Source organism: Populus nigra, chromosome 3, assembly GCF_951802175.1.
Source record: "Populus nigra chromosome 3, ddPopNigr1.1, whole genome shotgun sequence".
NCBI classification, from domain to species: domain Eukaryota; kingdom Viridiplantae; phylum Streptophyta; class Magnoliopsida; order Malpighiales; family Salicaceae; genus Populus; species Populus nigra.
Window position 1 is genome coordinate 7,651,334 of NC_084854.1, and position 131,827 is coordinate 7,783,160.

General features: G+C 33.0%; 13 protein-coding genes across 31 annotated transcripts; 9 read left to right on the forward strand and 4 right to left on the reverse strand.

Moving 5' to 3' along the window:
• The first annotated feature begins 6,207 nt into the window (after positions 1-6,207).
• Positions 6,208-12,024, forward strand: LOC133690083 (uncharacterized). 11 transcript variants are annotated; one of them, XM_062110254.1, is made up of 8 exons: positions 6,209-6,519; positions 7,511-7,616; positions 7,769-8,776; positions 9,373-9,546; positions 10,215-10,363; positions 10,627-10,737; positions 10,885-11,032; positions 11,910-12,024. In XM_062110254.1, exons 3-7 carry the CDS (start codon positions 7,769-7,771, stop codon positions 10,964-10,966), a joined length of 1,524 nt encoding a protein of 507 aa, XP_061966238.1. In that variant the 5' UTR covers positions 6,209-6,519; positions 7,511-7,616; the 3' UTR covers positions 10,967-11,032; positions 11,910-12,024. The 11 variants fall into 11 exon arrangements, with proteins under 11 accessions (XP_061966228.1, XP_061966229.1, XP_061966238.1 ...); XM_062110249.1 differs by having other exon boundaries at positions 7,511-7,611; positions 7,734-8,776; XM_062110250.1 differs by having other exon boundaries at positions 7,511-7,611.
• An 836-nt stretch (positions 12,025-12,860) lies between these two features.
• Positions 12,861-15,305, reverse strand: LOC133688896 (uncharacterized). Its single transcript, XM_062108540.1, has 5 exons — positions 14,754-15,305; positions 13,856-14,656; positions 13,686-13,765; positions 13,494-13,565; positions 12,861-13,296 (listed from the first exon to the last, which is right to left on the reverse strand). Exons 1-5 carry the CDS (start codon positions 15,075-15,077, stop codon positions 12,957-12,959), a joined length of 1,617 nt encoding a protein of 538 aa, XP_061964524.1. The 5' UTR covers positions 15,078-15,305; the 3' UTR covers positions 12,861-12,956.
• Positions 15,306-21,707: 6,402 nt separating this feature from the next.
• LOC133688434 (probable E3 ubiquitin-protein ligase RHY1A) lies at positions 21,708-23,278 on the reverse strand. Of its 3 annotated transcripts, none has more exons than XM_062107916.1 (4): positions 23,132-23,278; positions 22,533-22,767; positions 22,277-22,446; positions 21,708-22,172 (listed from the first exon to the last, which is right to left on the reverse strand). In XM_062107916.1, exons 1-4 carry the CDS (start codon positions 23,182-23,184, stop codon positions 21,872-21,874), a joined length of 759 nt encoding a protein of 252 aa, XP_061963900.1. In that variant the 5' UTR covers positions 23,185-23,278; the 3' UTR covers positions 21,708-21,871. The 3 variants fall into 3 exon arrangements, with proteins under 3 accessions (XP_061963900.1, XP_061963899.1, XP_061963901.1); XM_062107915.1 differs by having other exon boundaries at positions 22,256-22,446; positions 23,132-23,263; XM_062107917.1 differs by lacking the exon at positions 23,132-23,278 and having other exon boundaries at positions 22,256-22,446; positions 22,533-22,859.
• On the forward strand, positions 23,216-25,644 carry LOC133688436 (uncharacterized). 3 transcript variants are annotated; one of them, XM_062107918.1, is made up of 2 exons: positions 23,216-23,456; positions 24,436-25,644. In XM_062107918.1, exons 1-2 carry the CDS (start codon positions 23,216-23,218, stop codon positions 24,702-24,704), a joined length of 510 nt encoding a protein of 169 aa, XP_061963902.1. In that variant the 3' UTR covers positions 24,705-25,644. The 3 variants fall into 3 exon arrangements, 1 of the variants encoding a protein (XP_061963902.1); XR_009841143.1 differs by having other exon boundaries at positions 23,320-23,456; positions 23,539-25,644; XR_009841144.1 differs by having other exon boundaries at positions 23,320-23,456; positions 24,194-25,644.
• An 11,909-nt stretch (positions 25,645-37,553) lies between these two features.
• LOC133688213 (uncharacterized) lies at positions 37,554-44,860 on the forward strand. 3 transcript variants are annotated; one of them, XM_062107628.1, is made up of 11 exons: positions 37,556-39,768; positions 39,859-41,230; positions 41,382-41,572; positions 41,715-41,786; positions 41,872-42,024; positions 42,153-42,316; positions 42,424-42,571; positions 43,686-43,808; positions 43,903-43,990; positions 44,085-44,308; positions 44,580-44,860. In XM_062107628.1, exons 1-10 carry the CDS (start codon positions 37,969-37,971, stop codon positions 44,261-44,263), a joined length of 4,290 nt encoding a protein of 1,429 aa, XP_061963612.1. In that variant the 5' UTR covers positions 37,556-37,968; the 3' UTR covers positions 44,264-44,308; positions 44,580-44,860. The 3 variants fall into 3 exon arrangements, with proteins under 3 accessions (XP_061963611.1, XP_061963610.1, XP_061963612.1); XM_062107627.1 differs by having other exon boundaries at positions 37,554-41,230; positions 41,715-41,741; XM_062107626.1 differs by having other exon boundaries at positions 37,555-41,230.
• A 289-nt stretch (positions 44,861-45,149) lies between these two features.
• On the forward strand, positions 45,150-46,050 carry LOC133688216 (uncharacterized). Its single transcript, XM_062107630.1, has one exon. The coding sequence runs from the start codon at positions 45,512-45,514 to the stop codon at positions 45,971-45,973; it is 462 nt and encodes a 153-aa protein (XP_061963614.1). The 5' UTR covers positions 45,150-45,511; the 3' UTR covers positions 45,974-46,050.
• A 276-nt stretch (positions 46,051-46,326) lies between these two features.
• LOC133688215 (homeobox protein knotted-1-like LET12) lies at positions 46,327-51,819 on the reverse strand. Its single transcript, XM_062107629.1, has 6 exons — positions 51,217-51,819; positions 48,841-48,961; positions 47,281-47,474; positions 47,076-47,207; positions 46,858-46,991; positions 46,327-46,778 (listed from the first exon to the last, which is right to left on the reverse strand). The coding sequence occupies exons 1-6, from the start codon at positions 51,646-51,648 to the stop codon at positions 46,775-46,777; spliced, it is 1,017 nt and encodes a 338-aa protein (XP_061963613.1). The 5' UTR covers positions 51,649-51,819; the 3' UTR covers positions 46,327-46,774.
• A 16,399-nt stretch (positions 51,820-68,218) lies between these two features.
• On the reverse strand, positions 68,219-71,988 carry LOC133690326 (peptidyl-prolyl cis-trans isomerase CYP28, chloroplastic). 2 transcript variants are annotated; one of them, XM_062110576.1, is made up of 2 exons: positions 71,254-71,982; positions 68,219-68,581 (listed from the first exon to the last, which is right to left on the reverse strand). In XM_062110576.1, the coding sequence occupies exons 1-2, from the start codon at positions 71,912-71,914 to the stop codon at positions 68,373-68,375; spliced, it is 870 nt and encodes a 289-aa protein (XP_061966560.1). In that variant the 5' UTR covers positions 71,915-71,982; the 3' UTR covers positions 68,219-68,372. The 2 variants fall into 2 exon arrangements, with proteins under 2 accessions (XP_061966560.1, XP_061966559.1); XM_062110575.1 differs by lacking the exon at positions 68,219-68,581 and adding an exon at positions 70,235-70,794 and having other exon boundaries at positions 71,254-71,988.
• An 18,958-nt stretch (positions 71,989-90,946) lies between these two features.
• Positions 90,947-95,408, forward strand: LOC133689983 (uncharacterized). 2 transcript variants are annotated; one of them, XM_062110108.1, is made up of 7 exons: positions 90,947-91,204; positions 91,361-91,509; positions 91,912-92,788; positions 93,169-93,260; positions 94,238-94,299; positions 94,378-94,447; positions 94,561-95,408. In XM_062110108.1, the coding sequence occupies exons 1-7, from the start codon at positions 91,021-91,023 to the stop codon at positions 95,236-95,238; spliced, it is 2,112 nt and encodes a 703-aa protein (XP_061966092.1). In that variant the 5' UTR covers positions 90,947-91,020; the 3' UTR covers positions 95,239-95,408. The 2 variants fall into 2 exon arrangements, with proteins under 2 accessions (XP_061966092.1, XP_061966093.1); XM_062110109.1 differs by having other exon boundaries at positions 91,065-91,204; positions 92,046-92,788.
• Positions 95,409-98,737: 3,329 nt separating this feature from the next.
• LOC133690201 (transmembrane 9 superfamily member 11-like) lies at positions 98,738-101,438 on the forward strand. Its single transcript, XM_062110425.1, has one exon. The coding sequence runs from the start codon at positions 99,105-99,107 to the stop codon at positions 101,076-101,078; it is 1,974 nt and encodes a 657-aa protein (XP_061966409.1). The 5' UTR covers positions 98,738-99,104; the 3' UTR covers positions 101,079-101,438.
• Positions 101,439-101,840: 402 nt separating this feature from the next.
• Positions 101,841-104,862, forward strand: LOC133690202 (adenylate kinase 5, chloroplastic-like). The gene is made up of 6 exons (XM_062110426.1): positions 101,841-102,183; positions 102,525-102,620; positions 103,109-103,237; positions 103,329-103,433; positions 104,355-104,429; positions 104,520-104,862. Exons 1-6 carry the CDS (start codon positions 102,034-102,036, stop codon positions 104,670-104,672), a joined length of 708 nt encoding a protein of 235 aa, XP_061966410.1. The 5' UTR covers positions 101,841-102,033; the 3' UTR covers positions 104,673-104,862.
• A 6,070-nt stretch (positions 104,863-110,932) lies between these two features.
• On the forward strand, positions 110,933-114,073 carry LOC133688562 (sugar carrier protein A-like). Its single transcript, XM_062108074.1, has 4 exons — positions 110,933-111,342; positions 112,155-112,474; positions 112,624-113,250; positions 113,413-114,073. Exons 1-4 carry the CDS (start codon positions 111,198-111,200, stop codon positions 113,878-113,880), a joined length of 1,560 nt encoding a protein of 519 aa, XP_061964058.1. The 5' UTR covers positions 110,933-111,197; the 3' UTR covers positions 113,881-114,073.
• Positions 114,074-126,203: 12,130 nt separating this feature from the next.
• Positions 126,204-130,042, forward strand: LOC133688774 (leucine-rich repeat receptor-like protein kinase TDR). Its single transcript, XM_062108385.1, has 2 exons — positions 126,204-129,017; positions 129,458-130,042. Exons 1-2 carry the CDS (start codon positions 126,458-126,460, stop codon positions 129,793-129,795), a joined length of 2,898 nt encoding a protein of 965 aa, XP_061964369.1. The 5' UTR covers positions 126,204-126,457; the 3' UTR covers positions 129,796-130,042.
• Positions 130,043-131,827: the final 1,785 nt, after the last annotated feature.

Genomic DNA, 131,827 nt, shown 5'->3' on the forward strand with positions numbered 1-131,827 from the left:
TTTTACCATATAATGATTAAATGTTAGCAATTGAGATGTTGTAAATGTTTAACATGCTTTATTTTGAATTGTTATGTATGCCATAAGTAAACTACTTAAGGATGATATATTTTAAAACTCATCAAGCTACCTAGTTTCATACAGAAATAACATTTGTAATTTTATAAGTCTGTTGAAAGATCAATAAGACTTTCCTTATAAAAAGCAATTATCCAAATTTTTACGTGTTATGGTCAATGGTATAAAGTATTATTGCATGGGAAAAGTATGGGTTGTTACAAGTCCTTTTTAGGATATATTGCATATACCTTAGCCATCATAAAATGGTGACCCCTATAAGAGGGACCCATGGACATTGACCATAAAAAACAAGATAAGGATTAGTTCTTATCTAAGATGCATGTGAGCTAAATTTAGTGGTAGGTAACTTATGAATAAACTCAATCCACTTATTCTTATTATGGGATTGCTATTGTTTGTTCATAAATTCTTTTAACAGTTGTTGATTGACTCACCAAGCTGTCTAAAAAATTGTTTCACTAGATATCGTATGGCTAATTATTTATATGTATTGTCATACCTCAATTTTGAGTCCTTTAAATTTTTCTCAAAACTTTTCAACAATGTTTTCTTTTTGAAAAATCCAAAAAAATAATAAATTAATTTTTTTAAAAAAATATATGTTTTTGGGCCACAAACAGGAGGGGATAATCTACAGTTAATAAGGAGATCATATGGACAGGAAATTTTGGAGCCTTGTTAAAGACAACTGAGAAAAAAAGACTGAAATTGGTCATGACTACACAAATTAGAAGTTTAAGGATCAATATGCCTAAATTTGCAAAGTTCACGGGTACATTTTTGTTAATTTAGGGCCTAATTAAAGATTTAGGGATAAAGTTGTAAAAAATAAAAAGCCAAGGGCTTAATTGAAAGAGGTGAAAAATTGAAATTACATAATTAATGCAATAAGAGCTTACAATTTAATAACTATCTCTAGATATATCAGGAAAGATGCATGGTCTAATGAGGCTACTATAAAATATTTGTTGCGGGTTTGAGTCTCGTTAGTCTCGACAAGAATAAAGTTCACACGCGAAAGTGTAACCTCACCAAAGAAACAAGATCAAGCCATAGAGAATTCCAATAATTCTTGTTATACACTCATTCCAATTCAAATTAGAATAATTGAAGGTCTAGGGACCAAAATGCATATGCTCTAAAACTCAAAGAACTTAATTAACTTAATCATGGATGTTAAAAGAATTGGAATTTTAAAGGTTCAATTGAGGGTTAAATTGAAGAAATATGATACCAATAATATTTTTATAAGGTGCAAGGAAATCTGGGGTCCAATTGAAGAGATCAAAGGTGAAATTACAAAGAATTTTAAGATTCGGGCCAATTTAGGGCTTAATTGTAAAATTTTAAAAGTTTAGGGACAAAATTAAAATAAGGTTGTGATTTTGGTAAAACCCTAACTTTACCTCTCTCAAATGATGTGTTAATTGGTTTCTTGGATAACATATTGTCCATTCAATTGTAAACATAAACCCATGTGATGCATTTTTCATTTGAACTTTCTTCCCTCAATAGAAATAATAAACAGCTTGGGTTAGATCTTTGGGTGCTATACATGCTCTTATTTTTATTGTCATTAAAACAAAAGGGCATGCCCTTATACTACTTAACACACCTCATAATCCCAATCCAATGTTTAATTTTTGCATCCTTTGAATTCACTGCACAATAGAGGCAAAAACCCTTACTTAAGCCTACCTTTTTTATAACCTAGATACAACATAGTGTGTTTAAAAGGTGGAGATACATGGGTTTGTTTTGGATGATTATGATTTGTTAACATATGGAGGGTCTAAAATGATCTTTAGTTCCCTATTAATGAAACACATGAAAAAGATAAGAAGCGAGAGGGGCAACAATAAAGATAAAAACTGTATAAGAAATTAAAGAAAAGGGATCCGAGAACACAAAAAACAATTGACAAAATAAGAAAAAAAAATTAAGTAACCATTACTATAAACCACCGCCCAAAACATCAGTAAATTAGTGTTAAACAGAGTAATTCTTTATTGAAAAAATAATAAATTAAAAGAAAAATTATTATGATTTGGGATGAACATCCTCGATAAATTAACTTAAATTTTGGATGAGATAAATCAATATGTGAATCATGTAAATTCCCCAATTAGGTAAAATAATTATTTAAAGAATTTTTTTTTCTAAAATGTGGTGATAACAACAACAACAACAACATAATGGAATTCTAAATAAAATAATGCATGATTTTATGCGTGAAAAACATTGATTGTTGGTATAAGTCCATGTGCAATCGTGTTATTTTGACAAAAAATGGTGAAAAATCTAAGAAAATTTTAATCATGATTGCAAATGGTAGTCCCCTAATGAATTGGTTTGAAAATATTGATGATTTAAGTAAATAAAATAGTACACAAATTCATATTTTAGAGTAAAATTACCTACTCTCTAGTTTTACAATATCACACATAACTCTCAACCACATCGTTTGATTGGGTTGAATACAAGGTGTCTCATGACATGTTTTGCTATCTTGGTTTAAAATGTAAGGTCTATCGGAGTCTAGGAAGACATTTGAAAGAGTGCCAATGGTCGGAAAAAAATATAAAAAATAATACTTGGACTCATTAATGGCATTGTTTCGTTTAACAACCATTAAAGAGAAGTGGGGACTTGATTTTTCTTCATTCTTATTCAAATTTAGTGCTTTTACTTCTAAAAATTTGGGCTATAAAGTGTGTAAGAGTGATTTTTGTTAAGAAAGATCAATTTAAGATAGAAAACTTAGAATATTACAATTACAATATAGGTGTTGCACAAACTACGTTTATTTGAATCAAAGTTTTTTTTTATATACACATACACAAACAATAGATAGGTAGCTTGGACTTCAACACAGGCTAGATCAATTTTTGTGTAATGTAAAAAACAATGTTTGAGCACTACAAATGTATTTTAAAGAAAGGAAAAAATCAACGTCCATTCAGTTATATGATAGAAAAAGCAACGATATTAAATGGACCAAATCTTAAAAGAAAAGGCAATAACAATAACCAAAAAAACAAAAAAGCACGCTTATCAAAAGGGGAAAAAATAACAAAGTTGAATTTCAAGATAACATAATGTTAAAGGATGAAATTGATAAAAAAAACATAAAAAATAAAGTACCTCGAGTCAACCAAGCTAGTAAGCCAAACTTGCAACCCGAGTCGTGAGGTTGAATCAACCTCATAAAAAGCAAATTGAAAAAAACAACAATGCTAATACCTAACAATCCAAATGAAGAAGGTCGAAAAAAAAGCCCATAAAAATAAAACACCTGCAAACTTAGGTAAGGTTGCCAAACTGCGTGAGCCGGATCATGGAAACAAGATAACCTAGTAAAAGACAGAACAAAAAAATAATGAAACTTAATTTTAAAAAGAACCCATTTTTTAAGGATAAAACTGAAAAAAGATATATAAAACAACCTGAAAAATGGTTGGGTCATCCTGCCAAACCTACTGTCCAGTTCATGAGATAGGAATAACCTGAATGAAAAAACCAAAGAAAATTATGAAGCTTATTTTTCAAAACAAACAACATTAAATGATGAAATTGAAAAAAAACGATGTCAACCAATATCAACTTTTCAAACTTGTGACCCAAGTCACTAAATCAAAAGCATCCCATAAAAAAACCCAAAGTCCGGTTCTTGAAAAATCAAATATCAAAGGATGAAATTAAAAAATAATTAAATTATACAAAAGAATAAAAAAATAGCAATTAAGAGAATGATGACCGGATATGAAATAAAAAAATAAATGTGAGGACAACTTAAAATTTTGAATGGAAGGGTAAGATTGAAAAGAAAAATCAAATTCATAAAAAAAATCAATTATAGAAAATGATTAAAAAATAAAATATAGCAGTTAAGAGAATGAGGACCAAATAGAAATTAAATATAAATGAGAGGACAACCTAGAATTTTGAATTGAAGAGTGAAATTAAAAAGAAAAACCAAATTCACTAAACAATAAAAAAAATCAAAATTAAAAGAATGATGACTATATTTTAAAAAAATAACAAATCACAATTATGGACCATATAATGACATTGAAAACAAATTGAAATATGAGAAAACGGCCAAGAACAAAAATTAAAGATAACAAAATAAAGATTAAAGTTGAAATATAAGCACATGAGAGAGGACATATCTAAAATTTTAAAGGGCCAATGTGAATTTCAAGGTAAGAAGAAAGAAGAGAGGAGAAAAGGAAAGAAGAGGTCGTCAACAATAAATCATTGTCTCAACCGCCACACGTACCACCCCATATGGAGGGAGGTGTTATGACGCTTCAAATGCTATCGTAAAAGTCGGTGTTCCACTACTGAACATCTCATCAAACATCATCTGAAGAGCGTAGAGGGGCTCCACATGCTAGGATATGCATTGATTTTTTAATAATATTATATATTTATCAAAATACCAAACTACCCCTAAGCCTACTTGATTATAACAAAAAAAAAAAACATGGATGAAATTACTAAAAAAACCTTAAAAGCAAGTTTAGTAATTTTTGCTTTTAAGGGTTCTGAAGTTATTTCAATGTGCTAAATGGAAAGATAAAAACACTCCTGCACACAAATTTAATATTTTTACTTTTAAGGATTATTGTGTCATTTTACTGTGCTAAAAAACATGAAAAGATCATTTTTTTCCCTAATTAATTTGATAATGATGAATGAATTCTTATGAAAAGACCATTCTACTCTTAAGACCAAGATTTATTGAGTTTTTATACTCCTAAGACCAAGAATGAGGACTGAATGTGAAATAAAAAATAAATGTAAGGATAATTTAGAATTTAGAATTGAAAAGAAAAAATCAAATTCACAAAAAAAATCAATTATAGAAGAGGATAAAAAAAATACCAATTAAGAGAATAAAATTAAAAATAAACGAGAGGACATCTTAAAATTTTGAATTATAGGGTGAAAATGAAAAGAAAAACCAAATTCACTAAACAATCTAAAAAAATCAAAATCAAAATCAAAAGAATGAGGATCATATTTGAAAAAATAACATATCACAATTATGGACCATATGATGATATTGAAAACAAATTAAAATCCAAGAAAAGGGCTAAGAGAAAAAAAAGAATCAAAGTTGAAATATCAGTAACTAAAAGGACATATTTGAAATTTTAAAGGGTAGCTTGAATTTTGTGGTGAGAAGAGAGAAAAGAGAAAGAAGAAGAAAAAAGAGGTCATCAACAACAAATTTTTGCCTCAATCGCCACATGTGTTGCTCTGAATGGAAAGAGGCGTCATGACGCTTCTAATACTATCATGAAAGTCGGTGTTCCACTACTAGATAACGTATCAAGCATCGTCTGAAGAGCGCGAAGGGGCTACACAGACTGGCATATGCATCAAGTTTTTTAATAATATTATATATTTATCAAAATACCAAACTATTTCTAACCCTACTTGACCATAACAAAAAAAACCTGGATGAAATTACTAAGAAACCCTTAGAAGCAAGTTTAGTAATTTTTTCTTTTAAGGGTAATGAAATCATTTCAATATGCTAAAAATAAAAAGAAAAAAAATGCTCATGCACACAAGTTTAATATTTTATTTGTTTACTTTTAATGATTATTGTGTCATTTCACAATGCTAAAAAAATAATATGAAAAGATCATTATTATCCCTAATTAATTTAATAATGATGAATGAATCATTATAAAAGACCATTTTACTTCTAAGTTTAAGATTATTGAGTTTTTTTAATATAGACAAAATGATAATTTTACTATTTTAATTTGTAATAGCCTAAATCTATATGCATGGTAAAACCTTGATTCCTTTTAAGTTTTTTTAATATTAATTTTTAATCAAAATAATATAAAAAATGTAAATTTCTTATTAAAAATATGAATTTAAAATTACTAATTTATTTTTAAAAAATAAATATAAACACGGGTAATCATAGACTACTTACCGAAAAAAAAACTTCAAAAATAACTATCTTCATTTTTTATGTGAATTGTTTTTAAATATTTCTAGTTGCACGTTAAAAAAAAACCTTTTCAAGAACTGAGAATTTTGTTTTTTTAAAAAAGAATTATAGTAGTGGATATTTAGAGAGAGGGACGTGGGTGTAGGTGCCGGTGCAAAGGGGAAACAGCATGTATGCTATGGCACCGAATGTGGACGTGTTTTCAGTTTTGTGCAAGAAAACTACAAAACTCTGAAACACTTTAACCCCAATCGTACGAAAAAGAACTCTCACCTGTAATTATTTCAATTTCAAACACACAAACAACATGAAATAATAAGGCTCATTTTTAGCTATGCGGTTCCATCCCACCATCACCATCATTTCTCAGCCTTTTTTATTTCTTAAGAAATGGGTTCGAGTAGTAGTAGACCGGGGCCACTCTCAACACGGGCCCGACTGAACCGAAGGTCGTCCAGGTTCTTCTCTTCTCTCATCTGTGGTGGCTCGTTTTCTTTTCGCACAGCTCGTCATGAGGTAAAAAAAAAGAGTGATTTAAAATTTGAACTTGAAATTGATTTTTCATTTCTGTTTTTTGTTCTTTAATCAGTTTTGATGATCTGGGGTTGTCTAATTAGCGTTAAAAATGGATTGTTTATGTTGTTATCTTGTAAAATGAAATGACTTTGGAGAAAACGATGAATACCCATTTCGTGTTTTCTGTTGTTTTGTTAGAAGTTTGAATCTTTGCATGAAAATATCTGTGGCTTTTGATGATCTAGGATTTATCTTATGATGTTGGAAAAGTTGTCTTATTTTAGGGTTTTATGAGGTGGTTTCTTTTGCTTGTCAACTGTTTATGAAAGGAATTTTTTTTTTGTGTATGCCATCAAATTTTGTTTTGAATTGTTTGTTTATCGATAGAGACATGGTAGCTTAGCTCTCCAATCGTCCGAATATTTGGTCACTTTGGTTATTTGATTAAAAGTTCAAGTTTTGTGTCTATGCAATTCCTTGACATAGAAAATGATATTAATTTATAGACCTTAGTCTTACATGTATAGTCATTGGATTTTTAGTTTAATTGGGGTTCGTAGAGATTTTTGTCAAACTTTATGATATCCACATTGATGATTGATCGAGCTTAAGGTGATGTTAACAAACAAATGATTTGCTCTGACATAGTTCATGTACCCCTGTATTCCAAATCGGTGTTTCAGAATGTTTTACAAATTAACTTTATTTGCCATTAGAGTAGGAAAACTGTCTTAGTATGTGCACTTTCCCCACAAGACCAATGATCAATTGATACTTGGAAGCCTTGCTCAATGCCCTTGATTGATTTTCAATTTTCTTAAGAAGATTTTAATGCTTGTTTTGTTATAAACTATTTCTATAAGTCTGTAACGGAAGCTCTTTTTTTCAATGTTATTATGACTAAAACTGATTATTGTGATTTGTGAGAGCCAGATGGTTCTGCGGTATGGATATGGAGCAATTCCTTAGTGTTGACATAGGGTATAAACAAATCTAGGCAGTAGGCACTTCTCTCATTCAAGAAGCAAGATGTGGTGAGGTGGCAGTATTCATTTTCTGTTATATTTCTAGTCTTGATCAATGTGCAATTTTTTTAATGTTTCGTGAAGTCTATTTAAGGATGCTACTATTCAAATGTTGTGGCTACATTTTACAGAAGAGACTGATACGCATGCCATCCTTTTCCAATAGATGGAAGACTATCCAGATGAAAGTCTGGTGAATTCTCTGGATCAGTGTGGCCCATTCATCAATGAGGTACAGAATTCTGCTGAGGAATCATCTGTGGTTTCTAGTATGGTAACAGGGTCTAGTAGCTCGGATACTGAAACTGGAGGATCATCTGGAAACAGTATAACAGCTAGTGAGGGAACTTTTGTGAATGATGGTTATAGAAATCTTGACATAAGCTGTCAAGGGAAATGCCTATCTGACAGCAAGGAGTTAGTTGGCCTGGATCAGGGAAGTGATAGTCATAGTCATGATGAATCGGGTAGGAATGGAAGTATTACTGAAGCAAGTACTTCATTTAAAGAACAGCAATCATCAGATCCTGTATCTATGAATGTTTCAACTAACATGGATGCTGTCAATGGCATTGACAATTCAGAGAACAAGGGTTTTTCTCAGATCTATCCTGATATTATACATCCAAGCAGTTCAGATCCTTCGAGGCTTGGAGATTCACATTCTAATGATGCCTCTTTTGACAACCATATGGGTGAAGTAACAGACATACCTAATTCCGATTCTGATTCTGTAACTCATAGGCCTGATGTTCGAGTAACCTTTCACCCAACGCAAGATGAGTCTATCCAAGATTCAGTATCTTCAAATTTAGGATTTCTTGTGCCCAATAGGGAACAAGACCGGACAGATGGAAGTGTACTCCATGTCGATGTTGTGAGTATCTCTTCCAGCATTTATTCTAGCAGCACTTCAGATACAAGCAATCATGAAGCCAGAAGGAATAGCAGAAGACTTTTTTGGGATGCATTTTCAAGGCGCAGTTCTAGGAGGCATGTTGATTCTCCGACTACTGTTTTCTCGACAGATAATAATGATGATCTTGAATCCCATGACAGATGGCTTCTTAATTTCAGTGGTGATTTTTTCAACGATGGGATAGACAATGATTCTAGATACTTGGACAGGAGAATTCACAGATTGAATGAACGAAGACGACACTCAAGATCTGAGGTGATATTTCTGAATAGTTCTGAGGAAAGAATGCTATGATATCATTTACTTTGTGTGCATGATTGTGATAGATATTGGGGATTATATGTCTGTATGTTGATGAGTTGACTGTTTCTTACAATCATCAACAAGACCCTTGTACAATTATTGTTCCACTGAAGTATGGAATAGGGAAGGAAGCTTAGAAAGACAGTCCTCAGGGCGTTAACAAACATTCAAAACCCCCCTTATTCTTGGAAACATTTCAAATAAATCCTAATGAAATGGCCAGCCCAAAATAGAAAATTTACTTTCTGACCCTCCCAAGGCCCAAAGTCTGAATTCTTCCTTGGCCCTGTAGTTCTGTACTTTTGCAGGAAGTGTTTGCTCTTTGGCCTGATAGAGGTTTTTTTTTTTTTTTTTTTGAAATTGCAAGCCCTGGTCTTTTATTGCACATTCAATGGTTCTTTTAGTTTCTTTGGTATGATTGTATGCCACTCCTTACATTGTCTATCCAGTAGTCATGGCAGCTGGGTTAGCAGAACATAACAAATAAGGTTAAAATCCCTTTTGTCCATCTGTAATTCTTACGAACTAGTCCTGCAAGCTCTTTGCAGATATGGGAAAGACTTCATGGTGGCCTTGATGAGAATAGTCGACGAACTACCTCTTGTCCTTCTGGACTCCACCCTGACGGTACATGCTCGTGTGAATCAATCTTGATGACTGAGGAGTTGAATGCTCATCGAAGTATATCACGAATAGTCATGCTTGCTGAAGCTCTGTTTGAGGTAGTTCTCCTTTGACACATCTTCACCTGACTTCACTCATCCCATTCATGAAAAATGGATGTAGTTTGAAAAACAGAATGGACCTGTGTGATAGAGTTGCTAATTTGAATTCATTATGTTGATGTTAATGATGCTTTAAGTCACTATTTATCTATTTGTGTATATATTTGTCTTTTGATTTTGTTAGCGTCACTTTTGTATGAATTGCAAATTCAAGGGTATAACTGTGTTGAACCAAGTCTAACCCGCAGTAGAAGTTTAGATTCTTATTCTGCTAATCCCACAATTTGTAACTCTATTACATTTGTTTGAGGAATCTGATGTGAAAAGGTGGTGCATTATTTTGCTATCTTTTTGAGCATGAAGGTGAATCCTGAATAGTTAAATACCCCTTTTACTTTTCCTGGAAAAAATTTGCTCTAGAGTCGCTTGCATTTAGATATTAGCTGCTGTTCTGTCTCATAAAAAGACTAAGATCTAGCAGTAGGTTTTTAGAAACAGCGCAGCTGTCTTTCTATGTAGAGTTGCTTACAGAGGTGTGGAAGCCACCATCAATTGCATGATGAGGGAGCTGCTGTGACCATGAAATCTGTGCCAGACAGTTTTACCATGATTTATGCACTATTTGACCCGCGTTGGTTGTTACTAAGTTCTGGTGTATGTTTAAGCTGCAGGTTTTGGATGAAATTCATCATCACCCTGTGTCGCTCTCTCTATCCATGATGTCGCTCCCTGCCCCTGAATCCATCGTTGATTCTTTCCCTCTTAAGAATCACAAAAAAGTTGACAAAGTTGAGGGCAATGATGAGGATGAACAGTAAGTTTCTTGTTGAAACATGTTTTTTGGCTTGAACATGCATGATGTACACTAGGATAAGCCGGGAAGCGTACATGCACATGGTTGTTATTGCTTGTAGAAGTGGTGGGGAACTTGCAATTGGTGGTGTTTCGTTACTTGGATTGCGCCCATATTAATATGTGAACAAATATTTAGATGTTTTCTGTTTACAGAATGATAGCCAAATTTATTCACTTGTGGTCGTTTGGATTGTGTTCGATAATAGCTTTCTGATGGACCAGGTGTTACATTTGCCTGGCCGAGTACGAGGAAGGTGACAAAATAAGAGTTCTTCCCTGCCACCATGAATATCACATGGCTTGTGTGGATAAATGGCTTAAAGAAATACATGGGTATTGATATTGCCACCCTCCTGCCCTTTTGCTGCATATCTTTCTCTTCATAAACCATGTTCATAATCATTTTTTTTTCCTTTTCTGGTGTGAAAATTTTGGCACATCGTTCTCCCCCCTCTCCCTCCTCTGTTGGTATTTTTACAGGGTGTGCCCGCTTTGTCGAGGAGATGTTCGTGAGGTTGCCAACGAGCCTTCAATCCCGAATCCGGAAATTCCTTCTACTTGATAGAATAGCACATATAATTGTATATACAAACCTTTTATTACCTTATATAAATTCCATCTCTTGTATTATGAGTGTGTTTGGTATTGCGGTAGCTGTTGTGGTTGTGGTTTGAAAAAAGTTGTTTTATAAAAAGTACTTTTAGTTGAAGTTGGTTTGAAAAAATAGGTGTTTGGTTAAAACTGTGGTTGAAATTGAGGTTGAAGAAAAAGTAGTTTTAACGTGTTTGGTTAAAAAAATGCTTTTCAAATTGAGGTTATATATATATATATTAATGATTTTTAACTTAAATATTGTAGATTTAACTACTGTTATTACATCATGAAATAAATAATATTGATATCAAATATTTTTTATTATTCCATTAAACTATATGCAATGTCATTACATACAAAATCTATCCAACAAGGACTATATTTTTCATGGTTTTTTAAGCGCGCAACAACAAAAACTGAATTTTTTAATTTATGTAGTATTATTAAATAATAAACATTGTGATATCTTTATTATTGGAATTGCGATCAAATTCCACAAATGTTACGTCATCATGCGATATCTTTCTAATTTATGTAGTGTTATTAAATAATATTAAATACTAATTTTTCGAGTATAACACAATTTTTTTTTAAAAAAATTACAATTTCATTACAGTACGAGTAAATTTAATTTATCTTAAACTAATTTTTAAAAAAAACAAAAAAGAATATTGTTCACAATTAACTGCACTGGTATTGTTCGGAAAAAAAAACTAAACTTTTTTCATTGATTTTTCAAAAAAAAAAAAACTGACCATTGTAACAGTATTTTGCTGCTTCTCTATTCCTATGGCTGGACAACAAAAATCAGTAGGCCCTACCAGGTAAAATCAGGTTTGTTTCCTTTACGAAACATTAAAATTTGTGGTTGCGGGTGAACCTCACCCGCAGCCACAAAACCAAACAGCATCTATATCCCCTGAAGTTTGAATTCTATAGATCTTACAGGTCGGTGACCTTTACTGTAATTAAATTTAATTATAATATTTAATTTATTTTAAATTTAATTGATAAATAAGTTCAATATATATGTTTGTAGAGATAAAATTTTATTTATTTTGTTATTTATTTTATTTTTATCATTTTTATTTTATTTTTTCAAAGGTCTTATAAAAAAGGAGATAAGTATTTGGGAAGAACTAGTTTTAATGTTAAATTTTTGTGTGTGTAGTAGATCAAAGGGTTGTTTTTGATTTATTGTTGTAATATTTTTAGCAATCCTGAGAATTTTAAACATGTTACATGAATCTGTGTAGTAAATCAAAGGAGGTAAGTGTTATATGTTCTTATATTTTAAAAAGATTTCTTTGTATATTAAATGAGTTTTCCATCTAGTGAATAATTATATTTCAAAATACTCTTTTAGATGAATGAGTATGTGCAATTCACCACCTGATGACTACTTTCTCTCTCAAATTGATCAAAATCTGGACAAGCATAAGCACCAGGCTCTCTGTTTTTTCCCTTTTCGTTTCTTTTCTCAAGTGTTTTTTTAAAATGTTTTTTGACTTGAAAAAAATATTAAATTGATGTTTTTAGTATTTTATATACTAATATCAAAAATAAAAAAAATATTTTAATTTAAAAAAAACAACCCCAAAATCACCTCAAAACAACCCCAAAATCATCTCAAAACAACCACTCTTCTAGCCAAAACCTTCATATTTCACCCAAAATCAACTTAAAATGCTTCACCAAGTTTTTTTTTGTTTGTTTTTGTTAGTATACATAATAGGATAGGATTGTTGTGATTTAATCATTCATGCTAGTCTTTTTATTATGATTGTAAATTGTCATATTTGTATTATAATTTTATATAATTAAAAACTAAACATTATATACTCACTTGTGTAGTTATCTAGTTTCTTTGAGAATTTGGACAACAATTACAATAGAACACAAGTACACAAAAAACAAGAATACTGCTTCCTTATCAAGAGCATATCAATTCCCCTATACTAATACTGCTGCCTTGGGATCCAGAAGGGATTTTGGAATGATTCTGTTCTCATCTTATCTCCATTGTTTTCAGAGTAATCATGGGAGAAGGGATTAGTATAGGCTCTATGATCATTCCTGGCTGTAAAATTCTGGCCCCTTGGAAATGAATGGTGATCCTGTTGAGAAAAAAGGTTTGGGTGATAATTCTCATCATCATCTTCAAATGTTGTCCATCGCATTGAGTTATTGTGATGTTTCTCTCTTGCAGCATTTCTCTTGTTCTCCATCTCTCCAACATGATCCTTGAACTCCTCCTTCACCTCATCCAGTACAACATCACCATACTCACGCCATGACCTTTAAAAACCACAACATATTTGCGGTTCATATGAGGTTCCGTAAATAAAAAGTTCGATATGCTGTAGCAAGGATGCAAATGTAAGGAAATGCCTACGATTTAGTTGCAATGACTACGAGTTTAGTAGATCACTATATCAGATATGCTGTGACAAAAACAAGCATTAAAAAGAAATGCCTTCTAATTGTTTTCTTACTTGGGACAGAACTTTTTCAGGTCAACCTTGTCAACAGGAAGCTTGGTGGAAATTGCTTCAATTTGGTCATCACTGATAGAACCACAAAGAACAAGCACAATGCAAGACAAAAGTAAAAGATTAATTGATCGCTAACTCACACAAAGACACAACTATTTCAAAGTCCCCTGTTCATTAAAAAACAATGCTTACGAAAATTGAAGACTGGAGTTTGTAGTGCTTAGTTCTGTTTGGATTTTTGATATCTCCTTCTTTATCTTGTCCCCTGAAACCTGAATAATTAACAGCAGATAGACACATAAGCTAAGGTTTAAAGTTAAAGATTTGGAAAAAAAAATTTATATAAACTGTCAAGACTGAACCTTATCGATGAAAAAATCTGAAGCAGAGCCATTAGAATCCAGCTTCTTCTTAATATTTCTGGTGTCTGGTCCCTCTCCAATGGGACTATCAACAAGATGGTAAGATCCTGAATAAGCCTCACTGTCAGATCTTTCATTGTTAAGAGGCAGAGGAGCAGTCTCATCATCTGAATCATTTTTCTTCCATTTCTTAAACCCATTAAAACCCCATTGTTTTTTTGCCGATTTCGAGGTTTTCTCCTCACAATTAAGACCATTATCGCCGCCACCACCGCCTCCTTCTCTTGGCACTTTTTGAAACAGAGTCTTTAAGGGTTTCCTCTTGGACTTGTCATTGCTTCCACTTTCTTTTGTAGACTCATTTGGTAAGCTTGCTTGCATGAGAATTGACTTCGTTTCACTTCCCTCATCCCAAAGTGGTTTCTCTGATTCGTTACTGACATGGCCAGAAGAGGCCAATCTTGCTTCAATTTCGAAAATACTCTTTTCTTCTTTGTGTTTGCTTTGCTTTTGAGAGGACCCAAAACCAAAAACTGAGGCTGCTCCTTTGATTTGCTTGATCGCTGAGTTAGGCTTTGATCTGTTTTTGGACTGTAAAGTTTCTTTACCAATCAAACTTTTCTCATCTTTTAAATCAATAACCGACCACTCCCCTTCCTTGTTCTCTTTTGTGTCTTTTGGACCAGCCAAAATAACATCTCTTGAATCAATTTCTGCTCCTTGTACTGCTAGCCGTTGTAACAAAGGCCTCTTTGATGAATGGTACTCATCTTCTGATATACATTTTGCATAAAGAAGCTCCTAAAACAAAGCCAAAACAAAAATTAGTTTAACTTGCTTGTCTAAAGATAAAAACTGAAATAAAATGTAACCCAGGTTCTAAAACTAGAAACTTTACCTGCAAGAAGACCAATTTATCTCTTAAAATGACTGGTTGTTCATGTTCAAGTGGAGAAGAAATAAGGGTCTCAAGCAAATGAATCTTGAAAGCAGAAACCTCATTTTCAGATAAAATATCTTCTTTATGCAACCCCATCAAGTTCAAAATCTGGTGGAATGAGTCTTGTTGCCACTTCAAGTTATCAGACTGCAGCTTTGAGAGCCTGTGTTCTGCAGCAGTCAATCTCTTTTTCTTGAAGGAAAATGGGAGGATTGTTTTGCAAAGAGAGGTGATTGAGTCATGGAGAGTAGAGTAGTATGCTGGTGTGTATGTGTGTACCATTTTTGAGGATCTTTTCTTTGTTTCTTGATTTGAACAAGTGAATAGAAGAGATAACAAATAATTGTGATTTTTATGGGGTGCCAGGGCTGTTGTGATTTTAATGAGGATTTTCAAGTGTTCCTTTTTTATTTTCTGGATTGGTGTTTATTTAGGGTTCTTCGAGTGTTTGAATTTTTGGGTTATGAAACGGTCACTTGGAACTAGCCGTTGGTGAAGAAGGTGAGAGGACTTGGCAATTGTTGGAGTAATACGATGTCATTTTTAAGTATGAGTTGGATTTTCTGTTGATAATCTACGGCGGCCAAATGTGGTACCACGGTGTGTGTGTGTGTGTCTATATATATATATATATATATATATATATGATTCTAGTGCTGTGGGTTATAAATTATTTTTTAAGTTTTTTTGATAAGTTTTTTTTCACATAAAAAAATTAAAATGTAAATAAAAAAAATCATATAAATATCTAATTAAATAAATCGATGATCATCTATGTAAATAAAAGGTTGTTAAAGATAAATAAAAAAAATTAAAAAAATTAATAAATAGATGTAGATTAAAATATTTGATCCTGCAAAATAAGACGTCTACTGAATTTATTTATTAAAATTAATAAAAAATAATAGAAATAAAAATACATATTGATTGAATAAAAGAAAAGAAAAAAATATTATGAAAAACATATTGTAAAAAAATATTTTTTTTATAAAATAAAGCTCATCTGTATAAAATAAAATTCTTCAAAAGTCAAATACAAAGAAAATAATTTTTTTTAAAAAAGCATCTATTCAAAAAAGGTTTGCAAAACTCATTGTCTAAGTTATAAGACTAGGATAAACCGATAAAAAAAAATATAGATAAACACAAAATCATTTTTAAAAAAATAATGTAAAATAATAAAATCATAAAATAAAATAAGAAAAAAATGTTGAACCGCATTAACTTTTTAAAATCCTGATCCATATTATTAGATCGAAAGTACCACAAATGAAAAAATCACAAAGCTCGATCCCTAACAAATCAAACATCGAAGGATGAAACCGAGAAAAAAATCAATCAGATAAAAAATTATAAATAAAATAATGAAAGTGAAAATCAAAATAAAAAATAAATTAGAGGGCATCAAATTTTTTTAAATTGGATGGTTAAATTGAAAAAGAAACTTTAAAAAAAGAAAAAAGAAATCAAAAGAATGAGGATTAAATTGAATAAAATAAAACAATATAAACTTTGATTGGATGATAAAATTGAAAACCAATAAAACTTTAACAAAAGAACCAAGAAAAAATAAATCAGAAATCAAAAGAATAATGATCAAATTTGAAAAAAAATAATATATGTCAAATTGTAATTGAAGGAATAAATTGAAACATATTTTTATATATATATAAAAGGGCAAAGAATGAAAAAAAAACAATAAAAAACATAAGGACTGAAATTGTAAAACCAAAAGAAAAGAGGATAAACGTGTACTTTCTTTAAAAGAAAGAGAAAAACAAAGATTATGGATGACAAACTATCTATCATCCGCTGTCATACGTCACACCAGTAGGAAGAGAACACGATAACGCTTTCAAAGATAGAATGGAAAGACAGGTTTAACCACCAGATAGCATCGCATGTATCACTCAAAGGGTGTAGATGTCACTCACACGGTAGCGTATAATGAGCACGCAGCAACAATATTTTTGAATAAAAAAATTATTTTTCCAACTTAAAAATACTAGAATACCCTTTATGATCATGAAAATTACCAAAAAAACACTTATATGAAATGATAAAAATGACCCTAGATGTATACCTTGTTTTTTATCCTTTCTAAAGGTAAATAAGTATTTTTATTGTATTCTAATAAGTAGAAAATAAAAAAAATCCTTTATCAATAGCTTTAAATTTTTGTTTTGACCCTAAAAGTAAATAACAGTTTTAAAATATTTAAAAAGACAAAATAACCTCTAGTTAACGGTTCTAAATTTTATTGATACTAAAGGTAAATACATCATTTTACCATATATATTTTTTTTAAAGAATGATATACTCGAATAATTTTTTAATAACTAATGAGTTACTGAAATATATCACATTACCCCACCACCACAGCTCCTATTTCTTCCACCAAAAGATATAATAATAATTGTACTATAGCAATCCGTGTTAAACTATATCTAATGCTATATGAAAAAAACATGTCATATATATTTTCTGATATATATATATATATATATATATATATATATATATATATATATAAAGAGAGAGAGGGAGAGAGAGATCAACATTTTGTAAAGTGGAGGAGATCAACAATTTGTGAGCACTGCAGTGTTGTAGCAAAAACTATAAGGGTAAAATTAGGTTAAGTTCAGCAAAGGAATGAGACTGGAATTTTGGAGTTATTTAATATATCACTTGTGATTTAGCTAGTAATCCATAAATTTTAAAATGTTATCAAATATATTGAATATCAACAACATAATATATATCAAAAACTGTTCTTTAAATAATGGTGTCCATAGGCAATAAAATAAATAGCAAAAACAATATTTTTTAGTATTACTGTATAATAAGTAAATTTAAAGCAATTCTCGTGTTGACATGTCCTCACGTTTCGTTTATGAGGACATCCATTTTAAATTCAGATGTGATGTGATGTGATGTGATCGATGATGATGAATTTTAATTGTGGATAAAATGATAGACTAAATTCAATTTAAAACTCCAAATTACATGAATGGTTTTGAAATTGTTATTAGGGTTTTGGCATAGTTTTGGTGGAGTTATACATGTCAAAATATTTATTTAAGTTCACATATTATAGAAGTACTTGATATTTCATTGGAGTAATTTGTAGTAAAATGGCTAGATCTTTTTAACTTTGGTTATCAAAAAATTTTAGATTTTTTTTTTATTTTCTAACTTATTGTTTTTTTTTAATTTTATTCTCCAACAATGAGTTTGCTGGGTATTATACCTTTTTTTTATTTTTTTTATAAAGTTATCTTAGTTTCCTGATTCATCTCATAAATTTTGCGGGTTAGCAGTATTGACATGATAATTTTTTTTATCATTTTTTAATCAATTTTTTTTCTCAATTTCATCTTTCAACATTGAGTTGATTGAATTGGACTTTATAATTGTTATTTTTATTTGCTTTCTATGGGGTTATTATGGTCTCGTGATTTGAGTTACAAGTTTTGTAGATTAATCAGGTTGACTTAGTTTTTTTCCTTTTCTTTTTTAATTGGATTTTTTTCAATTTTATCCTTCCATATTGGTTTGATTGAAAATAAGATTTTATTTTTTTTTATTTTTTTTATATAGAGTTATTATAATCATTGTCTTATGACCTGGGTCGGTCAGGTCGGTTAACTAAAGTTTTTTTTCCTAATTTTTTAGTTGATTTATTTTTCAATATTAGGTTAATTAGGAATTGGCTTCATAATTTATCTTGGTTTGTGTTATATGAGGTTATCCTAATCTCATGATATGAGTTATAGGTTCAGTCAGTTGACTCGTGTGGTTTTTTATGTCTTTTTTTATTTATTTTATCATTTAAAATTTGGTCGATTGATAACTGAACTTTGTAATTTATCTCGATTTGATTTTTATGAATTTATCTCAGTCTCTTGACCTAAGTTTTGCAAGTTAATCCAGGTTGACTCGACTTGATTTTTTTAAATTAAGTTTTGTTTTCAATTTCATCCTTCAATATTGGATTAATTGAAAATTGGGTTTAATAATTTTTTTATTTACTTTCTATAGAGTTATCAAGATCTCATAACTTGGATAGTGAATTTGACAGGTTAAACCAAACTGATCTAATATGATGTAGTTTAAATATTCAAAAATAGATGTCATCTTAATTTTTTTTAGTCAAACAATATTTTTATCAGTTGTCTGGGTGTTCTTTAGACTTGTCAAGTTGACCAGGCCACGTCATGTCAATTCTTATATAATTTATTTTTTTATTTAACTAAAAAACACATTAACAACACCTTAATTCCTTTTTTATATAAAAAAATATAATTTAACCTGTAGCATAGCACAAACAATGATCTAATAAGTTCTAATTAACAAACCAAGGCTAGTCTAATTACACATAATATTTGTATGTGCTAAATGTTAGAATCACGGCATACAAAATGGACAATACATAGCTAATAAGAACAAAGTAAAATGAGAAATGAAAAACATAGAATTTATATGATTTACCCAATTAAGTTACGATTATATATGGGCAAGCATATTGGGATTTCTCTGAGAAGTGTGGGAATTAAAACCACTTTTTATTAATAGAAAAACAATTAACAATGAATAAACACTTCATATATAAACTCTCTCTCACACAAACACCTCACAAAGTATATCACTCCTAATGGATTACTTTCTCTTCTTTCTTGGTTCTACATAAAATAGCAGGAGATGCAGCTAAAATAGGCCGGGCATCCAAGCCTTTCTCTCAAATTTCAAAGCTAGGAGTCGAGTGCATGCATTTATGGTAGCAGCATTCGGTGACTAACATTGCATTAAATCAACAATCGCAGTAGCATTCGTTGGCTGAGCTTTTTAACTGGCTTTTATTTTCCTCTCTCACAATATTGTTTATTTTACATGACATTCATTCATCAAAAAACTTAGCTTTGCCTGTTTATAAAGCTCTCAATGGCTTTAAGAAATAACATACCATGTCAGATTCTCCCACATGTTTAGCCATTTAATTGTTTTTTCATCTCTCTTTCACCACGCCAGAAAAAATAAGAAGTTGTTGGCCTTAATCTAAAGAAATCAGCAAAAATTCAGTGTTTTGCAACAAACATTAACAAATTCAAATTTGAACGAAAAGCAGTCCCACCTCAAGAAGCTTTGCAACACTTGCACCTCGTATTTTCACGACAACAATCATTTAAGCATGGTTTTTCAAGTTTCGTATAGCCACACATGGTTCCCTTTTTTTTTTAATGTGGTAAAAAGGAGAGGTGTACCATCATTCCCATGCTGCAATTCCATATTTTATGGCCCATTTTATAGACAGAAGAGGTGCATTATTTGGAACTGAATATCAAGTTGTGCGACAAAAGAATGGATAGACAGTGATCTTTGGAGCAATGAGAATCACTTGCTGCTAGAAAATCAATTAAAATTTTACCAGTTTTTCTTTTTCCTCAGCATTGACCACTGTTCTCATCAGGACAAAAAGTAGCTAGGCTGTCCATTCAAGCTTCGACCTGTACTAGGCCTTGAAATTATCAAGTTGCAAATTCACACAATTTTTTTTTTAAAAAAAGAAATGGCCAAGCACCAAGCATCGCTTGCAATTCCTCTGTACAATGCATTACACATTTAAATTACATTTCTGCAGATCTATGCTTTTCTAATTTTATAAAAAGAAATTTTCATTGGCTTCTTTTCTATTGATTAATCTGAAAATACATTTTATTGTGGAGACCAAAAAAATATTAATATGGATGGGTCTAAAATTACTAAGCAAGTTTACAATGTCCTAATCCTAATAGGTATACATCAACTAGTCAAGTTCTATATTTGCTCTTTAAAGATCATTAGTTCGAGTTTCACAAATCTTAAAGTCACTAGAGACTTACACGAGGATATACCTAACTAGTTTGCAATGTCTCACAAACATTACATGAGGCTTACATGAGGGTATACCTCAGTTCGAATCTCGCAAACATTATTGAGCAAGTTTGCAATGTCCTAATCTTGATGGGTATATCTCAACTAGTCAGACCCTATATTTGCTCCTTAGATGTTACCAGTTCGAGTCTCACAAATCTTAGGGTCATTGAAAGTTTACATGGTCATTAACTTCAAGGTTTGTGAGATTAGTCGAGGTACATGCAAACTAACCTGATCATCCACGTTAATAAAAAAAAAAAGTTTACAATGCCCTTCACTTTCTTGCAAATTAAAACCCCGGGATCCTTGTTAGAAAGCCAAAATGCTCAAGAAAAAAAAAAGATTTGATTTTTCATTAAGTTTTTGTGTTTTAATATTTTGGTATTGTAAGGAAGCTTCACGTTGTGGTAATTTTTGTTGTTAATAATTGAAAAAGTAGTTCAAATTTTTCTTTTAATTTCTAGTTTTTTCATAACTAAGGTTTAAAAAAAGAATTTTTAATAAAATTTATATAAAATTATGATGAAAGTTGATTAACTAAATATTTTTAAAATAATAATTATAGCAAAATGAGATTGTGGTGTAGGCTAGCGAATCAGAAAATCTTCAAGGTAGACTCTGTTAAAAAAATATAGGCACTGATTAAGTATGTATTTGGGGAACGGTGGAAGCACTGTTTCATGAAATTTTTAATATTTTTATATTTTGAATTGATTTTGTTTTATATTTTTAGATTATTTAGATTTATTGATATTAAAAATAATTTTTTAAAAAAATTATATTTTTTTATGTATTTTTAAATAAAAAATACTTTAAAACACAATTTCTATAGTGGTTAAAAACATCCTCTAAATAAATTGAATCTTTTGCTTTAGGTTGAGGGAAAAAAACTACAAAAGCTTGAAAAAATAAGCCACCGTGATTTTACATTATACAACCTTTGAGCTGCCGCATATTAAAAAAGAAATCATTTGTATACTACTTTGTCAATAGACTTAATTTCCCAAAATCTCTGTTGCTAATATGGAAAACTGGAAATTACAAACACACAGAGAAGCCAAGCATTACATGTCTTGGCACGCCCCAAATTACTCTATTAAAGCAAACAAAGTTGCTCACAAAACCCAAAAAAAAAAAAAAAACAGAGAGAGAGAGCAATGCTTCTATGAAAGTTCAACATGTATTTCCATTCTGCAACAAGGGCATTGGCCATTGTTTTCTAGCCATGGCACCAAACACTTGGGGTGGTACCTATGTGCACAAGGAAGGTGCACCAAGGTCTCACCAGACTTGAACCGATCAAGGCAGATGGTGCACTCGTCTTGGTCAGCAGCTTTCCAGCTCAATTTGGCCCACTTGTATCTCTTAGACCCACTCCTCTTTGGACCATACACCTCCATTTGCAATTCCCCTAGTACCATTGATCTGCCATCCAGACCTCTTACATTTCCTGTGCTTTTGTGCCTGGATTCAGAAAAATAAAATAAAATTAGAACATAGTACGTAAGCATGAAAGCTGATCCAAGTACTAAATTTGATTTGGCTACTGTGTGCATATTAGCAAGGACCATATGAATTGTGCTGAAGCCATTGTTTTCCTTGTGATTTCTGGTTTCTTCTTTTGCATTCTTAGCCTCTCATCTAATCTTTCCTTTGCTTCTTTTGCCACTCCTCCCAGCTTCTCATCCTCGTCTGCCTGATTTAATATGCTTCTTTGCTTTTGCTTCTCAATCCAATTCTATGAGGGAAAAAGAAAATCTCAGCAACAGTTACCAAAAACATAAGAAAGGAAAGGAAAAGATCTGTAGATAGAGAGTAAGATACCAGGGAAGAGATGGAACCATGATGATTTTCATGGCTGCTTGTGTACAAACAAAAAGATGGCCTTCTTGTCCAGCCATGTGCTGGGGCTCCTAGTGAATCTCCACTTCGATGGAACCTCCTCCTTCGAGCACATTCAACACCAGGCAACACACCGGCCATTGCTAAACCACCCCAAGAACTAAATTTCCTTCGGAGAAAAAACAGACTTATAGTATGTCTGCCTTTTTCAAGCTGCCTGAAATAAGGAAGAAGAAGCAAATATAAAGACTCGTATCCCAAGTAAAAGAAACGGGCAATATGGAAAACCTGGTTTGAATCAAATAAAACAAAGAGAAAACAGTGGTAACTCAATAAAATGGTAGAAATTGTTTTTAAAGTATTTCTTATGTTGTATTAAAATAATATTTTTATTTTTTAAATTTATTTTTATTATTAATATACTAAAATAATCTAAAAATATAAAAATTTTTTAAAAAAAACTAAAATTTTTCAAAACTCTGCACACCCACAATCCTAAACAGTCCTAATCACTCCGATACCACTTGAAGCGGCTCCTCCGAACTTTGAATCAAGGTTCGGCCGTGAAGTGTGCGGCTTACCTTGATTCGGCAAAGCAACTAGCAGCACAACTAGGAGCCGTTGGTAAGACCATTGATGATGATGATGATTTAATTGCTTACATTATGAGTGGTTTGAATCATTCATATCACCCCTTTGTCACTTCTCTCTGCACCTTGCCACCCGAGATAAAGCTCTCTCCTTTGAAGACTTCCGAGCCAAAATACCCCACAAAATCCCACCCGCAAACCTTCCGTCCTCCATACTACTTCAAAAAGCATGCACCTAATACCCAATCTTATCCTTCTCCACGACCAAACCATCCTCAGCAAACCTTTCACAGTTTCACGGTGGCTGCCTCTCATGGTAATTCCTTCCCTATCTCCTTTTCTTCAACTTTTAATTATGATTTATCTCTCTCTAATATTGGGTTTGATCTATCTCTTAGCACTCATGCAGATTCATCTACCTCTCATAATTCTCCTGACTGAATCATTTATCATCTTTATATGATTTTGCTGTTCCAACATCCAGTTCAAGTCCAGATATTTCTCCATCTCCACCTCGCTTCTTCATTACCCGCGCCTATAGTTCCTCTTGCCTCTCAGATATCCCATCCTATGATCACTCGGTCTCAAACAGGCCATCTCAAGCCCCGCACCTTCCCTGAGTATAACACATTCTACTCCACAAAACATCCTCTTAAGGCTCTCACCAGTATAAAAATGTCAATTGAACCTCTTTTCTTACAAACAAGCCTCATTGCATACTGAATACTGCACGACTATGCAAGAAAAATATGATGCTCTGATTGCAAACCGTATGTGGATTCTCTCCACTCGATCATTGAATCATAATGTTGTTGATAACAAATAGGTCTACAAGGTTAGACAAACTTCTCATGGTCAGGTTGATTGACTTAAAGCCCGATTAGTGGCTAAAGGTTTTGAACAAGAATGTGGTATAGATTTCACTGAGACATTCAGTCCAGTTGATTATTAAACCTTCCACAATTCGAGTTATTCTTGCTCTTGCTGTTCACTTTGATTGGAATATACGAAAATTGGATGTTTCTAATCCTTTCTTGCATGGTGTTTTACAAGAGGAAGTCTATATGAAGCAACCTCAAGGCTTTGTTCATCCAGATTTTCCTATCTATGTTTGCAAGCTTGAGAAGTCCTTATGTGGACTCAAATAAGCCCCACGGGCTAGGTTCATACGCCATCTCAGTCTCTACTTCAGTTTGGATTTATTTCCTCACCGGTGGACTCTTCATTATTTATTTATCATCAAGGAAATATTCACTTGTTCTTTCTCATCTATGCGGATGATATTCTCGTGACAGGCACGCATCCTTCTCTTATTGCTTCTTTTCTTGCCAAGTTGCAACTGGAATTCAAAGTGAAGGATCTTGGTTCATTAAATTATTTTCTTGGCATTCAAGCTCATCGAGACTCTAAGGGCTTACACCTCCGACAATCAAAATACACTGGTGATCTTCTCCATCGCACTAAGATAATTGGTGCTAAGCCTTATCCCTCACCATGCTCCCCGGGACTTAAGCTTTCAGCTCATAATGGTGAACCACTCTTGACAACTCAAATTACGTACTGAGTATCGCCAAACTGTTGGTGCACTAAAATATTGCACATTGACTCATCCGGATATTGCTTTCTCAGTTAACCAACTTTGCCAACATATCCATTGTCCAAGATTCACTCACTGGTCTGTTGCTAAGCGGGTTCTCTGTTACCTCGAAGGAACAATTGACAATGGCTTATGATATAAAAAAGGATCTCTTACTCTTCAAGCCTATTGCGACTCCGATTGGGCTGGTAATCATGATGATCTTCGTTCAACTACATGTTATGGTATATTTCTTGGTTCATGTTTACTGTCAAAGACTGCTGAGAAACAAAAGGCTGTAGCACACTCCAACACTGAGGCGGAGTATCAGGCTCTAGCAATCACCACAGCGGAACTCTATTGGGTTAGAATGCTTCTCAAAGAACTCTGTATACCGCTCCCTATCCCTCCCACAATTTGGTGTGACAACATTGGTGCTTTGGCTTTAGCTTCTAATCTTGTATTAATTTCATGCTAGAACCAAGCATATCGAAGTGGACTGCCATTTTATCCGTTAGAAAGTTCTAAATAAAGATATTACACTCAAGTTTATTTGTTCCCAAGATCATATTGTTGATGTTTTTACAAAAGGATTAAGCACCAGTCGCTTTTTTGAGCTTCGGAACAAGCTGCAAGTATGTCTACCCCCTTCAAGCTTGTAGGGGGATGTTAAGCAAGAGACTCAGTCCACTCTCAACACAGCAGACTTGTCGCTAACGCCGGCTCCAACATCTGCAACATTAACCTTTTCCCTTGTCGGCTCCAACATCCTGATTTCCTTTTAAACTTTGCTTCTGCATATCTTGTACTCAATATCTGATGTTTATTTCAAATGTATTCTTGTCATTGTAATTGTAACAACCTGAGCTGTATAAATAAACCAATACACGGAGTGGTTTGGTATGGAGGCTAGAACCCTTTGTTCGTATCTTATTTCTTTCATGTATCGCTTTGCATACCCTCACTTTTGCGTTATGACAAAGACTATTTCTATGTTATATAATTAACAAAAAAAAAATACTAAAAGAAATGGATAAATCATTGTGCCTCCACTTTTTACACATTGTTAGAAGAGAATAATATAAATCATATCTTGGGATCTCATCTAACAGCTTAAGCTATTGGGTTGAGATGGTTTTTTGACATGGTATCAGAGCTTTGATGACCAAGCGGTCACGGTGCAAGTTTCAAACCCAAAGAGCTTTCTCTTGAGGGGATGTGTTAGAGAATAATATAAATTATATCCTAAGACCTCACCTAGCAGCTTAAGCTATTGGGTTGAGATGGTTCTTTGACACACATATACATTTGCTTGTTCATATTAATAATAAATGACTTTTTTTTTTGCTTTTTGGTCCTTGATTTTTATTACCGCTTTGATCATTAAACTTTTTTTTTTGTTTTCTTGGTCCTCACAAGTTATGTTGGAACGTTTAATGGATCGGGTGCAAAGTTATTAAAATCGCGAATTGACTCTTAAAATCTTACGATTTTACGAGTCTACATGTATATAACATGTCAAATCGGGTTAAAACTTGAAATCGGTCAAACTCGGTCAAAATCGGTCAAACTCGATTAAAATCGGTAAAATCGGACCGATTTTACGAGTTTGACCGATTTTGAGTTTTAACCCATAAAAGTTAAAAAAATTACTGTCTTCCTGTCCGAGTCCCCTCATACTCCACTGCATAGTCCCCACTCCCTAGTCTCTCCTGTTCCCGTTGTCCAAATCTCAAATTTTCAATCTTAGTAGACTAATTCCAGCATTAGAGGATCTTGGGTACGGAAAAGCCTTATACTGTATTTTAGGCCGGGAAGGCATGATCGGAGGATCGAAACCATGTGAAAATAGAGGTAGATGGTGAGGAATCAAAGAAGTTAAATAAGATATAGAAATACTTATATAGAGAGAAATATTATGTTTTAGGCTACCAATTTGTTAATTACAAAGAGAGACGACAAATATTCAAAGAGAACTTGAAATACATATCTTTCTTGGTGGGATATTTGGACATTATGTCTAGAACTTGTTACTAACATAAAAAAAGGTGGAAGGTGAGGTGACATGAGATTAAATTAATGTCATTTTGTACGTTTTTGTTCTCGTTATCGCGGGTTCACTGTATTAGTCTCTGTTAAAATTTTTTTTTGAAGTTGGTGATATACCTTAGAATGTTGTATCATCTCACTAGTTGTCTATAGTGTGTTTCAAGACCTGCCCTCTAGAAAATGTTCTAAAAATCTATCAGTAAAACATAGTTGTTCAATCTTATTTTTTTCTTTTCATATTTTTAAGTTATTTAAACCATGTATGGATTTTTATTTGAATTATGTATTTTAAGGTGTTTAGACATTTGTATTGTTTATTTCACTTTTATTTTAATTGTGTTATATTATTATTTACTACTTGATTGAAATTGTCAGTATATAATTAGTTAAAATACTTTTCTTGTGATTTTACGATTTTACGATTCGAGTTTACAATCCGAGTTTATATTGTATATTTCGTGTTGTGTTAAAAAAGTGTTTTTTGACAATCTTGATCTTGTGTGCTATAACAAAAATTATTTCTACACTACATAATAAAGATTGTTGTTACTGAATAAAAATATATGGATTAGTTTTTAAAAAATAAAAAAACAAGGATTAAAATTAAATGTATAAATAAAAGGTTGTTTTTTTATATTCTTACTACTCTGTCGCGACTTTCATCATTTTAGTCATTTTTATTTTAAATTTTATATTTTGAATATAAAAATTCATTTCTTTTACATTTGAATCCCTCACAATTAAAAGAGCAAGGAGTAATTTTAAAAACTTAATCTTAATATCAATATATTCAACTTCATAAAAAGAGTTCAATGGGAGGTCGTTTATTTCTCATAATTTTGAAAAAGTAAATCAAAGTTAAGAAAGTTTAGTTTAATTTGATTTTTAGTTTTTTGGCTAATTAAAGTATGTTTTGTCGGGGTTCTAAGAATTTTTTTAAAGATGTTTTTATATAAAAAAAATGTTGAAAATTAAGTTTTTAAAGACCAAAAAAAACTTAATTTTTTTGTCACTGAAAAAAACTGATATTCATTGCAATGAAACATGTCATCCAGGTGCTGCTGACCTTTTTTTTCAAGGGTCAGATACGCTTAGCCATCTTTTTAGGCTCTTATATGTTTAGGCTTGATGCTCTTCGTTCTACTCTTCTATATATATATATATATATATATATATATATATATATATATATATATATATATATATATATATATATATATATATATATATATATATTAAATGCGGTTTTTGTGGTAATATTAACAAAATATTTTTGAATCATTATGTATAAAACTATATTTCATAAAAATTATACATGAATGTTTGATGAGAATAAAACATATATTTTTTTATTGTTATTTTTTATATTGTTTCGTCAAATTAATTATTCTTTGATTTTTTCATACAATCACGTAATAATAATAATCAAAATAATATTAAGTTTTTATTTGAAAAACCAAGCTTCTAATACAAAAAAAAATATTCTTTTTATCTCAAAGTAGAAATTAAAGAAATGAATGAATTATAAAAGGGGAGTTACAACTAAAAAAATACATGTTCTTTCTCATGAATTTAAATAATTTGAATATTTATTTTAATTGCTTTAAGCTTTTTATTTTAAATTATTGAAATACTTTTGAGTATTTATTTTTGTTATCATAAATAAAATAAAATAATAGCAACGCATCATCGTTCAGGAAAAAGCTAATAATCTCAATTCTCATGTGTTAAGTTTTCAAAATCATGACTTAAAGCTTAGATGCTCCCAAGAAATAGACCAAGCTTGGGTAATATGGGCCTAGATCTGTTGACATGTGACTTCTAAGGCTTCTGCAATTTGTAGGCCTACACATTCTTTTGAGGTCTAGCGAAGATGGTTCCTCTGACTCATCAACTCGTAAGATATTATGGATTTTAATAGTGTTTTTTATTATTTTTTTAAGTTTTTCTTGTACTTTTTTTAATCTAGTTATTGAATTTTTTTTTTAATTTTATACTTTTACATTACATTGATTGGAGATTATGATTGATAATTTATTTTATTCACATTTCTATCATTAAGTATGAGAGAAGATAGAAAGGAGTTAAAAAATGATGAAGAAAAGGTCAATTGGTTAGATTTTATAAACAAAAAAATGAAATTTGATTTTTTTTTCTCTCTCTTGATAAAAGGTGTATTATTTAGATGTTTTTGAATTTTTATATTGTTGAAATAAGTATATCGTGATTGAGATTTTCATCTCACTAAAAAAAGTAAAGTAAAGCTCAAAGAGGTTATTATTCTATCTAATTTTTATTTTTTTTTGACTAATTTAATGATGTTTTGGAATTAAAAATATATTTGCATAGATTACTAGGATGTTTTTTTGTGTAATTTCAAGCAAAAACAAGTTGGAAATGGAGTTTTTTAGTTAAAAAAAAAAACATGACTTTTTAGCCATAAAAAATGGCTAAAATTTGAAATAAATAATGATATATCATTTAGCTAAACAGATAACTATGTCATTTATTTTATTAAATAAATTAGGATGGATGATGCCCTTAAAAAAAAAACAAAGAAAGAGGCCAAAGGCACAATCATGGCATTGCAAGTCCATTGACACCTTGGGGAGCCGACTGTAGGTCTGCCACAGTTGATATAAATTTAGGACTTTGATTTAGTATTTGTTTGTATAGTTTGCACTTAGTCCTAATATTTTTGCCTATTTTCCTTTCCTTAAGTAAAACTTAATTTGTCCAGTGTGGAATTTGTAATTGGCTTTTAATTACAAATTCCACACTGTTCTAAATTTGATATAAATTTAGAATTTTATTTGTATAGTTTGCCACTATTATAACTTTTATAATAAAAAGTGTTTAGAAGTATAGTAATAATTATTTTTTAAAGTATTTTTTATTTAAAAATACATTGAAATAATATTTTTTTAATTTTTAAAATTTATTTTTGATATCAGTACATCAATAAATAAAAAATAATTTTTTTGTAAATTTTTATTTGAACCCTACTTCCAAAAAAGAGGCTAAAAATCCCCTTCAATTATGGGCTAGCTGTTTTTTAAAAAAAATAAAATAGGGGGGGGGGGATCTAGCCGGGCTCTGCTTGCATTAAATTATGTTAGATTTTTTTTTTTGTTTGTGGTATAGAAATCAGGGCTTAAGAACCCAAACTGGGCACAGCAATCTACAAAGATTCAAGCTTTTCATTGACTTGCGTTAATTTCACTCTTTAACTAGACAAACAAGGAGAGAAAAATGTGTATTTGTGTTGGGAATATTAAGGTTGCTTCCAGGAATGACACCACAGACAAAGAAAACCAGCAAGGCAACCAAAAATTTGGAGTTTCCAAAACAAGATCACAGGAAAATTAGCTATGGCAAATTATGAAGATACAGAAAATCTATTCCTTGTATATCGGCAACAATTGTTGGTTTTGTTTGCTATTTTTTTTCTTTTCTGTACGTTTGTTTCTCTTTATTAATTATTGGGTTAGACTTGATTCGTCCATGAAAGATAAATCTGATCTAAATATTTAAAGAAGTTATTAAAAAAAATAATTGTTTTCTCTACTTATATATAAGGACATAATTCATATATAGGTATAAGTTTTCAATTGTTGAAAGAATAGTATTCTCTTTTTCTTTTCTCATTTTTAACTCTCTACATTAACTTGACATGATTTATAAAGATGTTCGCACTATGAAATATTACTTTGATTCTAGTAATTAAAGTGACACTGAAATAATTGATCAAAGAACAAGAAAGTAAATTCTCAAGTTACATGTAAGTTTCCTTTCAATTCTACATTGGTATCAGAGCATAGTTTTAAAATGTGTCTTTTGTTAGATTTTATGCAGTATATCTATTACTATACAAATGTTTTTTTCCTATTCATATAAATACATGTTAGTTTTTTGTTTGTATTGATGATTGCATCATGTATTATTTTAAAGAGAGATTCTAAAAATGTTTGTCAGATTTGCATTTATGAAGAAAAGACATTGATTTTTGACTATATTGATTGTATCATAATTTTTTTTGTTTATTTAACATAAATGCCTTTTATTATTATTTTGAATTCATTAATTTGAGATAATTAATTAAATTTTTAGAATTCATTAATCTAATAATTATGCATGACACCTCCTACCAAATTGTTCAAATAATTTATATAAAGAGATGTGTCTTCTAAACTCTATAGACACATTGATCTGAAGAGGTATGCCTTTAAACTCTATAGACACATTGGTCTAAAAAGGTATGCCTTTAAACTCTATAGACACATTGGTCTGAAGAGGTGTGCCTCTAAACTTTATAGACGTATTGGTCTAAAGGGTGTTATTTTATATATAAATACTAGTTTGATGCTGATAAAAAAAATTATAAATATAACAAACAATCTTCTTCTCTCCCTAATTTTTCTCTACAAATTCTTTATTTATATTTATCAGAAACAAAACAGAACTTCCTAATAAATTTATAGAAGTTGTTGTTTATAAATTTAAGACTTTATCGTATCCTGAACGTATATTGCTTTAACCCTACAGCAAATATAATGGGGACAATTAATATCTTAAATATAGTCATTTTCACACCTCAAAGCCTATTTATTATACCCTTGATTATTATATTTATGTGTTTTTGGAATATTTTTTTATTGTAGTGGATAGGCAACAACAAAGTAATCATTTATTAGATTATACCATTAATCTTGTTCACAAAATTCAATAGTACATTGATTATATATATCATTGGATGAGTTGATTGACTATGAGTGGTGTTTACAAATTTTACATGGAATATCAAATGTTAATCGTTTTCAATTCTCTGCCTGAGAAATAGATGTCGGTGTGACTAACATTGGAATATAGGTTGGAATCCTTAGATTTCAACAATCTCGTTTATAAAATGTTGCTTGAGAGGGAATGTTAGTATATTGAAAAAGGTATACGACACACTAGAAAAAACACAGGTCATTTGGATGCTGTTGTTAAATTCATTTTGAACATAATGAACTTGGAGGAGATGACTTTGATGAAGTAGATGATGTAATTATAGACCCTACTTATACCTACAATATAAATAATTCTAAAATTTATTATTTATTATTTATTATTGTTAGTATTTATTTTTTGCTAAGATAATTGGTTATTTATTTTGAACTGTATATTTTATGTAATTCAAGTTTTAATTACTTTATATATATATATATATATATATATATCTACAATTTGATCAGTGAGAGTTGTTAATTGAAACTAATAACCATCATTTTGCACTCATTTAAATCTTCAATAATAATTAGACCATACAGATAAAAATTGATTAAATGTTTAACATTCTTTTCATTTCTATTGTATGTGTTATATTATTATTTGTTTAATTTAGAATGGAGTGACAATAAATGTCATTTAAATTTTATTAGATACTAATATTTATAATTGGTGTTAATAACGCTTAATATGGTTATATCTAAGAGTATTATTGATGATTTTGAACCATGAAAACAAACTAAGTGAAAAGAATTACGATAATAGAAAAATTAGTTATAGCAAATTATGAAGATATATAAAATTTATTCCTTGTATAAAGGCAAGAGAATCATGGGTTCTGTTTGGTATTTTTCCTTTTCTGTTTAGTAATTGAAGTGGTACTGAAGTAATTGATCTAAGAATAAAAAAGCGAATTCTCACATCACATGTAAGTTTCCTTTTAATTCTACATTCTTATATATATTCAAGACATGCTAGAGTAAATAAACAAGTCAAAATCTCAAATCTTCATCTCTTATACAGTAATAGAGCCTTTCCTCTCGAATGAGATTTCGAGTCACCACGCTACAATGAAAAAACTTGCATATTCATTTTGTTTTTGCAAAATACAAAGTGAATTCATTATTTACAATGTTTTTTTTTCTTTTTTTTATCTCACCCTTCTTGGACCAAATCTAAGGCCAATTTAAGTTAAAATATTAAGGAATAATAAATTTAAAAGATAGAGGACTGAAGTTAGAAAGGTTGGTAAAATGGGTGGTAGTTTCAAAGTTTGTGTAAAAAAATTCACTTCCATCCTTCTACTTTCCCAGTGGTGCCTTTTCAGTCCCTAAAGATTTATGAAATTCAATTATGCTACAAAACTTTATTTTTATTTTTTAGTTCTTGATTAGACAAAGAAGAAATAAAATGTTGTTGAATTATGATGGTAGAGAGAGAAATTTATTGTTGGCACCGATTTTGGACACAAAAAAGGTCAATCTTGGTATCCACGAGTTTCATTCGATGAGGAGAGTTTAGCTATGATGTTATTTTGCCTTAAAACAACTTGAAAAAGTAGATCTAACTTTGAGAGATTTCAAATTCTAGGTAAATTTTTTTATTTTTGGACTAATTGTTTTTGTTATTTTAAGGCATTAAGAAGTTTCTGTGGGTTTCTAGATTGTTTTGTTGGTGTTTATAAGTAAAAAAAAAAATAATAAAAATGAATTTTTAGAGTTGAAAAAACTCAGCCCTGATTTTTTTAAAGACTTGAGAATCGCTGAAAACTTGAGATGCCAATGACACATCATTTACATTACTTATAAAAATAATTATGGATGAGTGATATGCCGTTTGCCTAGCCAAGCAAAAAAACAAAATTGAAATGCGCAAGCTCCTGGGCTCCTTTTTTAAATGCTTTTTAAAAAGAAATTAGCTTCATTTAAATAAAATCAAAATCAAAAAATTTATTTTTTAAAAATCATACATCAATAATTTTTTTTTTATTATGGTGAGATAAATATTTTTTTTGCTTAACTTTTATTTTAAATGTATTTTTTTATCATGATCTTATAATTCAAGTTGTGGATTTGACATATTAATTCAAGTTTTTTTGTTACTTTTTCTAAAATGATTTTTTATAAAAAAAAAATTCATACTTTACAATGAGTTTATTAGTAACTAGCCTCTGTATTTCTTTATTTGTTTTTTATGGAGGGAACATGTATTCCTGACTCGGTTCCCGAGTTTGACTTTTTTTCCAAGTTTACTCGAATCATGTTTCTTGAATTTTTTTTTAAATTGATTTTTTTTATTTTTATTTTTTAATATGGAATTAATTGAACTAGGCTTTCTAATTTTTTAACTACTTTTTTATAAGATTATTATGGTTTTATAACTCAAGTCGAGAATTGGTTCAGATCGATCTATTATGTCACCATACCAAATTTGTTTTTTAATATGCCATAAGGTTGTTACAATTTTATTATTTAAAAAATATATAATCTAGAATGCATCAGATTTTAGCGAGGGTAAAAGAACTGGTAGTTTCTATACATTGTGAGACCAAGACAAATCATTTATCCAATTTTTTCCCGTCCATTGACTTGCCACCGATCACCATTGAATCCCATAATTTCAGGGTACTGATTTATCCAGTTGCAAGACCAAGAAATTAAAAGGTTCAAACAGGCCATGCTTTTCCGGCACTGGTTTGTTAAAACCATAGCATGTACCCAGACCGATGCAGGCTTTGGTAGAGTAGACAGCAAGAGCAAGGAATTTATTTGGTTTATATAAATTTAATAAATAGATATTAATGCATTAAAAATATAAAATAATTAAAATAATAAAATAAAATATAAACCAAATAAACCCTTAATTGCCACATACCCTAAAACAAACTAAAAGATAAATAAATAATATCTCGACTAATTAAAACAAGATCAAAATCAAATTTTGTAATATGTTAGCAGAATTAATGTTCAACTTTAAACGAATTGTTCTTTCTCATCTTGACGAATTAAAATGTCTATTATATATCATTGAAAAGTTGTGGATGTCTACTTTCAGGTGCATTTAGAATCGCATCAAAACTCATTATATAGTTCCAGTTATGAGTAAAACAGTAGTGAAATGTCAAAATTAACATATTTGAAATTTTTTATTTTAATCTTTCTATAATGTCTGGATACATTCATATATGCCCTTTATGAACATGAATCGAATTAATTAAAACTTGTTTTTCATTCTTTTATATCATTTTAAAGTTTATTTTATACTATGTATATGTATTTTGAAGAAGTTTATTAATTATTTCCTTAAATTTTTTTATTCTAAGTTTTATGACTGGACTGAATAGAATTTTTAATGGATATCTTGATTTTAAAATTATGATTATGTTATTTTATATTTATTAATTAAACATTTAATAAATAATAAAGATAAATAAATCATTAAAAAAAGATGTTTCTGTTGTTGTTGTTGTTAGGATGCACGCTGATGCTGAAGTATTCTTTCGAAAATCAACCCGTGTATGGACTAAGGAGTAGCGAAGAAATGATGAAGACAGTGGGGTCTCGCATCATTACTTGATTTAAGATGGACCCCACTTAATCCTGTCGGTCCACTTCATGCGTCTCCGATATTTTGGTGGTTGGGACATCACTTTCTTTCTTGCCTTTTGTTTTTAATACGAAGTATTTGTTTGTTTCTGTATTTTAATTTTTTTTAAAATTAATTGTTTTATATTATTTTAATATACTGATGTTAAAAATAATTTTTTTAAAAATAAAAAAAATATTATTTTAATATATTTTTGAATAAAAAATAACCATTATCATATTTACAAATATAAAAAATAATATTTTAGATATTATAAGATATGGGCTAATTTTATATTGTTACTTATATCGACTAATCCATTTGCAATACAACGGCCAACCGTCAAGCTAAATAAAGAAATTGTTCGTTTTGACCAACGCGCACCGATACCATCATTCATTGACAGATTTCTCTGGTTGTAGGAACAACAGAAAAATCTCCATTGGAGAGACAACTTCGATGAGATTTTGATTTTGGAAATAATAGATTATTTGATAACTAACAATAATATTAATCAATGTCATTGACAGATTCTTCTCATAATTGTTTTTCCAAAAAAATTATATCAATTATAATAAGAAATTTGTAATATTTTTAAACTTTTTATGTTGATTGAGTTCGGGTGTTTATAATTTAATATATCAACTATATAAATAATAAGATATAATATGTAATTTTTTAAAAGATAAATATTATGTTTGGAAATGCAGGTAGACTCGTGTTTTTAAAAAATTTAATTTTTTTTGCTAAAAATTATTTTATATATATATTTTCAGATCGTTTTGATGTATTGATTTTAAAAATAATTTTTTAAAATTAAAAAAATATATCTTTTTAATGTATTTCCGAACAAAAAGTACTTTAAACCGCAACTATAATTCTAAACATGCCCGAATTTAAAGTATAACCGCACTCAAAGAAACAAGGTTATTGTTTTTAATTTATTAGTATTGCTTATATTTGAAATATAAATGATTGAAAAGTTTGTTCCATGATAGCTTTGAAGAATTCTGTTAGTTTCTTATCATGTATATATGAATTTTTTTATATTAAATATTAAATTAGAGGACAGATTGATTGCTAATTAGAAATTGTGTTGGAGCTGATGGATTAATTAGAGTTAGTTGGTGTTAGAAGAATTTGAGTTGAAAATTAAGAATTTGAAAGAAAAAAAAAATAGATGTTAATTAGCTAGGGTTTTAATTTTAACAATTAATTCAATAAAAAAATTAATTACAGAAATTATTTTTAAGGATAATTACACTTTTTTCATGGAGGAGCCGTTGGGGCTTGGACTGTAAAAATAGGGATAGCTCTCCCTCATTTGCATGATAATCAAATATACTAAAATAGTTAGATACTCAAATCCGTTTCATTTAAGAAGTTTCTAGAAATAGGGATAGTTCTCTAATTAATTAATTAATTAATTTCCCGAATACAAGGGAATTATAATAATCCAAGATCTATGACATATACATATATTTAGTTTCGATATTTAATTAATAGTATCATGGTTTTATCTTTTACTTCCCATAAATAAATATTCCTGAATCGAACACCCATTTAACTCATATTAATTTACTTTGGTTTGCCAGCAAATTTTGATTTTTTTTCCTTACAATTGAACATTAATTTCTTTACCAAATAATAATAAAAAAAAAAAACAGCATACAACCCAACTTCCATTCACACATTTAAAGTAAAAGAATTCTTTTCTTGTAGGAAAAAAAGAAAAAAGGTCCTCTACAATCCACCTCTTTCGATCTTTCTTCCATTTAAAAGATAAAACCATAAATCATAATTTTTTAGATTTTAATATATTAATATCAAAATAAATTTTAAAAAAATAAAAATAAACAGAAAATATTTTTAAAAGGAGTAACTACCATAATATCAAAGCCTCCTTCACTTCTTTTTTTGTCACTTTACAATTTCCACCCAAAAAAATCTCTAGTATTGAAACCATCCTCTCGCGCTCTTTTTTTTTTTTTTTTAAAAAAGATGTTTAAGAGTATAAAAATAATTATTTTTTAAAATATTTTTTACTTAGAAATATATTAAAATAATATTTATTTTATTTTTTAAAATTTATTTTTGAAATTAATACATTAAAATAATAAAAAAACATAAAAAATTTTAAAAAATAAATTTTAACAAACTTCCATTTAAACTGCAAAACAAAACTTAAGATATAAAACACAACGAAATAAGAAAGACCAGTTACACTGAGAAATAAACAATACAACAACACACTGTGTTTGTAATTGTATTTATACCATGCTTCTGGAAAATTTTAAATATTGTTTTTATGTTTTTAAATGTTTTTAATATTTTAATATTAAAAATAAATTTTAAAAAATAAAAAATATATTATTTTAATATATTTCTTAAAAAAAACATTCTAAAAGACAACTGTACTTTCACCTTCAATCACGACACCAAATCCCAACCAACCTTTAATAATAATAAACATTGAAAAACTGTATAAGATTACAGAGAGAGATAAGAGAGAAAGATTGACGCACTTAAAAGAGCCCTGGATTTTTCCAAGCTCCTTTCTAAGTTTCTTCTGCGGCACCGACTGGGCTACTATTTTATGTGTCCTTTTTTCGTATTCTTATCTATCCCCAATTGTCACCGTTCAAATCTGGTAACTTTGTCTTTCTTTCTCTCGTTTTAATTCTGTTTAGTCACACACACACACACACACACATATATGTTTGTGCAAAATATTGGGAGGGTTTGTGACGGTTTTGTCAGAGTAGTGAATGTGTACAGCAAAACCCATTTGGGCAAATCCCAAGTTTGTGAATAAGGATCGATTCATTTTTCAATTTGAAGTTTATTTATGGCTTTTGATCAAACCCCAATACCAAATGATCTAAGGCCATTGAACATAGCTAGAGCCATACCTGAAGAGCCCCGCATTATGGCTGCCATGGCTGGTTCTAGTAGTAGTGCTGTCACCACACCAGCAACAGCTGGTAGAAACCCAGAATTCTTTTCCAACCCAGAAGGGTCTATACCTGTTATTTATTCGGCATCAGTGTCTGATGCTGGTTATGTAGGTTTAGGATATGGGAATACTGTTCCTGGGGTTACCCCATGGGCCCCACTCCTGCAGGTGCCGGTTGGGAGTGTGAATGTGGGTGCAAATGGTTCAGGTGTTGCGTTTGGTTATAATCCTAATTTGGGGAACAGGATAGCTGGTAATGCTGTTGATCATGCTGGAAATGATATGCTGTCAGGATTTGGTTCTTCACCCAATTTTGGGAATCGGATTAATGTTAATGGGAGCAATGAGGCAGTAAATATAGGGTCAGCTTATAACCCCAATTTGGGGAGTTGTGGTAGTGGCAGCGGGGCTGACCATGGGAGTGAAAATGGTAATGATGATTCGGTGTCGGGAAAGAAAGTAAAGTTTTTGTGTAGTTTTGGGGGGAAGATTTTACCTAGACCAAGTGATGGTATGTTGAGATATGTTGGAGGGCAAACAAGGATTATTAGTGTGAGGAGAGATGTGAGCTTTAATGAGCTACAGCGGAAGATGACGGACACATATCAGCAGCTTGTTGTTATTAAATACCAGCTTCCTGATGAGGATCTTGATGCACTGGTGTCTGTTTCATGTGCTGATGATCTTGATAATATGATGGAGGAATATGAGAAGTTGGTTGAGAGGTCTTTGGATGAGTCAGCTAAGTTAAGGGTGTTTTTATTTTCAGATTTACAGCTTGATGCTTCTGGTTCGGTCCAATTTGGGGATTTACATGATAGTGGGCAGAAATATTTTGACGCAGTAAATGGGGTTGTGGATTGTGGTGGTCGTCGTATCGCTAGGAAGGAGAGCAAGGCAAGTGTAAGTTCAACACAAAACTCTGATTGTAGTGGGACTGAGGCTGTTGATTGCTCAGGTCCTGGTCAAGGGGATGTGACTTGGCCACCATCTACCAGCCTGTTATCCCCTAGGGATAATTCAGCAACTTCTCATGATTCTACTCCAAAATTAATCTTTGCAGATACTAAACCCCCACCTTATGCTGGTGCATCTGCTGTTTCTTTGGTAATTCCAACAGCTAAGTCTGGTCCTCCGCAGACTTCATGTTCTCAGATTGAGGTTGAATTTGAGAGGTCTGTTCCTTTTACTGAAAAACAGCAGCATATGGCCCATGATTTCAAGCAAGTTGGATCAGGCATTCCACCACATGCTCCTCAGATGCAGGTTTATGTAGATCCTAATCAAGAAATTACAAATCATGCAGATTATAGGCACCTTCCTCCCCAAATGGGTTTTCCAAATAACCATCTGCTGGGAACTTCTGGGTCTGTACTCACCCAACAGCATTTTCATGAGAGTAATGCAGGTGCTACTTCTCTTCAATATGTTCCTGCAGTGCATATGACTATGACATCCACACCTGTAAGGCCAACTGTGGTTCAACCATTGATGCAACCCCAAAAAACTCGATTGGAGCACTATCCTGAAGAAAATGCATTTGGAACAAGGATTTTTCAGGTTCCTGTTGACCCAAGTTACAATGTGTATCGGGCTCAACTCCCTCATGCAGTTGTTGGAGGCTATGGCTGGACCCAAGTTCCTCAGCCAGAGCATGTTGCCTTCTCTGATGGGTCAGTGTCTCATCAACAGGTAATTTTCCCTGAGAAAGTTCCAAGAATGGAGGACTGTTATATGTGTCAGAAAGCACTGCCTCATGCACATTTTGATCCTTTGGTACAGGACCCAAGAGAATCTGGAATGATCTATACAAACTCACTTAATCATAGTCTTCTCTTAGAAGATACTATGAAAGCCCGGCCTATGGACAGGGTTTTGATAACTGGTGCCTTGGGAGAACACATTATTGAACAAGGTGCTGGTGCTCAACCTGCAGTTCTTAGTCATATGGATCATCATATTGGAATGCCACAGTCAGAAGCAATTGTGCCCTCTCAGAATCTTGAGTCCCTTCATGAAAATGAGAGAACTTTCTTGAATACTGACAATTCTGATCAGTCTAAGATTTCAGCTCCCTATGGCATGATAGGTTTACCAGGTGATGTACAGTCTCCTTGTGGCATGTCCACAGGTGGAATTCCTGAGTCTCACATAGAAGATTATGTCCAGCAACATTCAGTGCCAATGCAACCCCAGATTTTACTGAGTAAACCTGCTAATACTGATGTCTCTCATGCTGCTGGTGTTCCTATTCAAGCTTCTGAACAACTAGTTCATGAATCTCCGAAAGAGTACACTGGCAAGCTTCCTGGTGTTGTTTCCAAAGAAGATGCTGTAGATTCTTACATATCTTATGACCAGCTGAGATTAGTTGATGGGATGATGGAAGCTCTCCACACACGCCCCCCTGAAATTAATGTTAACAATGATCAGAAAAAGTCACTTGTTGATAAATTTAGAAAGGAAGAAATCTTAGATCATAAAACCCAGAAAATTGCTGGGAGGGAGGTTCTTCTAGATAATACCCTTAGCAAACCTCAGGTGGTTCTCAATTCAAATCATATTAAGCAGTTTAAAGTGTTACCTGCTTCTACAGGGGTTTCTTACATACATATTTCCCGACCAATGGAATTACATGAGGTTGCACAACCACCTATTGTGGTTAATAAAGCATCACATCCTCAATTTAAGATTGAGATTCCTGCCTTGGATTCTGCTGAAGTTAGTTATGGGATCCCTGCATTCTCTGGTGTGGAGCCAGTCTATGTGAATAACAGAATCCCACCTGTTGTTGAATGGAAGAATGATTCACAATTGCATTCAAAAGTTGTCCCTAGTGACGTGGAAGCTTTATCCTCAACTGGTAATACACTATCTTCCCTATCACTATCTAGTGGAGTTGGCAATGCTCAGGACTCCTCGAACTCACTCTTCAGCAGCCAGGATCCTTGGAACTCAAGGCATGATAATCATTTTCCTCCACCTAGACCTAGCAAGATTGCAACAAAAAAAGAAGTCTTTGGTACTAGGGATCCTTTCATTGAGAACCACTCTGGTGAGGTGGACTTAATCACAGGTGTGATGGTGGAGGATGGGGTTCCCAAGCCCCTGAGTAATTCAAAAAAGGATTTAGAGTGTGTTCAATCATCCAAAGGTCAGAAGCTTCTTATTCGGCGTGCTCATGTGTGCTTATAACTGGATAACTCCCATAATTATTTGTTATGTTTGTGTTCATCCGGATAATATCAAATCTTTTCTTATGTTGCAAAAGTAGTTTCTTAGCATTTTTTATTTCACGGTTGAAGGTTCAGCTGAGGAACTCATCAGGAAAGAACTCAAGGCTGTCGCTGAGGGTGTCGCTGCTTCTGTTTTCCAGTCAGCTAATTCTAATCCAGAACCCACAGTGTCAGAAAGCAGTGAATCAGCTTATGAACCAAATCAAGAAAAAGAAGTTTCAAATGAAGGTTTAGAAATAAAGCAAAAAGCTAAATTTGAGGTGCTTAATCCTTTCTGTTTTCATTGCACTAGTTGGGAACATGTTCATGTTTATCAATTGGCTTTCCTTTTCCTGTTGCCATTAATGGTGGCTTTATCTGACTATTCCTTTATCCCTATATTTTGTTGCTTTGTTAACTCAGGACATGAAGAAAAAACTGCCTGAAAAGGTGAATTTTGGTTTTCCAGTATCAGAAGGCCTTGGTTGCTTGCAGGTTGAAAGAGTTCACTATTTTTGCTTCCTGTAATTTATAATCGTGATTGTCAATTTTAAGCATGTTTCTGGCTGTTGACTGGCAGATTATAAAGAACAGTGACCTTGAAGAGCTGCAGGAATTGGGTTCTGGCACCTTTGGCACCGTTTATCATGGGAAGTGGAGGGGTACTGATGTCGCAATCAAACGAATTAATGATAGGTGTTTCGCTGGAAAACCTTCAGAACAAGAACGCATGGTTTGTTTTCATTCTTCTCTCTGATTTTTTTTTTGTCCTGTCTCACCTGTTAAGCTTTGCTTTTATTGATCTTATTCATGTGTTATGACTTGCTAACTGTCTTCATTGTGCCATATGCTCAAAATCAGAGATATGACTTCTGGAATGAGGCAATTAAGCTTGCTGATTTGCACCATCCAAATGTGGTTGCCTTTTATGGTGTTGTTCTTGATGGCCCTGGAGGTTCTGTGGCGACAGTGACAGAGTACATGGTTAATGGTTCTTTAAGAAATGCTTTGCAGAAGAATGAGAGGTGCCATGTTATTTTCTAGTTTCTTTTCATGAACCTGTATCTCTCTCCATTTTAATTCATGCACCACTTTGAAAGTGAAATTTGATTTTATAATTGCTTGTTGTCAGGAGCCTTGACAAGTGTAAGCGTCTCATGATTGCCATGGATGTGGCCTTTGGAATGGAATACTTGCATGGGAAGAATATTGTGCACTTTGATTTGAAGAGTGACAATTTACTTGTTAATCTTCGAGATCCTCACCGGCCAATATGCAAGGTTAGTGACCCGATCTGGAGGAAGAGGATAGTTTATTCTCCCATTCATTCTTATATCGAGTAATGAACTCTCTGACGTGCATATCCATCGTGGATTCATTTCTGTTGATATTCTCCTTTTGACAATTTTAGTATTTGGAGAAATTCTTTTTGTGCCTAATTGATCTAGAAAATTGTCTTGTTGCATTTAGTGGTTATCTCACTCTGCAAAGGCAAAATGTGGGCGTCTGACTAAAATAAGTTATCCTTTCGCGGCAAATTAATTGAATCTTTTAGATGGAACACTTTAGAGCTGTTGCAAGGGTCCTTTTGAATGATGGGATTTTTAGCAGAATGGTTTAGGGGTACAAATGGCATTGAGGTTATGGGAATGTTTTCAAATGGAATCACTTTAAATTTGACTTACAAATCACAAATGGTATTATTACTGTACTTAATAGCATAGGAGAAGAGAGGTAATCTTATCTTCTCAACTGTACTTGATGCTGATATCTTCAAGTGCATGCTGAATGCTGATATCTTGTCAACAGAGTTTCAGGTTGATATTTTTTTTAAGCAAGAGATGAATGGAATGTCTAAGTTAGTTGATTTGAACTCTCTTTTGTCCAATTGTTACTTTTACTCGAGTGACTTGGTGGATTTTATCTCCCAGTCTGTATCACGTGTGAAGTGTTTTTACCCCTCCTTGTAATGGCAATAGTCTCCCCCTTTTCTTTTCATCCTTTTCTGTTTTCTTTTCATTAGTTGAGGTTTCCAAGTTATTCTTTTTATTATTAGTGATGATAGTTAAGATTATTGTTTCTATTTTTAGTCCTGAATTCAAGAAGCCTTTGCTTTTGTCATTGATAGAAGTTATCAGAGGCTCAAGTGCTTATGAAACCTTATCATAAGTGGCAATTTGCATATGCTATTGGGAATAGAACTCCATTTCCAAAATGCTCACATGTAATCCTTGTATGACAATCAGTCAAAACTATGGAGTTCAAATTTAAGGTCTGGTTAAAATGATGCATATAATCCGCAGGTCTTTACATGTGCTGTTTAACTTAAGGATTCTGTATTTGATTTCAATAGAAAATCTATTGGATTGGTTTTTCACTTCTGCTTTGCTCCAGGTTGGTGATTTGGGCCTGTCGAAGGTGAAATGCCAAACACTTATCTCAGGTGGTGTGCGGGGAACACTTCCATGGATGGCACCGGAGCTTCTGAATGGAAGCAGTAGTCTTGTCTCTGAGAAGGTTTGTGCTCCATTTGTCGTTTAATACCATCTTGCATATAAATATTTTCTCCTTCTCACTTGATGAGCTTGTGCTTCAATTCTCTCTAACATAGGTCGATGTGTTCTCATTTGGTATGGTGTTGTGGGAACTTCTAACTGGTGAAGAGCCATACGCAGACTTGCACTATGGGGCTATTATAGGTAAGGTTTTTGTTTTATCACAAATAATCGAGTTGCATTGACTTGAATGGGCTCAAGTATGTGTGTCGCTGATCATTTCCCTACCAAAAATCAGGTGGTATTGTGAGCAATACCTTGCGGCCACCAGTGCCGGAGACTTGTGACCCAGACTGGAGATCATTGATGGAGAGATGCTGGTCTGCTGAGCCATCAGACAGACCAAACTTCACTGAAATTGCAAATGAGTTGCGTGCAATGGCAGCAAAGATTCCTTCCAAAGGGCAAACCCCATAGCAGTAGCCCCCTCAACACATTCCCAGGTTTAAACAATGATTTCAGGCAAGCTTTAGTGCTTTGTGTCTCCCCTTTGTACATTGGGAATGCGTTACTTTCTTGGTTGTTGAAAGACATGTATGCATTGACTTGAATGTAGCACAGGCTAGGTCGGTCTTTCTTTTTTGAATTACAGTTTTAGAATTTGTCAAGTTGTTGGGTTTTACGTTTTATTTAGAATTTGTTTACTATTACGTTTCATAGCATTTGTAATCTTAGAGAGGTCGAATTTGTTTGTTCTTTTATAATGACATTGTTACATTATTTTCCCACCCAGCATCACAAGAACATGGGCTGAATTGTCTGCGCAAGTCTTCACCACCTCAACACTGATGCTGGATGCATGCAACAGTATCATTTTTACGAAAGTCGATAATAGCTATTGTTATTACCGTGGTCTAAGCATAAGTTTTTTTTTATTGGCATGAGGAGTTTAACAAGGAGCAAGAAACCAAGTGTATGGGGAGAGTTCGAAGTGTTTGCTGTGTGCTATAGTTGGATGCTGAGAGGTTGAGTTTGTACAAAAAGCTTTCAATAGCATCTTCCTGAATATATATATATATATATATATATATATATATATATATATATATATGATCTGCCAATTGAAAGGAAAAAGGTTCCCATATCCTTGAATTAGTTTTATTAATCAAAATCAAATATTTTCATACAAAAGATAAGATGCACGCATGGTGTTAAATACTAGAAAATACATATTAAATAGAAATAATTTCACAATTAATATTGATTTATTTTGATTTTGTTGACTTCAATTTTCTAAATTGATTAAAATATGTAAACAAATTTTATAAACTTACTCAATGGGCAGAGTATTTTGCTAGTTTTTAACGTGTATATATGCATTGATTTGCAAATCATCTCCGCCGAAAGCATATTCTCTCAAAAAGTATGAGATTCAATCGCTTGAAACGCGAGTCAAGTGAAAAGGAAGAAAAGTTTGAGGCGTGGTTTCTTGACTGTGTCGCCATGGAAGCTCTTTGTTGCAATCCTTTTGCCAGCGTGTTAACTCGTTAAAGATACCGCCTTCACAAATAGCCCCATCATAGAGAGCCATGTAAGCATCCAAAAACTATTAAGCCGAAGAGTTGATGTTCTCCATTCTCTTAGACCCTTCCTCGCCTCCTTCACTTCAATTTCCCTCTCCGTATTAAGACCCTCTTCTTCTCGTTCCCAATTCATCCCTTACGCATGGCTAAACCTCAAGCAACCTTCATGAGCCCCATCGACTCGCCAAGAATGTCCCATGAACAAGAAGGATATGATCACCTTGATGATTATGAAGAAGAGGCATATTCAGCTAACGGTTGCTGTTGTTTTCGACTATTCACGTTCAACTTGAGGCGGAACAATGAACGGGAATATGATATTTTGAACGAGAATGGTGACCATAGAGATCCATGGTTGGTGAGGAAACTGAAGAAAGTAAAAGAGGCTTCAGAGATAGCGGCAGGGCCAAAGTGGAAGACATTCATTAGAAAGATTGGTGCGTATATCAAGAAGAGGAAACAGAGGAATAATCAGGCTCAGTATGATGCTGAAAGCTATGCTCTCAACTTTGATAGGGAAGAACATGGCTGTTTGATTCCTGGTTTCTCTTCGAAGTTTGCTGCTGCTTCTGTAGATCAAGAAACTCGTCGAAACGAGTTGTGAATAAATTCATCATTTTTTTTTTTAATTCTTGGATTGAGAATATCTTTTAATGGTTGACCTTTTGTTTTTTAACAAAACGTTTGTTGTTTTCACTGTCCTCAAATGTGCTTGACTTCCTTCAAGCACTCCATTTTTCAATTCATTACCGTTAATCCTCATTTCATTACCACTAACTAGTTTTTCTTTGGTTATTAGATTGTGGGGTGTGGAACAAACTGGATATGATGTGGTTTGCTGTCATTTTGGAAACTAAAGTCAAATCTTCGACATGCTATCCACAATGTGCACTGGTATATTCATGAGAAATTTCTAAATCCCCTACATGTTTTTGAAAAAATTATGTGATCAAATGGTTTTGAATGTTAAAAAGGATGTAATTACTTTTCCTTTACTGTTGCTGTTCTTATCACAAATATAGAAATATAAACCAGTAACAGCAAAATTACATGCCCGTGGCTCGGAAGGAAGCTATCCAAACCAATACTTTCAATCTTATATGCTTATAAGCTAGGGACATCTATTGTATCAGTATGTATGCCTTCAAAGCACACTTCTCAACTGGAATTGATAGGTGAATGAGTTTAGACCATCTTTACATATAGAATATATTGCAGCCACTTTCAAATTAAGCTGAGCTTTCCAGTAGGAGCAACACAGGGATGTCCAAACAGAACATCCCTACTACCCTTACAGAATTCTTGCTCATTGCAATGCCTCCAAAATGTGCCCTGATGCTCTTCCTCGGGTACGTACACAAGGAAATAATAGCTTTCCATTTATACGAAAAGTTTAATGCTGGTATCACCTGCATTGGTTATTTTCTTCATTAGAATTAGCAAATTGTTCTTGAGGGAGCCAACGTTCACATATAATAAGCAGCTTACTTCTTTCGTTTGCTCTTCGAAGTAGAACCTGAAGGACTGCTGTGCCAGTTCCTTTTCCTTTGGTTTATGAACCAATTATTTATCTGCTTTAATTGCAAACCTGTTTCCTGCACCAATCTTGCTTTGTCTTCCTCCTAAAAACAATTTTGAGAAGACAGTTTGAGGAGCCAGCAGGGAAACATTAACAGTGTTTAGTAAGGACATCATCTCGAACTTACAGTTGGGTATGGCCACTTGGAATGTGTTTGCCACCAAGCTTTTAAGAGGGATGTAGTATCACCTGGCAGTTTTCCAGCTCTTCTCTTACGTAGAATTTCCTCTCTAATGTCCACAATCTTCTCCTTGTAATCCTAAACAGAAGGAAGCCTCTCAGCCACACCATTTTCACATGGTAATTTACCATTTAATTTTACGCATTCTTACCTGTTTGAGCTCATGCTTCAATTCTTGCCTTACACGCTCCATCAAGGACCTCTCAGTCTCGGTGGGAACTAGAGGACCAAATCCCATGGTATCCAACCCATCAAGATTTCCATCATACAAGTTGGCATCACTATCTGCTTGGTCATCATCATCATCAGACATAGTTGCACCAGTGCCTTCCCCTGGAGATACACCTGTCAAGCACAGTAATTTAGTTTTAAGCTTAGACATGCATTTCAATCCGATTTAACCCTTAGCTTAAATGCACACTATCATATAAAAGAAGGAAAATCCAAAGAGCACGAGATCTTCCATTTCTTTCTGGTTACTCTCAGCAACAACAAGAGTCCTAGCTCAAGCAAAATTATACCAAATACTTTTGGGGGTTTCACATGTTCCACAGGAGAAAACTTTGTACGTAGAGATAATAACTATGGGACTGCCAACCTAAATGCTTTGAATGGAAAACAATGAAGTAGTGTTAGATTGACGAGAAGCAAGCCATAGGAACTATTGTAGCATTCAGTGGTAACCATTAACAGTCGCAGTAAATGATAGTTCACAAAAAGAAATTTTTTTAAAAAAATGGTGTTTAAACACAAAGAAAAGTGTTGTTTGGCTTCAACTTGTAAGAGACTAGAACATAGTGTGCAAATAAACAAACTACAATTGATTAAACGTTGATAAAAGATTCACACTTTAAAGTGACCCAAGATAAGGTTGGACAAAAAGCTATTCAAAGAAATTCCTTGCCCCCACATATGAAATGATGCTTTAAAGCTCCAGGAGACACAGCCATGAGAACCCTTTGACTGAAATGGCATGAATGATGGGTCATTCTCTTTACATAGGCATCACTAATACCGTTACAATTTATAGACTAATGCCAAAAGCAACCATGAAAGTTCCACAAAAACCAGAAATAAAGATTTAGGTCATAAATCAACTTTAATTTCATAAATCAACTTTAATTTTAATGAAACACCATATGTAGCACTTTAGTTGCAGCAATGATGCGGGTTTTTTTTCCTAGTTCTCTGATTTAAGTTTTAAACAGTAACAGTGGGGTACAGAAAGAGAGGTGGGCTGCCCCCATGGTTAAACCGCCGGCCTCTTTTAGCAGTCAAGGCACAGTTGGCTGAGGGATTGGCTAACATTGGCCATAGTTCAACTTTGATATCTTATTAACTGAAGTGTTTAGCTTCAATATTGAAAAACAAACAAGTAAAATGTACTCTGAGAAATAGAAGAAGATGAATATCTTTGGGTACTCATATATCAATCATCCAAAGTTTTCTTGGCGAAGGAAAATGTTAAACAGCATGGATCAAGTATGATAACATTGACACGAAGCAAGACAACTAATATGACAACGAAGTAACAGCACAAATTGCGGATCTGCAAGATGAATACAAAAAAACAGCAGCAAGAAAGAAGCAGCTTGGCTAACGAACATGCAAAGAATCATTTATGAGTTATTTCAGTCCTTTCCACTATGTAGGCCACCAGCAAGCCCTATGTTTTACGTTTTCTTTTCCTTTCGATAGAAGGTCTAACTACCTGTCAAACTTTGTAGAGACTGTTCAAGTTCCCAGCATGCCATTACAGCCTCCATAGCATGAACACGCACATGTTGTTGCAATTGGTCTTTGAAGGAACAGAGCAATAGAACGTAATGTGTCTGCATGGCAAGGGAAAAAAAAAAAAAAAGGAGCAAAGCAGGAGTGTCAGATGGAAGAAAACAAAACTGATAACGTTATATGTATCTCACATAGAACAAAGAAACAAAAACAGGAGATGGACATAATTGATAACATCATGAATATAAATACTTGAACTATTAAAAAACTATTGACATTTTTCATCGCTTATCATGTTGCAGCAAATGTACACTTGTATTATACATTCATATACCCATGCAGAAGCCACATAACCATGCCGAAAGATTTCATATAATCCTTATTTACTATACATCAGTAAAGAACAGCTAAAGTGCAAAACTTCTATCAATTGCAAATCACCTGCATCATTGTATGAGACCCCTTGAAAACATTAATGACAAATTTATTCCTATCTAAATGGTCTTGAATCTCTATTTCTCTTAAATATTTTAGCTTTGAAACGCTATCATAAGCTTTTTCAATGAGAATTTTTTACGGGACATAAATGCATTATCAAGCTGACCGAGGAACAGTCATCAGTTTTATCATTAACACTCACAAACTTCTTTAATGTCGCATATGGTAAGAAGAAATCAATGCCAAAACAATCCAAAATTTCGGGAAATTTCTCATTTATTGACAGCAAGAATTTGTTTCGTAATCCATCATGACCAACTAGTTTTGTAACATCAATTTGTAATATGACTTCATATTTCCAACCTTATTGCTTATATATAATATGTCTACTCACTATAAGGGCATGGGATGGCAATGGGCACCATTGATCCGGTTTATATTATATTCACACCCTACTCATTAACTATTGCTTAAGAAATTTAAATATCTCTATTCCCTATCTATCCTATCTATGGAGTTTCGAATACCCATTTGAATATCATTACTTGGCTATTATTTATTATTCAACATAAAATAAAAGTTAAATATATATTTGAGATATGTATACATATATTAAATATAAAATTATAAATAAAAGCACATACCCCAATGTAATGTTAGAGTATCAAGTTTTGAATACCCGTTCGAGTATCAATTACCCGAGTAATATTTATTATTTAACATTTAATATATTATATTGGATTAAAAAAAAATATAAATGTTATATATATAATACTATTGTATATATCTCATATAAGGTTTGAATAGGTTTCAATTTGAATTTGATAATATTCATACCTTATTCGTTATTTATCGAATAGAGTAACTGAAAAAACCCTACTCTTTGAAATCTGTTTGAGTCGGTATTCATTAAGTTTGAATTATTATTCATCAAAACACCAAGAAGAAACCCTAATTTGATATTTTTCCATGTCAACCTCACTCCCAATCACCCCAATCATCCATTATTATTCTAAAGAATCTAAGTTATGTCAATCTCTCTTTCTATCAAGACATTAATCTCCACTTGTCTCCTTAATGGAGCTCAAGTAACTGTAGGCAAGCATTTACTCTAATAATTGGGCTTCTTAAATATAGAACTTTTTTTGTAATTAATTAAGGGAAGAATTATAGCTTCAACCATTACTGCAACGTAACAGAATCATATACTAAAGGCAAAAAGTTAATTCGTACAGGTATGAGAAATGAAAGTTGATGAATCAAAATCAATGCATGTAATTTGGAGAACAATTAGATATAAGACACTTGGCAGGAACTTTCTTCATGCCAGAACAAATCCCATAACACAAGGAGGACTAATCCCTGCAAACAGATGGATATGTAGTAGAAAAACCATCACCAAAGAGATTCCCCAAAGCACTTCAAAAGTTTCAATTATTTTCAAGGAACATCATAATTGATACCTGCAGTGATGCCTTAACGGTCATCACCAGTGCCATGACCCGCATCGAAGTTACCATTTATCCACTCATCAGAACCTATTTTCTTTCACATATATCAAAAGGGTTTCTTCTTACTTAACTCACTCTCCATAATGGAGATATTAAGGTACGATGAAGAATGAAGAGAAGGAAGTTTCTTTGTCATTTCAAGTTTGGAATTTTAACAGGCACGACAAGCATCCATCAAAAACAAATGTAAAAGGAAATCCCAAGATGTATAAATCTCAAAAATCAAGAACCATTAATTAACTGACCGACCATAAACATGATGATTATCTCATATCTGTTATAACAAAAAAATTCCAAACTTGAACCCACTCAAAGTCAACAAAAGCCAGAGCACAGGACAGACAAGCCTTGAAGAGCACAGAACGACATATAATTAACAAAGCATTAAGAGAAACAGTAGTAATTACCATGAACTGATCAAGTTCTTTCTCATCAACAACATGGCTCCTACCAACACCAGAATACTTAGCCACAACATCTTGAGACTGAGCCAACTGCGTATCAATCCTAGCCAACTGGTCAACTGGCGTGGCAATCCTTAAACAAGCCACGTGAGCAGCCAATAACTGTTCATATAAGGGATGCCCTAATATCTCAGCTTTGCATTTAGCTCTCTCCCAATTATCACTAACGGAATCTATCAATTCCTCTTCACTTCCATTATTGGTGTTGTTTTCTGGTTTTTCGATGCGGGTTTGGGTTAAAACGTCGTCGTGTCTACGGAGGACTGCGTTGCTTAGCCATGTGGGACCGGTGGAAGGTGAGGCTGAGAGGTGGTGGTGTTGTGGTAGTTGAAAAGTCATTTCTTGTGGTGTATGGTGGTGGTCTTGAAAAGCCATTAGAGGTGGGTTTTCATTTCAAAATGAGGGCAGGAGAGAAAGAGAAGGAGAGGGAGATATGGGAAGGAAAGAAAAGTGGGTCTGTATGTTTTTGAACGGAGAAGGACAGAAGGTTTTGAAGTGAAGTGAAAGCATGAACAACAAGAAGAAGAAGGAAATGGAGGAGAAAGTGAAAGTCATTTGTTTTTTGGGGTCAGCTACAATTTTAGTCCTTCTTTCTTTCAACCATCATAACTAAAACAGTTCTCAATTATACCCTTGGGATTTCTTTCCCTTTGTTTTTTTTATAAATAAATTTGATTTGAAAATATCAATTAAAAACAAAAGAAAAGGTTGAACTCTTTGGGATTTCTTTCCTTCAATTTTTTTTTTGATGCTTCAACAATTTCAATTATGATGCTGTTTAAAATTTCATTTCAAGTGACGTTTTACAAAAATTTAAAATTGTTTTTTTTGTTTAAAATTAATTTTTTTATATTTTTAGATTATTTTAATGTGTTGATGTGAAATTAGTTTTTTAAAATAAAAAAATATTGTTTAATGCATTTTCAAGCTTAAATCACTTTGAAAATCAATTGTTATCATATTCTCAAACACCAACATAAAATATCTGTTTTCGAGTCTAGATTTTTTTAGTATTTTATGTAGATTGAGCACAAACTTTTTTTTTCTAGATTAAAAAAAAAGTGCATCATATCTACAGCAATGAATAATGATCATGAACTGAAGGGATACTTCATCATGGTCTTATCTTCAACAAATTTTGTTGATGGAATGTGAAACAAAAATCATTAAATTTTTAAATATTCCACGTGAATGGTCTAATTAACATTCTCAAGCCAACGAGAAACATCATCGATGTCCACATATCTCATTGGAGGAGGACCAAATCGAGAAATTGTTTGAAGTTAGATGGCAAAATAGCAATATCCCAAACTATTCTGAAACTATGAGAAAAATACGAGGACTGAATTCTATATTGGAGGGCTTGTTCTTGGGTGGACTTTCAGTAGAGGTGGTTTAACGGACGGATCAGATGACACGTAGCATTACTATTTGCAAGTCAAAGTTTTTTACAGTAGTGTTTTTTTTTTTCATCGGCCTGCCTACTTCTTAGGCCACTTGCAGTCTTCAGGACAGCGACAGCAACAATCAAATTGTGTGCTAAGAAGGACATGTGTCAGCCAAGGTTTCATGGACCACAAGAGTGGGGACAGCACGGGAGCACGAGGCAGAGGAATCACGCCAATAAGACTAGTACACTTGTGAGTTGCAGCTAAGGTGGGGACCTGATTAGGATTTGACTTGTGTTTTTTCTTTTTTGGTTTCCTGTCTGTGTCTATAAAGGTTTTCGTTTAGGCTTCAGGGCTGCAATTGCACAGAGAGGGAAAGGGCGGAGGGTGGTCCCTGTGGTGCGCGGATAAGGAGGTGAGGTGTGCAGCCATGCAGGCCCAGCCAGCGAAAGAGGCGACTAATGTCTGGTGCCATTCTGATCAGACCCTGACGTACAAAATGGTCCCCTCTTATCAAGGCTTGTGTTAAAATGGTCCCCCCCTATCAAGGGTAGCCTGGCTACAGTTTACTTGGGTTGGATTCGATTGTATTTTTGACTAATTTTTTTTTTTCCATTCAATTATTGAGCCTGCAACTGCAAGGCCAGTTGTCTAGTTTTTGGCAGGAGGTACTAGGAACTAGGAAGGCAACAAGGGACAATATTTTTATTACATTGTAAAAACTTTAGATCGAGTTCAAGTTTTAATTTTTTACATAAACGAGGATTGGTGTTATCTTTACATTTTATGACATCACCAATCACAATATATTTTTAGCTTTTTTTCTTTAGTTTAATATGGGTCTCCGGACCAGCTTGCGCGCATCTCGACTAATCTCACGGGCCCTGAAGTTAACGACCATGTAAGTCTCCAGTGGCTATCATATCAGCAACCACATGGCTCAAACCTAAGACCACAGAGAAAACAAACTTCTTGATCCCAATATATTTCTAGCTTTAGTTTTTGTGTTCCAGCATAAATGTCATTAGTCATTATCTATTAAAGATGTTGAGGTCTTTTCATAAAATTCATTAGTCATTATCAAACTAATAAGTAATAAATAAGTCTTTTTTCATTTCAGAAGTATTTTGAAACGATTAAAATATACTTAAAAACAAAAAGTTTAATACTAGTGTCAAATGACTTTTTCGTATTTTTACAATGATTGTTTCGTTATTATCAAGTTAGCTGATGAATAATTTGATACATACATAAATATATACAGTGAAATGATCAAAATGCATTAGAAAACAAAAAGCTGGCCTTAAAGGTTTTTATTTTTATTTTTACAATTTTTTTTTATCAGACCATCTAATGCGCAATATGGTATTTGAATAAATATAACACAAAAACAAAAGTGACTGGCGCGTGCAACGCAGACGCTAATATGTGGGAGACAGTGTATGTGATGCTTTCTAGTATCCAAAATCTCCCTTCCATCATGTTGTTGGAAGCATCATAGTGTCATCTTCTTTTTTAGGCAGCACATATGGTTTGTAGTGGCACAGTTTATCATCGACGACACTGCCCCCTCTCTTTTCTCTTTCCTCCCCTCAAGATTCATAAGTTGGCCATTTCAAAGTTGTCCTCTAATTTATAGGTATTGCCACTTAAATTCTTATTCTTTTATTTTTTAATTTTGTTCTTGATCTTTTTGTAAAATTTTGATTTGTTTTCAATTTCATTATTAAATCCCAATCTAGGATATGTTATTTTTTTTTCAATTTGATCTTTATTCTTTTGATTTTTTTTTTTGTTTCTTTTGTTAAATTGATTTTTTTTTCTAGTTGACCCTTCAATCAAATTTTTTTAATTTCAATTTTGATTCTTCTTATTCTGATTGTTTTACTTTTTTTTTATCCTTTTGTTAAATTGGTTTTTTAATTATAATTCTTTTTTTACAATTTTATCTTTCAATATTTAAACGATTCAAAATTGAGCTTGAAGATTTTGTAGATAAGATGCTTTTAGTTTAATGATCCGGGTCGCGAATTTGAAAAGTTAACATAGGTTGATATTGTTTTTTTTTTTTAAACTTATTTTACTTTCTACTTTCATCATTTGACATTGGTTTTTTTTTCAAATGAGCTTTGTTATTTTTTTTATCGGATTATCTCGATCTCATGTCCTAAACCTTGAGTTTGACGGATTAACCCGAGTTGACTTAACCTTGATTATCAGGATTACATGTTTGTCATGCTAACTCGAATTGATCTAAGATGATTTTCTTAGGTCCTTGTTTTACCTAATTTCATCATTATGCTTTTAATGGGCTGGGAATTAAGCTATAACATTTATTTCTTTTTGAAAAAAAAAAGTTTTTTTCCCTAAGTTATTGTGGTCACTTTTTTTTTAATTTGGTCCATATGTTGTTGTTGTTGTCTATTTTGTATCTTTTAATTAAAATAAAATAACGTATTTAACATAATCAGGTCTATAACTCAAGTCAATATTTTTTTCCTTTTTTAAAATGCATTTGTGTTATTTAAACATCATTTTTAATATAAAAAAGTATAGCACCGCAGCGTAGCATAAGTACACACTTAGTATATTGTTATATCAATTCAGCATCCAAAAATAACATAACTCGCCGGACTAGGAACTTCAACCATTTATTATGAGAGTTTGGCTAATTGAAAAAATAAAAGTGAGAAGGAATATGCCAAATTTGAAGTTTCGTATCTTTGGAACGATAAAGCTAACAAATGATGTGTTCCTCATTTCCCTCTTGCCTATTAACAAACAATTGGGATCAAATATTCTCATGAGTTACTACTATAGATGCAAAGTTTCTTCCCAAGTAACTATTAGTCTTTATAAACGATCAAATTTAAAATAGCATATTGCACTTGTAAGAAATCATGAATTAAGGTTTTTATTATGAAGTATTTAAATTTAAAAAACTATCTCATTGTAAAAGAAGGTTAAAATAACTTCTCATCTTTGTAGTACTGGCTAGTTTAGTTTGCCATGGTAATATAATTCCTTTGTTAAGTTAACTATTAACTATTAATCTTAATCTTTTAATTGTATAATCATTGTATAGAGATTACAAGGTCCTGTTAATGACCAAAAAATCTTATTACATCACATAATTCAACAAAAAAAAGAATAATTAAACATGTCTAGAAAATATCATATACATATATAGCCATTTCAACATCTCTTCCCTGTAAAAGAAATTGTCCACTCATCAATGCAACATGCATGAAATCATGATTCATGAAATTATAAATTCATATATTACTTTCCCTTGTTTTTTTTAATGAATGTATAACAAAATCCTTCTCCATAAAAAAAAATAGAGAGAACTAAAGACCCAAATGGATGCAAAGACTAGAAACTCAATATCAAAGAAGAATCTTCACCTCACACAATTTCTAAATCTTTTGACGTTCACAAATAAAAGTTTTTTGAGAAGATTACCTTAAGTATCCTATAGTTAAGTCTAAATTACACTTGGCCTCTATTGTTTTGTAAATTATAGAAAACATCCCCAGTCAAAAATAAATTTAAATCATGTTAAATGATCAAAGTGCCCCCAGATATATTATATCCACAAACCCATAAAAGACAAACAAAACCCTTCCTTTCTCTCTGCATATGATTTCTAAACAAAAGCTCTCTATAAAATCCTATAAAATCTCAGCTAGATTGAACCTTTAAATCTACAAAATCAAAGTTTTTGTGCTTTATAATCAATTCTCTTTTATAGCTTTGTGTCTTTTCTTGTCATTAGTTGTAAAATTTCTCCCATGTATTGTTGTTGTTCTTAACAAATTAAGTTATGTTATCTTATTTTTTTTCTCAAATCGAGACTTTAATAATCGAGTTAGTGGTTTTAATGGTTATTTAAGTATTGTTATTTCCTTAAAATATTGTTTGGTTTACTCGTTTAAACAAAACAAATGAATAAAATTAGGTGGAACCCGTAGTTTTATAAGTTACTAGAGAACTCGCATATCTTTAAATTACTTCTTGTTCATTCTTTGATTTTTAAAAACTCAAAAGGGTTAAGGAAAGTGAGAAAATAATCTGGATTGTTTTCTTGAAAACCTTAAAAATATCTCAATTTAAAAATTAAAGTTACTAGTTATATAGTGAGTAATTTTATCTTCTTTTACTGGAACATATTTAATTAGTGTTTAATTATACAGGAAACAAAATGCCCAGTATTATTGTACATCATGAAGTTAGTTCATATGTTATGATCAATTACTTCTCTAAGTATATGTCTTACATAGACCTATTGTTTATTTGTAAGCAAGTTTATGATGTTGACTCGTATGGGTTTAGTATAAGGGATGACAAGGGTAATAAAATAATTGATGATGCCTCGATAATACAAATATTGAATATGAATGAAGTCGAAGAAAAGGGAAAAAATCCACACTATGTTGATGATGATCTTAATACCACTCCACTACAAATGAAAATGTCTAAGTGTTATACAAGTAAACCAAATACATGATAATATATTTTCTAGATGAAGATGGTAATGAAGTTATATTGATTGTTAGGAAATAAGATTTAGCTTAAGATAGTGATGGTGTTGGTTTAGGTGTGCAGCTTTTGAAATATATAAATATAAACCCTTTTATATTAATGTTAGTGTTGTCTTGATGTTAATTCAATATTGCTATCTGACTTCTTTTTTTTTATGCATTAATATAATTTGCTTGACATGAACATTATAATAGTTACAAATGTCAGCATTGCATATACTAAATTAGCTATTATCATAAACTTCATATTTGCAATGCTAGACTTCGTATTATGATTCTTGATCCAAACTCAGTGTAACTCATCTTTCATTCTCTTCACTTTGTCTAGTATAAGCTCAATATTATTAACATTTATAGACACTCTTATAATTAATTCAATTTTATTTATAGATTTGCACTAATCAATAAAGGTGTTGTCACATGACTTGTCATCACATCTATAGAATAGCTTGTTCTTGTTAGCTTCAGACTCCGAAATCCTAACAACTTATTTTTTTCCCTATATTTAATACACTTTTGATTCTTGAACTTTAATTTATCATACTATTACAACTTTGTATGCTATTACTAGGTTACAATTATGTTTATTGAGTTTTTTTTAAGATGGGAAGATTTGTGTGTTTTAATAGGAAAAATGGTGTTGTTTTGATGAACAAATTTATATGTTATGATGTGAAAAAGGTGTAAATATCTAGTTAAAAAAAAACTCGGAAATGATATGGGTTAATTAAAAATATATATGGAATATTGCTAAGTAATTATAAATGAAATTTTAGGGAGAAAGATGTTTAAGATTGATAATTTAAAAGCGGGTTAAGATGGGGTATTAGGTTAAACAAAAAATTTTGAACTAGACATTAAAGTATTGTGGTAAATAAGAAAATCTGAGACTATAAATACCTGCTCTTTTCTTCTCTTTATGGTCGATAACAAGAAAAGAAAAGGAGAGGGAAGGGAGGAGGGTTTTTTATTTTCTTTTCTTAAATCCTCAAGAAAAACACAAAAATTAAATTAAATTAAAGTGATTAAAAGAATTTTGATGTATTAAGAGAAAGGTTTAAGTTCTTCTAGATTTTTTATGTTGGGAAAAAGAAAGTTGGAATTAGAGAGAGAAAGAGAAGAGGTTAATAAAAATTAGTTTTTCCTTGTAAATTTCTTCCTGGATTCTTGTTAGTAAGAGGTAAGAACTACCCCTACATTGATTAATTATGATTCTCATATGTTTTGGAACATGATATGTTGTGATTTAGTTATGAAAAATTGAGTTGAATATGTTAGGTTGTTTTAATTAATGGTTTTTCTTTAAAAATGAGCTTGTGGGTATGAAAAAAATATTAGGTCATATGTAATTAACATAAAATTAAAGAAAAAAACTCATACCTCCTTTATGTTGCTATCCAATTTTTTATTCATGTTTTTGATAATTTTTCAGAAAAAAATCAAAAATAGCAAAAAAACAACGAAAACCCCCAAAAATGCATTCTTGATATATTTGCATTGTTTTTAGCATTTTCAACATCATCTCAAATTAAATTTTTAAAGGTATTTTGAACGCGTTCATCTTTTAACGTGTAAATTTTACAATCACTGATTTTTCTTGTTGAGTCGATGTTGATATTTTTTTGTTTTTAAAATAAATTCAAAATACAAAAAAATTGAGGGACTAGTTTGGAAACCTAACAACATTTTGGCTATAAATACAGTGAAAAATGTCAACATCAGAGGAGGAGAAAAATTTAGAAGGAAGGGCGCAGATAAAAAGTTTAGGGGAGAAAAATAGACAGGGGAGTAATTTTGCATAAAAATTAGAGGGAAACAAAAAAAAAACCCTAAACCTCACCCTCTCGCACATAGCCGCCACCCCCATCTTCTTTGATTTTATTTTCCTCCCGAAACGAGTCGGCCACCCCTTCCTTTGAAAAAACCAGAGAGCTCTCCTTCCCCTATGGGGACTTTCCCAAAAAGCCATACAGACCTTCTCCCCTCTAGCCAACCAAAGCTTTTCCTTTCCCTTGGCCAAACTTAAACGACTCAGCCCTCTCCATTTTCCCCTACAGACTTAGATCATCCCCGTTTCCTTTTCTTCCCCTTCCCAACCACAAATCTTCCCTTCCTCACCCGGACACCCACAAGAACCATAAACTCTCGCCATTTCCAGCGCCGAACACAGTAGGCCCCTCACTATCACTTCCTCTCCACTGCTAACCGTAACTCATTACAAAGAAAATGAAGAAATAAGAAGGGACGCCGAAGGATAGTAAAGAAGGGGCGAAAAACCAAAACTTGGATGGGTGTCGATCTCACAACCATGGCAGCGGTGGACGACACCGCCGTTGTAGAAATGAAATGGGAGGAGGGAAGTTGTTGATCCATCCATCCACATGTCTGGTCTGTTGGCGGCGCGTGTAATGTCCGGCTCCAGATTTGGCAGATCTGAAGGAAAAGAAAGAGAAGCCGATCTAAAAACAAAGAAAAAAAACTAAAACAGACTTGCTTGTTGTGTTTTTTTGGTGTTTTGCAGGTAACGACGTTGCTCATAGCTGACGGGAAGGTGAAGAGAGGAGGAAGCCATTACGGATCTCCCCCCGCTATCTGGATTTCATGGCAGCGCGTTAACCCACGTGTCGCCAGTAGCGGTGGCGCGTGGAGGAGACATGCCACCACTGCTCCACAGTTCTTGAGGGCCACCTCTGCAGTTCCTGGACTTTTTAGGGACCTATTTTGGTAATTTTTACATGTTTGAATATGCATTTAAATTTCTATTATATGTTTTTTTAGTTTATGTTATTTTGTAAACATGTAATAGAAAAAACATAGTAAAAAGTGATGTTAATGTGTGTGTTTGTATTTTCTTTTATGTATTTTTCTTTTAATGTTAAATTTTTTTAAAAAAAAGACAAAAAGAAGAAAAAAGAATTAAGTGTTTTAATTTGTATATGATCAATTATTTTAAGGATAAATAAAATCATGTTGTACTTCCCGTGAAAATGTAAGAACACATTTCTACATATATTTTGGGATTTAATAACTGATTTATTAAAGCCTTAAGAATTTGACCAATATATCAAATTTTCAAATCACTTCAGAACGCAAAGCAGCTTACCTCAGGTAGGGTGCGCTAGGGGTGCTAATACCTTCCCTAGTCACAATCAGTCTCTTACCCGTGAATTTCTAACAAAGACCAGTACATTCGGGTTTCCTAGTAACCCTCAATAAAAAACTAGGTGGCGACTCCCAAGAACCAATTAAGCAAAACGAACGAAAATCACCACAGACGCCACGCGGGGTATGTGCGATACTTTATATGGAAGTTTCAGCCAAGAAGGATAAAAAGAAATTAAGTTTATTGTTCTTGATTTGTTGTGAAGTTGTGTTAAATTATGTTACACGGGGTATTTGATGAGTGTATATAATGAAAAATTGCTTGGAAACTGAAATGAAACTTATGACCTATTAAATAGGAATTTCAAAAAACGATGAAAAGAAATTGGATGATTGTTCTTGATTTGTTATGAAATTTTGTTTAATTATGTCACATGGATAATAAATTAATTATAAGAAATTAAAAATAAAATTCATCCTCACCATGAATAAAGGTTTCAGCCAACCTTATATAAAGAGATTTAATTTGTTTGACTTAGTTGATATTTAAAATTATGTAGAGTTGTGTTTTGAGTTAGGGGTAAAAATGACTTACTGATAGGTGAATTATGGAAATTTGAAGAAATTTTGGTATCTTTTCCTTATACATTTGTCGACCAAAGTTTTAAGTAGGGAGATGGGATCAGTTGATTTAATTAACATAACATGTATATTTAGTGATGTTAGTTAAAGGATTTAATATAAGGGTGAGGACTAATTTACAAGAAAAATAAGAAAAGGGATAAGTAACTTTCAAATGAAATTTTCCGTCAATATGGATTTTTAGAAAGGTTAGATAAATTGATTTAGTAGGCATGTGTTTTTGTGTTCCTACAATGAGTGATGAAATTTAAAAATGGGTAATATGAAAATGGAAAGAAATTGTTGAAAAATTCATGCCTTTTTTTCATAAGAAATATTCAGCCAATCTTGAAAGAAATAGAGGAGAAAAGGGGGTAAAATTGATATAAAAAAATTTATGGCAATGTTAAATGTATAAATTAAATAGCGAGTCAATGAATATGTAAATAAAAGTGGATACACCTAAGAAAACCTTAAGTTTTATTTACTATTGATTTGAGATTTGAATTTAAAATGAAAATTGAAATTTGAATTCCAATGATGATTAAATGGTGTATGATGTTTTAAACCTATTGGTATAGGAGAGGCCACACGATCTGTCTAGTAATAAGGGACTAGAACACTAGTACAAACACCAATTATATTCATTCATCTTTGCTATTTATAAGAAATTTATAGAATTGTATACCTACAATTTCTTTAAATGCATGTTGTTTTAATTATTATTTGTGATATGAACATCAAAAAGGGATAACTTATTAGACTAGCTGACTAGAAGGAACTAGTGGCATTTATGTTCAAATTGATGAGATAACTCATTAGACTAGTTAACCAAAAGAAGCTAGTGTCATCTATGTTCAAATGGCCAGGATAACTCATTAGATTAGCTGACCGAAAGGATCTACTGATATCTATGTTCAGATGGTCAGGATAACTTATTAGACTAGTTGACCGAAAAAGGCTAGTAACATCAATATGTTTGATTGCCGAGATATCAAACTTGTCTTAGAGTTAAAATATATGCACACACCACATACATGAGTTGACAATGGTGAAACTAAAATTGTTATTAGTGTTATTTTAATGAGTTGAATAGTCATTTATGTGTGTGTGTGTGTGTGTTATTTATAAAATTGTTATTGCATTCTGATATGATGAAATGATTTAATTGTCAGGTTCCTCTCACACTGGGGTCGATCAATAGATTTCTGTAGTGTCACATTTTGATATAGATATAAACACTGTAATTTGTAGATGTTAAATTGATATGTATCATAATTTTGGTGTTCTATTTTGGACTTGCAATTATATTTATAGTAATATGAATATAATTATCTTGTGTTCGTTTTGTTAATACTATGAACCAATATTGAAATCTATATTAATTAAGATAAACTATAAATATATTAACATTCTAAATTTTAAATTTTCTTTGGATTGTTCAACTTTGCATATTATGTGTGTCTTGAGTTAATTAATTTCTTGTCTACACTATTTATATTTCATATAAATTAAATTTATGCCATTCTTGAGTTGTGTTGACGTGGAATAAGGTTTAGGATGGTTTGTGTTGCGATGTCGCGGTCGTACAAATTAATTACCCTAGCTTTAAACACAACACACAAGATAGTATAGAGCAAGCAAGGGGTTGATCCCACGAGGAAGATTCAAGTCAAATTTTTTATGCTAAATGATATGCAATTTGGGGGGGGGGGGTTGGACGTTATCTAGGCTAAAGCAAAAGAAAACAGAAAACTATCAAACAAAATTTATAAAATCAGAAAATTATCAAGAGAACAAATCTTGGTCACAAGCACACATCCACCTACAGAAATCAGAACTGATCATGGAAACAAAACATCAATTTATATTCTGAATATTTATCTCTTCTTAACATTGGTTAGTTAACGGATCCACCGTATAACTAACCCTAACCATCAAACAACTACAATGTCCGTACTAGTAATTTAATTCAATGACAGCCTTAAGAACTAGATAAGTTAATTAATCAAGAAAACATAACTGTCTGCAGTCTATGTTTGATTTGATTGAATGTTCTCCTTAAGATTAATAACGTAAATCCGCCACAATTATTAAACTCAATTGCTTCACAAGTTCATATACCACAACTCCGGTTTTGATATCAAACTTGGCAATAGATTGTCTAAAATAATAACTTAGAGTTCGCTCTAGCAATTAAAATAAACAATCATAGGAAAAAATAAGCATAGGAGAACAAACATATTCATCATATAAACTGAAAAGAAAAGGTAAAATAAATCTCACAGTTCTTGAAATCCGAAAGTTTCCGTGTCCTTGCAACCAAGAAAAAGTGTTTAGCCTTGCATGTTTGTTGAACAACTAATCAAAAAGAAGGAAGAATACATAATTTAGGGTTTCTTAGAGGAAGGGGGCATTTTTCTCTTCTTGGCTGGCTGCCCCCCTTCTCTTCTCTTATTCTTTTTATATCCTAGAAAACCCTAGGTCTCTATTTTACAAAATAGTCCTCCATTAAGTAGACTGTTTACATTTAAGTACTTCAATAACTATTTTCCTAAAAAAGGAGAAATAGTCTTGCATGAAATCTTCAAGCTTTGACTTAGAGGAGCTAAATTGTTGAAATAAAAACTTGGATATCAGTTTAGATGCTTCAGAACGTAATTTGGACTCGTTTCTTTACGAAACCTGTTTGCTGGCAGAATTCAAATGTCATCTTTGAAAAATCATATCTCCCTCATATGACATATTTTTTGGATGAAATTTGGAGCGTTTATATAAATTTGAGTCATGAATCCAAAAACATTGAGTTTGCATCAATTGGACTTCTGTAGCTTCAGATATTCAAGTTGGAATGGTCGAAGGTCAACACTGACAGATTGTGAGATTTGACTTTAAAGGCTGCGATTTCCATGCTCTTCCTTATTTTATTTTCTTTACTTAGATGTCCAGAAAGGTATGGATGTTACATTTCTAATTCCACTGGAATCACTTTATTTTAACCTCTAGAGCTCACGTTCTGCACAAAATATCGACTGAAGGTCAAATTTGCCAATTATCTCCAATTTACTCCTTTTTACTCCTTTTTGCATCTTTCATCCAAAAGTGTCTTCAAAACATAAAATAAAGAATATCAAGGTATTTTATATATAAAACATAGGCAAAAAACTAGTTAAATGTGGGTGAAACTATTGAATAATATGGTTGCATCAGTTTGACTATGATTATGGTATTGACTTGTGATATGTATAAAAATATCAATAACTTGGTATAATCCGAGAATAGGAGAAACTTTATTGGAAATTTGATAATGTGCATAAAAACCATTATCTTGATTTTTGCATTACCCTAAAAGACACTATTTTGGAATTGTATTTTAAAAGTTAGGGATGTTATAAAAAGGTTGTTGTTTTGATATGAAGAAGGGGTTCTGTTTTTATGAGAAGATTTGTATGTTTTGATATAAAGAAAGGGTTCTGTTTTTATGAAAAGATTTGTGTGTTTTAATAAAAAAAAATGGTTTGATGAGAAGATTTGTATGATTTAATGTGAAGAATGGTTGTCATTAACTGTAACTCTTTTTTAAAAAAAGATTCCAATAGTAACTAGTAGCTTTTTTTTGTTATTTATTTATACTTCTTTAGTCTTTATTTGAATAATAATAATAATCTTGTAAATAATTAAGACTTTTTTTTGTTGAGTTTTATGCCATATAAAGTATTATGAATATATAAAATTCAGGATATTTTCTGTAATTTATAAAACAATAAAAACAAGATATAATTTAAACTTCATTAAAGGATCTCTAGGGTAATTGTTTCAAGATATTTTTTCTTCACATTGGTTTAATTGTTTTCACCCTTTATTTTGTTTTATAGTACCTATATTTAATATTTGACACTTGAACATTCTAATTATATAAAAAAAATTAAATAAAATAAATAAAAGATATATATATATATATATATATATATATATATATATATATATATATATGGTGGTTACATACTCAAGTCGCATATGAAACTTATCCTTTATATAATCTAAAGTCATGAACTAGGCTTCCCTTTTAACCCACCTTTTATTACCATAGAATCATATATCATCCAAAATAAAATAAATTATTATTTTATATATATGATTATTGTATAATACAATATGTTATGCATTATAATGTATTTATTAATACTATTATTTAAATTAAAAAAATTCTATACGCTAATGTGTTAAATGTATATATTTGTTATATGTTATATCTTGATATATCCTAATGTATTATTTTTTAATATATATATATATATATATATATATATATATATATATATAAAATGAAGTGTTGTATCATTTTAGTTTAGGCCCCGTTTGTTTCATGGAAAATGATTTCTTGGAAATTATTTTCTAAACTTTTCTGTGTTTGTTTGTAATTAGAAAAGTTGGTCAACGGAAAACACTTTCCAGTCAAAGGATAATTTAGCTTGGTTTTTAGGAAAATGTTTTCCTTTTATTTTAGGCGGAAAACACTTCTAAAAGTTGTGAAAAATTTAAAAATATCATATTATTTGCTAATTATATAAAATTTGATTCTCAAATTTTTTATTGCTATATATTTTGTTTTGAATTTTTTTTTCAATTTCATCCCTTAGAATTTGATTTAATTTGATTTTTATATCAACTTTGGTCCTTATTTTTATGATTGTTATTTGCTTTTCTCTTATCATTTTCTTAATTGAAATTTTTTTATTCATCAGATTTGGTCTTCATTCTTTTGATTGTTATTTATTTTATTTAAAATAATTTATGACACTGTAATTTGTTTATCTCTATTATTTTGATTGTTATTTATTTTATTTGAGATAATTTATGAAATTACTTTTTTTTTTCAATTTTATTCTCATTCAACTTTTTAATTTGTAAGATTTATTCCTCATTATTTTAATAAACTTGGAAAAGAATGTCAACAATTTATTTTTCAGCTCATTTTCTTTAACATAACTAAACACTAAAAAATATTTTCTAATTTATTTTTCATAATACTACCAAACATTGAAAAATAATTCACTTTGCAGAAATTTATTTTTAAAAAATCACTTTCTAAAAGAAATTATTTTTCAACAAATAAACGAAGCATTATTCTTCATGAAAGGAAAATATTTTTCATTCTTTTAAATTAAAAAACCCTTTACCACCTCTAAAGCTTACTGGGAAGTAAATTTCTTTGCCTAGGTTTTTGTTTTTCATTAAAAAAAAAAACAAACATAGGAAAGTTTATAGAAAACAAATGGGGCGTGAAGTGAAAAATAAAAGTATCTCTTATTACTCATTCTTTAAAGCTTAAAATCTTCCACACAATCTAACTCAGAGAAAGTAATACAAACTCACATGGCCAGTGATAAACAATAGCTGCATCCTTCACTTCTAGTTTGACCCTTCTAGTTTAAGCTCTCGTTTGATGTTGTCTTGTAAACGGGAGATGGGTAAAATTTGAAAAAAAAAATGTTTAAAATTAAATTTTTATATTATTTTGATATAATATATTAAAAATAACTTTTTCAAATAAAAAAATTATTATTTTAATATATTTCTAAATAAAAATACTTTAATTTAAAATACAATCATTATCATACTACCAAACATCCAGAATATCGTTGCTTCTTAGGTACCACCACATGCATCTTTAAGCATTTTGAGGGAATAATGGATTTAAATGAAACATTTTTGAAACACAATTGTCATTAATTGAAATAAAAAGCATTACAGCAAGCTGGTCCCACAATGCCAAAAATAGTTACTAATGATAAAAAATAAAAAAAAATACATATACCTCAAAAAAATTTGGTCATTTGGGTCACGTCTAAGCAATCAAATCCAGCATGGCTGTATATTTTCTTTCTGTCTCTGCATTTTTTTCTCTCCTTTCTCTAGTCTCCTTTTCTCTCTTGCTAAGCCATGCTATCCTTGCCCTAACACCCTCCTCCATGCATTTTTTTTATATTTTATTTTCAAGACCGATAATTTCTCTATACAAGCACCATGTTTTCTGTAAGCATGGTTTTTCTATGCAGAGCTGCTTCAACTGCAACCCTACTCTCTCTTGGCACCCTGACATGCTATCATGTCTCCCATGCCCACTGCCCACTCTCCATGGATGTCTAACCATAACTCCACCATGGAATAACTTCCATATCTTATGGTATCTGCTAACTTCTCCACCAATAACACATCATCTTTTCTTTATTTTTACGAGGTAAACCGGCATACCAGATCTACAAATATTTCAGGCCATCACTGAGGAACGAGGAGATAACACTGACCAGAGATTATTTTAATGTGCTGTTGTAAAAAACAAAATTATATATATATATATATATTCCTGAGATAAAAACAATTTAAAAATAAAATTGACCAGCATTGAATTAGATTTTGTAGAGATCCAGGGATTGGAAGGACTGGAATTTTGGGGTGGTGGATGCAGACCTGGAATCTGGGGTCGTGGGGGCGGCTGCGCTAGACCCGTCTGGACTAACATGCTGCTGCACATTGCAATTAGAAAGAGGGAAGCAATTGCTTGAATTTTGTTCGGCATGTTTAGTTTCAAATTTATCTCTCTTTTTAAAACTCTCTTTCTGGTAATGGTTGAGAATTTATAGAAACAAACGAGGATGGATGAAGAGAAATTCTTACAACGTTCCTAGAAGATCTTTATAATATAACAATTTACTTTTTAAAAAAAAAAATTGGAGGTCATTTAGTGATTCTTGATTTGGTAAGCAGCTAGGAATTTCATGGTGAACGACCAAGTTTGGTGTCTTACCAATACATCAATTCTTGATTTGGTAAGCTTGATTTTGCAAGGAGCTAGGCATGAAATTTCATGGTGAATGACATATTGCATGCATGATTCTATAAATTATATTCATGCTTTCCACTGAAAATCACGGAAATGGATATGATACAATATAATAATTCTTGAAAAAGCAGGATACATTCTTAAAATATAATTTCTTCTACAATCATTAGCTAAAATATTAAATTTTCTGTACAGTCAATAGTCAAAATAATTGAATTATATCAATCAGGTGGACGTGTGGATCCACGTATAAGAGTACTTTCAAAGTATCTTCAGATATCCAAAACAAAATCTATTTTAATAATTTAGCATACAAGTTGACAAGCATCACAAGCATATGATACCTGTCACATTCAAATTTCTCCATTTGCATGAGAAGCAAAATAATGGGGGGGAAAATTAAACAAGTCCAAAGACAAACATGAATAGGCTGTTTGAAATCATGATTAATGTAATATTATGTCATATTACTTTCATTCTTATTCCATTGAATGTATTACAGAGTCCTTCTGAAGAAAGGAAAAAAGAAGAAAGAATTCAAGCTACATATACACGGAGGCAAATATGTAACGTGAACAAATGAATATAACAAATGATGAACTACGGTAAGCTAGGAGTAAGAGAGGGCTTTGCAACTTTCAGCTCTCCGCAGTCACTGATATAGACAGTCTTAAGAGGCTTGTTCCATATTGTTCGAGCATTTTGTGCTCTTTCATCACCAAGAAACTCCGCCAAGTCATTGAATTGGCGAATTCTATCTGATGGTTTGTATGTCGGGATGGAAGCTATGGATGTCACAACATCTAACCCTGTAATGCAGTTCCAATGAGAAAGTGAGCAATGTAATTGATGGTGGTGATGAGCTCATCAGAAATTTCACTCTCACTAATTCTCTCTAAGGATTTTTATGCGGCATTCAACAGCATTTATGTGATCATTTCTAAATCAATCCGACTGCCTGGTAATGCACAACAAAAACTCCCAAAGCCTCAATTGAACGGATCTTCACAGTCAACAGAGAATGGGAGTATGGACGCAGTATGTTCTGGTGAGAGCTAAGCAATATGCATTAACATGAAAGCTGAAACTGATCTCTTATTCCTTGTTCACAAAAGCAAAACTATAGTATTCATGTCCTACCAGAAATAAAAAAGAGTGACTGAGGGAAGAATTGATTTAAATTAAACATTTTTGTAACGCAATTGTTATCGACTAAAACAATAGCTTTGGAGCAAGCTGGTCCTGCAGTGCCAATTGACCATGAAGAAAAGATGATTTAGTTTCCATGACACATACTGGTATGTCAGTTAAAGCTGACCAGCATTGAGTTAGATCTTGTGGAGATCAAGGATTTGGAAGGCTCAGAATTTGTAGCGAAGGAAGTGGATGCAGACCTGGATTTAGAGGTAGGCCTGGAATCAGGGTCATGAAAGGCTTCCATGATTGACTAACATGCTGCTGCATATTGCAATTATTATGAGAGAAAAAACTGTTGACTTTGTTTGACATGGTTATTGTCAAATTTATCTCTCTTTCTAGGGATGCTAGGAGAAGACATTTCTAGGCTTGGAGATCCAAGTTATAGTGACTGAGAATTTATAGAAACCAACGAGGATGTATGAAGAGAATTTCTTCAAACATTTGTGCAAGGAACCAGGTCCTGTAGTAATCGAAAGCTCAACATTCCTATAATTAGGATCAAGTTTAATACAGTTCTCCTCACCATTATCACACAAAACACAAAGAAACAGTTCCAAATCTTGAATGTACAAGCTTAAAAGCCTTAGAATCAACAGTCCATATCTTGAAAAAGTTTCACCTACCCTAACTGAAAACATAGAAAGTATCAGTGATTTCAGTAAAGACTTCACATATGATAACTTGAGATTGAAATGAGAGAAGTTTAATTATTTTTGGTTTTTTGACTAATAATAGCTTGATTCTCTAGAGAAATATGCCTAAGAGAGATCGTTGCAGAATTTCTATCAAGAACTATTAATATGAAACCAGCAATAAAATGTCAACGTCTCTAAACAAATCATACCACTTAAAACAGATGAGAGACTGGACATATCCACGTAAAATTTTAGCATGGACTGTTGTCATAGTAAATTAAATTTTAAGAACAAACCGTGCATATTGATTTATTTCATGGGGGAAAGTGTCACTAATTTAATGTTAGACCAGTTGTGTGATTGTGTATGCATGCGTTAGTTTGATATAGAGAAAGAGCGAAAGTCCATGGAAGAAACTGAAACTATTCTATTATTCCTCATTTTTAAAAGCAAATATTAACAATTCAAATACTAGCAGGGAAAAAAAAAAGTCTACTTGAAAACAGGTAACACAAGACCAAAGCCGGAGAAAACTAAAGCTAAGCAAATCTATCCTCACTTCCAGCAGACCCTTTTGAGGTAGCACTGGCAGCAGTTGGAGCTCCTCTGGTGCGACCACAAGCATCATTCAGCAATGAATGAAACAGTGGATTTAAAGCAAGCATTTTTTGAATACAAATGTCATTTGTTGAATTAAAAGCTTTGCAAAAAGCTGATCCTACAGTGCTTAACTGACCATTAAGGAGAGGTGTGATTTCCACGACACATCCTGGTACATTGGCTACTGATGTCAAGCATTGAATTACGTTTACAAGAGTTCCAGGAATTTGGGGTAGTGGAGGAGTTGGAGGCAGCCTCGGAATCTGGGGCAGACCTGGAACTGAAGGTAGGCCTGGAATCTGGGGTAGTGAAGGAGGAAAAGGTAGCCCTGGAACCTGGGGCAGACCTGGAACTGAAGGTAGCCCTGGAATCTGGGGTAGTGAAGGAGGAAAAGGTAGCCCTGGAACCTGGGGCAGACCTGGAACTGAAGGTAGGCCTGGAATCTGGGGTAGTGAAGGAGGAAAAGGTAGCCCTGGAATTCGGGGGCAGAGCTGGAATTAAAGGTAGTGGAATCGGGGGCAGGCCGGGAACCTGAGGCAATAGTGGCAGCTGAGCTACCCCTGATTGGACCAACAGGGTGCTACATACTGCCCCAAATAAGACAGAAGCAATTACTTGAACTTTGTTCGATATGATTAGTATCAAATTGGATCTTCTTCACAGCAATACTAAAAGAAGATAATTAGGCTGAGAATTTTAAAAAGATGACTCCTTTAAACGTTTCTGCAAAGCTTTTAAATCAGGAATAAATGTTATCAGATTTGGGATTAACTCATAAAAGTCCACCTCAGATTCTTTCAAGAAATATTTTATGCATACAGCCTCAAAATTAATCGATGGCAATTCAGCTTTATGTTCTCTCCTTCATCACATTTGGTTCTTCTAATTATGATGGTGAATGTTTGCCTACCCAAAACCACAATAAGAAGAAATCAAACCCAAAAAAGAGTTCTAAACAAATAGAATAAAATCAAACCAGATCCAAGAAAGAAAATTAAAGTAATATAATTACTTATAACTCAACAAAAAAGATGAAAAGAACTGACCTTCAAGAACCACTCCAAAAACAATGTTCTTGTAATCCAACTGAGGGCAAGGACCAGGTCCAGTAGTAATCAGGAACTCAACATTCCTGTATTCAGGATTAAGCTTAATATCATCCTCATCATCATTCTCTGATAAACACAAAGAAAGAATCCCAGGTCCTGAATGTGTTAGCTTAAAAGCCTTAGAATCAACACTCTCGATATTTCTTGCCAAATCTTGAGGCACTTTCACCTCTCCTTTTTCTCTCCTTCCTTGCCGGCCCGCAAGAAAAAACTGACCCGGAAAGATTTTATGGACTAGAGTGTTCTTGTAAGAGTATGAAGTGCACATTGTTTTGAAGTTGGAGACAGTAAGAGGGACCAAATGGCCATAGAGGCCAAGAACTAGGCGGCCTAGGGGTGTTGAGTCGGTACAGAGGGTGGAGAAGGTGTCGGAGAGGGTCCGGTCGGGGCGGAAGTAATTGGAGCAGATGGAGAAGTCAAGAAAGACACGGTCTGTTATAGTGGTGTCAAGGGTTGGTCGAGGTGGAGAGAGAGTGGAGAGGGAGGTGGAGAGTAGGAGGGAGCGGCGGGTGATGGTGGTAGAAGAGAGGAGAGAAGGGATGTGGTGGTGAGGGAGGAGAGGTGGTTGTGGTGGTGGAGGGGTTAGAGGGGAGTACATGGTGATGGAATTGAAGTGAAGAAGTGGACATGGATGGCTAGGGAGAAACAAGGAAAGAGGATGATTGGTTGTTTGAGATTGAGAAAGAAGAGGACTACAAAAAGTGGGGTCTACATTTGTACAACGAGGATAAGATAAAAAGAAGATAGATTTCTTCTGTAGTTAAATTAGTAAAAGAAGAAGAATATTTATTGATAAATACATTATTTTTGGGATCTCTTGATAAATAAAGCTGTATTTGAAGTCAAGAAAAATGGAAACTTTTTCTTGCTTTATAGCCTCTCTGGGATCATTTTTATAGACACTTGAGACTAATTGCTACTTCCTATTTTTCTATTTCTTTGTTTTCTATTTAAGATCCTTTGTTTTCTATCTCTTTTTGAAGAGATTCCTAGTTACTTTAACTGGTGCACTCATTGGGGCCAATAAATTATTGTCGTGATTTTGTATTGATGCAATTATATATTTTTTGAAGTCTGTACGTAGAACTGGTTATTCCATTTAAAAAACAAATAAATTAAATAGGATTCAGCATAGATTCTGTAACAAAAGAACACAGACAGAGACAAGACTTAAATTTCGTCCCTCTGGTTTGTTCTGATGGTTTGTTGTCTTCTTTTGTTTTTCTTGGATATGCGCTTTGACATAGTTTTCTCAGATGTCAAACCACAAAAGTAACTCACTTTTCAATTTTATATTGTGGATTAGGACTTCTTCATCAATCTGGATGGTAACAATGTCCACTTAATTGCATATTCTTTATCAATTTTCTTTTTGTAAAATGTAGGACTGTAAGATTAAAAAAAAAGGTTTTTAATCTTGAGGAGTGCTGGAAGATCACAGAAAGAACTGTAACAACAAATTAATTAAATTGTTTCTGATTTTCTATTTCTTTGTTTGTAATTAAACAAGGCTGCCATTGGTGTAGCAAGGTCCTGTTTTACTCTTGGTTGATAAGTCACCAGGGACAAAGAACAATCTCTCCGTGACTGTTTCTCGGGAAACAATATGTTTCTAGGTTGAGGAAAACTAGGGGAGCTACCAGCTTTCGACTTGTGCAGTGCACAGTTGCAATTGCGATGGCAAGGCCTTCGCTCAATCTCCATGCTGTCCATTGAAATGCATCCGTCAAAGACACATCGAAACATTATGTCAGATAAACATGCTTGCTCTCTTCGGTGCTTCTGAATCTACTGTCTTGCTATGGGGGTGTGGGTGTTGGAAGATTTGTGTCTCAATGTTTCTGTATTACAAGTTGAAAGTTTTGCATAATTTTGTTTACCTTTTATATAGAGATGGGAAATAGAGTTCATAAACAAGAATATAGGAGTAGGCGACAGAAAAAAAAAATGCTCAAGTGTCCTCTAGGTTTGATGATAGTTCCTGACGGCATAGTTTTACAAGAACAAGACTATAATTTGTTCATATGTTTGTTTTTGCTGTTGAATTTCTAGCTTTGTTTGAGAGCCGCTGGTGGTGGTCCCTTTTTTATGCCTAGAAATAAACTGAGAGTCCCAGAAATTTAGGACAGAGGCTTGGCTTGTTCTTGCTGACATTGACCAAAAGTTCCATTCTTTGGTAGGGTTTTAAGAGCGATTCTTCTGGAGGAATGCCTTATACCCAACTTGTTGGAAGATACGCCTACTTTATCATTACGCCTGAGGAAGGGAACTATGTTGTGCAACAATGGATCCTGAAGGAATAAGATTGTTCTTCATGGAATTCCGAGTATAGTTTAATTGTTTAAATTCTAGGTTTGTTTTTTAAAATTCATCGATTCAAGTGTTATAAATTTTAGGACTACTAGAGACTTATATGATTATTAATTTTAAGATCTTAAGAAAAAAGATTAGTTGAAATGCACGTAAACTTGTCTGAATACTCACGGTTAAAAAAAAAATTATTCTTCAGGTAATGTATGTAGAAACTACCAAAACCTTAATTTGGACATATCACATGGTTCTTGATTTTAACTTATGCTACTGTTAGTTTGGAATCTTGACTAAGAGTATCTCCTACAGTCCCACGCATCCATTCGATAAATATTTCGTGGGATTACTTCCATTAACTCAAATCATAATTCATTATACAGTTTTGATATCTGCACTTCACTGTTCCAATGAGTTGCTGAAGTTCATATAGCTTGACTTCATGAATATTCATTTCTTTGGGCTTTGATAGGATCATTATACTATCATGTTTTGTGAGTTCATTTATGCAGGCCATGACTGTTTCACTGTCTCCACCTCCTTTTTTCTTGATAAAACATTGTTTACATCGTGAAAAGTTTGACCTCAACTTGGTGGCTGACGATGGAGGCAATGCCGGGGTACTAGAAGAAACACAACAGCAAATTATCTTTACCTAATCTTAAATTATCTACAGATTTTCCCAGATCTAATTAGACTGATCCACCCTGAGCCCTCACTTCGCTCAACATTCGAGTTACCGGCTACCTGTACAGGCACCTAAATGGGAAGTCAGGAACAGCCTAGCATATAGCCATTTTTGTGCCTAGGAAAAAGAACATGCGTGGATGGGGATTATACATTGTTGTTTCCATATTTAATAGTGCAATGCAGTAGTCACTGAATCCTGATTATGATCTCTTGCACATTTTGCTTCTAAGGAATCTAGCTGTCCTTGAAGATGACAGTAAGGATTTAAGCAATAATGTAATTCAGCATCTTTGTACTAAAAAGATTGAACAATAGCATTTAGACAAGGAACATTTTATTCCATTTTCTTTACTGAAAATCTGGATATTGAATATACATATATAGAGTCCTATTTTCCTAATACTCTATCTGTTATGTTCGCATTGTTGTGAATTCTAAAATCAGAAAGAGGAGAGACTGTGAGGGCATAAAAACACTGAATTTAAGTTGTCAGTAATTGCTGTTTCCGAAGCACCCTCCAAAAATAAGGATCCAATGTCTTGCATTGACGAATCATCAGCAGTAGAAGATGGAGAAGAGAGTCTGGAAGTAGCTATGGACAAGGGATGATCGCTCCGTACCTGTTTCTTGGGGAACGATATACTCCTTTGCTTAGGACAAGCATCGGAACAAATATCTTTTAACCTGTGGAGTGCACATTTGCAGTTGCGATGGTATGGCCTTCGCCTGATCTCCATGTCATTCAATGATATACTTCCACTAAAGATACATTTAAGTATCATCTCAGCAGCTCCAGTAGCCATTCTCTCCTCCCTTCTTCACTACAGAATCCGCTTCGTTTCCGTAGGCGGGGATGGAGTGTCAAGTGTGTGTGATTTTGAGTTTATTTGCAACATTAGCGTGCTTTCTTGGTGCTTTATATAGAGCATGGATAGTGTTGTGAGAAGCAATAACCTAGGGTGAATATTTTGTGTGTTAGTGATTCTGTGTGAACTATAGAAATGCTTGGTCTCATCGTTCTTGATTTCCAGTCACTGTAGAACTAAGACAAATCGTTTTTTCCTATGGGTTGTTTTATATTTTAGTCCTTGATTGAGGCAGTTCGTTATTCTTACTACAAGAGAGAGAGGGAGGGAGACACTGATACGCAAATTAGGAGAAAGGTTTCTAGTTAAATTTGGTTCGGATCTTGAATTCCTATGTGTTAGGATTTCTTCATTGTTTTCTCCACAGGAAATTAATTGTTACCAACTTTTGACACTTCTGATGCTATTCTAATTTTGTGATTTTCTGTGGTTTTAGCGACTGTTCCTATGCAGCCAAGGATCTATATTCCCGGACAAATTGCTTCTAGGTATATAGATTATGACACTTTTTAAATAACAGGGGTTGGCTTAGTTTTCATTGTTGATTCCCATGGCTATGAGATTCTTTGATGTGGGTTTTTCAGTTTGTTAGTCATGTAAAATGTCTTCTAGCTAGCCAATCCTTAAACAGAATACCTGTTTATTACTGCGTAGAAAAGCTGATAGTAACAATGCAAAGAAAGGTTGGTTTAACCATGGATAGTTATTAGTTGTGTGAACATATCATGCAAGCAGTTGACTTAATAATCTATTATTTACTGCACGTATCACAGGAGATGCTTGACCATTTCTCAAGCTTATATCGAGCTGTTTTTTCTCTCATTTTCTGTTATGAGTCGAGGGTGTCTCTGAGTGATCTTTGAAGTTCTGGTTTTCTTTTTTTGTTCATGCAATTTGCTTCCCGCTGGCTCACTGTGATGGAATATATAATTATGTATGATCAGCTTCTGCTGTGCTTTCCACCGAAGTGAGTTTGCAATGTGCTTTGCATGTTTGTTCTAGAGTCTAGGTGGTCTCATCTACTCTGTCAAACCATCTGTATTCACCATTTCTTGGCCACATTTTTCTTTTGTTTTTTAGAGTACAGAAAATGGGTGTCTGGATAGATTCACTACATCGAAAACACTGCACCTTTCACACCCACATGATATCTTTTCTTTTAAACTACAGGTTAGCGATAAAATGTTCTGCAAACTTCCTAGTTTAATTGCTTTGGCAGCTTCCAAAATGATTGCATATTAGTCAGTGATCCGTTTTTCTAGTTTTCCTTTATTTGTTGGAGCTGAAACCTGAAAACCTTCTAATTTGGGAGCTCAAGAAGGCTATCTTGTTCCCAGGTACCTCCTGCTTTGCATTTGATTCCACTTAGTACCCCACGTCTTAATTAATAAAATCAAGAGGTGGATCTGGAGATCAATGGAGGTCACGAGCACATGCAAAACAAGTCCTTATATTGAGTGTAGGGTCTGATGATTAAGTTAGCATAAATGTAGGGCAGGGGGGACGAAATCTTAGAGATTGTGTAGTTTATATATTTGGATAATTTAAAGGAGATGTAATGGTAAGAAGCTGAAGTAGTAAAAGAAGAATATACATCAAGAAATATGGGAATTAAAACTTACAGAATTAGGAACCGCCTTATCCTATTATTTAAGAAATATGGGAATTAAAGCTGAAAAAATGCAAAGTAAGGTCCACTTTCTTACTGAATTTTAGGAGATTCTATTAGATAAGTTGTCAATGAGTGGTATTTAACATTAGATAGATTTGAGGTTGGAAGCTTGCCTTCTAAAAAGGTGTTTGACATTAAAGTTGAACATGTTTTTCATCAAAAATTGATTTGTTTTGCTTTAAATTAATTTTTTTAGTGCTAGAAAAAGGTAATTTAAGATTTACATGAAAGAGACTTGGTTGATTAATTAAAATGAAAGAAGATTATTGTCGTCGGTAGTAAAATGTATTACCAGTTTTCATTGAAATGAAATGTTAATAAATTTGTGCAAATTGTTATATTTGTCAAATTGCTGAAGGAAAAGCACAAAATACATATTTATAAATGGTTTTGCCTATTTCTAAAGATTTATTAGAGGATTTATTCATGGTGACAAGTTGAAGCAGTGGGATGTTATTTTTTCACAAACATAATTTATATAAATAGTGGAAAGTATTTTTGATAAAACTTAATTAATTTATGAAATTCAAAATTTATTAAAATCAAAATTTTCGAAGTTTCAAGATTCATGAAATTCTAGTTTCTTCATGTGCCATGGTAGAATTCTTTTTCAATCAACTATTAGTTGATGTTAGTTTTAAGTGACATTTTACTATTTTAATTTGTTGTTTTCTCATTCATAAGTTATTCAAATCGGCATTGCAATAATTTGAATAAACAATACATTTTACGCTCCTAACTTCCTTCAAGGCATTCACAGAAATAGGTCCTTACCTTTGAGTCGGGGAGATTTCCACCGTATTTTCTCAATGATTCTAGATTTCTACTAGCACTTCCTTTTCTTTTCCTTTTTTTTTTCCCCCGTACCTTTCACGTCTCCCAGAAGATCCCTCCCACGTTTAAATGAGACTTCAAATACTTTCATTATAAATAATAACTTCAAAGTTCAAATTATGAGTGGCCTTCACTTTCTATGAACCTGTTCCTCGGTCTCCGGGGCCGGCATGTACTTTTCTACTGCCTTGTGGCGAAAACAATGCATGTATGTGAACCGTACACTTGTGGCATGTACTGCTAGATGCCTAAATTGTTGTTGGAAGAAACTGTTTTGTAAGTAACTGAGAGTCTCTTTTATCGATTAGTTCAATTTTGTTGTGGGAGTTTCTGCTTCCCTGCACTTTCCCATGTGGCCCGGCTTCAACAATATTTGTCTTTGCTTTCTTCATACAATGTAAGGAAGAAAAACACTCCCAAACTAAATTAGGTTTAAAATAATAAAAACAATATATATTCTAACATTGTTTTTCACTCTTTGGCATGTATGATAATGAAAAATATCCAAAATAAATAATTATTGACAAATCCTTGCCAAATAAAGCTTGATGCCTTGTAAAATAAAAACTAATTCTTGACCAATTAATTTTTCTTCTGGGTTATTGAATTCTTGTAAAATAAATAATATAAAGGCTGCCACATAAATTTTCAATAGCATTAAGGACTCCTTGTAGTAAATGGAATCCATAACTCTTAAAAAAAACAATGTTTTTTTTTTTGTTTTCGCATTTTACTAGTAGATTCTAAACCTAATTTTAAAAATGTCTTTTATCTTGTCCAAATAGATTAGCGAGTTTGCCATATATCGTTGGAAAGTTATAAATATTTAGTTTTCAACTCAATTGAATTTGCATCCAAAATCATGTTGTAGCTTCAATATAACCTAAAAAGTAGACGAAGATCCAGTTGGCAGATTTGAACATTTTTAACCTAAGTCTCTTGATATTGCCAATTAAACTCCTTTTAGATCCATTTTATTTTAAATTTTAGAACATATCAAATGGATACTTCTAATAAACCTTTTAATATCATAACCAGGATCACATCATCTTGTCTCTCCTCAAAATAACTCATGTTGTGATTTTAAAAATAAAAAAAATAATTATAAAAAAACTAAAAATACTTTTAAAAATATAAATTATCATACTCCTAAACTGGAGTAAACCCACTGCTTATCAAACCGCATAGCCAAACATCCGGATCTCATAGTTAAAAGTTCCCCCCCCCCCCCCCCCCCTCAAAAGAGCAGCAAAAATATCTGATGAGAAGATGACAAAATAAATAAATAAAAACCCAACTCCCCCAGTTGTTTTTTCTTTGATAAAGGTGTATCCTAGTTGACGCGTTTATGGCTTTGTAGTGTGCGTATGCTGACCATTCAACCCACTCTGTCATCTTAAAAACTTTATGTCATCTTAAAAAGGTTCCAACTTCCCCTTCCCAAGTTCTGAAGTTTCTGCATGTTAACAGATCCAAAATTGATAATCTTTGATACAGCTGGAATTGCTTGGAATTTGTTGAAAACAGCAAGTATTTTCTGTTGCTTCTCTCTGCAATTAATTCATCAATTGATGATTACAAAACACATTGAACATAGCCAACTTCACATCTATTTCAACTTCTCTTGATTTCTTTTCCTTGTTTCTTGAGATCTGTACATGGGCCAGAATGGAAGAAGAAGAAGTAGATAGAAGAGAAACACCAGAAGCCAAGGAAGATGGATACACACATACATAACATCTAATTTTACACCGCAATACACAAATGAAATTCTTAGCATTAAGAGATTTCTAGCATCCTTACAAAACGAACCCCATTTTATCTTCATTTTCATGACAAACTACACCACCCATTTGATAGATCAAACGAAACAGTATTAAAGACCAAATTATTCAAGAATAAAACCAATCCCCACCAAAAAAAAAAAAAAAACTAGAAAGATGAGACCTTAAAAGAACACACTTGGTCTTCAAGATCAAGATCTTGGCTTAACCTCCTTTGATGAGGGGTGGCAGTACTCTTCCCCGCTTGTAAAGAAGGTGAAGAAGATGGAGAGGAATGACAACAAGAAGAAGAATTAGCAACCATCAAAGCCAAACTTCCTTCACTCCAACACCTTTTTATTGGATACGACACATTTTTATACCTTGACATTGCATGTGAACAATTCTCTTTGGATTTGTGAAGCGCACAGCTGCAATTGCGATGGTATGGCCTACGATCAATACCCATCTCACCACCGGAGAGACAACCGTCATGGACATAACGGAAGAACCCATCGGCAGCTCCTGCGGCCATGTGTTCCTCACACCGCCACCTTGTAAAAGTGTAGCAAAGCAGCAACTTGTACTTGAGAGTTATATTTTTTTCCTGTTTGTTTTAGGCCCAAGGGATACAACAGTAGCAATTTGCATAACAGAGGTCCTTGTGGGGTTATTATAAGAAGAGAAGAGAGTAGTAATGATGGCACGGTAACGAGGGTGTTTGGTGTTTGTTGGATAGCGATGCGTGCTGCAAAAGCGTGGTAATAGCCGTGTGTCGGCATCGTTTGTCTGTTTTTCGGTGTAATAACGTTTTTTTTTTAAATAATTTTATTTTGATATGCTATATTAAAAATAAGTTTTAAAAACTATAAAAATATTATTTTAATATAATTTTTTAAAAAAATATTTAAAAAAACAATCACAACTGCAATATTAAATAAACTCTAAATATATGTTATAGATCTAGCGCAAATGCTATTGTATTAGAAAGATATAATTTATTTATGATAGTGTTTGATTTCTATTTACAGAAAAAACAAAGATAGTAGAAATAGAATATATAATAAAAAAATTGAGTTGGATTAAATAATTATCATTGTATCATGTTTAGTTTTAATAGATAATACATAATAAAATATAAAAAAAATCTATTTTACCTTTAAACCCCAATTTTCTTTTTTAAACTCTACAATTTCTTTGATTATCCAAATATTATTTTCCTCTCTTTCATTCTAATGGTGGGGATCAATAACATAGTTAATTTAGATTATTGTTTTCCGATAAGATAAAAAAAGACTTATTGCCTTGATTATCTTAATCTTAGTTTCTTCATCAGGTTCCTTTGTTATTTATTTTTTATTTGAACTTTATTTTTTTAATGATTTATCAATTTTATCATAAATGAAATATTTATATAATGTGTTTGATAAAATAAAATATTTAGAAATTAATATTTTGTGGTAACTGAGAAGATAATTCTGAAGAAAAAAAAGAGAGAGAGGATATAATAAGAAAAGAAGCTGATAAATTTATTTAATTGATAAATTTTATCTACGTATCTTTCAATATAAATAATGAATATGAGCACTATAAAGTTTTTTTTTACTATACTGAAAATTTGTGAATATGGGAAAGGTAGGATCTTCTAGAATACCAGTGGCTCGAGTACACTCTAGTTATGTGTTTAAAAAAATAATTATCTCAATTTGAGATATAAATCGTCCCAAGAACACCCTTAACCATTGCAAATAAAAAAAAATTCATTTTATATATCATTTATAGAATTACAACTATCAAAATTATCATCTTTCCACCTAAAGTTACCAATTTTTTATAGTATGATTGAAATTATTATAATAATAATTATTTTTTAAAGTATTTTTTATTTTTAAAATTTATTTTTAACATCAGCATATCATTAAAAATATTAAAAAATACTTTTACGATATAAAAATAAACAATAACAATAGCTATGTTGAATGCAACCATATGCTCTCGGTTATGATTTTAATAACCATTTTATTATTCAAGTATTTTTGGGTATAAATCGAAATTAAATTCTTGTCGATTCCATACAAGCAAGCCATTTCATTCGAGTCAGTGCGTTCACTAGAGATGTCTCTCTCCTGAGTTACTCAATAGCATATATACATCCATGCAAGACAAGTCAAAAGAAGTTTCCTTTTTCCTTGGTTTTAATCGATGAGTTCTATGGGCAATAGTTAGGAACAGTAGAAAAGAATAATCTAAATGGACGGTGAGAATCGATTAGTTACTTATGTTTTCTCTGTATCAAAATAGTAACTAATGACTACCTAAACTTTGTCATAGTCTAATCTACGATGATAGGGGAGTTTGGTTGTTTATGTTATTTTATTTATGGAAACATGTTTAAATCGCTATTAAAATAGAGTAGTTAGTACATACGAATAAATAAGATCGCTATTAATTAGTTAGTACATACTTTTAAGTTTATTTTTTATTTTTTTGATTAATATGAGTCTTCAGACCCGCTTGCGCGCACCATGATTAATTCTATGGACTCTGAAGTTAATGACTATGTAAACTTCCAGTGGTCCTGAGATTTGTGGGACTCAAACTAAGGGTGAGCATTTTCGATTCGGTTCGATTTTTATCTAAAAAAATAACCAAAATAAAGTTTACTTTAAGTTTAACCGGTGATTTTCCAATGGTACTGAGGTTTGCTGGAGTCTGGACGAAGAATGTAGCTTAACTGGTCAGGTTTTTTTAGTTATTTTTTTTCTCTGTTTAATCGATTTCTCGGTTTTTTTACTTACCCTTAACTTGAACAGGTAATTTTTAAATAACAAATTTAAAACCTAACCCGTTAAGCTATACTTTTCGTTATTATACTTTAAGTTTACTTGTGACGGGGAACAATGGTGCCATTGTGAGAATATTTGCTAATGTCATACGTTCAAGATATAGTCTGCCGGTATTTTTTATTATTATTATTTATTTTGCCTTCTACCAAATTTCACAACCACTAAACATATAAAAGATTGCGTGACAGAATTAATGGGCAACCGACTATGAAGGTGCTCGCTTAACCAACTACAATAATGCCTAGTCAGTCTTGGGAGAATAATACAGTTGATTATAGGTGGATAATAATAAAATAGGGTGCAATTTCTTGGATTGTGGTCATCTCTCCATCGTTGGATAACCTCATGATTCGTCTAGCTTATTGCCACCCTCTCTCTCTCTTTTTTTTTTTTTTATAATTATTATTATTTCTTCAACAAGAAAAGAAAACATACTTGGTGAGTTCTATAAATGCAAGAAAACTTTTAAGTTGTTTGGGAAAAAAAAAAGTAATAATAATGACTAGAAGTAGTTAATGGCCTACAAAAATTATTTTACTTCTCCAAATTCGTTTTTCTTTTATTTTGAACATCCTTCTTCTAATCCTTAGGTGCCAGGAGTGGTACCCTTTTTTTTAGGCACGTGATAACACTTTTTTTTTTTTTTTAATTCTCTCTTCAAGAATATGCACTAAGGAATAGGGTGATCATTTTCGGTTCAGTTTGTTTTTTAAAAAAAGTAATTAAACTAATTTTTTTTAAACTAAAACCGGTTTAAACCGACTGGTTTCAGTTCGGTTTGGTTTGGTTTTTAGGATAAAAATCAGTTCAAACTGGTTTAGCTCGGTTTTTTTCCTGTTTGGCTCGTTTTTTTCCAGTTTTTTTGTTTAAGTTCGGTTCGGTTCTGTTTTTTCAGTTTTAAGTCTATAAAACCGAACCGAACAAGTCATTTTTTTCAAAATTTTAATCGGTTTTTTTCATAGTTTGGTTTTTTCAATTATTTTTTTCTGATTTTCTCGGTTTAATCGGTTTTTTGATGTTTTTGCTCACCTCTACCAAGAAAAGTAAATCTCTGCTTTGCATTATTAAATTGTTTTTATATATATCCAGATATAAAACATAAAAATATTGCAAATATTTTTGGAATGGTTGAATTATGTAGCCCTTTTTTTTTTATTTGAGACAAATATGTGAATCTTTATATAGGGGATTGAGAATCTCCATCTTTCAAGTGGCTAACAAAAATTATTTTAAGACCTGCTAGATTCGTCTTTATTAAAGTTGTTTGTCGAAATCCTATGCAAGTTTCCTATTAACTTTTCAAGAACGCAAAGATTTTCTAGCTCCTATTCGGATCTAACCTGAATTCAATTCCATGGGATTTTTTATTGGAGAACATGCTCAATTCCAACAAAGAGTTTGAAATTCTTTCAAATCTAACATGTCCAACTATGAATAATTTTAGATGGTACTAGTTAGGTGGCTTTTTTAATAAAAAATATCAAAAAAATATAAAATTAAATAACATTGGGTTTGTATATAAAGGGAGATCCAAGGCTGTTGGGCCCGAAGTTACAGTCATACTCAACTTTCTTGGGATTGGCGTTGCAGTAAGATCCAAGTTTAGATCCGGATGCCTAACTTAAGTGTATTGGGTTAGACGGGGCTGCAAGACCCAATGGACTAATAATAATATTTTTTTTCAAATTTATTATTATTATTATTAATTTTAAATTTTATCCTTCAAATCAAATTTATGGTTGTTTTTCAATATTAATGATATTTTTTACAAAAATTTTAATTTTTATATTAATAATATTAATTATAATAAAAATAATAATCTTTATCATACAAATAATAATATTTTTAATATTAATAATAATATTAAACTTACCCAAGTTTAATTGGGTTTCGCTGCAACACTAGGCTCAAGAGCTTTGAGCCTCTCTTAAATGTCAGAACTAAGAACCTTCGTTCTGGCTACAACGTTGAACTCATTAGACTTAGGTCAGGACGCCAGACCCATTTGCTTTTGGTTTGGACGCCTAATCTAACTATCTTGGGCTAGGCGGCGCTGCAAGACCCAAGAGACTTGGGTTTGCGCTCCTGCCACTCCCAAGCAACTTTTGTCAGGTGTCTCTTTCCAGCCCCAAGTTTCTTGAGTTTGGAAGGGGATGTTAAACCCAAATTGTTAATAATAATAATAATAATTGATTTTACCCTTCAAATCAAATCTATGCTTTTTTTGATAGTATTTTTTTTTAAAAAAATTTAATAATATTAATGAATTTCATAATATTTATAATATTAATAATAATGTTAAATTTGTCTGACCCAATTTTTTATAGTTTTTAATCCCTTCAAATAACATTTTTTTTCTTTTATAGTAATCATTTTTTTCAAATTTAATAATAATAATAATAATAATAATAATAATAATAATAATAATATTTAATTTTAACCTTCGAATCAAATCTATGGTTGTTTTTTAATATTAATAAAATTTTTAAAATTTATTAATTATTATATTAATGATATTAACTATAATAAAAATAATAATATTAACAATAATATTAAACTTTTATGGCCCAAGTTTTTAATATTTTCAAATAAAATTTATTGTTCTTCTTCGATAGTAAAAAAAAATTCTATAAATTTATTAATGATAAAAATAAAATTAATATATATATATATATATATAATAAAGACTTGTTTTTATCGAAAGTTTTTACATGAACTTGATGTGATCATCTTTTCTAGAAAGAAAGTTTCATTTCAAATTAACCCTGCCACATGCTTGTACTATTAGTATATATACCTTGTAGTCAATCATTTGGTATTTTTTTTTATCTTTAATACTCATTTATGTTTGATTAATAAATCTGATATTTAATTAATGAATTTAGAGTAAAAATAAAGTATTTGTGACAAAAATGCTTTGCAAAGATGATTATAAAGTGGTTATAATTATGAGATTTTAATGCATCAAAGCATTATTCCTAAATGCTCATAGTCAATTAATATTGAACATTAATTAGAGTCGTTGAGATTGATACATATTATGTTTTTTCTTTTATAAATAGAAATAATTATTCTTATAATTTGATGCATGAGAGATACTGGAACTAATATGTTGGTATTTTTTAAATGATATATGCACTAAGCTAACCTGCATAAGGATTCCATATAGAGAAATACCAGTATCTATGAAAATGTTCACATAACAGTTGTGTAAATAATCATAAGACTTTGAATCACTAAGTTATCATATATAGGAAATGTTATACTTTAATCATGACTATACGTTGTCCCAATCAAGGGTAACAAACAAGAAGATATTGGGTATAATATGAACTATATGAAGGTATTTGAGTATTCAAGAAAAGAATCACCACCCTTAGCGAATTAGAAAAAATATTTCATTTGTTCTCAAATAATGTTGATTGTGCAAACCTTGTGTAAGGTGAAATGAGATTTGAAAAGAGTTTCAAATCTTATTCAAAGAATTAATAACCTTGGTGTTGACAACAAACATGATTTGACAGAGCTGACATACTATAAGTTATAATGTCTAAATCAAAATATTATTTTTTTATAAAGAGATAATAATTATATTAAGAAACTGCTTACTAAAAAGTTAAGTAAAACCAATTATGACTTTTTTATTATTTGGGGATCATGAAACATGTTAGACAATGCACTTGGTCTTTAAATATAAATCAATTAATTATTGAATTATAATAAATCAAGGTATTTAATTCATTTAATCCTATTTTATTTAGGATTATAATTTATATTTGTGCCAACTTATTAGGAACCTAATAAGCCACACACATTAAGAATCATTGGTTAGAAATTAAACTGAGATAAGTAATCAAGTGTGATTTAATTATAAATAAGTTTTAAACAATTGAGGACTATAATATAATTAATACAGGAAATTACAATTCTAGACCTAGAAAAATCAAGTAGAGACTTGATTGAATAAATTTCTAAAATTATATTAAAATAATATATGTGATAGTATTCAAGGGACAAATGATATTTTATCATTTATAGGGTTATTAAATTTTTCTTATAAATAGAATTTTATGCCCTATATTTTTTGTAAGTTATAATACATAACCTATTGTACACACTCATATAGATAGGTAGAGTTGAGAAAACAAATAACTAATACTCAAGGCATAACAACTCATCTCTCCTAAAAGGGTTTTAAAAGATTTTTTACTGTTTGTTTGTGTGGATTATTATTAGAGGTTAGATATTTATATGACTTATGGTTTATGACAACTCGGCCTTGAAGAAGTTAATCAAACCTAAGAAAGAAGATTTAATCTTCATGTAATCACCGCTAAAATCCTAAATGACCCTAAATTGTCTAATGAAATTTTTGGGAATCCCATTTTGTTTTTTAAAATTTGTTTTTTATGTTATGTTTATGTGTTTTAAAAAACTTAATATATACATCATTATTACCCTTATCTTCTTCTATTTTTTCTAAATTTGTAGTTTAAGATGATTGTTTTTGTACCCGATAAATATATTCTTCTTGTTGTTGTTTAGATTCAGATTCAATATCAGAGATTATAATTAATAATTGTTCTTTTATAAAATCTTCTATTATTAATTATAGATTTTAATAATGTATGTATGTATGTCCGTATGTATGCACACACACATAAACATGTTTAGTAACTATTATTAAATTTGATTTGACTATTTATGTATGTGAGTTCAATTTGATTTGTGCTCGACTAAATACTGGTACTATATAAATTAAATTAAGATTATAGTAAGAAAAATTAAGTTTTTTTAAATAAAAATTATAAGAAAATTAAGAAATCAGATTAAAACTTGCATGAGTTATCTACATATCTAATTCTTTGATTAAATGTTTACAATTCTAAAAGAATTTCTTTTCATTTTTATTAATAAATACAACAACTTGACATTGTACTAAGGAAAAAATATTGTTAGGTGCTAGACAATGAAATGTTTTATTAGAATATTTGTGTTTATTTATCTAGAAAATAAAGAGAGTGAGAAGTCAATTTTAACTTATTTATTATTTATCTTGATATCCTAATAATTGTGAATTGTGATGGCTATAATGGTCTCTAGCTAAAATTAGCTTGACCAATCACACCATGTCAGCCCATAAATCAAGTAGTAGTCTAAAGAAAATTATTAAATACAACACAAACATGTTATTGCTTATACATAATCATCTATAACCAATGAAAATTCAACAATAATTAAAAGAAATAACAATTAAAAAATTATTTAAAAGGATAATTACATTGATCATCATATAGTTTTCTCATTTTTTACTTTGCTTCAATTCTTTTAGAAATTACACTTTAAATCCTAGAGTTTATATATTTATGACATTTTACATCCCTACCATGATGCATCAAAAAATAAAATCAAAAAAACAAATTGGATTACTTATAAAATTGTTATTATATTTTAATTAATGACTAAAGAGCCCTTATATTAAATATTATAACTTCACCATCAATTTTTTTAAGAAAAAATACTAGCCACCACCCTCGCCCTTTTATCCTTCCTTTTCTCTTGAATTGCCGGGAGATATGATATAATTTCTTATTAAAATTTTCATACCTAGAAAAACCTATAACCCATAAATTTATAATCAATATATATATATATATATATATATATATATATATATATATATATATATATATATATTAGTTCTCTATTTTATGTAACTCCCTTCACTTATAATAATAATAAAAAAAAACAAATACATCACTCCCTAAAATTGAAAAAATAATCTTACCTTTCTTGTTATTAATTGCCATAATACTAGTAGAAATAAAAGAACAACCAACTACTACGATAAGAGAAGATGGGTCTATAAGTTGTTAAGGATGAAGATTTAGATGTTCTCTTTTCATGCTTTTTTTTTTCTAGGTTTGATTTTAATTTTAATTTTATGAGTTAGATTTTTATATTGATTGAATTATTTTTTTGGGTTTGTGTGAGGAGGTGGTGTTATTACAAGATCAAATTGGTAAAGGGAAGGGGTATTAAAAAGAGATTGAAAGCGTGATTTATGTGTAAAACAAGCAAAACACAATGGTAAAATAATTAAGAGTAAAAGAAGATCAAACCCATTTCGATTAATGATATAAGTTTATTTAATATGAATTTTATGATATGAGTTTCTTAAATTTTATGGTTTTATGATATAGATTTGTTTCTTGGTATTTTGAATTTAGGGTGTTTAATATGAGTTTATTTATTGGTATTATGAATTTTGTGTTGTTGTTAAAACAGATTAAACACGATATTGACAAACTCCAAGCTAAATTAGTAAACAAAAAATAAAGATCTTTATGTTCAAGGGACCAATTTATGATGGGTTAGAATTGGTCAACAAAAGACTGGAAAACAAGACATTTAAAAATGAAGGTAAAACCAAAAAAATGAGAAAGCTTTATGATTAAGGGATTAATTTCATTGATTGATGGTTTAGAATTTAGAAAAATGTGGTTTGAATTTTTTTTTTCTAGATATGATTAGGTTTGAAGTGTTTGAAATATAATTTATATAAAAGGGTAATTTAGTCATTTTGTAATTATAGGATGTTCAATATAATTATTCCTTAATTGAATTAATAAAATGTTTCGTCTTTCAGAAAAGAGGTTTAAGCTTTTTATATGTATAATACATACCTGAATAATCATCTAAAAGATTCTCATGCACCATTTAAATCAACATAATTCTTATAAAATTACAACTTTCAATATAAATGATTTATTTATACCTCATAGTTGTATCTCTATATTTATATTTTAGATATGTAGCTTTATCCAATAAAATAGCATTAGTGAATTCTTTAATCAACTCATCCTTTTCATAACTAGACAATACCTCTTTAATACAACACTTAAAAACTACCATACTTATAGCCAAGTATTCTTCATCTTTCCTCTTTAAAAATGCATCCAAACTAATATATTCTTTCCCACTTCTATAGTGAATCTCATAATTCAAACCCAACAATTTAGTTAAGCCCATCTTCTAAACTATATAATGAATAATTTACTCCAACATATACTTTAAGCTCTTATTATTAAATTTAATGATAAATTTTTCATGTTCTAAGTAATACCTCCATTTCCGAACTGCTTGCAAGAAGGGTAACCCTAAATGCCTCTTAGTTGAAAACTTGCTTATGTAAGCTAATGGTTTACTATATTGAAAAAACACTACTTATTCCAAAATCACTTGCATCAATCTCTAAAATGAATGGGTTTGAAAAATCAAGCAAAGAAAGGAATGAAGTGACATTTATAGCAATCTCTAACTTCTCAAATGTTATTTTAGCCTCCTATTAACCCATTAGAAACCAAGACGAAAACAATCAAATGAGAGCCTACCCAAGAAACCAAGAACATCTCCTGTTTTACCCATACAATTAGGAGAAATGTATACAAAACTTCTAAGCGTAGGTCATATGGCCCATCTTCCATTTCCAACACTAAAGCCTCATTTTTTAAATTGGTACAAACTAGACCTAATATATGAGTACTATACTAGAAATCTTGGCAATAATATTGATACTTGCTCAACATTTTTAGGAAGCTCTTGCAATTATTCAAAACAAGATGGATAGCTTTGAAGATATCCCCAACATCAATTTCAATCCCTTGTCTAATTATACTTCCAGTTATGGGGGAGTAAATGTTGTGAAATTTAAAAGAAAAAAAAAGTTTTAAAGGTAACCATAGATATGTTATATGACATGTTAGTGCAAGTCGAGTATTTACCAACAAAAAATGAATTAAGTTCGAGAAAGAGTGACAGTTTTTATCGATTCCACAAAGTAATGGAACATAACATCAATGAATGTGACGAGTTTCACTAGAAGGTAATACAAATGATAAATCAAATAGAAAATAAGGTAAATGATGATGTTATAAGTATGATAAGTTTTCAGTAGGCATGAAATATAATTGACCAACATAACCACACATAGAAAGCTACTCTAGTTATCCTTCTTGTACATCTTTATTCCTTTTATTTCCTTTTTACATTACATTTTTTTCTCATTTTATCAACTTAAAAATAAGAAAATCCTTATACTAAGTATTCTTATATTAAGACTAAGTATTCATATATTAAGAGGGTGCTTGACAGTGTGGTAGCAGTTGTTTTTCAAATAACTTTTTGTGCCGAAATGCATGCCAATGATGTTTTTTTATTTTTAAAAAATTATTTTTGACATTAGCACATCAAAATGATCTAAAATATACAAACCATACTAAATTTTAGCAAAAAAAAATTTAAATTTTTTGGGAACGCGATTTGCACCGCGTTCCCAAACATGTTTTAAGTATGAGACTTGTTTTGTATAAAAATACGGAATATAACCCATGTTTAATTATTATTTTTTTAATTTAAAACCCTCTAAAACAACTGTGAAAAGTTCTCGATTCATTTGAATTATTTTTTAATATAAAAAAATCAAAAAAGTTGAATAATTCATTTAATCAAATAAAGTTAAACTTTTTAATCATTTGCAAAATTTTCACGAGATTTAATGGTCCTTCAACTAAAAGGCCGAATAAGCCAGCCCTCTATCTGAATGGGCCCACACAACACTGACTGTAACGGCCCAGACCAGACCACCCTCTGTAACGGTGTAAAAAAACAGTGTTCTTGTTCTTCAATCGGCAAGGCAGCAGCGAGAGAAGATCGAAACGGCAGCCATGGCAGGAGGAGGTAAGAGAAGATCCAATAACAACAACAAAAACAGAAATAAAAAAATCGACAACAGAAACATCAGAAAAGACAGGGGGGCCAGCAGTAGGATCAGAAGAAGATCGAAAGAACTTCGAAATTCTCTCTTTGTGGAAGGCGGAGTCTTGGCGGATTGGTCCCCTATCCATTCAGGTCCCCTGATTCTTTCTCTCTATTCGTTTTTTTTCTCTGTTTTGGAGTATTTTTGTTGGGAAAGATCAAAACTTTTAAGTTCAGTTTAACTTAATTTTTGAACTGAATTAGGGTCTCTCTCTCTCTCTCTCGATTTTTTTTGGTGTTGAATTGTAGGAAGGAGTAGTAATGTGAAATCGAATTCCAAGTCGGGTTCGAAACCGGGGAATTCTAATCAAGGAAAAGCGTGTTCGGGTTCTAAGAATGCACCGCGTAAAGCCAGTGGAAATGCTTTTGTTTACAACTATCCTTCTTTTGATCTTCAGGTATTTTTGACCAGGAGCTGCTTTCCAGCTATTATATGGAACATGTATGAGTAGACTGGATAAAGGGAACTATCCTGCAAACTCCTAATGGGGTTTCAATTTAGAATCGGAGTGATTAAATTTTTTAAGTGTGCCTCCTTTTCGTTCTGTGGTTTTGGTCTAGGGTTTCAATGATGTGCTTTGTCCGAAATTCACCTAAACCTCTGTCTACTTGAATGGAGCTTGAGAAAAGTTTCTCCCTTTAATAAAAAGTATGTGGCATACTGTCACTGCGAGACATATGAAGCCAGAAGCATTCATTTTGTTTAAGGTTTTTAATTATTGTGTGAACAGATTGGGAAGTTGGTGAAACGATTTTACTTGTGGAGTTATTCTGTCTTTTTTTTTCTTCAATATTTATAGGAGGGTACCAGCAGAGATATGGATGTGTCGCAACCTATTGTTTTAGTGGATTCCAAGGAGACACATATTGTTGCTTATTTAGATGAAACACTGACTCTGAAGCCCTGTAATTTGAATTTAACTTACGAATACAGTTCAGATTTTCTGCTTGGCGAGAGCTCACATAGGGAATTGGGGTTCTGTGAGGAATTTGAGGCTAACCCAGGTGCTGAATCATCCTCGAAGCAAATGGAAGAGGAAGAGCAGAAAGGATCTTCTTTTGATTCATCATCTTCTGAGAAAGAAATGGATTCTGATGAAACTGCTAACTGCAGGGCAGGTGAAGAAATGCTGACTGCAGCATTTTCTCCGAAGGAAAATTCAGCCTTTTTGTCAATTGGAGGCATGAAATTATTCACCCAAGATATTTCTGATGGGGGAAGTGATGGGGAGTCACTCGATGAAAGCTCTGAATCTCAACAAGTTGAACTGTCTCAAAGTGATGACTCTGAAGATGCATCTAATAGTGAATTTGATGTTGATGACGATGTTGCAGAAGATTACTTGGAAGGAATTGGAGGCAGCTCCAACATATTAGATGTCAAATGGTTGGTAGAAAATGTTCTGGATGATTCAGAAGAGGATAGTTCTTCTAGTGGTTGCTTTGATGAGACTCTAGAGAAGTTGGGTGGGATTGCCCTCCAGAAGGCGTCTAGAAGATATGGTATGAAGAAACCTCAATCAAAAAAGAACCATGCTTCATCTGCCAGAGATGTGTCTCAAGATTTGGATGATTTTATGCATGTAAAGGATCCAAGAACCGTCTCTGCCAAAAAGAAGCATGTTGCACGCTTGCCTTGGTCTTCTCAGAGGAGTCAAAACTCCAGAAATTTTCCTGGTAATGTTTGCTTATTTGCATTTATCCTGGTTAATAGCATTCTACATTAGCATGTTGTACTTTAGAGAAGGGGGAGGGGGGTGTTGTGATCCAATTAAGTGTTGTATGATAGCCAGTAGTGGGATTGATTGAATAACCTACTTTGTCTTCATGTGTGAGCATGCTGTGGACATGCTTTTATATTTACGCATGTGCATGTCCCTCGAGAATCCTTTGTACCTTATTTTGCTTCTGGATTATCAAAATAATGCTAGCAAGGTGGTTGCTTCAGTTTCTTGAAGTTAGAAAGTTATTCTTCTCTGATGTTTTGATTTCTCTGGAAATTGACATGAATGGGTGCAACTAACTTTTTTGCTTGCCCTAACTTGCTAATCATTCAGGTGAAAAAAAGAAGCATCGTAAAGAAATGATTGCTGTCAAGCGTCACCAGAGAATGCTAAGCCGGGGAGTTGATCTGGAGAAAATAAATAAGGTAAATGGAATCCTTCTTTGATTGATTGTCCCATTTGATAATTGGGATTGAAAGAATGAAATAATGTTTAACAGTGTAATTCATGTCAGGTTGAATGAGAACTAGCATATTAGTGCCATTTAGTTTGCAAGCGTAGCCATAAAAAAAAAAAAAAAAAAAGAAAAATAATTTATCTTTGTGACTACAAAGCATTACCCACTTAGAATGGGATGTTACCAAGATCTGGTGTTGTTTTTGTTTGATTAGAAATGGGAAGTATGGTTCCTTTCTCTTCTATCCTACCTAAACATGACCAGAGGGAACAATTATCTTTCACTTCTCACATGTTTCCCTTCTTCTTGCTTTGTTATTTCATGCTGTTGTTCATCCTTCTAACGAAATGTGGTATAAGTTTCCAAATCTGTATAAAGATTAATAAGAATGGTGTTCTGACAGTTTTCCTTTAAAGAAAAGCCCATAGCCATGGAAATAATCTCAAGTTCAAGTATAGTACCATACTTGATTTTGTCTATATGCTAATGAAGCTAGGGAGATTAATAGTGTTTGTGCTTTTTCATGTAGTTTATAATGCCATGTGCCTTCTTGTTAGGATTTATCAACAATGAATTATACCGAGCTGATCTAGTAAGTATAACCAATCACAAAAATAAGTATAACTAATAGCAAAGAACTAGTGACCATCTTTTTTTTTCTTTTGTCCTTTTTAAATTGTAGAAACTAGGGCAGATTGTTTTGGATGAAGTGGATATGTTTTGTTTTCAGCCTGTGCATTAACTTGTTCTTTGCTATAATAACTTGAATAGTGTTTGTATCTAGAGCTATAGTGAAACCCTGTTTTCATTTAATCTATAGTATAATAATAATAATAATAATAATAATAATAATAATACAATGTGCTTTTGGGCTTTGCTATTCTAATGGTAGTAGCTTCATCAGATCTAACAATATTCTAATGGTAGTAGCTTTCTTCCTGTTAGGTTCGACGGCTTGCAGCAGTTTATCGCTTGCATAGCGGATCCCAAGGTTCTGGCAAGAAAAGGTGACCAATATGAACTGATTCTCTGTATGTTTGCTGAGGTTGATGCTAAAACTAGCTGACATTTTTTTTATCTTTCAGCTTTGTAACAGGGACACGAACACAGCACACATGCATGCCTTCAGCAAGTGATAAACTTCGTCTAGAAAAGGTGCCAAATTTTCATGTAATTGCATTATGCAATTGCATGCTCTGGTTTCAACATTTTTAGTGGTTTTGCATTGCTAACTGCTTTCTCTAATGATGTCTGTCTTTTGATTTCAGCTGATAGGGGCTGGCATTGAGGATTCTGATTTTGCTGTTAATGAAGGCTCAAAAACAAAATCAGTTAGTGGAGACAGAAATAGGAAGAAGAAAAGTACAAGGGGGAGTTCTGGGAGAAATGGTTTATACACTAATCAACCAGTGTCATTTGTATCAAGTGGAGTAATGCAACCTGGAGTCGTTGAGACCACAACAGTGGGTGATCAAGAGATAAATGAAAATGGCGAAAACAAGGATGCCACTAGCTCATCGAAGTATGGTGCATTTGAGGTGCACACTAAAGGATTTGGATCTAAGATGATGGAAAAAATGGGATTTATACAAGGTGGAGGATTGGGAAAAGATGGTCAAGGTATGGCACAACCCATTGAAGTAATCCAGCGGCCTAAATCACTTGGTTTGGGTGTTGACTTCTCCAACATCAGTGGTGACTCAGTGAAGAATAAACCTCAAAGTCTTGAAACTGGAACTGGAACTGGAAATGGAAAGTCCGGAAAACATAGTAAAACTCCAAGCTTCGGAGCTTTTGAAAAACACACCAAAGGATTTGGATCCAAGATGATGACCAGGATGGGTTTTGTTGAAGGCAAGGGCTTGGGTAAAGATTCCCAAGGTATTCTCAACCCTTTAGTTGCTGTTAGGAGGCCAAAAGCACGGGGATTGGGTACAAAAAGTTAGGTGTTATCTTTCCCTTTTTCCCCATAAAAAAAGATGGACAACACAATGTATAGTTTATTTAGGCTGATCGTTTCAAAGGTACTTGCTGATAAATTGATCTTCCCTTCCCTTGTACTTAAGTTAAATATATCAGCATCATAATCCATGTGCTCAAGATGTCTTTATGAGTATGATCGTCTATTACTTTCCTTGCCCTTCAATTCTCCTTCTTGCCCATTGGTTTGAAAATGAAGTGTGTATAGGTGCCCTACTATAACTGGATTTTGACGTGTGTAGATTAATTTTATGGTTTGTTTACTGACAAGTTTTTATGAAACAAAAGGTGATAGAACATGGAAGTATTTGTGATTCCCGTGGAATCTTGCCGTGGCTCCTCAAAATAAGCCATCTTCCAAGTTGCCAGTGATGAATTGTTACTTTCATGGAATATGCACAGCCATAGAAATATGGTTCGCGATCCCTGAAAGGTCACCTGCTGGTTCTGAGATCCTTCTCTCCTTCCCTGGCTGGAACCACCACAGATTCAAATTTACTGAATCCATAAACCCAATTACTTCTACTGATTATCCATTCCTCTATGTTTTCATTTTTTGGCAATTCTCAGTATCTTTCACTCTGTTTGAACTCATGGTTATATCAGTATTTGAATTTTGCCCATGGAATGGTGGAAGAATCAAGGGAATAAACTACTAGTCTACTCATATATATTTACGTACCTGATCTGTGTTTGAACAAATCACTACTCCTAGTCCTCCAATGCCATTGAGAGAAGAAAATTGGCCTTATTGGTTGATTTTGACTATTTTAGCTGTTGTTTCTCTTACGTTTTATTGGCCCAAGAACGTAGTTTATGTGCATGGCGTGACTTGTGGGAAGGGAAAAGGGGAAACTTACAGTTTTTTCCATGTGGAACCACAAGGTGAGAAAACGTGATCCCATTCACGGATCAGCCACAAACTTCTCTTTCAAGTTCTTAGATACATACTGAAATTGCTAATACGTTATGGCTTCTTGCGGGTATGCTTTCTTCATCAAAGTTTGTATTGTGTACTTTTCATTATTTCTAGAGATAAAAAGACTCATTATGCATAATAGGAGATTATTAGTTAGGCAGTCTTGTGCGCTGATCGCCAACCGGTTACACGTGCGCCATCTAAAGATGAAGAGGCAGTTGAGACATAAAAATAATTTTATTATTGAAATCATTTTAAAGTGAATTTATGTACTTTCAAAACAGGAGACATATAAAAGACATGGTTGCAGAAATAATATTTTTTATTTCTAAAATATCATTGTAAAAACTTTTAATTCCAAACTTGTCTAACTAAAACATCCAAGTATAAAGTGATTATTATTATAGTTTTAAAACCTGGACTGGGGATTGATTTAAGACACGGCTTAGGTTATTGATCAAGAGAGTCGACCCCAAGTCTTTTTTAAAAAAAAAAAAAAATGATGAAAATGATATTATTTTGACAAAAAATACTTCAAAAAAATATCATCTGATTTTTAGCCCAGGTTTTACCCTAAGATGACCGAGTTGCGGGTTGACATGGGTCATTAGCCGGGCTAGACCAGGTTAATCCTAATTCCTTTATTTTTCTTAAACATGTTGGGCTGATCTAAGTTTCATAACTACAGTTATTATATTATTATTAATTCCAACACTCAATGTAAACTAAAATAAAATAAAATAATTATTTTTAAAATATATAAGTTTGATGATAATATATATTAATGATAAAATATATTTTTTATATTTTATTATGTGTTAATTATCATCAATTAAACAAGATATAGGACAATTATGTGATATCTTGTCTCTTATATCCCTACTATCTTCATATGTTTTATTCTAAAATAGCAACTAAATGTTAACCCAACAATGGTCGAGAGATATGGGAAACAAAAACTTAAAACTATTATTAAAGATTCTTATAAAGACAAAAAAAACATTAGCTAAAAAAAAAAAGAAACTTATGAGATTTGTAAGGATTTGGCAATAAAAAACCCTAGTGGGGATGTTAAAAATCAACATTTTGATTATGAAAAATTACTTGACTATCATATAGTTTAGTTATTTTTTTATATTGCTTTTATTTTTTAAAAAATTATAATTTATATCCTGAACTTTATAATACTTTACATCATGCCAAAAAAGCAACAAAAAAGGTTTAATTATTCATAAGATTGTTTTTATATTTTATTTAATGACTAAAAAACCTCTAGTGTAATAAAAATACCTATGAATAAAAAATGGTAATCCATAATTGTACCATAATTTCAAGCCTTGAACTCTTGTCAAGTATTTTAACAAACATGTAACACACACGCGCGCACACATGCACACTTCTTCAAAAGCAACGATGTAAAATCAAACAAAAAATAAATGTATAACATATCATTTTGGAAAAATTTCTGATTTCTGATAGGATTAACAAGGGGTTACTCAAACAATAGTGTCTAAATTGAGGTTTTAAAAGAGTTCGTTGGTGGTATTAAATGTAGGATAAATGTTGTTTGATAATGAAGAAATTTCATTATTAGCATCATCAGTAAATAAAGATGAACAAGAAATCACAACTGCAATGACAAACATTGATAGTGCTAAAAACATTTTGATAGTGAAGAAATTTCATTATTAGCATAATCAGTAAATAAAGATGAACAAGAAATCACAACTGCAATGATAAATATTGATAGTGCTAAAAACATAATGAAAACAACAATAATAATAATTTTACGATAACAACACTTATAGTTGGATTTAGCTTGTTTGAGTTGGTTAATGTTGTTATCATCCTCATCTACATTGATATGGTAAAATGGCTGTTAACAAGATGGTGAAAATAAAGATGGGTTTATTTGGTTTGGTGGCTTAGCCAACTAAATTTATAGAGATGGGTTGCTTTTAATACGAGGATCAACCAATAATTCTTAAGATTATCACTATTCAAAATTAGCCATCAAAATCAGCCACTACCTGGATTTGGTCAATCCATCTCTTCAATTGTTATTGCACATTACAAATCACCGACATCCATCAAAGATCCATTACCGATTCACTAAAAGGAGAAATTTCATTTCATGAAAAGATCATAAAAATTATAAATTTATTTAGTTTTTTTTCTAAAAAATATAGGTATTTAGTTGGTTCGCACAAGAGAAATTCATTAACAACACTAGATTAGAAGCTTGATTTGGGTTTAAATCAAGTAGCGTTCGATTCAAGTTTAGAAATGGAAAGAAATTGGTATATAAATGAGAGAGACAATGAAAAAAAATTAGTTATTTAGTCTAATTTTAGAAATAATATATATGAAAATAATTTGATTATTTTACTTAATTTAAAATTTTAAATTACAAAATAGAGATAAAATAAAAAAATAAATTTTGATAAGGTAATTTTTTCTTTTATAATGAATGAAAACAAATTAATATTTTGATAGAAGTACAAATGGCTAATATTGTCAATCCATGAAAAACAAGATTTGTCGGCGATCCAAGTAAACAACACCAATACTATAAATCTGCTCTGCCTTCCAATCTTCACTCTGTCTGTAAAAAGATCCCATTTTTCCAAAATCTCAAAGATCTCTCTACTTGCCGCACAATTCTTCTACATTACAGACTCCTCTCTTCGTTTCTCTCTTTTGCACCACTCTCTGTACAAGGTCAGGTTATCTTTCTCTTGTGTTTTACACTTCTAAATAGCTAGACCTTATTTGTATCTTTTTCTTTTTAATGTCAAGATCTTAACTTTTACTGAAAAAAACAATAAAGACCAATCCTTTAAGGCATAATAACTTGTTTTCACGATCTGGATCTCTCAGATCTGACTGAAATCCTTTCAAACTTCTAAAGAAATGGACTTTTTTGCTCATTTTAAGATCTGGGTCTTGACCCTTTGTTTGGTTTTCCAATCTGGATATGGGTTTTACCTTCCTGGTAGTTACCCTCACAATTATGGCATTGGTGATACTTTATCAGTGAAAGTGAATTCAATCACTTCTATTGAGACTGAGATTCCTTTTAGCTATTATAGTTTGCCTTTCTGTAAGCCTTTAGAGGGTGTTAAAGATAGTGCTGAAAATCTTGGTGAGGTTCTTATGGGCGATAGGATTGAAAACTCACCTTATAAGTTTAAGATGCATACCAATGAGACCGATATCTTTCTGTGTCGAACCGATCCTTTGTCGGGTGATCACTTTAAGCTTCTAAAGAAGAGGATTGATGAGATGTATCAGGTTAACTTGATTCTAGATAATTTGCCTGCGATAAGGTATGCTAAGAAGGAGTCTTATTTTTTGAGGTGGACGGGATATCCATTGGGGATTAAGGTTCAGGATGCTTATTATGTGTTTAATCATTTGAAGTTTACTGTACTTGTTCATAAGTACGAGGAGGCCAATGTAGCACGTGTGATGGGAACTGGAGACGGGTCGGAATTGATTCCTACTGTTGGGAGTGGGGGATCAGAACTTCCTGGGTATATGGTTGTTGGATTTGAGGTGGTTCCTTGTAGTGTCATGCATGATGCTCAGTCTGTTAAGAACTTGAAACCCTATGAGAAATACCCATCTCCTATTAAGTGTGATCCCACCACTGTGGCAATGCTGGTTAAGGAGAATGAGCCAATTGTTTTCACTTATGAGGTTACATTTGAGGAGAGTGATATCAAGTGGCCATCGAGATGGGATGCTTATTTGAAGATGGAGGGGTCCAAGGTCCATTGGTTCTCTATCTTGAATTCTCTGATGGTGATCACTTTCCTTGCTGGTATTGTCCTGGTCATCTTCTTGAGGACTGTCAGGCGGGATCTGACCCATTATGAGGAACTTGACAAGGAAGCTCAAGCACAGATGAATGAGGAGTTATCTGGGTGGAAGCTTGTTGTGGGCGATGTTTTCCGTGCTCCAACTAATTCTGGGCTATTGTGTGTTATGGTTGGAGATGGGGTTCAGATTCTTGGGATGGCAGTTGTGACAGTAATGTTTGCTGCCCTTGGATTCATGTCTCCAGCTTCCCGTGGAACTCTGATTATAGGCATGCTAATTTTCTACATGATTCTTGGTATTGCAGCTGGCTATGTTGCAGTTCGCCTTTGGAGGACAATTGGCTGTGGTGATAAGAAGGGATGGGTTTCAGTTTCTTGGAAGGTTGCCTGCTGCTTCCCTGGCATTGCCTTTTTTATTTTAACCACTTTGAATTTTCTATTATGGGGTAGCCATAGCACAGGTGCCATTCCATTCTCTTTGTTTGTTGTTCTGATTTTCATGTGGTTCTGCATCTCGGTTCCTCTTACCCTAGTTGGGGGCTACTTTGGGGCAAAGGCACCGCATATTGAATACCCTGTTCGAACCAACCAGATTCCTCGGGAAATCCCAGCTCAAAAATATCCATCTTGGCTATTGGTCTTTGGAGCTGGAACTCTTCCTTTTGGCACACTCTTCATTGAGCTCTTCTTTATCATGTCTAGTATCTGGATGGGCCGTGTTTACTATGTTTTCGGGTTTCTCTTGATTGTTTTCATTCTTCTTGTGGTGGTTTGTGCTGAAGTATCTCTTGTCTTAACCTACATGCATCTCTGTGTGGAGGACTGGAAATGGTGGTGGAAATCCTTCTTTGCTTCTGGTTCAGTTGCTATCTACATTTTCCTGTACTCTGTAAACTATCTCATATTTGAGCTTAAGAGTTTGAGTGGCCCTGTCTCGGAAGCACTCTACCTTGGGTACTCCCTCTTGATGGCTTTGGCAATTATGTTTGCAATGGGCTCAGTTGGGTTCCTTTCATCTTTCTGGTTTGTGCACTACTTGTTCTCTTCAGTGAAGTTGGATTGAAGAACTTTCTCGTGCCAAGCATCATGGCCCTTCGAAGAACAATACTATCATTTGGAGCAGAAATGAATGCGACCCTTCACAGAAGTCCATCATGCTTTACATTTCTTTGAGTTTATTTTGCTAGAATGTTTACTGTATGTTTTACTATAACAATAATTTCGCTCAGTTTTGCGTAATTCTTTATTAGACGGAGATCGTGGGATGGTAGCATGTTACACAAGCTCATCATTTTGGCATAGTTGTTGGTAGTCGGTGGGATTTCCCGAATGTACCTTGTTCATTCAGTTCTATATGAGGATCGAATGCAAGTAGCAATGTTTGTCATTTGTATTTGACTTCATTAGTCTTGCGTTGATGTTATTTCTTGTGTCTCTGGTCTGATCTTTAGTCCATGCCTGCATTTACCATGCACAGAGGCCAGCCTTTCTTTTTCTTCCATCTTAATTTTTGAAATTCCGAGCAAAACAACTTCAGGTAAAAAATACAAGTGTAGGAAGTTTGGTTTTTTGAAGCTGTAAGTAGAAAGTGAGCGATTTAAGAGGACTTGAAACATTATTAACATATATTTCAATATAAAAAGTTATTTGAAAAGATCACAACTTCACTACCAAACAAGCTCTTCAGAAGTCCCGATATCTGCATGTTCAACACTTTAAATTTTGGTTTAAACGGTAAGGGAATTTATTCAATCAGCTTTGAATACAAAGAAGGCTCAAGAAAAAAGAGAATTTTCATGAATATATTAAGATGGTCGGACGTGAAAAGGCCTAAAAAAATTAAAGAAGACAAGTATCTGTGGTGTCCGTTAATCCGTTATAGCATCTACCATCATCACCTCCATGTCCTCCTCAAAAACCTTTGCTTCTCTTCAATGAACTTGATCTCTCTCTGTGTCTCGACAAACAAGAATGGCAGACAATGGTAGACACTTCACTGACATCTCTCCACTCTACCAATGTCCCTTCTACTCCCTCCCTCTCCTTTCTCGTCTCTCTCTGCATCTTCATCATCTCTCTCTTTCCGACAATCTTCCCCTACACATCGCCATCTTGTCTCCTTTGGCCCCAATTACATAACCCTTTTCAGTACAAACTCCAAACCCAAGGTTTGATTGTTATTTTACATGCTTGTTTAATTTTGTATTTTAAATATATTTTTTAAAAAATTTAATTTTTTTTAGTTTTTTTATTTTAAATTAATATATTTTATTGTATTTATATCATTTGTAAAAAATAATTTTTAAAAATTAAAAAATTATTATTTTAATATATTTAAAAAATATTTTAAAAAACAATTATAATTATATTTTTAAAATTAAAAAAAATATATTATTTTAAAACAATTTCATACAAGTGTTTTTGCAAATGGGTGCGTTTTCTTTTCCTGGTTTATGACTGTTAAGCACATGGAGTAAGTTTCTAAGTCTGTTTTCTTTGGCGCGTGCAGGGAATATTGAGGGTGAGTAGTTCCACAAATGAGCCATTGAAGGTGATGATATCAGGTGCACCGGCATATGGCAAAGGCTCTCAGTGTGAACTAATTGTAAGAAAGTAAACTCTCCCATCATTTTTATTCTTTTGTAATCTTCAATTCTTTTGATTCATGGTCACTGCTTGGTTATTTGAAGCACTAAAATTTGAGTTATTTGGATTATGAGGGTTCCCATGGCATTGAACTTAGAAATTGGTATATGAAAGTAAATCATTCTCCCTTTGCAATTTGGCGCAGGGGTGTTGAATTTGAATTGCACGAAAGGGGTTTTAATTATTTGCAATGGGATAAATTGAGCGAAAGGAGAGGGTTAGTTTTCGATGTGCAATCGTTGAATTAAAATGAAGAAGATTGTCATTTATCTAAATGATATATATTGCCTTCTTTAAACATGAACTGGAGAGGGTTTTCCCCTTTGATTAGAAATTGTGTTTGGCCACTTGATTTCATTTCATTCTGAAAGTAGTTTGTTTAGGCCGCATTCTCTTCAGCCTAAGTGATGATCACATGTCATCTTTTCTCTGTATTGATTTTTACAGTTTGGATCGGTACACATCTCAACTGGAGATCTTCTAAGAGCTGAAGTATCTGCGGGGACAGAAATTGGCAATAAAGCAAAAGAATTTATGAATGCTGCTCGTCTGGTTCCTGATGAAATTGTGACAGCTGTACTATTTCCTCCATGAACTTTAACTAGCTCCTACTTTGTTATCATTTCCTTTCTCAGGTACGTAAGGAATGAATTGTTTCACTTTGTAGATGCTGACATCGCTATTATCATATGATGATGCAAAGGAAACATGGTGGCTTCAAGATGGCTATCCGCATGGTTCTGCCCAAGCAGAAAGTCTTGAGAAATTGAATGTCTGGCCAGTTATCTATGCTGTATTGGATGTACATAAATTGAATAATAATGCTATCTTTGCTTATGATTATGTCAGACAGTGATATTGCTCAGCTTCCGATGAGGTTATTAGGAATTCATTTACTCCAAATCACTGGTGAATAATCCAACATTTTCACAGGAAACAAAATTTCCGTACATGTTCATCAAAATGCATGTACGTTTCTGTGCTATAAAAACTGACATAAAAGCTACTAGGATAATTCCAAAATTCTATGTTGTATTTGAACCTTCTGTAGTTGGTTTTTCTATGAATCACATGCTTTGAAGGCCAACATTGGTTTTACATCTGTGGTACTTCTCTTAAAATTTCCTCCTATGTAGTGGATGTTTTAAATGTTGAACGCTCTAATGAATGGAGAAGGTTCTCTGCGATAATGCCTTGGTTTGCATTAAACATTTTCTAACTCAAACTCTGTGTGTCCTTGATATTCATGAAATATATCTTTTAATACTCAGGTTCCTGATGGAATTCTGATTGACAGATGTGTTGGTAGAAGGCTAGACCCAGTGACAGGAAAGATTTACCGCGTGAAAAATCCCCCCCCCCCCCCGGAGACTGAACTTAAAGCAAAACGTATAACCTATCCAGATGACACTGAAGAAAAGGAATGCCCGCTGTCACTGTTGTTCTTTGCTCATCATTCTACTGTGATATGTACTATTGAGAGTTGAGAAATACCTTTCTGTTTAATTGTTTGTGCCTAAGATCATATGCATACCAAGAGATTTTTTTCCCCTTCTAACTTCAGAAAAAAGAAGCATGTTTCTATAAGAAGCACTTTACACAAGTTTTGTATCTGTTTGGAAACTTGAACCTTTTTTTTCCATCTATAAACTAATATGCCATGCGTATTTGGTACTTTTCAACTTGTCTTTAGGTAAAGGCACGTCTCGAAATATACAAGAAAAATGCTGAATCAATCTTATCCACATACTCAAACATTATGGTCAAGGTAATTTCAATTTTTTTTATTGTATTTCTCTCACTTATTCTGTAGATTTGCGTCAGTAATTTTTGTATGTTGCTTCATCTTACATTACAGATTGATGGAAACCACCAAAAAGAAGTAGTCTTCCAAGAAATAGGTTCTTTTCTGTCTCAAGTGCAGAAAGATAAAGCAAAATTGGTCAAACCTGGCAAGTGTTTTCAAGTTCTGAAGTTCTTATACAAGTTTGCTCAAGGTTTATATCTTTGATATATGATCAATATAATTATCTTCTTTGCTGGCTGTCCCAAACTACTCTAGAAGTGAAAATATTCACAGAAATTGTTTTGATCTTTTTGATGGATGCTTTGTTTTATCTTGTGTGAAACGTTAGTGGTTGGAAACATTAAGATAGATTAATTCTTTTTGCAATCAAAAATCTTTTATTTTAATTTATGAACCTGATTCAGCCCCACTTCAGCCGGTAATCTGATAAGATCTTCTTATGTGTAAAGGGAAGTATAGTAGCATTCACGAGGATCGTCTGACTTCCCCCCAAAAGTTACGACCTTTTATGTTGTTTGGCAGCCTAAATAATTCAACTTTTAAGTATTGAATGTTCTTCTTTTCTTCTTCTTTTTTTTTCTCAATATTTCTTGTAGAAAGTGTGTTAACTTTATACGTATTTGGGTTTTCTTGACCAATTTATACGTATTGAACCAACAGTTCGTCTCCTGATAATTCCTCTGGCTATTTGTCTTGTGATGAAAGGGGCCTGTAGGTTCCAACTTAAGACCATAGAAACTGATTACAGAGTTAGGACTTGGATTTCTATTTGAAGGGCTCGTGTTCAAACCATGGGGAGGCTAGGGTGGAATTTGCGATCGAGAATGGCTACCTTCTTCTATTATGCAGACGGACTAAAGCCTGTCTTGTTGGAAGTCCTGTTCCATGCTAAGCACCTTCACCAAATTACTCTGTTATTTCTCTTTTCTATTTCCATGGAGTATTCACAGTACAGGCACGTCTTATACGAAATATATGGCCACTCTTACTCCAGATACAAGGAAAATAGACTTTAATTCGACCTTGTGATGGCTATACGGGAAGATCAGCATATATAATGTTGAACCCAAATCAGATGAGATTCCAAATCTTACTACCAGACCACCTTTGTATTAATACTTGATTGTCTTTAAGACTCCATTGATGCAACAAAATATCAAAAGTTAGACTATTGTAGATAAGAAGAAGAAGAAGAAGCAAGTAATCGACATTAATAGGATAAAAAAATGAAAACACTTTTTGAGAAGAGCTAAGAAATTGGTTAATAAAAATGAAGGTATCTACATCCTTCCGCCTAGGTTAGAAGTTGGAAAAACTTCAAATAGGATTTGAACCTCCCAACCTTTTCTGGATTTGTATCTCATAAATTCTTATAAAATAAGTTTTTTATTGGAATAGAGATCCTCTGACACTTGGGTTAGTAAATAATAATAAAAAAATAATATATAGTAAAGAACAAGAACATGAGAGAGTGTAAGTTGTGATTGTTGTGTGTGTTATTGTATCATGGTTTGTTGTTGTTACCAAGTGACCTAAAATATTTACACAACTTGGTTGCATGAAATTGTCACATGAAGAGTCAAGTTGTAGATATATTGTACATGAATAACCATGAAGAATAATTACTTTTACCGTGGAGAAAACTTATGGAATGAGTTATTGATTGATGTATCGAGTTGTCAATTGGTCAAATAGGATAATGTTGTATTTGTAATCGGTGAGACATATAGGTGCCTGTATTAATACTTTGTGCAACTTGAGGGTCTAGTTGTTGTTGTTAACCGTGTGACTTGTTCTGTCCCCGTCCCGGGTTCGACCCTCTATGTGCACGTCTGTCACCCCCGCGGTGCCTAACCTGCCCCTGGGCTTGTAGGATGTCCAGTGGGCCGTGGGGAATAGTCGTAGTGCGCGCAAGCTGGCCCGAACACCCCACGTAAATCAAAAAAAAAAAAAAAAAGAATTAGGTATGCCTAGTGTAACTCTGGTAGGTGGTTGCATGACATTTGCACATCATAGTGACAAAACTTGCACTAGTAACTTCTGCAACAAAGAATTAGGTGCGTCTCGAGTAATACCTATTGGTGATTATGCAACGTCGTACTGACAAGGCATATGCTCATACTTCTGCAAATAAATTAGATATGCAAGTTGTCTGGGCAAAGATTTTTTTTCTCTTTTTACCTTTCTTCTATGCATGATGTCTGGTCAAGTATATGTAATCCATGCATTAGCATATAGCCAAGCCTGCCAAATTATAGCAGCATGTGAGGACTCGTCATGGCTTTGAGAGTAATCTTTTTATTGTATCATTAGATTCATCTTGAGAAACCTTTTCTTGTAATTTATACAGTGTGTTGTAATGGTAGTCACAGTGGCACTCCGATGATATATCTTTTTTCTCTCGGGAAGCGAGCGCGCCTTCCTCTCGACTCAACACTATGTAAACACATTATAATTTTTAAAGATTAATATGAATTATATCTTGAGACGTCACCTAATATTTTAAATTTTTTGGTTGAATTGGTTCTTTGATATAGTATCAAAACTTTAATGACCAAGCGGTCACGAGTTCGAATCTTATCATCCTTATTTATTTGATAAAAACTAAGCACAAAGTAATGTGAGTCTGTGTAAGTTTCAAACTTAAAATACTTTCACTTTAAAAAATATTTTTAAAAATAATATAAATTATATTTTATAGTCTCCTCTACCGATTAAACTTTTAAATTGAATTATTTTTTTTAATTAAGACTGGAACACAATTTCCACAACAGAGACCTTGCTGGCATGGGATCAGAAGTAAGCGATCATTTACGTATCTAAGTACTTAATTGGATCATCTACTCACTAAAAAATATTAAATCTTATCTTTAGTTGATGCTACAGCTACAGTATTCAATTAATTATAGTGACAACTTCCTGAATTTCAAATGTCCGTCAAGTAAAATTGTCTTGTAAATCCACAATTTGCAAATCTCTTCCGTATCTGGTTCCCCCACGATATTATAGAAAAAGGTGATTGTCATAGAAGAATCATTGCACACTCACAGTCTACTCTGGACGGGAACAATTGTTTTTTGTTTTTTTTTCCAGGTGTTGCAAGCAAATCAATGGAGAGAGAGAGAAGGGAGGAAAGGAGAAGAAAAGGACAAAAAATTGCAATCGGAGCTACATCGTCGACTAAGACAACACGCATTTTGTCCAACGCTGCCTAGGAAAGATGTGAACGGAGTTCGGATGAAGCCTTGCGCGTCACTTGAATGCAATAAGGCTACCTCGTATGCTGTATGTGCATTGCACGCCCTATACTTTTTTTTTTTTAATTTAATTTTTAAGAAGTTACTTTTTTATTTGGTTTCTAATTCTTTGATAAATATTTTTTTTTAGCCGATGGCTCTTTAAATTAATCATCAATCTCATCCCATTTAAATTAGGTGGAAATTCTTTGATAATTATTTTATTTTTTTAAATTTAACTCTTGATTTCTAGATGACTTTAAATTAATCACGAATCTCATTTCAATTAAGCCATACGGAGTTAGTTTATTTTTTTGCTGTGTCATGACCTGAATTATAAATTTAACAAGTTAACTTAGGCTAACCAAGTACAATATCATGTCTTCTCTTCGTTTCAATCTTTTCAAATATATAATTTGGTGTTTTATTGTTTTCACGATTGAACCTGATCAGGTTAGGCAAGACTTAAAACTACAGCTCATCGAATTTTTTTTAATGCCCAGATTGGGTTTTGAACAGATATGACAAGGTCGTGTTTGGTTTATTTTTGTCAAATAGGCCACCCAGCCGACTCCAATACAATTGGAGTTTAGCCTTAACAAGCAAAGGACCATGACATGGTGCAAAGGCTAGGAAAAAAAAAAGGGACCATGGTGCAAAGCTAGAAAAAAAAAACGTGTTACTTTTTTCTATTTAATTTTTTTTTGAAAAATAATTGACTAGTGATAAGAAAAATATGTTAAATCACATTATGTGTGGTGACTCTATATTTTTTTTTAGTTTAACGTGGATGTCCGGGTCAGTTTATGCGTATCTCTATGAATCTCACGGGTCCTAAAGTTAACGATCATGTAAGCCTCCAATGACCCTTATATGAGCAACTACAGTGCTCGAACCTGAGACCACATAGAGAGAAAACCTTTTAGTCTCAAACTTTTACTATTGGATCACCACCTAAATGGTTAATATTTTTTGTTCTTTGTTAATATTTTTTTTTTATTAATATGTGTATGATAGGCAATTTGTTTTTTTTTAAACACAGTGATTAGATTTTGAAAACACATTTGATATTTTTCATGGCTAACCCAAAAAAATGTAACAACTTCCATATATATTAATATTTTAGTTGATCTACGGCGACCACCATGACGGAGTATATACTGTTGCTCATTCGTTATTGATGCACACATTTTACATAAATCAAAGTGTATGATTTTATTTTATTTTATTTTTAAAGAAAAGAGTAAAATATGAGAACAAAAAGTCGTGAGCGGGGGGCTGCCGACTTGTGAATGATGTCAGGGGTTAGACTTTGACTTGGGTTTCGTGGCGTTAGTTTAGTGAGTGGAAAAGGGAGGACTCTTTGGCGTGAACAAAATGGCATCTGAAGGGTAACAATGTCAATAGTGCATATCACTAATTCACACAAAACTAGTTTAACATTTACGCTGTTTGTTTGTTTTTTTCAGAAATATTTTAAAAAAATTAAAATTTGTTTTATTTTTTTATTTTAAATTAATATTTTTTAATATATTTATATAATTTTGATACATTGATATTAAAAATTATTTTTTAAAAATAAAAAAATATTATTTTAATATATTTTTAAATAAAAAATACTTTAAAAAACATAACTGCAATTATACTTTCAAACACATCCCCGTGTCTGTGCAGACAGAATTGGATCACTGATGAAGTTTTTGTCTTTCATAACATGAAAAAAATAAAATAAAATTAATGCTCTTGATTTCTGTCTCAAGTAAAGTGGTTATTATACCCATAGAGACTTGGTTTTATGGGCCGAGTTCCAACTTGCATTTTGGCGGTAGGAATTTTCAGGGGTGTTTCTTAACCGGAGTTTTCTAAAGATTTTGATTTTTTTGATTTTAAATTATTTTTTTAGTATTTTTAAATAAATGTTGGTATTAAAAAATAATTTTTAAAAATAAAAAATATTATTTTAATATATTTTCAAACAAAAAAACATTTTAAAAATAATTATCATTAATCTCTCAAATAAATTAAAAAAATGAGATACCAAAAAAGCGATCACACTCTTCGTAATTGGAAAGTTTAAGTCATTAAAGAAACACTGGCAGGTAACAAACTCATTAAAGATTTGCACTCCAAGTGGAAAGAAAACCACCAAAGTGCATACTATAAAGTGACTATTTATTTTCGCTGTTTGTGATTTTTTTTAAGTTTTTTTTTTAAATTATTTTGATATACTATTAATAAAAATAATTTTTAAAAAATAAAAAATACTTAAAAAAAACAATCATTATTTTACTTTTAAGCACTATTAAAATCAATGACAACACTCAAATATAGCACTCATCTATCTATATTTTTGCATACAAACAAAAAATAGACCACACAATTTCAGCAAATCCCAAATTCATATATAATTACAAATCCCAAATTGATATATAATTATTAAAATCACTCCAAGTCAAATACATTAGTTTAGTATTTATAAATCTTTTTTGTTTTTATATTTCAAAAATATTTTAAATTTTTTTTATTTTAAAATTTTTTTAGTTTTCAAGTTGTTTTGATGTTTTAATATCAAAAATAAAAAAAATATATTATTTTAATATATTTACAAGTTTGAAAATCAGTTACTATTACAATACCAAACTGCCTCACAAATAAAATATTTTTAATAATTTATCCAAAACACATAGATTATGTACTATAAATAAATAAATGATGCCTATATAATAAATATTTATTAAGTTGGATGGATAAAATGCCTAAACCAATGGATTTATTCGAATTATTATATTAATATTCAATGCATAACCCCATGAAATTTTCTAATATAGGCATTGATTTTGTAACAAACCCATAATATTAAATTCGGATACCATATGTGCAACTACCAAATTGACCTTTCATTTTTATAGGAGAAGAAATAAATATATGAATGGCCAATCCTTTGAAAAAAACAGAAATGCCTTTATAAAAAAATAAAATAAAAGAAGAAGAAATAGAAATGCTTTTTATAATAAGAATTTGTGTAGAATTATATTAATATTTTTTTAAAAGTATTTTTTGTTTAAAAATATATCAAAATAATATATTATTATTATTATTATTATTATTTTATATTAGTATATTAAAATAATCTATATATATATATATAATTTATTTAAAATAAAATATTTTCAAATAAAAAGGTGTTTTTAAAATGCAAAAATAAATTCTGACCGCTAATTTTTAGTTGTGAAACTGAAAACTCTGTTGCACCGAAACAAGCTCCTGAGGAAACAAATAAACTTCCATCATGTCTTTATCATTATTGCCATCTTGTCTGTGCAAACATATGGATAAACCCATGTTTTCTGCCAAGCTCATTTTATAGTTTTCAAATCTCACATGATCAGAGTTGAGATTATAGAAGAGTGTCTCTCCTTTTGTTGAATTGTCTCTGGAAAAACAAGAAAAGGGTCTGTGTCTCTCTGTTGATTCTGGTACTTGAGCTTTGAAGATGGCAGGAGGGTCTATTGGGCCGGCTGGTGTGGCCAAGGAGAGGGCAGAGCAGTATCAAGGGAGAGTCACCTGTTCTGTAATCATTGCATGTGTTATTGCTGCTGTTGGTGGCTCTCTCTTTGGCTATGATATTGGGATTTCAGGTACATTTTCCCTTTTTTTTTTTTTTGTCAAAACTTGATGGAGACTGATGAATTGATACTGTTTTTGTGGTAAAGTTTGTTGAAAGAGAATATTCTAACTGGAATATTTCTTTAGATTTTGGAAAGGATGAAAGTTAGGTGGTTGTCATGTGTCAAAGGCAATGATGAAATAGAAAGTGAAAGTTTTCTGGATGATGAATACAACCACAATTCAAACCAGAAGGGTTTTCGGTCTCCTTGCACATTTCTGAGATTATAATGATGATGAGAGATTAAAATAAATAATTAATTATTCAATTTCTGCACAGAGAAATGCAAATTTTGTAATAGAAATTGAAATTAATCGTTGACAGACTGCAGGGATAATTTTTTTTAGGTTCTTCTCCTGAAAAATAGATCTTGATAGCAGCTATTCAAGTTATTGTTTCCTACTAGAAATAGATAATCTTGACACAACCAGCATTTAGAACCCATCTTGGCTGCCAAAAAAGACTCCATTGAACATCGATGATAACAAATATACTAGATGAGATCTCCTTGAATGTTCATTTTCTGTTTTTATAATTTTCAATGTTTCCTTGAAGATCTCATGTTAATTCATGTTGCAATTTGATTTTTCAAGGTTGTCTTCTTATGATAAAATTAGGATCACGATGATTAAAGATTAGTTGGCATTAATCTCGGAGACGAAAAGAGAAACTAAGAAATGTTATAAAGGAAAGATCAAAATCTTGAAAATGTTGGAGTTCTACAACCTTTCGGATTCTGCTTCAAAACTGATTTTTTTGTATACCGACTTCAATGATTAACAGGAGGAGTGACATCAATGGATGGATTTCTTAAGAAATTTTTCCATGGTGTATATGAAAAGAAGCAGCGTGCTCATGAAAACAACTACTGCAAGTACAATGACCAAGGGCTATCAGCCTTTACCTCTTCTCTCTACCTTGCTGGTTTGGTTTCATCTCTGGTTGCAAGTCCTATCACAAGAATTTATGGACGTCGAATAAGTATAATATGTGGTGGTTCCAGCTTTCTTATTGGAGCAATCTTAAATGCCACATCCATCAACCTGGCAATGCTTCTCATGGGTCGGATCATGCTTGGTGTCGGCATTGGATTTGGAAATCAGGTGCTTCATTCTGCTTCAAGCTATTTCCTGTAACAAAGCACATTCTTCCTTATAAGTTATGGAAATGAATTGAAAATGTGGTGATCAAAAGAGAGCGGATGTGTTACAGTAATAATACATAGCTTTTTTTTTTATTATTATTATTCCAGGCTGTTCCACTATACTTATCAGAGATGGCACCAACTCATCTCAGAGGAGCACTAAACATGATGTTTCAGTTAGCAACTACCAGTGGAGTCTTTACGGCAAACATGGTTAATTATGGAACACAAAAGCTTAAGCCATGGGGATGGAGACTCTCTCTAGGCCTAGCAGCATTTCCAGCTGTATTGATGACTGTGGGAGGGATATATCTGTCTGAGACACCTAATAGTTTAATCGAACGGGGAATGCGAGATAAAGGAAGAAAAGTCCTAGAGAAAATCAGAGGAACCAAAAATGTTGATGCAGAATTTGACGACATGGTTGATGCAAGTGAGTTGGCTAACTCAATCAAGCATCCATTCAGAAACATCCTTATAAAAAGGAACAGGCCTCAATTGGTTATGGCAATCCTGCTACCAGCATTTCAGATTCTGACAGGAATAAATTCTATTCTCTTCTATGCTCCAGTGCTGTTTCAAAGTATGGGATTTGGGCGCAATGCTTCCCTCTACTCCTCAGCTGTGACTGGAGCGGCTCTTTGTTCCTCTACCTTTATTGCTATCGCAACAGTCGATAGACTGGGCCGGAGATTTTTACTTATCAGTGGTGGAATACAAATGATAACATGCCAGGTAAACATTCATTACTCTTTCATGTGCGTCAGATAAAATAATCCATTAGGTAAGAATCTGTTGGTTCAATTAGATGTATGTAACTATAGCCTAGAGATTAGAGAGTAGAACCTTCATTACCTCTGGCTTCAAATAACCATTACTATTTAACTTTTGTAACAGGTAATTGTTTCTATAATCTTGGGGGTGAAGTTCGGGGACAACCAGAAACTATCTAAAGTCTTCTCGGTGTTGGTTGTCATTGTGATTTGCTTGTTTGTTGTAGCCTTTGGATGGTCATGGGGTGGGCTTGGCTGGACCATTCCAAGCGAGATATTTCCACTGGAAACCCGATCAGCTGGACAAAGCATTACAGTAGCTGTAAATCTTTTATTTACTTTTGTGATAGCTCAGGTTTTCCTATCCCTCCTCTGTGCATTCAAGTTCGGAATCTTCCTCTTCTTTGCTAGCTGGATTCTTGTCATGACTATTTTCGTTTACTTCTTCCTCCCTGAAACTAAGGGAGTTCCTATCGAAGAGATGATATTCCTATGGAGAAAGCATTGGTTTTGGAAGAAGATAGTGCCTGGAAATCCAAATGATGACACTCAATACGAGGAAGGGAAAGGCGTCGGGCCTAATTCAATTTGATTCTGAGTGTGTCAGCTCATGCCCATATCCACTGTTATGGATATCAGGGAAAAGAGAGGAAAAGGATAAGGCCTGCCTAAGTTATAAATAAGCATGCAAATGACAAACGAAAAAGAGCCATAACTGTCAGCCACATCTTGAGTATTTGGTTTAGGCTGTTCAAGCAATGAATTGATCCCTGTGTTTTACTGAAGCTTTCCCTTCTTGCAGCTTTTCATTTCTCTGTGTTTTCAAATCTATAAAAGTTGAGGGGCTTCATCCATTGCATATCATCTCCAGTGGTATTTTAACTTAATGGCTCAAGGGAGGAAGAAAATGAAACATTGTGCTCAGAAATCATGATTTCAAGTGAAGTCAGAGAATGCAAGAGGTCAGGGACTTGTATTTTAATTCCAGCAGCTTTTGGATCTTGCATGTGTGAACCCTTACAAAAGTCTGGGGGTTCAGCAGGAATGGTGAGACCATCCACTGCAAGAAAGTGAATCTTTAAGCATTAACTCCTTCACTTGAAATTTAATTCCCGGAGCTCTTGGAAACCTGAAACTCATGATTTAATCCTGCAATAACAAACTCATGTTCTATACATGAATTTGAGATCTTTTCTCTGTGATTTAAAACTCGAGAATGTGTTCTTGCATGTACATATGAGTTGGTGTTTATAAATTTATATTAGATGATTGTTTTGCATGTTACTTCGTATGACGCAAGTCATGTTCTATACATAAATCTTAAAATCATGTTAAATGATCAGAGTTTACATGATAAACATTATTAATGTACACTGTTAATGCTTTTGGGGCATGTTTTTACATCTCTTCTCTCAAATTCTTGTTTTTGGTTGCTTCGGCCCTTCACCCACTTTTCTTTTTTATTGGAAGCCAAGTTATACTTCGTTCTCATTTGTTAGACGGCACTCAAGCAAGCAGTGCAATCTGACCATAGATGGGCTAGGCTCTAGGAACCAATAAGTTATCTTAGTTAAACTTTTAATGAATTTAATTAACTTAATTAAGGAATTAATTGAAATAAATTAAGTTTAAGAGTCAATTTGGCCAAAATTAAAAGAATTAATTAAGTTCAAGGGCTTTATTAAACTTTTAATGACCTTAATTGGGGGCTTAATTACTAAAAAAATACAGTTTGGAGGGCAATTAGTGATTTAATTGAAAAAATCCAGAGCCAAGGTGCAAAAGATGCATATATTTAGGGATTGAAATTGATTAAATCAGGGATCAAATCGAAACAAATTAAAAGCTTAATAGTTAGATGAGAGCCAAATTGCAACGTTTAGAAACTAAGGACTAATTTGTAAGAGGCAAGTGAATTAAAGGATTCCAAAAAATATTTCCACGAATGCAATTATAAGGGTTGAAAAGTTTTCTAGGTTAATTGAGGACACATACACTGAAATTAGAAATACAAGGACTAGAATGGAAATTTTCAAAACCCTAATTTTTAGGGTTTAAAACATGGTGACGTGTCATTTAGAATTTAATGAAAAGACCAAGTGATGCGTCGTTTAGTCATTGTTCTTTTTTTTTTTCACCTGAAAACATTATCAAAAAGCAACGTTCAAACAAATAAATGTGGCATCTCCGACCACCTCAAGGTTATAATTGGCACCAAATGAATGAGAAAAACTTTCTTTACAAAGATCAACCATCTTCATCAAATGTTTATACCATATTTAGCTTTATGAATTCAACAACATCTTGCTCCTAGTCAACCTCCCTTGGATTGACAGATTTAAGCTAATCAGGGACCAATCTTTCAATGAATGAATGTGGAGTTTTAGAGCTCCAAATAAAGTATGGTTTATTCCTAATAGTAGATATACATCCCCTTTACATGATTTAAGTCCATCAGTGGTATGTTTATATCCCAAGCTCTATATGAATTCGTCAAAGTACCCTACCCAGTTAGTCGTAATTGAAGAAGAAAATCATTCATAAAAGAACTAGCTTTGATTATGCTTTCTCTTGCTAGGATTCAATTTAAAAGGAAGCTAGATATCATAACCTTCGGGGTATGGTTATAAAAGACAAAGAAATGGAGAGTCTCCTATAACCACCTATATTGTTTTTTTTTAAAAAAAAACCATCATGGTTCTGTAACCTCCTAGTTTTATCTTAGCCTATAAAAAGAATGTCTCTCCACAACTACGATGGGAGAAAATGGGAAGAAATTCCAGAGAGAATTAAAAGAGAAATACTAGAGGTGTTTTAGAGAAAAATACTAGAAAAATAATGTGCAAAAGTTTAAAGAAGAGAGGAGAAAGGAAGAGGTGAAAAAAAACCAAGGATTGAATAATAGTTAGAAACAAGGAGAAAAAGAGAAGAAATTCCAAAAAAGAGGACAACATTGTTAATAGAAGATATACACTTGCTTTTCATGGAAATGTGTAGCTTAATGAGCACACCCCTCCTTTAATCCCTGTTAAATTATTTTTTAAAATTTTATTGTTCATTTGTGGTGATTAGTTGTTAGTTTAGAGGCAACGTGTGTGTGTTTGTGTGTGTTTTAGCAGATTGTGTTTTGAAGTAGTATACATTTTTATAGGTTCAAGATGAAATTAGATGAATAGTTTGATGCTTTATGACTGCTAATGTGATGAGGATATTTTGTTTAAATGACAACAAAGAATGTTTTGATGCTTAAATTAGTTATTGGATCTGTTTTGATTTCATGTGCTAATAGGTAATTTTACTAAATTTGACATCCTAGGCTATTTTTGATGAGTTACTAAGACTAGTCAAGTTATGTTCATGATAAGTTTAATTGAAAACAGGCTTTAGAACTAATATAATAGTACTTATAGTTTGAAGAAATATATTTTGAAATTATATGGATAATGTGGTTTAACTGTTAGATTGTTTCTTTTTTGTTTTTTGTTTTTTTAGTTCTTGATGGTTTTAGAAGTCATGACAAGCATATTTGAGCTAGAGTTGTTAGGTTTAGATCATTTTTTTTTTGGGTTTTAATCATTTTTCTTAGATTAAGCATTTTCTGGGTTTATGGTTTAAATGTGTTAAATTAAAAGATAACAGAGAGCTTTGCCAAGTTTGATTGCATAAAAGATGGAAGAATTGTTATTTTACTGAATAACTATTGTGGCTAATAAATAGCCTTACACCGAGATGGAAAGGGAAAAACAACCACCCATGATTTTAAATCCTATAATCGTGGTGCATGACTACTTTAACATAAAACAATCTTGTTTCTCAACTTAAGGAGGAATTATTCAACTTAACAGAAATAAGCTTAAAACATGAGAACTTTGACTCTAACGGCTAGCTCCAATGGTTCCATCATCCTTCCTTAAACTAAATGCCATTATCATTCAGTTTATACCTGGATATTCATGCACTCCTAGTAGATTTTGCATTTTCAGAAAAGCATCAAGCTTCAACGGCTTTGTTAGAATATATGCAACTTGTTATTGTGTAGAACAATAAATTAGCTCCAGAATCCCATCCCTAACAAGATCTTGAAGAAAATGAAATCTTACATTTATGTGCTTACTACAACCATGCATCACAGGATTTTTTAAAAGTTTAATCGCTGATATATTATCACAGAACACCACGATTGGACTGTTTTGCTCTTGATTTAGGACTGTCAGAATTCTTCTTAACCACACGACCTGGCATGCACTTAATGATGCAGCTATGAACTCGGCTTCAGTGGTGGAGAGAGTAACCGCTGGTTTTCTTTAAAGACCAAGAAATAGCTCCTGAGCTTATGAGAAAAGCATATCCTGAGGTGTTTTTTTTGTCATCTTGATCGCCAGTATAGTCACTATTTGTGTACCCTATAAATTCTTCACTTCCTCCCTTCTTGTAGAATATCCCAAAACCAATCGTGCCCTTTATATAACTCAAAGTTCTTTTTGCTGCTTAGAAGTGAGAATCAGTAGGACGCTCCATATACCTGCTGATCAAGTTGACAATAAACATCAAATCAGGGCGTATGACAGTTAAATACATAAGGCTTCCCGCCATTTGCTTGTAAATTATGCTATCAGCTTCCACTCCCCCTTCATCTTTCATGAGTTTAAAGCCAGGAACCACTGGGTTATGTACTGAGTTACACTGAGCCATATTGAACCTTTCCAAGATCTTTTGAGCATACTTCCGTTGAGTAATGAAGATACCATCTGCCTTTTGTAATACTTCAATACCAAGGAAATACTTCATTCTCCTAAGATTAGTCATGTAGAACTCAATCTTCATGGACTTCTTAAATTGTTCGAACATGGTTTCATCATTGCCAGTAAAAATAAGGTCATCAATATAAAGGCATAAAATTAAAATTTTACCTCCACCTGCAATTTTAATGAATAATGTATGCTCATAAGGACATTTGATGAAGTCTTCTTTGATGAAATATGTTTCAATGCGACTATACCATGCGTGGGGAGCCTGTTTGAGTCCATATTATGCCTTTTTTAGTCGATAAACCTTTGATTCATGCCCTTTCTGTTCATATCCTAGAGGCTGCTCAATAAAGACTTCCTCAGTAATTTCCCCATGCAGAAAAGCCGAGTTGATATCAAGCTAGTAGATCAACCAAGATTTCTGTGTAGCAATGGATATAATAATTCGTATAGTGTCCAAGCGAGCTACTAGTGCGAAAACTTCACATAATCAATTCCATGTTGTTGACAATACCCCTTAGCAACTAGCTGAGCCTTGTACTTGTCAACTTCTCCATTTTCATTGAATTTTTTTTTAAACACTCACTTTACTCCTATGGTTTTGCCTCTGGATGGCAGCACTGTTAAATCTCATGTGTCATTCTTCTCTATAGCTTGTATTTCTTGATCCATGGCTTTTCTCCATTTCTCAGACTTCACAGCTTCAGCAAATGTAATAGGATCTCCGTCAGTGAACGAAGCTAAATGTGCCAGGTTAACAGTTTCTTCATCTGAGAGGCCTTATTCGGTTTCATAGTCTCTTATCCACACTGGTGGTCTTCATGCTCGTATTTCATGAGATGAGTGTTCTTCATATGAGATATCAATGTTACCTCCATCGGGTTCAGTTTGTCTAGTTTTTGCATTGGTGTCAGATTCTTCACTGTCATCAGACTCTTCTCTATTTTCCTCATCTTCCACGTTTGTTTCTTCTTTAGTCTCCTACTCGAGCTCAGTAAATATGGCCTGTTTGTCATCATCATCCCAGTTCCATTGCTGATCTTCTTCAAATACCACATCTCGGCTAATAATTATTTTATTTAAAATTGGTTCAAATAACCTATAAGCCTTGGATTCCTCACTGACCCCTAGTAAAATGCATTTTAAACTCTTGGCATCAAGCTTTACTTTCTTGCTGTCAGGTACATGCACATAAGCAATGCATCCAAAAACTCGAAAATAGTCCACTAATGGCTTATGCCCACTCCATATTTTTGCAAGCGTTTTGTTCTTCACAGCTAGAGTTAGACATCGATATAGAATATACACCGTCTAATTCACTTCTTCAGGCCAGAAAGTCTTAGGAATTTACTTTGCTGCCAACATGCTTCGCACCATATTCATAATTGTGTAGTTCTTCCTTTCTGCGACACCGTTCTGTTGGGGTGTATAGGCAATCATCAACTGTCTATGAATACCATGCTCATTGCAGAAGTCGGTGAATTCCTGTGATGTAAATTCTCCCTCACGGTCTGTTCTAAGGCTCCATATGTAAGTTCCAGTTTCCTTCTCAACTCTGGCTTTATAAGATTTGAATGTGGAAAGAGCTTCTGATTTCTCCATCAAGAAGTACATCCAAGTTTTTCTACTGAAATCATTGATAAGAGAATTTTTAACATGTATATTTTCCACTATTCATGCTTGATTTTTAAATATTTTGGATATGTTACACAAGAAAATTAGAATGTTGAATCTCTTTTTGAACTAGTGACCTCGTGGGAAATTAATGTGTTTTCAGATATTAGGTTACTGAACAGGCAGAGCCCGGCAGTGAAACTGAACAATGATTCATTATGTGCTGCAAAAGAAGCTATACAACTTAGTTCCAGATGTTTGTCACCATTTTTAAATAGCTGCGATGAAGGTCTACAAAACATATGAAGGGCATATAACTCATTTTTGTTGTTTCGAAGCCCAAAAAGCGAGTTGAAAAACAAGGATTGAACCAGCCCGAAATTTCTGCACTGCAAAGACTGTTTTGGTTTATAGCCCATATCTCAACGCTCAGAGGTCCAAAAATTACAAGATCAGTATCGTTGGAAAGAAAATTTGATTCTCTACAATTTCTCCAGAAATAGAGATCTTTGAATTCGCACGTTTCCTACCTCAAATCTGGCCCGCAATGTCTGGGTAGGAGAAATCAATGCAGAAAAGGAAATTTTCCTCATTACTGCAGGGGTAGAAAAGCCACAATATAAAAGAAGAGTTATGGGGGTCTGAAAAACAGGGTGGAGACGGGGAGAAACCCTATAACAGAGAAAGCAAAACAGAGGAGGCGCGGACCAAGAGGAACAAAAAGAACAGAGGCAAAAATATTGAAGACCGGGAGAACACCTATCTCTTCCACTGAAATTCTCTGCTTTTGAGTGATGTTCATCGTATCAAGTTTGTTTCTCTTTAATTTAACTATGGAGTAGACTTTTATTCTGGGATTTTTTATGTAACCTTACTATGAATATGTGAACAATGTCTTCGATTGAATTATTATATTAAGATGTTGAGTATTTCATTCTATGTGTAATGCTTGCGTGTGTTTGGCCAACATCTGCATGATTTAGAATTCAATTTGAAACTGAGAAGTGATAATTGTTTTAGCTATTGTTTGAAATACCTTAAGAAATTTATAGGATAGAGATATCCTCGGAACTTTTGTAATCAATACAGGTTTTACAGTACTTAATAAATTTCGACAAGTTCAGGACTTTCGTAGAGTATATGAAATTTGTTTGTCGAAATAATTTATTGATGCTCGAGAGAGATTAATATTTACATTAGGAAAACATGATTATCAACATTAGGAGTAATTAATTTAATCGAGAAAATTCACATAAGCATAGTTACGGCAAGTCAGAAATCCTAGAACCAGTACAATTGAATTTATTAATATTTAATTATTTGGTTGTTTGTTTTTTAATCATTAATTTTTGTTTCATAAACTATCTCATTTGATTCCTCAAATAGATCATAATTTAAAAGACTTTGGTAATTAGTAGTAATTTTTACAAATCCTCGTGGGACGATACTCTACTCATCACTTTATTACTTGTTACGATTCGTGCACTTGCGAAATTAACCAACAATCATCGATGAAGGTAATAAGATACCGTTTTTTGCCATTTAAAACTGGATTGATTGGTCCGCATATGTCAGCATGCACCAACTAAAGAATGTTAGAGGCTCTCCAAATGCTTGCTTTAGAAAAAGAATCATGATGATGTCTTCCCACTAAGCAATTTTCATAAATCTTTTGGGAGGCTTTAAACGGAGGTAACCATGTCACCATGTTCTTTTGTTGAAGCTCTTTGAGCCCATTCCAGCTAAGATGTACATATCGACAGTGCCGAAGGTCTGCTTGATCTGTGATTAGTGAGGAGAAGCATTTTGGTTCCTTTGGTATGCAACGAGCAAGCACAGTGAACATCCTGTTGTGTGTCATCTCTGTTTCCATGATTAAACCTTTCTCTTTGTGAAATATTTTGCATATTCCATGTTAGATAAGGACTGCCAGCCCCTTTTCCTGCAATTGGCCGATACTCAACAGGTTATTCTTTAGGTCTGGTACATAGAAGACTTCTGTGATTACATGCACAAACCCATTTACTTCCATTCAAATTTTTCCTTTGCCTTATACAGTAATACTTGAGTCATTGCCAAGCTTCATTGATTCTCGAAAGCTATTGTCAAGATCAAAAAACATGTTCTGTTTTCCACATATGTGGTTACTACACCCAGAGTCAAGAAACCAAATGTGCTCCATTGCAGTCTTGTTGGAATTTACAAACGTCATCAGCAACATCTCGTCCTTTGTTTCAGCATAATTCACCTTCTGTTCCTTGTCTCATTTAGGACATTCCCAATGGAAGTGCCCTAGCTCATGACAATAGTAACACTCTAGGATGGATTGTCGAATCCAAACCTACCCCTTCCTCTTCCTCGTCCTTGGTAAGTGCCTCTGCCTCCACCTCTTTCTCCTTGCTGGAATCCATGAGTGATCTGAAGTGCTTGTTCATCGTTCACATGTCGATTAATCCGTTGTTCATGCACCAAGAGGCTGCTTTGAAGCTCGTCTATAGACATTGTGTCCAGGTCATTAGATTCCTCAATGGAGCAAACAACGTAATCATATTTTGACGTCATAGACCTCAAAATCTTTTCAATGATGACCACATCATTCATTCGTTCTCTATGCATTCGTATCTTGTTAGCTATGGTGAGAGTTCTGCCAAAGTAATCATTAACTGATTCTGCAACCTTTATATGCAACACTTCAAACTCCTTGTGAAGAGCTTGCAATTAAGCACGCTTGACACTTATTTTTCCTTGATATTTTTGCTTCAAAGAATCCCATATATCTTTTGCCGTATCTTTCTTCAAGATGGTTTCTAGTATCGAACGATCAATGACTTGGAACATATAGTTCTTGGCCTTGAGATCTTTTAGTTTCTAATCTTCATAGATCTTTTGTTGTATCTCACTAAAATTCGATCCTTCTGCTGCAGCAGTGATCCTTATCTCTATCAAGTTCCAATATTCTTTGGAACGCAGAAAATTCTCCATTAGCATACTCTTGGAATGGCAAGTTGCACAAAGCTATTCTCAGATGTCATGTCTCTGACTTTTCACTTTAATACTTGAATCACAAATTTTGATCAAACCTCGCGAGGAGGCTCTGATACCAGATGTTAAATCAAAAGATAACAGAGAGCTTTGCCAAGTTTAATTGCACAAAAGATGGAAGAATTGTTATTTTATTGAACAACTGTTGTGGCTAATAAATAACCTTACACTGAGATGGAAAGGAAAAAACAACCACCCATGATTTTAAATCTTATAATCGTGGTGCATGACTACTTTAATAGAAAACAATCTTGTTCCTCAAGTTAAGGAATAATTATTCAATTTAACAGAAATAAGTTTAAAACAGGGGAACTTTGACTCTAACAGCTAGCTCCAATGGTTCCATCAGAATGTTCAAAAGTTGTTTTTTTTTTTATTTCTTACAAACTCACATTATTGTTTGTCTTGTTTGCTATGATTATGGCTCTAACCTATAAGATATCATTTTATGTTATTAATTTGTCCATTAAAGGTTGGATCAATTGATCCTTAATGACCTTTGAATATCTAGGTTTAGGTTTAAAATTGTCACGTATGATTCATGCAATCAGGTGTGACAGATCCCCCATCAGTTTGGTTGATATGATCTGGAAGGAGGATTAAACTTGAGTTAATGCTCAGCATGTTGCTGGCTTCACTCAATTCAATTGTGGGATCAGAAACCAGTGACTGAGAACTTGTTTACAGGTCTCAAGATACAATCTTGTGTCCAAATTCAACTCTCTTATCTGTTAAAATACAGTTTTGGAAATCTAAACTATTTGCCTGTCATGGTTCTTGCTGTGCTGTTGCTAGGCTCCAAGCAAGGCTCGGCTCGATGTTATTGTCTATATTTTAGCCATTTCTGTTTTCAAATCCAAGGATGGACTGGTTATTTTCTCTGCAGCTGGCGGTGTTCATTGCATCAAGGATCTTCTACTTCATCGGGGATGGGTTTGGCTTGTGTTGAATCCCTCAATTATTCCTCCAAATCAAAATGGAGGGCATACTTCAAAACCTCCCCAGCCGTCTATCACTTTACCAGTAGCCACTGCTATCCATAATTTGTCAAAGTAGATTTCATGTTTTGTTGAAGAGCCCTTTTCTTCAATCACTTTTATTTACTTTATTTGCATGTTTATGCTGTCCTTTATGAATTATTGACGTTTTCTTCTCTGCTTGTATAATGTTTCTTATCCGTTTTGCATGGCACAGCACCAACCAATAGTTTTTGACTGGCTAGATGTTTCACTCTTCCTGGCATATAGCCCCAGCAGAAAGTCAAAAGCATCCCTAGTTTCTTCGGTTATAAATAAGTTGTGCAGGGTTCCAAATGGTCTTTTCAGTATCCTTGTGGTGTCCTACTTGGTGCTCAGCTCAATTACCCTAAAGATTGATATCTATGGTTGTCTTTGTTAAACCTTGGTTAGATTCAGGCATCAAATCAAGCATGAGCCCCCTTCTTCCTCGACTGCTTATGATGGGAATCCAATGCATTCAGACGAGTGAGAGTTTCTTTTCCTAAAAAGATGTGTGCAGCATAGGCCCTAATACCACATGGTCGGTGGTCTTTGAGGGAATTTCTCTGCTATTTTCTCTCCTCTATCACACTGGACGATTTTGTTCTTTCCTTTAACAAGTGTTTGGATGCTATGATGGATATGCAGTGAATCCCATTTCCTTGTTACAGTGATAGATGCGTAATGGCAGAGCTCAATTCTTGCTATACGCCTTCTATCCATTCAAAATCCAGTGAAACGTGTCTTATTTTTCATGCCATTGAAAGAAGTGTGGCCTTAGATTTATTAGCTCCACAACAGCGATGATAAATATTGAAGAGTATACAACTTCAAGAACTAAAAGAAGAGATTTGTCTTTTTCCAGAGGGACAAGCTTATCACAGGATCGTCCTTCCCTTATTATCACAGTGGAGCAAAGATATCTGGCTTCAGAGAAGTGGCAGGGATATTAAATGATACGTAATAATAACACGCAATGCGATGGGACTCGTCTCCTTGCCAGAATTTATTCATCACGGGGTCCCTGTGAAAGGTCTCAGGAAGCAGGACTCTCTCGCGATGTGATCATGTCTTGTGACTCTCTGCACCAAGATTTTAGAGCCTTGCACTGTTTCCCATACATGACATAAATGAACATCTACATATATGTGGCCAAAACCTTCCTGTAAAGAACCGAAAGCTGGCTTCAGTAATCCTGATGAAAGACAAGCATTTTTTGTCCATGACACATGAAGAGTCCCCCCTGAGAAGCTGGTCCCCAGGTCCAAACAAAACCCTAGAGGGCCATTTAGCTGCTAATGCTAGGACTCTCTTTTTCTTTTGATAGTTTGCGAGCAATGGGATATCTTCACTACCACTAGGTACTGCCTAGGTTGAAAGACAAGACTAGCTGCTTCAAGGGAGTCAAAATAACACCTGTTGGTGTAGTAGCTTTGTGCCAAGTTTAGCATGTCGATCAGCAACCAATCTTAGCTTCTTATAAATGCTTACTGCCGGAAAACCTAGCTCCTGTATTTTGTACAAGATATGTTAGGGCTGGTAGGTCTCTGGTCCATGGCCAACTTCAAAGTTGTAATTCTAGAGACAGTGAAAAGATGAAATAAATGCTCTTGTAATTAATGCAAGATGAACCACCCAAGTAATTACAAGCTGTGAATCTCTATGCATCCATCTTGAGAATCACAGCACCACTGTCAAACAACGAGGACAGCTATCTTTCTTCACTTGTTCACTTTGGATTTACTCTCCTTTAAAAGTTTTTAGCACCGTATTAGAGACGTTAAGTTTAATTATTAGATTGCATTAGGAGCACGCACGAAAGAAGAAACTAAGCATTCACTGCCAACTGCCAAGGTTACACATGTCAAGAACAGGATATGGATATATATACCTTTAATGTCCTTCAAGGACACAAAAGGTTTAGTTAATCATAAATCAAGGAAAAAGAGAGCTGCTTTTTTAGCACTACACTATTGTCTTTATACTGTAACTTCTGTGCACCTGCTACTATCATTTCAATGACTGGTCAATCCCAAAACAAGGATTTACTGGCTTGTATTTCCCTTAATTGAATACCGCATAAGATAATCTGTCTCTCAACTTAATTTGGTTCCCTGGACAGGCAAATCTGGCTGGTTTTTTTTATCCAGACATTTTCTTCAGTACTGCTATCACATTTTGCTTTCAATAGTCCAAAATTAGGTCAGAACTGTAGCTGTGATAATAATTGCCTAGTAATTGCTCACCTTTCTTAATTCCTATGGTATTCTTTTTTATAAAATAATGGTTCACTTTATTCCTAATATGCCCCCATTTGCCTCTAACCATGCAACCAGAGGGGATACAACAATGCACTTTATCTCCGAAATTAAATGGCAAGGATGTGGAGGATTAGGTTCATGTCTCCGAAATTTTTATACCCCATCTCAAATTAACATATTTCCTTTTCTCCGGTGAAAAGCAAGAAAAAGATGCTTCAACATGTAAAAGCTACAGTCCTTAGTGGCCAACACCATCCAAATTAACTATGACCCTAAGGGTCCCTTCTTGCCTCTAAAGAAACTTGATCGATGGCAAATTCTCATCTCATATCAACTAATCCTTGTACGTCACTCCCTTCTTTTATGCTTTCTTTCTCTAGTCCCCATGCACCTCACATCCAACAAAACACAAACAATATACACAGGCCTTATTCTAAACTGACAGATTTTTCTCTTACCTGGGGTTGTCAATAGTTGTTTTTCTTTCTCGTCCACTTCGAGTTCCAATGGAGATTTTTCATTGCTTGTACTTCAGGATTCTCTTGGCCTTCACATTCATCGTAGCTGTGGCTGTGGCTACTAATCCTTATTCAGAGGCTCTCTTGAGCTTAAAATCTGAGCTCATTGATGATAGTAACAGTCTGGATGATTGGTCAGTGCCCCCCGGAGGGCACACAGGAGAGAGAGTCCAAGCATGTTCTTGGTCTGGTGTCAGATGCAACAACAATTCCACAGTTGTTATTGCTTTAGACCTGTCTATGAAGAATCTTGGTGGTGAATTATCAGGGAAGCAATTTAGTGTCTTCACTGAGCTTGTTGATCTCAACTTCAGCTACAACTCATTCTCAGGGCAGCTTCCTGTGGGAATCTTTAACCTCACTAATCTAAAAATCTTGGATATCAGCAGAAACAATTTTTCTGGCCAGTTTCCAGAGGGAATCTCAGGTCTTCGAAACCTGGTTGTACTTGATGCCTTCAGCAACAGCTTTTCTGGGCCGTTGCCAGTTGAAGTTTCCCAGCTTGACTATCTCAAAATTCTCAATCTGGCTGGGAGTTACTTTGATGGACCAATCCCATCAAAGTATGGTTCTTTCAAGAGCCTTGAGTTTATTCACCTGGCAGGTAACTTCCTCGGTGGTACCATACCACCAGAACTAGGCCAACTCAAGACAGTGACCCATATGGAGATTGGCTACAATTCATATGAAGGAAGTGTTCCATGGCAATTGAGTAACATGAGTGAGCTTCAGTATCTTGATATAGCTAGTGCCAATCTATCTGGCCCAATACCAACGCAACTCTCCAATCTCACCAAGCTTGAATCACTATTTCTCTTTAGAAACCAGCTCACTGGATCGGTCCCCTGGGAGTTTGGAAAAATTGTGCCTCTTGCAAGCTTAGATCTTTCTGATAATCATCTTTCTGGGCCTATACCTGAGAGCTTTGCAGAGTTGAAGAATCTCAAGCTGCTAAGCCTCATGTACAATGAAATGAATGGCACTGTTCCACAAGGCATTGGTCAGCTTCCTTCACTGGAAACTTTCCTTATATGGAACAATTTCTTCTCTGGGTCACTTCCACGGGACTTGGGCAGGAACTTAAAGCTAAAATGGGTGGATTTTTCCACCAACAATTTCATCGGCAGCATTCCACCGGATATTTGTGCCGGAGGGCTAGTAAAACTGATCCTGTTTTCGAATAACTTTACGGGCAAGCTTTCACCATCCATCTCCAATTGTTCTTCGCTTGTGCGTCTACGAATCGAAGACAATTCCTTCTCCGGTGAGATACCTCTTAAATTCAGCCAACTTCCTGATATCACATATGTAGACCTTTCCGGGAACAAGTTTTCCGGTGGGATTCCCACAGATATCTCTCAAGCTTCCAATCTGCGGTACTTCAATATCTCCAATAACCCAGGGCTTGGAGGTAGGATCCCAGCAAAAACATGGTCTTCACCACTTCTCCAAAATTTCTCAGCGTCAGCGTGTAATATCTCAGGCAATCTTCCTCCATTCCACTCCTGCAAATCTGTTTCTGTTATTGAGTTACACACGAACAATCTAGCAGGAAGTGTCCCTGGAAGTGTTTCTGATTGCCAAGCTCTTAGGAAGATGGATTTAGCTTTTAATAAGTTTACTGGTCATATACCAGAAGACCTTGCAAGCCTTCCAGGTTTAAGTGTCCTAGACTTGTCACATAATAACTTCAGTGGTCCGATACCAGCAAAGTTTGGTGCTTCTTCAAGCTTGGTGCTTCTAAACGTGTCTTTTAATGATATCTCTGGTTCCATTCCATCCAACAACGTGTTTAGATTGATGGGTAGCAATGCTTATGAGGGAAATCCAAAGCTATGTGGAGCACCCCTGAAACCATGTTCTGCTTCGATCGCAATATTCGGCGGCAAGGGCACAAGAAAGCTTACATGGGTTCTGCTACTCGGTGCAGGGTTGGTTGTATTAATTGTGGCATCAATCTTGGGGATATTCTATATCCGGAGAGGAAGTAAAGGTCAATGGAAAATGGTCTCCTTCAGTGGACTCCCCCGATTCACAGCAAATGATGTTTTGAGAAGCTTTAGTTCCGCGGAATCAATGGAAGCAGTGCCAGCAGAATCTAGTTCAGTTTGCAAAGCCGTGCTGCCTACAGGAATAACAGTTTCGGTGAAAAAGATTGAACTGGAAACAAAGAAAATGAAGAAAGCCACAGAATTTATGACACGACTAGGTGTTGCAAGACACAAGAATTTGATTAGATTGCTAGGATTTTGCTACAACAAGCAACTAGCATATGTCTTGCATGATTATCAGCCTAATGGTAACTTGGCTGAAAAAATCAGCTTGAAGAGAGATTGGATGGCCAAGTACAAACTCGTCATTGGCATTGCTAGGGGACTGTGCTTCCTTCACCATGACTGTTACCCAGCAATTCCTCATGGAGATTTGAAGTTGAGTAACATATTGTTTGATGAAAATATGGAGCCTCATTTGGCTGAATTTGGGTTCAAGTACCTTGTGGAAATGACTAAAGGCTCGTCTCCTGCAACAATTTCCATGAGAGAAACAGGTAACTCGTCACTAAACATGATTTCTATTAGCATATGCTGTTTCATGTTATTCTACGGATTCCTGTTTTCTAATCACTTATACACATCAAACAGACAAATAACACCTTTAATCAAAAGTCTAAGATAGACAAAAGTAGTAAGAAAGTCTGGAAATCTGTAGTATACTTTATATAAGCAATGGAAGAATCACAAAAGGCCCAACCAAGAAAGTTGTTGCCTGTCCAAGTGCACACACGGAATTAGTCACTATTCCTTACAAGCAAGACTAAAAACAGAGTACTACAGTGATTGATATTCCATATCAACAAACATTAGCAAACTTATGTTGCTGTCTTGAAATAGGGAAAGGGATATTCCTACAAATATAAATCTGTTGACTCATGCTAATCTCTTCTTTGGAAGCATAGTGGTGAATAATGTTTGTTCAACTTCTTAACAGGCGAACTCAACAGTGCCATGAAAGAGGAGCTCTGCATGGACACATACAAATTTGGGGAGATCGTTCTGGAAATCCTGACTAATGGCAGATTGGCAGATGCAGGAGGGAGCATACAGAGCAAGCCTAAGGAGGTGCTTCTAAGAGAAATATATAGCGAGAATCAAACTGGCTCTGCTGATGCAATACAAGAGGAAATAAAACAGGTTTTTGAAGTTGCTTTGCTCTGCATGAGAAGTAGGCCATCTGATCGACCATGCATGGAAGATGCACTGAAACTTCTATCAGGGGTGAAGTCGCAAGTAATTAACAGAAATATCGAAACCAAAGGACTATACTGAGTATTTCACAATGCCACACATATTGATAGATATGACTTGTAGCTAATTCATATGAGTGTCTGTTTGTGTTTAATTATCATACCTAGCTTGTTCCCGCGGAGATTATTGGAAATATTTTGCTGTAATGTAGTGGCCTTTAGGTTTGTGTATTCTTAAAGAATCTTATAGATGTTAACTACATGGTGTCCTTATTTTTTTCCATGCTTGATGTAGAACTATTGGCATTAAAACACCATACGTTTCCTTATCTCTTTTTCTTCTTCTTTTTACAGCCATAAGAGCACTTATTTGAGTCAACTCCAAACCTTCTGCTACATACAGCAAGGGAAAAGTTCTCCCAAAAAAGTTGACGGCTGGTAAGTAAAGTGAAAAATATGAGGGGGGTGAAGGAGCAGGCCAAGTGAAGTTTTCAACAAAAGAGAGCGAACAGTGAAAGATGAGTTTAACTTTTGTCAATGTGGAAGCCAGATTTCAAAAATAAATAAATAAATAAATAAAATACCAATGATAATTATCAAGAAAATTAGAGAACTAGCTAATGAACATGATGGATTACAGTCACAGTTACATATGAGAATATTGAATGACAGTTACAGGCTTAACAAGTAGTCGCGTCATCATTAAATACATGAATTGATTGAGAGCTTCTTTTCTTTTTTTCCCTGTCATAGCTATGAACAGTTTTTTCTTCTTGCTTAAGCAAGAAATAGGAAGAAAGGGAAATGTTCTTGTAAACGAAGTCTTTTAACCAAAAGTTAGCTCTCCTTCTTTTCTTTTTGGCAAATCAATGATACAAATTTTCGTTCAGACAAATTCACATAGAGGTAGAATCCAAACCTCTTAACTTGGTTTTGACAGCATCCACAGTACCTTGAAAACTATCAAACCTCTCACTCACAACATTAACATTCACTCCCAAACTCTCAGCCCCGGCAGCGGTCACCGGCCCATGTGCTACCACCACCAAATTAGGCCACCTCCTCATCATCATCTCCCACTCCCACCCAAGCTCTTTTAAACTCTTCAATAACCCCTCCACTTCTCCACTACTAGCAAAAACCATTGCATCCAACAATCCCTCATCGCTCCTCTCCACAACTCCCTTCGCACAGGCGGGTCCCAACCACCTCGTCTCATACGCATCGACTCTAATTGGGACCCATCCTGTAGCCTCCAGTTTGCGGAGAAAATCCGGAACAAGTGGAGGCTCTTCCAGTTCCACAACTCGTGGGACTGAACACAACTGTTGCGTTTGTTGTCATTGCATGTGCAGCAAATGGACATCACCAACCATTGACTATTGGCAGCCACCATTGTTGAAGAAGAGCTAGAGTTGGCAGCCACCTTTGTTGAAAAAGAGTAGGAGTTGGCAGCCACCTTTGTTGACAAAAGAATAAGTGGAGCAGCACCATGGATGCCTATAAAAGAGGCATGATTTTAGAGAGAAAAATTGTGAGAGAGAACGTGAGTGTGTGCAAGAGAGTGGAGAGAAAGAGAGCTGCAATGGCAGCAGCCTTGCTGCCATTGCAGCAGCTGCAAGAGCAGCAATAAGAGTTGATGAGTTGAGTAGAGTGGATGTAATCCTCCTCCTCTACATGTATTTATTGTAATCCTTTCTTTATCTCTAATACAATGATTCTCTCTCGTGGATGTAGGCGGTTTTGTCGAACCACGTAAAATATTGTGTCAGTGTGCTTAACCTCCTATGAGCAACTATCAGTACACCACCGGTCCGCGCATGGGGTGTCGGAATCCCCAACAACAACACCTTCCGGCAACGTCCAGTTCCAAGCAAATGGACGACCCCGTTACGTGTAGTTATTGTAGGAACTAATACTTTTACTCTACTGATATCACCAACACAAAATTAAGCAAGAAAGTGGTGTCTATCAGTTGTACATTTTTGCCAAGTGAAACTATTATAAATATGTTCTCGCGAGGAGGTAGAAGAGGGTTTGTGAGGGAGAGAGCAGGGGCTGAGAATATGGTGATGACAATGCGGGAAGGGAAGGCAATGACGGAGAAGAGAGGG

Excerpts from the sequence above, each read along its gene's own strand:
- LOC133690083 (XM_062110244.1), top strand. The coding sequence starts at position 6,452 with ATGGGTTCGAGTAGTAGTAGACCGGGGCCACTCTCAACACGGGCCCGA. Across the intron at positions 8,777-9,372 it reads GACGACACTCAAGATCTGAG|ATATGGGAAAGACTTCATGG; the intron begins GTGATATTTCTG and ends AGCTCTTTGCAG. Across the intron at positions 10,364-10,626 it reads GGCAATGATGAGGATGAACA|GTGTTACATTTGCCTGGCCG; the intron begins GTAAGTTTCTTG and ends CTGATGGACCAG.
- LOC133688896 (XM_062108540.1), bottom strand. The coding sequence starts at position 15,077 with ATGGTACACACATACACACCAGCATACTACTCTACTCTCCATGACTCA. Across the intron at positions 13,766-13,855 it reads CAGATTTTTTCATCGATAAG|GTTTCAGGGGACAAGATAAA; the intron begins GTTCAGTCTTGA and ends TTAATTATTCAG. Across the intron at positions 13,297-13,493 it reads CTGAAAAAGTTCTGTCCCAA|GTCATGGCGTGAGTATGGTG; the intron begins GTAAGAAAACAA and ends TGGTTTTTAAAG.
- LOC133688434 (XM_062107915.1), bottom strand. The coding sequence starts at position 23,184 with ATGGTCTTACCAACGGCTCCTAGTTGTGCTGCTAGTTGCTTTGCCGAA. Across the intron at positions 22,768-23,131 it reads AGTTGCTTTGCCGAATCAAG|GCAGCTTGAAAAAGGCAGAC; the intron begins GTAAGCCGCACA and ends TCCTTATTTCAG. Across the intron at positions 22,447-22,532 it reads ATGGTTCCATCTCTTCCCTG|AATTGGATTGAGAAGCAAAA; the intron begins GTATCTTACTCT and ends TTTCCCTCATAG.
- LOC133688436 (XM_062107918.1), top strand. The coding sequence starts at position 23,216 with ATGAGTGGTTTGAATCATTCATATCACCCCTTTGTCACTTCTCTCTGC. Across the intron at positions 23,457-24,435 it reads CACGGTGGCTGCCTCTCATG|GCACGCATCCTTCTCTTATT; the intron begins GTAATTCCTTCC and ends TTCTCGTGACAG.
- LOC133688213 (XM_062107626.1), top strand. The coding sequence starts at position 37,969 with ATGGCTTTTGATCAAACCCCAATACCAAATGATCTAAGGCCATTGAAC. Across the intron at positions 41,573-41,714 it reads AGCAAAAAGCTAAATTTGAG|GACATGAAGAAAAAACTGCC; the intron begins GTGCTTAATCCT and ends TTGTTAACTCAG. Across the intron at positions 42,025-42,152 it reads CTTCAGAACAAGAACGCATG|AGATATGACTTCTGGAATGA; the intron begins GTTTGTTTTCAT and ends GCTCAAAATCAG.
- LOC133688216 (XM_062107630.1), top strand. The coding sequence starts at position 45,512 with ATGGCTAAACCTCAAGCAACCTTCATGAGCCCCATCGACTCGCCAAGA.
- LOC133688215 (XM_062107629.1), bottom strand. The coding sequence starts at position 51,648 with ATGGCTTTTCAAGACCACCACCATACACCACAAGAAATGACTTTTCAA. Across the intron at positions 47,475-48,840 it reads GTCTCTACAAAGTTTGACAG|GTGTATCTCCAGGGGAAGGC; the intron begins GTAGTTAGACCT and ends TGTGCTTGACAG. Across the intron at positions 47,208-47,280 it reads TGAAGCATGAGCTCAAACAG|GATTACAAGGAGAAGATTGT; the intron begins GTAAGAATGCGT and ends CCTTCTGTTTAG.
- LOC133690326 (XM_062110575.1), bottom strand. The coding sequence starts at position 71,914 with ATGTACTCCCCTCTAACCCCTCCACCACCACAACCACCTCTCCTCCCT. Across the intron at positions 70,795-71,253 it reads TTTTGGAGTGGTTCTTGAAG|TATGTAGCACCCTGTTGGTC; the intron begins GTCAGTTCTTTT and ends TATTTGGGGCAG.
- LOC133689983 (XM_062110108.1), top strand. The coding sequence starts at position 91,021 with ATGGCAGGAGGAGGTAAGAGAAGATCCAATAACAACAACAAAAACAGA. Across the intron at positions 94,300-94,377 it reads CAAGGTTCTGGCAAGAAAAG|CTTTGTAACAGGGACACGAA; the intron begins GTGACCAATATG and ends TTTATCTTTCAG. Across the intron at positions 94,448-94,560 it reads ATAAACTTCGTCTAGAAAAG|CTGATAGGGGCTGGCATTGA; the intron begins GTGCCAAATTTT and ends TTTTGATTTCAG.
- LOC133690201 (XM_062110425.1), top strand. The coding sequence starts at position 99,105 with ATGGACTTTTTTGCTCATTTTAAGATCTGGGTCTTGACCCTTTGTTTG.
- LOC133690202 (XM_062110426.1), top strand. The coding sequence starts at position 102,034 with ATGTCCCTTCTACTCCCTCCCTCTCCTTTCTCGTCTCTCTCTGCATCT. Across the intron at positions 102,621-103,108 it reads GCTCTCAGTGTGAACTAATT|TTTGGATCGGTACACATCTC; the intron begins GTAAGAAAGTAA and ends TGATTTTTACAG. Across the intron at positions 103,434-104,354 it reads AAAGTCTTGAGAAATTGAAT|GTAAAGGCACGTCTCGAAAT; the intron begins GTCTGGCCAGTT and ends ACTTGTCTTTAG.
- LOC133688562 (XM_062108074.1), top strand. The coding sequence starts at position 111,198 with ATGGCAGGAGGGTCTATTGGGCCGGCTGGTGTGGCCAAGGAGAGGGCA. Across the intron at positions 111,343-112,154 it reads CTATGATATTGGGATTTCAG|GAGGAGTGACATCAATGGAT; the intron begins GTACATTTTCCC and ends AATGATTAACAG. Across the intron at positions 113,251-113,412 it reads TACAAATGATAACATGCCAG|GTAATTGTTTCTATAATCTT; the intron begins GTAAACATTCAT and ends CTTTTGTAACAG.
- LOC133688774 (XM_062108385.1), top strand. The coding sequence starts at position 126,458 with ATGGAGATTTTTCATTGCTTGTACTTCAGGATTCTCTTGGCCTTCACA. Across the intron at positions 129,018-129,457 it reads AATTTCCATGAGAGAAACAG|GCGAACTCAACAGTGCCATG; the intron begins GTAACTCGTCAC and ends ACTTCTTAACAG.